Source organism: Myiozetetes cayanensis, unplaced genomic scaffold (genome assembly GCF_022539395.1).
Source record: "Myiozetetes cayanensis isolate MyiCay16 unplaced genomic scaffold, myiCay2020 scf94, whole genome shotgun sequence".
In the NCBI taxonomy this organism is placed as follows: domain Eukaryota; kingdom Metazoa; phylum Chordata; class Aves; order Passeriformes; family Tyrannidae; genus Myiozetetes; species Myiozetetes cayanensis.
The window spans coordinates 2,953-145,809 of NW_026088230.1; the positions used below are offsets into that span (position 1 = coordinate 2,953).

The following is a 142,857-nucleotide window of genomic DNA, read 5'->3' on the forward strand; positions in this document are numbered from 1 at the left end:
GCCAGTTGTTCACTTGTAGGAATGCTGGGCTGAAACTGCCGTCTGATAGCCAAAATTCCATAAGGATGAAGAAAACTCCACACTAGGTAGATGGTGAGTTGGGGTTAGGGTTTGTGTTCGAGGCTATGATTAAAGGTTAGGGTTGGGGTTAGGGTTACGGTTAGGTTTAAAGTTAGGTTTAGGTTAGGGTTAGGGCTTAGGTAACATTTGGATTAGAGAAAGGGATCGGGTTAAGGTTAGGGATTAGGTAATGTTTTGATTATGGTTAGATTTAAGTTTAGGGTTACGGTTAGGGATAGTATTAGATTAGGGTTAGAGGTTAGATAACGTTTGGGTTAGATAGAGTAAGGGATAGCTATTGGTTCAGGTTTAGATTTTTTTTAAGTTTAGGTCTAGGGTTCAGTACGGACGAAGATACCTCCCAGCCCAAGATGCCTGCATACACAGCTCTTGCTCCTCCAGTAGTGCCCAGAGTGGTGCAACAAGTGAACCAGATAGATGGTGAGTCAGGGTTATGATTAGTGTTAAGGGTTATGCTTATGGTTAGGGTTAGAGTTACGGGTAGGGTTAAGATTAGGTTAGGGTTAGGGTTTAGGAAAAGTTTTGGTTAGAGTAAGGGTTAGGGTTAGGGTTAGGGTTAGGGTTTGCTGTTAGTTTCAGATTAAGAGTATTTTCTAAGTTTAAGTCTAGGGTTCAGTACAGACGAAGACACCTCCCAGACAAAGGTGCCCACACACAAAGCTCTTGCTCTTTGTGCAGTGTCGAGAGTGGAGCAGTAACTGCAGAGCTCAGGGCTTTCTCTCCTGAGTGGAGCTGCAGTGCACACCCCCTCACTACAGCCCCAAAAGTGTTCCATGGTTGACTTTGTGATGTCATGGCCTACCCTCTCCATTTCAGAATGATGCCTGAAAACCAAAGCACCAATGCACGACACCCCACATTGCAGCCTTTCCTTTTTGCCATTGACCTAGTTGTGATTTTACAGCCAGTCATCTCTATTCCAGAATGGCCCCTGGACACCAAAGAACTAATGCCTCACACCCCAAGAATGCAGCCCCACATCTCTGCCATGGGACTCTGTGATGTCATGACCTACCCTCTCCCTTCCAAAATGGTCCCTGGAAACCAAAGAACACACCCCCCACAGTGTCCCAGTGCAGCCCCACCCGTGAACCATCGACCCCTTTCAGATATCACGACCTGTTCTCTCCATTCTGCAATGCTCCCTGGCCACCAAAGAACCAATGCCTCACTACCCCAGAATGCCATCCCACCTGTCTTCCACATCCCAAGGGAATGGCAGCCCAGGATTCTGTGGAGACATCTGCTTTGTCCTGTTTGATACATCCTGACTGACTCTTGTGTGGATGGGATGGAACACGTGCCATTGCAAATGTCCTGCTCAGGGATGTTCTTGGTCTCTCTTGGCTTGGCAGGGCAACCCCTCCCCACAAGCTCTGACCATGCCAAGATGTCCACACCCAACCCTTCCACCAGGCTCAGGCCCATCAGAAATGTGTTCTGGATTCCTTGATCCCAAAGCATCTTTGTGACTGGCACATGTATTGACAATGTCTGATGGATAAATCCAGATCAAATCTATTCCCTTGATTGGACATGGGGACGTGAGCCCCTCGAGTGAAGACATCTCCATCCCCTATGTCAAAAGGAAGCTGTGTGTAAATCCCAGTCAAAAGTAATTATTAGCCCAGGCCTGACTGTGAAAGGCCCATGCCATTGGAGCTTTAAAATACCATGTGAGGTCACAGGGTCACATCTGTTCCTGCACCAAAATCATTATCAGCTGGTAGGTAGGGGGTTGCCTTAAAGTTTTAGAAAAGAAGAGGTCTGCATAATTCCCATGTGGGATGGGTTTATGCATGAACCCCATGCAATAGGTTTTGGTTAAAACTCCTGGAGACAGAGAGCTGCTCCAGGGGGACATTTCACCTGACCCTTCTCCTTGGATGAGGCAGAAACATCCCCTTTCTCTTGCCCTTCTCGGTGTGTGGGGCGAAAATCGCCCTTGTCAGGGAGCCCCTGCAGGCTCTGCCCCTCCGGTGATCCAACAGCGGTCCCTGCTGACCGGGATTGGAATTGCAACAAAAAGCGAGGAATACTGGACTGTTTCCTTTTTTTGAGGGGGATTTTTGGTGCTGGATTACTCGATGATCCTTGTGGTCCCTTCCAACTTGGAATATTGGATGTGATTCTGGGAAGATCCACAGGGCAGTGTGTGAGGAGAGAGCAGGGGCTGAGCAAAGCAGAACAGGACAATGGCAGCACAGCCCTTGAGCACTGTGAGGACACAGCACAGGATCCAGATCCAGAGGGGAATGGCTGACCCTGGAAGAAGGGTGGGTCACAATGTGGACAAAATATGTCTAGGAGGGAGGAGCACTGGAGTGCTGCTGAGAGGGGCAGGACAGGGCATGTCCTGGGCACAGGGCAGGACACAGGCTGTGTGGATCAGGCGTGCAGCAGTGATGGGCAGAGCTGCTTTGGGGAAGGCAGGAGGATGATTGCTTCCTTCAGCCCCCAGGGAACTCTGAACAAAAGGGGGTGATTTTCAACACTTCCCACTGGGTTCAGGACAGAGTGTAACACCTGGGAGGTGCTGAAATGCTTTAGGCATCAGAGCCACCCACCTGGAACCACAAACCACACAAAAACTGGGCTTGGGGTGGTGTCAAACAGGGGAAAAAAGAGAAGTGGGTGGGAAAATTCTTACCTAGTAAATCCTCAGTAATGGGAATGTGGAAGGGACACGGGGCTGAGCTCTCTCCAGAGACACAACTGAGCAGGGCATTCATTTCTTGATCCTCACAGTTGACAGATGGTGGATCTGGGATCCCCACAGTGTCTCAGTGTGTGCAGCACCTGGGGGAGCTGCAGGCTCTCAGCCTGTGCCTTTCTCCTCCCATCCACCAATGGTGAAGGATTCCCTCCTCACACACTCAGTGACCCTCAGCATCAGGGCCAAGGCTGCCCAGCTGCCACCACAAGGACATGAGGAGGTTCATCAGCTGGGATCTCACTGGGCTGGAATGGCATATCCTGCTCACTGCTTCCTCTCCCCATCACACCTCTGGTCTCTCCTCTTTTTCTAAGAACCCATGTCAGCCAGGTGGGCAGATTTGCATGAGCTGGCTGGTTCCACATTCATCTAAAGGATCAGGATGGGAGCTGGGGAAGGAGTTCAGTGTCTGGGATGGTCCCTGCATAGGACACCAAGAATCATGAGCTCTACATTTCTCTAACAGACAGCAACTCCTCGACTAAGACAATATTCCTTGTCAGAGGCATGTGATAAACTGTGAACCCTTTCCACTCTTCTTTTCTCCTGGATAAGTTTTGCCCATATTGCGATCCACCCTTCTTCCAGGGTCAGCCATTCCCCTCTGGATCTGAATCCTGTGCTGTGTCCTCACCTTGCTCCTCTTGTCGTCCAAACCCATCAGCACCCTCGTCCTGGAGAGATGGGGCCACTGAGCACTGGGAGAGCCCAGCCTGGAGACATCCCCATGCCCATCAGTTCCCTCTGATGCTCTCCCTGCCCTGCACTCCCTGCTGTCCCCGTGTCTCTGACCCCTAACCTGAGTGGGACCAACCCCACCCCCAGCTCCCCTTTGGGCTCAGCCCACTTGGGGCAGTGCTCAAGGGCTGTCCTGCCATTGCCCTGCTCTGCTTTGCTCAGCTCCTGCTCTCTGCTCATACACAGCCCTGGGGAACTTCAGAATCACACCCAATATTCCAAGTTGGAAGGGACCCACAAGGATCATCGAGTCCAACTCCTGAGCCTTCACTGGACCATCCCCCAGAGTCACACCACGTGCCTGGGAGTATCGTCCAAACGCTTCTTGTACTTGCACCAAGCCAGCGGTGCTGAACCCCCACACAGGCACCTCCTGCTCCCAGACAGCAACATCTCCAGCTCTGGGTAAGGGAGAGGGTATGCAGCAATCTCCTAAGTTATCCCAAAAAGGGCATTAACATCAAACGTTGATGTCTGCCTCACCCCTCAGGGAAGATCTGTGGGCATGTGCTGGGAATCCCTGGAGGTGCTGCCATTCCTGGAGGAGCTGCATTTCTGCTCTTCCTCCCCCTGTCCTGGTTTTAGCTCTCCTGAAGGAAACATTTGCTTGGAGAGGCCTCAGAAAACCCCTCCCAGGTCCTTCTCCATGCAATACCCTTCCTCCCAGTTTTGTGAAATCATCTGGTGCAGGCAGGGAAGGTGTCCACACAAGTTCTGTAAGAGCAGCAGAGGCAAATGGGAAGAGCCTGGAAGATCTCTCTGGGCTGTAAACAAAGCATGACTTTGCACCTCTCTCAGTTTAATGAAACACAAGTGTTTGGCTAAGGAATATGAGTTATGAGGAAGACCAAACTCCTCCATCTAAGCAATTGTAAATCCGAAATTAGGAGGCTCCAAGTACGGGGAGGAAGTATGGAGAAAGCAAAAACAACAGCCCTTTATTAAAGGATATATGTGTGTTGGCAGAACAATGAAAGAGCACAAGACCAACCAAGTAATCCTGCACCAAAAATCCCTCTCAAAAAACAGGAACAGTCCGGTATTCCTCACTGTTTGGCGCAATTCCAATCCCGGTCAGCAGGGGCCGCTGTTGGATCACCGGAGGGGCAGAGCCTGCAGGGGCTCCCTGACAAGGGCGATTTTCGCCCCACACACCGAGAAGGGGAAGAGAAAGGTGGGGTTTGTCTCATTCAACCCTAACTCTAACCCTAACCCTAACCCTAACCCTTACCCTAACCCTAACTCTAACCCTAACCCTAACCCTAATTGTAACCCTATTCTTTACTCTAACCAAAAAGTTACTTAAACCCTAACCCTAAACCCTAATCCTAAACCCTAACCCCAACCCTAACCCTAACCTTTACTCTAACCCAAACGCTACCTAAAACCTAACCCTAACCTAACCCTTACCCCTAATCCTAACCCTAAAACCTAATCCTATGCCTAACCCTATTGAAAGGGACACTGTTGACATCACTGGGGACGAGTGTCATCACTGGGGATTGGTGAAAACAAAGAGACAGCTGTGATGTCACAGGGACATCGGTGACATCACATAAGACATAAGTGACATCACAAGTACATGGTTGACATCAAAGAGACATCAGTGACCTCACTGGGGATATTGGTGACATCCCAGAGACACCAGTGACATCATTGAAGACCAATGACATCACAGATGACTGATGACAATGAAAGCATAGCTGTGATGTCACAGACCTAACAGTGATGTCACAGGGGTCTGGTGACATCAGAGGGACATGGTGACATCATGGGTACAAGGTGCCACTGCTGGGGACAGTGGTGATGCCACAGGGACAGCAGTGACATCACTGGGGACCAGTGACATCACAGGGTGCTGGTGACAATGAAAGGATAGCTGTGATGTCACAGGGAAATCAGTGACATCAAATAGGACATTGGTGACTTCACAAGGGCAGGGGGGAAATTACAGAGACAACAATGACATCATTGAGGATGTTGGTGACATCACAGGGGACAGTGGTGACATCACAGTGACATAGGTGACATCATTGGGGACCAGTGACATCACAGGGGAATGCTGACAACAAAGGGAAAGCAGTGATGTCACATGGGCACAAGTGACATCAAAGGGGACTTCAGTGACTTTACAAGAACAGGGGTGACATCACAATGACACCAGTGACATCATCGGGGTCATTGTTGACATCACAGTGGACAGTGGTGACATCACAGGGACGTGGGTAACATCACAGGGGTCTACTGACAAGAAAGGGACAGCCGTGATGTCACAGGGACATCAGTGACTTCACGAGCACAGGGTTGATATTATAGAGACAAAAGTGACATCATCGGGGACATTGCTGAAGTCACTGGGGACAGCGGTGACATCACAGGGACAGAGGTTAAACCACTGAGGAATAGCGACATCACAGGGGACTGGTGAAAACAAAGGGACAGCAGTGATGTCATAGGGAGTTCGTTGACATCAAACGGGACATTGGTGAGTTCATAAGGACAGGGGTGACATCACAGAGACACCAATTAAATCATTGGGGACATTGGTGACATCACAAGGGACATCGATGACATCACAGAGGACATCAGTCACTGCATAAGGCCAGGTGTAACATCACAGAGACACCAGTGACATTATTGGGGACATGGGTGAGATTACAGGGGACAGTGGTGCCATCACAGATACATCGGTGACATCATTGGGGACCAGTGACATTACATGGGACTGTTGACAACAAAGGGACAACCCTGATGTCACAGGGACATCGGTGTCTCCACAAGGACAGGGTTGACATTATAGAAACACCAATGACATCATCGGGGACATTGCTGATGTCACAGAGGACAGTGGTGACATCACAGGCACAGTGGTGACATCACTGGGCACATCAGTGACATCACTGGGACAGTGGTCCATGACTGCTGCAGCCACTGCTGTCAGACAGCTGGGCCATCCCTTGCTGACTCCATCCCACTGTTTGCAGTCGAGCTCGGCCCTCCTGGATGGCCCTGCTTGGTGGCCCAAGACCCCCAAAGCCATTCCTTGACATTCATGGCACAACAACCAAAGGGGCTTCGTCCCGTCAGGCAAAGCCAACGCCGGAGCCCTCCTGAGCTCCCGCTTCAGGCCTTTGAAGGCCTCGTCTGTCTCAGGGCTCCACAGGATGTTCTTTTGGGTTCTTTTCAGCAGGTCATAGAAAGGCTTTACAAGTACTCCCTACTGATAGAGCCATAAACTACACCAACCTGTCATTCCTAGAAAGGTTTGGAGATGTCTCCCTGTTTCTGGGCTGGGTGTCTGGCAGATGCTTCCTTTCTTGCTGTTCCCAGGGAACATTGCCCACTGGAGACTTCACACCCCAGGTACACCACTTTCTCTTGCACCAGCCGTGCTTTCTTTCAGGAAACGTTGTAACCGTTTAAACCCAAGGAGTTTAAAAGAGAGATTGTCCACTGCACACTCACTTCTTCTGTTCCAGTCGCTATTAACAAGTCATCTCCATATTGTAGCAGAACGCCATCCGCCAGTGGCTGCTGCCATTGTTCCAGCTCTTGGACTGGCTGGTCACTGAACAAAGTGCGACTATTTTTAAATTTCTGTGGGAAGACTGTCCAACTTCATTGCATCTTTCTCCCACTATGCACAGATTCTCACTCCAAAGCAAAAATCTCTTGACTTTCCTGATCTAGGGGTAGACAGAAAAAGGCATCTTTTAAATCTAACACTGTGAATCAAATCAAATTATCTCTCAGATTTGTTAAAAGTTTATAGGGATTTGCTACCACGGGGTATAAGGTTTTAGTTATCTCATTTACTCCCCTTAAATCCTGAACTAGTTTGTAAGTTCCACTTGGTTTCTTAACTGGGAGAATCTGGGGTGTTAAAGTCTGATTCACACTCTATTAGAAGTCCCAACTTCAAAAAGTTTTCACTTCTTGGTTCAATTCCTTTTCTGTCTTCTAACCTCAATGGATATTGTTTCCTGACTGCTGGCTTTGCTCCTGGTAATAATTCCACCTGAAGAGGAGTTGCCTTTTTTGATTTACCGGGTACATCTGTAGCCCATATCAAGGAATAGACTCGATCTAAAATGTGACTGATATTTTGATTGTTTTGCTCTGGCTTTATGCAGCTCAGGACCAAACTCAGGGCTGCTATTAGTTGTTCTTTGTGCACTCCTTGTGCACCCCTTCAGTCATGCGGGAGAACGTGGGGATTCCCCTCGCACTTGCGCTGTTTCACTCAAGGGGTCTCATCTATTTGGGTCTGGGGGCTTTACTTCATCCTCTCCTCTTCAGTTTCTCCTTCAAATGTCCTCTACAGACAACCAGCCAATCACAGAGCACCAATTAAAACAGTTTACACAAGAAACTCTCTCTCCAAAGAAAAAGCTCCCGTTTATCAGTGAACTTGGCAGGCAAAGAACAAAACTTTCGCATGTGGCTGGGCCAAACACAGACCAAAAAATATCAACAATCCCTGATAAACCTGCCCTGATTTCTGTGTTGAAGATGCTTCTTCAGCCCTTCTCTGGAGCTGCAGGGGCAGTGCCTGTGTGCAGAGCTGGAGGGAAGAGACTCCCAGTACAGCAGCACAGCCAGGGAGGAGGGCACTTGTTCTTTCCACATCTCGGTTTTGGGAAAGGATGGGGAAGGTTGGGAAAGGTGTTAACAGGGTGGTTTTGCCTGAGGTGTTAAACCTGGGAGAGGGTCTATCTTCACAATTCCCAAGAGGAGAGATGGCAGAAAGCTGCCCTGCAGGTTGGATTTGAAGGAAGAGGAAAAGAGACCGAGGGGAAGGGGTTTCTGTCCTGCAGGGCAGGGCTGTCGTTCTCTTGCAGGAGCCCCGTGCTGGAATTGTCAGTCCAACTGCCAAATTGGAATCTGGACAAAGATTCGTGCCAGACAAAAGGTGCCAAGACAGAAAGCTCTTGCTGCCCATGGAGTACCAAGGGTGACCCCCCAACTGCACCTGAAACCCAAAGGTTACAGGCTTTCTTTCCTGGGGGAAAGGCCGAGACATCACAAAGGATCCCATGGCAGATGGGTGGGGCTGCACTGTGGGGGTGTGGGGCGTTGGTTCTTTGGTTTCCAGGGGCTATTCCAGAATGGAGAGGATGGGCTGGGACATCATAAAAGGGCACATGGGTGGGGCTGCATTCTGACCTTGTGGGGTGTTGGTTCTTTGGTTGCCAAGGGCTATTCTGGAATGGAGAGGGTAGGCTGTGACATCACAAAAGGGCCTCAAGCACATGGGTTGGTTTAGTGGGTTGACCCTGGCTGGATTTCAAACACCCACTAAAAGCTGCTACCTCCCCCTCCCTCTGCAACTCCACAGAGGAGAGAAAAAAACAGCTGAGAATTCCTGAGCAGAGATAAGGGTGGGGAGAAAGTCACTTACTAATGGGCAAAACAGACTCAAAGTAGGGATAGTACTTAAATTTATTACTGACAGGATAAAAGCCAAAGAGTGAGAAATAAAACAGTCTGAAAAACACCTTCCCCCACCCCTCCTTCTACCTTCTCCCTCCTCCTTCCAGCGGTGCAGGGGGACAGCAATGGGGTTACAGTCAGTTGTTGTTTCTGTCACTGCTCAGGGAGAGGAGTTGGATCCTTCCCTGCTCCCGTGGGGTCCCTCCCACGGGAGACAGTCCTGGATGGACCTCTGCAGTGAGTCCATCCCTCGGGCAGCAGCTCTTCCCACCCTGCTGTCCCGTGGGTCCCTCCTCCATGGGCTCAGTCCTTAAGGGATGAGCTGACCCGGCGTGGGTCCCCACAGGGGCCACGAGTCCTGCCTGGGAAAAACCTGCTCCAGCCTGGGCTTCCCTCTGCACGGGCTGCAGGTCCCTGCCAGGACCTGCTCCATCCTGGGCCTGCCCGGGGTCACAGCCTCCTTCCTGCATCCCCCTGCTCCAGCGTGGGAGCCTCCAGGGGCTGCAGGGGGTCTCTGCACCCGATGCTCCCCAGGGGCTGCAGGGGCCTCAGCTCTGAGTCCTTCCCCTGCTCCTGGGGGGTCCCTCCTGCCCCTCCTTCTGCACTGACCTTGGTGTCTGTGTTGTTATCCCACGTTCTCACTCTGCTCTTCCCAGGATGGAATTTTTTCTGTTCAACTCTCTTCTGAAATGTGTTATCCCAGAAGTGTTACTGTCACTCCTAAGTGGCTCAGCCTTGGCCAGTGGCAGGAACTCCATCCTGGAGCAGCTGGCATTGGCTCCAAGGGGCAGGGGAAGCTTCTGGAAGCTTCCAACAGAAGCCACACCTGGAGACCCCCACTACCAAAACCCAGCCACAGAAACCCCCTGTCTTGTGCAGCTCTTTCTCCAAGCCAAGCAGGTGAGAGTTGGTGCCAAGGAGCTGAAACCTGCAGGTACAACCTTTAGAGGAGGAAGCTCAGATTTGCCCAAGGCTGCTTTGAGTCCCAGGGGTTGGATGAGGCAATGGTGGGGTGGGGATAGGGATAAAGTCTGATGGATTGTCAGATATAAAAGGTCTTGATTTTTGTATCTATTCAGACTGAATTAGGAGGTGCTTGGGATCAATATCGACTGGGGATTGCTGATATCAATGTAAAAATGGTAAAAAGCAAGCAGGTCACAAAAAGACATCTTTATTTGTGGCTTTATTAATACAATATATTCACTTTGAATGCACTTCTGAGATCTGTCTAATTAACCACAAAAGAATTGAAGACTTAGAAGGAAATTATTCCCAGGGGCTTGTCTGGTTAAGATGCTATCACTGAGAAGAGAGTGTGGAGGAATGAGCAGACAAGGACACCATCCCTGGGGCTGAGGAAGCAGGAACTCAGAGTCACTGGTTCCAGGTGGCAAATGGACTGTGGGATGTTTCTGTGAGAGCCCATAATGGGTGTGCTGCTTTCAGGGGGAGTCCAGTTAAATTTCTTCCCCATGGCCAGTGCAGGGCTGTGTTTTGGATTTGTGCTGAACACAGGGTTGATAATCACAGAGTCACAGAATAGGCTAAATTGGAAGGGACTCCCAAGGATCACCCAGTCCAACACTTAGCCCTGCACAGGACCATCCCCAAGGCTCACACCATGAGCCTGAGAGGATCATCCAAACACTTCTTGAGCTCTGTCAGCCTTGGTGCTGTGCCCACTGCCCTGGGGAGCCTGTTCAGTGCCCAACCACCCTCTGGGGAAGAACCTTTTCCAAGATCCAGCCTAACCCTGCCCTGACACAACTCCAGGACATTCCCTCAGTCCTGTCCCTGGTCCCCCCAGAGCAGAGCTCAGGGCCTGCCCCTCCTCTGCCCCTGCCCAGGAAGTTGTGACTGCAGTGAGGTCTCCCCTCAGTCTCCTCTTCTCCAGCTGAACACACCAAGTGCCCTCAGTGTCCTCACACGCCTTCCCCTCCAGGCCCTTCCCCTTCTTCATTGCCCTCCTTTGGACACTCTCCAACGGCTCAATCTCTCCCTTCCATTGTTTCCTCCCCAAACTGCCCCAATCTTGCAGGTGAGGCCGCCCCAGGGCAGAGCAGAGCGGGACAATCCCCTCCCTGATGCCCCCAGCACAGGCTTGGCCCTCCTGGCTGCCAGGGCACTGCTGACTCAGGGACAACTGGCACCCACCAGCACCCCCAGGGCCCTTTCCCAGCACTGCTTCCCAGCCTCTCATCCCCAGTGTGTCCGTCCAGCCGGGGTTGCCCCATCCCAGGGCAGGATCTGGCCCTTCCCTCCTGGTGAACTTCCCATGGTTGGAGATTCCCAGCCCTCTGATCTGTCCAGGTGTCTCTGCAGGGCCTCCCTGCCCTCGGGGGACTCAGCAGCTCCTCCCAGCTTTGTGTCATCTCCAGACTTGCTCAGTGTCCCTTCCAGGGCTGTGTCCAAGTCACTGATGGAGATGTTGCAGAGCACAGGCCTGGGATGCAGCAACTGGGATCATACTGGGAGTGACAGGGATTATAGTGGGACCGACTGGGATCATACTGTATGGGACTGGAAGCATACTGGGGGTGGCTGGGATCATACTGGAGAGACTGGCATTACAGGAGTGTGAGTGGAACCTTACTGGGGGTTACTGGGAGTGCCTGGGCCCACCCTTGGAGCCAACTGGGGGTATATTGGGAGCAACTGGAAGATACTGGAACCATCCTGGAAGGGAATGAGACCACAACTGGGGCAACTGGGATCATATTAGAAGCAACTGGGATCACAGTTTGGACTATTGGGAGCAGCAGAGGGAATCTGGCATCACCTGGAAGCAACTGGGAGTAACTGGGAATGACTGGGTATATGCTGGACGAAACCAGGATATCCTGGGAGTGACTGGGATCATAGAGGGGGTAACTGTAGCAAGGCAAAGGTGAGACCAAGAAAAGGAAGGCCTGGGAAATGTCTGGATGGCCTTGTCTTGTTTCTCTAAAGCCTTGATTTAGGGTGCAGGGACAGAGCTGAGCTCGTGGGGGAGTGTGGGGTAAGTGCAGACTCCCAGGTCTGGGTGTGGGGGGTGTGATGGGCCGGCCTGTGTGTGATTGAGGAGTGACTGCAGCTGCTCTGCCTTGATTGGCTTAACCACTCCCAGTGGGAGGTGATTGGGATAAAACCCTGGACCAGGAGCAGTGAAGTGATTGCTGTCCATCAAGCCAGGAGTCACAGGTAACTGAATTTGGCACTTTCCCAGATTTTCCAGTTTTTCTTTCGTTTTCTCTGTTAGTTGCCTGCAGATGAACACCAACCCTTTGTGCCACTGGGTTCAAATGGGATGGCTTTGGATCGTGCTGTGTTTTGTCATAAGTTGAAGGCTGGACTGCCAGAGGAGGCTCAGGATGAACAGTTGTATGAGAGGTCTTGACTCCTGAAGTTCACATTGCATTTCCCTGACTTGCTCCTTTCTCCAGTGCTGCTTTCCTTGCCTATGGTAATCCTTCAGGAATTCTTGGGATTTTGGAGGGTTGCCTTTGAGCAGGATCATCCTCTGTGTCTCTGCTGCCTCTGTCAAATGTCTCCATGAGGAACCTCACCCGTGACTGGCGAGGCAGAGTGGGGATATTTGTGTCTCCACAGGTCTGCTGAGGAGGATGTCCTGCCCTGCAGTCAAAGATGTTCTTTACCCTTCAATGACAATGTCCCTTTTTGTCCCTGCCCTTCCTGGGGCAACTGGGAGTGACTGGGAATGACTGGGGTGACCAGGCTGTACTGGCACTGTCTGTAACCATAGTGGGGGTGGAGGGGGTTTGACCTCGGCCGGATTTCAAATACCCACCAAGAGCTGCTCCATTCACTCCCCCTCCCCCCTTCTCTGCAGCTCCACAGAGGAGATGAAAAAAAAAAAAAAAACAGTTAAAGAATTTCTGAGTAGAGATAAGAACTGAGAGACTCATTTACTAATGAGCAAACCAGACTCCAAATGGGGATAGAACTTAAATTTGTTGTTAACAGGATAAAAATTTAAAAGTGAGAAATAAACCAGTCCTAAACAAACACCTTCCCCCCTCCTTCCTTGCATGTTCTCCCTCCTCCCCCCAGCAGGGCAGAGGTCGGGGAAGGGCAAAAAGGTCCCAGCCAGATGTGTCTTTTGCCGCTGTTAAAGTGAGTCCATCTCTTGAACCGCAGCTCTTCCCAATCCACTGTCCTGGGGGTCCCTTCTCCATGGGGGTGAAGGGGTCTCTGCACTCCAATGCTCTTCTGTATCTGCAGGGACACAACCTGCATGACCAAAGTCTTCCCCCCGGGCTACAGGGGGGGTGATGGCTCTGAGTCCTTCCCCTGTTTCCATGGGGTCCCATCCCACGGGAGACAGTCCCTGATGGGCTTCTCCAGCGTGAGTCCCTCCCTGGGGCAGCAGTTCTTGCTGCTCTGCTGTCCCTTGGGTCCCTCCTCCATGGGGTGCAGTCCTTCCCAGAGGAGCTGCCCCGCCGTGGGTCCCTTCCCGGGCTCACAAGTCCTACCCGGGACGAGTCGCTGCAGCGCGGGGGTTTCTCTGCAGGGGCCACAGGTCCCCAGCAGGACTCTGCTCCACCCTGGGCCTGCCACGGGGGCACAGCCACAGCCAACACAGGGCAGGAAAAAAGAGAAAAGAATGAAAAAAGAAAAGGGAAAAATTGGAAAAGAAAGAAATAAGGGGAAAAGAGAAAAGAAAAAAAGAAATAAAAAAAGAAAAAAGAAAAGAAAGAAAAAAAACGAAAAAATGGGAAAAAGAGAAATAAATTAAAAAAGGAAAAAAGAAAAAAAAACAACAAAATGGAATAAAGATTAAAAAAAGGAAAAAAGAGAAAAAAGAGAAAAAATAAAAAAATAAAAATGAAAAAATGACAAAAGCGAGAAAAAAAGAAGGAAAAAAGAGAAAGAAAAAGAAAGAAAAAAGGAAAAAAGAGTAAAAAAAATCAAAGAAAAAAGGAAAAAAGAGGAAAATAAAATGAAAAAAAAGAAGGAAAAAAAAGAAAAGGAAAAAAAAGAAAAGAAAAAAGAGAAAAAAGAAAAAAGAGAAAAAAAGAAAAAAGGAAAAAGAGAAAAGAAAGAAAAAAAAGTAAGAAAAAAGAGAAAAAAAGGAAAAAAGAGAAATGAAAGGAAAAAAATAAAGGAAAAAAAGGAAAGAGAAAGAAAAAAAGGAAAAAGAAAGATAAAGAAAAAAAGAAAGGAGAAAGAAAGGAGAAAGAAAGATAAAGGAAAAAAAAAAAAAGAAAGAAAGGAAAAAGAAATATAAAGAAAAAAAAAGAAAGAAAGGAAAAAGAAAGATAAAGGAAACAAAAAAAAAAGAAAGAAAGGAAAAAGAAAGATAAAGGAAACAAAAAAAAAGAAAGAAAGGAAAAAGAAAGATAAAGGAAACAAAAAAAAAGAAAGAAAGGAAAAAGAAAGATAAAGGAAAAAAAGAAAGAAAGGAAAAAGAAAGATAAAGAAAAAAAAAGAAAGAAAGGAAAAAGAAAGATAAAGAAAAAAAAAAGAAAGAAAGGAAAAAGAAAGATAAAGGAAAAAAAAAAAGAAAAAAGGAAAAAGAAAGATAAAGGAAAAAAAAAAAAAAGAAAGAAAGGAAAAAGAAAGATAAAGGAAACAAAAAAAAAGAAAGGAAAAAGAAAGATAAAGGAAACAAAAAAAAAGAAAGAAAGGAAAAAGAAATATAAAGGAAAAAAAAAGAAAGAAAGGAAAAAGAAATATAAAGGAAAAAAAGAAAGAAAGGAAAAAGAAAGATAAAGGAAACAAAAAAAAGGAAAGAAAGGAAAAAGAAATATAAAGGAAAAAAAGAAAGAAAGGAAAAGAAAGATAAAGGAAACAAAAAAAAAAGAAAGAAAGGAAAAGAAAGATAAAGGAAACAAAAAAACAAAAGAAAGAAAGGAAAAAGAAAGATAAAGGAAACAAAAAAAAGGAAAGAAAGTAAAAAGAAATATAAAGGAAAAAAAGGAAAGAAAGGAAAAAGAAAGATAAAGGAAAGAAAGGAAAAAGAAAGATAAAGGAAACAAAAAAAAAGAAAGAAAGGAAAAAGAAATATAAAGAAAAAAAAAGAAAGGAAAAAGAAATATAAAGAAAAAAAAAAGAAAGGAAAAAGAAATATAAAGGAAACAAAAAAAAAAAGAAAGGAAAAAGAAATATAAAGAAAAAAAAAGAAAGGAAAAAGAAAGATAAAGGAAACAAAAAAAAAGAAAGAAAGGAAAAAGAAATATAAAGGAAAAAAGAAAGAAAGGAAAAAGAAATATAAAGGAAACAAAAAAAAAGAAAAAAAAAAGAAAGAAAGGAAAAAGAAAGATAAAGGAAACAAAAAGAAAGAAAGAAAGGAAAAAGAAAGATAAAGGAAACAAAAAAAAAAGAAAGAAAGGAAAAAGAAAGATAAAGGAAACAAAAAAAAAGAAAGAAAGGAAAAAGAAAGATAAAGAAAAAAGAAAGAAAAGAAAGGAAAAAGAAAGATAAAGGAAACAAAAAAAAAAGAAAGAGGGAAAAAGAAAGATAAAGGAAAAAGAAAGATAAAGGGAACAAAAAAAAAAGAAAGAGGGAAAAAGAAAGATAAAGGAAAAAGAAAGATAAAGGAAACGAAAAGAAAGAAAGGAAAAAGAAATATAAAGGAAAATAAAAGAAAGAAAGGAAAAAGAAAGATAAAGGAAACAAAAAGAAAAGAGAAAGGAAAAAGAAAGATAAAGGAAACAAAAAAAAAAGAAAGAAAGGAAAAAGAAAGATAAAGAAAAAAAAGAAAGAAAGGAAAAAGAAAGATAAAGGAAAAAAAAAAAAAAGAAAGAAAGGAAAAAGAAAGATAAAGGAAACAAACAAAAAAGAAAGAAAGGAAAAAGAAAGATAAAGGAAACAAAAGAAAAAAGAAAGAAAGGAAAAAGAAAGATAAAGGAAACAGAAAAAGAGAAAGAAAGGAAAAAGAAAGATAGAGGAAACAAAAAGAAAAGAGAAAGAAAGGAAAAAGAAAGATAAAGGAAACAAAAAGAAAAGAGAAAGAAAGGAAAAAGAAAGATAGAGGAAACAAAAAGAAAAGAGAAAGAAAGGAAAAAGAAAGATAAAGGAAAAAAAAAGAAAGGAGAAAGAAAGGAAAAAGAAAGATAAAGGAAACAAAAAAAGAAAGAAAGGAAAAAGAAAGATAAAGGAAACGAAAAGAGAAAGAAAGGAAAAAGAAAGATAAAGGAAACAAAAAGAAAAGAGAAAGAAAGGAAAAAGAAAGACAAAGGAAAAAAAAGAGAAAGAAAGTAAAAAAAAGAAAAAAAAGAAAAAAAGATGAAGGAAAAAAGAAAGAAAAAAGAAAAAAAAAGGAAAAAAGGAAAAAAAAAGAAGAAAAAAAGAAAGAAAGAAGAAAGATAAAGGAAAAGAAAAGAAAAAGAAAGTAAAAAAAAAGAAAAAAAGATGAAGAAAAAAGAAAGAAAAAAGAAAGATATAGGAAACAAAAAGAAAATAGAAAGAAAAGAAAAAGAAAGATAAAGGAAAAAAGAAAGGAAAAGAAAGGAAAAGAAAGGAAAAGAAAAAAAAAGAAAAGAAAGATGAAGGAAAAAAAGAAAGAAAAAAGACAGATGAAGGAAAAAAAAGAAAAGAAAAAGTAAAAAAAGAAAAAAGAGAAAAGAAAGATGAAGGAAAAAAAGAAAGAAAAAGAAAGATAAATGGAAAAAGAAAAGAAAAAGAAAGTAAAAAAAAAAGAAAAAAAGATGAAGGAAAAAAGAAAAAAGACAGATAATAGAAAAAAAAAGAAAAGAAAAAGAAATTAAAAAAAGAAAAAAGAGAAAAGAAAGATGAAGGAAAAAAGAAAAAGAAAGATAAAGGAAAAAAAGAAAAGACAAAGGAAAAAAAAGAAAAATTGAATAAAACAGGAAAAAAGGAAAGAAAAATTAAAAAAAAAAGAAAGGAAAAAGCCAAAAAGAAAAAATTAAAGGAAAAAGGAAAAAAGGGAAAAAAAAAGGAAAAAAGAGGAAAGAAGAAATAAAAGAAAGAAAAAGGAAGAAAAAAAAAAAGGAGGGGTGGAAACAAAACAGAAAGAAAGCATAAATGTGGTGTTATCACTTGTGCCTATCCCAGGTGTAAGAAATGTGTGCTCTGTATTTAAAACAAATACTTTTAAAACAAAAAGGGGGGAATGTGACACCTCAAGTATACAAAGCTCTGTTTACCCTTCGTTTTTTTGGATTTGAATCAACAAGTATTGAACAAAACCCCCCAGCAGACACCTGATGACAAGGCCCTCTCGAGTGCTCAGCATGGGAAGGGCTCTGCTGGTGTTCTGTCTCCCTCAGGACCCTGCTGGCTTCCAGCCCCTCGGATGGACCCTTGCACAGTTTTTAGGGTGTTCTCTACAATTCTACCTTGAAAATGAGACCAAACAGGCCAATGGAATTTAGGGGGATTGATATGGGAGTTGGGTAACAGGGTTGGCTCTGTGGAACTACTGTGTTCAGGGCAAAGGATGAAATGCAGCTCCGTTAAAAGCTACAATTCCTGTACAACTACTGTTAAAATCTACAAAACCTAAAAAATCAAAACTCCAAGGCAACAGGACTCATAAAGCCCATCCACTTCATAATGGGGCTCTCATCATAAAGGCCATTTCCTCATACACCCCACACGCCTCAGAATGGTGCAGCCTCATCAAAGCACTGGCCTCACAAAGCCAATACCTCTCACCATGGGGCTCTCATCATAAAGCCGATGACCTCAGTAATGCCACAACCTCCTAAAGGCTCCAGCATCATAAAGCTCCTTCACCTCATAGTGGTGCAGGCCCCATAAAGCCCCTGTCCTCATAATGTCCAACAACCTCATAATGGGTCTTTCATCATAAAAGCTCTGTCTGCATAAAGCCCATACATGTCATAATGGTGCTGTCCTCATGAAGCCCATAAACCTCATCAGGGGCTCCCATGATAAAGGCCATGTCCTCATAAACCCCATAAACGTCATAAAAGCTCTGCCCTCATAAACCCCACCCACCTCATAAAAGTGCAGGCCTCATAAAGACACTGCCCTCATAAAGCCCATAAACCTCACAATGGTGCAGGCCTCATAGAGCCCAAACACCTCATAAAAGAGCTCTCATCATGAAAGCTCTGTCTTCACAACACCCTTAGATGTCATAACGGTGCTTTCCTCATAAAGCCCATAAACCTCATAAAGGGGCCATCCTAGAGTGTCTCTCCTCATAAAGTCTCTCTCCTCATAAACCCCATCCACCTCACAATGGGGCAGTCTCAGAAGGTCTCTGTGTTCATAGAACCCATCCACCCCATAATGGGGCAGCCTCATAAAGGCACTGTCCTCATGACCCTCACACACCTCAGAATGGTGCAGGCTTCATAAAGCCCCTGTTGTCATAAGGCCCATAAACCTCCTCATGGGGCTGTAATGAGTAGTAGTGGTTTAATTTACTCATCAAATTAGTAATAGGGGCTTACTCATTAAACTGTAGTGCATGTTATATTCTTATATATATATGTCATTATAATCACTGTTCTGTTACGGGTAAGAAACTGTAAGTTGTAGAATGCTTCATTAATCTATCAGCATTGTAAGCTGAAAAAGCATGAAGTTTGCAGTTCTAAAGCTAGAAAGACAAACCATTGTGCCTTGTTAAGTAAATATTTTTGTATCTTATTTTTCTAAAAAGCTTATTGTCTCACAACACGCATAAAGTAACGAAATAAAGGAGAAGGATTGAAGAGTCAGGAACTGAAACGATAGAGAATATCCAAGATGGACATCTGGAGATGCCTGCACGCTAGGCCTCAAGGTCTAGGGACTGATTGAAACTATGGGAGGAGAAAGCACCTGGCAACCGAAGCGAGAATGCAGAGAAGCCAACCAGAATCAGACCTGCAAAGCTCAGATCCAATAGAAAAACAACAAGTGACAATGGGAGGGAAACCAATAAGGGAATAAAAGTTACTGGTTTTGTTCACTGCGCTTGCGTGCTGTGAGTGGAGCAGGAGACTCCCCGGCTGCCCAACATACTGTTTTGCTTATTTCAATTTTCTACAAATCTTCAATAAATTTTTATTACTATATTTCAACTCAGTTTCATTTTACTTATAACAGGGCTGTCATCATAAAAGGAGATGTTCTCACAAATGCCATAAAACTCATAAAGGCTCTGTCTTCATAAAGCCTTTGCACCTCAGAGGGGCTCACATCATAAAGGTTCTGCCCTCATAAACACCATAAATGTCATAAAAGCACTGTCCTCATACACCTCATGACAGAGCTCTCATCCTAAAAGATCTCTCTGCATAAAGCCCATACCTGTCATAAAGGTGCTGTCCTCAGAAAGCCCATACCCCTCATAAGAGGCTTTCCTCATAAAGGCCATGTCCTCATAAACCCCATAAACGTTGCTGCCTAAAAGGCTGCAGAGGAAAAAGACTCCAGGCCCAACTAGGTAGGAGGTCAGACAAGCAGCAGAGGTTTTCATGAGGCTCCAGGAACATAAACCCACACCCATCCCGTCCAACACAGGGGTTACAGTTTTTATAATGATTTCCACCCAATGCCCGTCCCGTCCCCGCCCCGGTTCTGCCCCGCTCTGCCCCAGGAACGCCCGTGGGGAATTGAGTCTGGGGGAGTTTGGAGCTTTGAGCCGCTGCAACTACAACTCCCGGCGTGCCCCGCGCGGAAAAGGGGGCGGGGCGGGGTCTCTGCCGGCGGTGCGCGCGCACAGCCCCGCGGTGGCTGCCGGGAAAGCGATGGCGGCGGCAGCGGGATCTGCTCCGACTCTGTGAGACCTGGCGGGGGCTGCGGCGGGGCTGGGGATGCGCTCGGGGGCTGCGGGGAGCGCGGCTGTGGGCGGGAAGGCTGGAGGGCTCGGCAGAGTGGAGAGGAGGGGCTCGGGGGTTCCCGAGAAGGGTTTGAGGTCCTTGATGGGCTGTCGGAGGGGATTTGGTGTCCTGAGGACACTCAGAAGGGGGTTGAAGGTGCTTGAAGAAGTTTAGGGGGTCCCTGAAAGGGCTGGGGCCTCGGAACCCCCTGAGGAGAGAGGTTTAAACGCCATGGCTGCACTGCGCAGGCGCCGGCAGAGTCCCCATAAGCAAACTACAACTCCCATTAGGCCAGCGCGGCGCCGCCATTGCCGCTCGTGCCGCAGCGCCCCCTGCCGGCTGGGCGGACCGACATCAGGGAAAGCGGTTACGAATGACCCCCCGAACCCCAGAAACCCCAAACCACAAGAGACTCCACAGGGAGGGGATCCCGGGGGTTCCCTAAAGCCTATCATTGGGGTTCAGGGGGTCCTTCAGCCCTCAGGGGAGGCATCCTGCCGATGCCACCCAAAGTCTTGTAGGGGTGCCCCCCCAGTGCCCCCAGTATAGCCCAGTGACCTCCCAGTGGCTCTCAGTATGGCCCAGTAACCCCCCAGTGACCACCCAGTGTTTCCCAGTGACCTCCCACTGCCCCCCAGTATGGCCCAATGATCCTCCAGTGAGGACCCAGTAACTGCCAATATGGCCCAGTAACCTCTCAGTGTCCTCCCATGTGTCCTGGTAATCCACACAAATCACCCAGTCTCTCCCAGTGCTCTCCCAGCATCCGTCAATAACCCCCCAGTCCCCTCCAGTACCAGGAACCTTCCCTGATTCCCCCCAGTGTGTCCCAGTATGCCCCAGTAATCATCCAGTGCCCCCCAAAGCCTCCCAGCTGTCCCCAGTGTGTTTCCAGATACCCTTGGCTTTTCTGTGATCTTGGGGGGACGGGACTGTTTTGGGGAGAGTCCAGGGGGGCCTTCTGGGGGGAGATGGAGGATTGGGGACATCAGGGATGGGGTTTGGGGACAGTGGAATGGGGGGTGTCAAGGGGGGAACTGGGGCCATGGGGATGTCCTGGGGACACTGGAGGCACCAGGGGGGGCTCAGGGTGCCAAGTAGGAAATTGAGGACAGCAGGAGGGTCTTGGGGACACCAGGGGGGGTCTCAGGACTCACCTGCTTGTGGTGCTGCCCCTCCTGTCCCCACCAGGCCCAAATAATCCCCCCAATGTCCCCTAACCCCCATTTTTCCTTTAATCTCCTCCCCGTCCCAGATCCCTTTTACCCCCCAGTGCCACCAAGACCCCTTTTAACTCCCCCAAATGCACCCAGAGGCCCCCAAAACCCCCCAAATCCCAATCAAACCCCACAAAGAGGGATCACCTGGCACCCTGGGACAGGAACACAGTGGGCTGTACTGGGGGCACTGGGCTGTACTGGGAGAGCCCCAAAGCCCCTCCCCTGGGCATCCGTGCCCCGGTCTGGGAACCACGGCGGGGTTGGATCAAGGGGTGCACTTGATGATCTGGGAGGTCTTTTCCAAGCCGGCTGATTCTGGGATTCTCTGGGTGCCATTGCCAGGGCAGCACATGCTGGAGGCTCTGTCCACAGGGGATAGATGTGTCTGTGCAGACAGGGAGACAAGGTCGGTCTGCAAAGATGTGGGGTTAGAAAAGCAGGAGAAGTTGTGGGGTGGTTGTGGAAGGAGAAAGAAGCCCCCAGGCCAGTGCAAGCAGGCCCCCCTGGGCTTGCACATCATCTGCCCTCCCTGCAGGTTCCTGTCCTGGAGAGCAGGCCCTGAGGTGTCCCTGAGCAATGGCCCGGAGGTGAGCCCAGAGCTGGCCCTGAGGTGGCCCTGAGAAGAAGTGGAAGGCAGAGGTGGTGCTGAGGCAGGAGAGCCCCGTGGTGGGGAAGAGGCTGATCTGGGAGTGCCCAGCAGGGAGAAGGTGCTGTGTCCATGCCCTGTGTGCCAGGTGAGCTGGGGCTTTGCTGCAGAGCTGCGGGCGCTGATTGGAGCGGCTGCAGCTGCTGAGCTGGTGGCCCCCAGGAAAACAAAGTGTGCCCGGCCACGGAGCCTGCAGGGAGGAGCAGGGACAGGGTCAGGGCCACTGTCAGCCCGGGGCTGGCTGGGCAGACACAGCAGTTTTGGGGTCCCCCTGGGAGCTGCCGAGGGTGGAGGGCGGAGCGGGCGATGCCGGAGCTGGGGGACCCCTGGCAGGCTGGAGGGGGGAGCACGGAGAAGGAGGAGCCCCGGGACCCTGGGAGCCTGAAATGGGGGGAGCGGAGAAGGGGAAGCCTGGAGAGTGGGGACCCCTGGGATCCCTGGGACAACAAGGTGGAGAACCTGGAGAGGGGGAATGTCTGGGAAGGTGGCACCCCAAAGGTGAGAGTCAGAGGAGAAGGGACCCTTGGGACCCTCAACACTCCCAGCATCCCTAAGAGGGACCCCAACATCCCAGACAGGAGAGACCCTCTGAACCCCAGAGGGGACACACCAGAGAGGGGGAACTCCTGGCAGAGATTTTTTTTTGGGCTCATCTTCATAATTTATATTTCAACTGAATCTCAGCTCTTTGCAATTATGAGGGCGGGGGTCTTCTTGCTATTTCTGAGGGGTTTTTGCCTAAATCTTGGTGGTTTGTTTTTTTCTGTGCTGAATCTTGCTGGTTTGGAGGTTCCCTAGAACCCTGAAGTTGGGAGATGGGGGAGTCTTGGATTCCTGGGAGCTCCAGCAGCCTGGAGAGGGAGGGCAGGGACCTCGTAGAGGAGAGACCCCAGATACACATGGAACTCCCAGCAGCTCGGACAGGGGGGACCTCCAGAATCCCGAAGTAGAGAGACCAGAGAGGAGGAGCTCCTGGCTGGGGATTTTTGGGCTAAATCTTGGTGTTTTGGAGGTTTTTATGGTCCCAGGATGCCCAGTGAGTTCTAGAGATGGATTGGGCAGGAGGAACCCCCAAGGCAACGCGCTCAGCCCTTGTTTCAACCCCAGCAGGATTTGTCCTTCCCAAAGCTTGGGCGGATGGAGGAGGAGGCTGCGAGGAAGCTGCCGCGAGACCCCCAGGCAGGTGAGGAGGAAGTCAGTGCCCCTTTGGCCCTGTCTTGTGGTGCATCTGTTGAGCAGCCTCCCAGCAGGGAGAAGCCCTTCAGGTGCTTGGAATGTGGGACGAGCTTTAGGCAGAGCACCCACCTACTCAGCCACCAGCACATCCACACTGGGGAACGGCCCTACACATGTGGGGAATGTGGGAAGAGCTTCAGGCAGAGCGCCCACCTCCACAGCCACCAGCGCATCCACACTGGGGAACGACCCTTCAAGTGTGGGGAGTGTGGGAAGAGCTTCAGTGACAGCTCCACCCTCCGCAAGCACCGTCGCATCCACACTGGGGAACGGCCCTACAAGTGCTTGGAATGTGGGAAGAGGTTTCAGACCAGCTCACATCTCCTCATGCATGAGCAGACACACACAGGGGAGAGGCCCTTCCGCTGCACCGACTGCGGGAAGGGCTTCAAAGGAACTCCCACCTGGTTGGCCACCTGCGCATCCACACCAGGGAGAGGCCCTACAAGTGTGGGGAGTGTGGGAAGAGCTTCACCCACAGCTCTGCCTTGACCCTACACCAACGGACCCACCAGTAAGGGCAACCGTACGAGTGCCCCGACTGCGGGGAAAACCTTTGCCACTGCTCCCACCCCGAATGACCCCCTGATGGTGAGGCAACCCCTGGAGTCCAGTGACTGTCAGTCCATCCCTTTCCACCAGAAAGGGCCAGTCCCCTTTGCCAGGGGCAGGTTCTGCCAACAGAACCCTTCTTGGGGGGTTGTGTGGAGATTCCTGCCTTGGCTGGGACCCCCCAAAGTCACTGTTGGAGGTTGAGAGCAGAGATCTCCCCACGAGCGTTGGTCTGGGGGAGTTCCATCCCTCCCTAATTCATAATTCTTGCTTTGGTGCCAACTTGAGTAGAATTGCTTCAAAAATTGCTTTAGTGTAGAGCATTGTCCTATCTTATTCTGTATTAGTGGTAGTTTTAGTGTTTCTTTAGTGTTTCTTTTAATGTTTCTTTAGTGTTGCAGTTTCCATGGAGAAAAGGTGAGGGGCGGTGGGCAGAGATTCTAGGCTACAGTCACCAGTTCTCCCTTTCCTCTCCCTGATTTTCCAGAATTTGCCCTCAACTTTTAGAGTGTTCAGAGGAGGTTGTACGTGGTTTCTTGGCACGTAGTCAGTTGAGATATTGGCAGAGATATGATAATCATAAACAATGGCAGGATGTTTTGGCAGGAAAAGTGCAGTGGGAAGTCCTGGTGAGAACTTCTGGCAGAGAGCTGACAGAGAATGTTTGATAGGAAGGTTTTGACAGGCAGAAACCATTTTTGGAATTTCTATATTATCTGTGTGTTACAGATGGTTGCCATGGTGAACGACGTATCAATAAGAATGCATAATGGTTGCCTTATTAACCAAACCTATCAATCCAAATGCACAATGGTTGCCATGGTAATGCACATATCAATGAGAATGCATTGTGGTTGCAAGGTAAGCGATGTCACAATGAGAATGGACAATGGTTGCAATGGTAACCAACTTCACAATTAGAATGCTTAATGGTTGCCATGGTAATCAGTGTAACAATGAGAATGCACAATGGTTGCCATGGTGTAAGGGGGTACTTTTGATTTAGATGATCCATGGAGCAAAAAGGGGTGAAAAAGTGATTATATTCGCATGTGAACACAGCCGGAGTATTGTACAATGTGACTTTGTTGCACAAGTTCACTGTAGGGCCCACTGTGTCTATAGCAATTTTAATTGCATATCCCCCATTATCAGAGTTGAGTTCCTCCTTGGCTTGGCTCCACTCTGCAAGAGAGATACAAATCCCCTTGGAACACAATGGTACAGGTCGTCCATAGGGCTGAGGAAGGTGATGGAGAGGAAGATGATGTGGGCAGGGGTCGTTGGCCCCTTGCCCTACAGTGGGGCACGCCCAGACTGTTGCCATGAGGTGATGAATGGGCGCTGTTTGGCTGCCACTCAAGCACCACCTTCTGCTGCGTCCTGGCCCTACGTAGTGTAATGTAGAGCTGATGGAATGGGGTGTCAGCACTGCTGGGTGGAGTGATGCTCATCCTGCCATCCACACTGTGCTGCTCCGCGGGGACACCCGCCAAGCACGGGCACCGACCAGCCCTGCAGAGCCTGGTAGGCCTGGCCTGTCTGTGCAGGTTAGCACAGTTTATTGATAGGAAGCAACAGGGAAAGCAAACATTTGATATCCTTTTTTTTTTATACCCCTTTAATTCTCATTTTACTAGCTAATGCTGTAACAGAGGCTGTTCGTAGTATTGTATGCATGCCAACTGGTAGTGTTTTTGTATTCTTTTTCAGTTTTTGATTCTCTTTGCTAGTAGTTTTTTTTTTTTTTTTACTCTCACTGGCAATAAAAGATATTTTGTAGTGTTTGAATGACTGTTATACTTGTCTTTTTTCTGGACATGTATCCTAGCAAACCTGGTACATGGGGTCATACGGGGGGTGACTGGGAGCATTCTGAGGGCAGTTGGGACCATTTTGACCCAACTGGGATATACTGGAGGTGACTGGGGTCATACTGGGAGCGACTAGGACCACACTGGGGGTGACTGGGAGTGGTTGTGAGCAACTGGGATCATGCTGGAAGCTACTGGAAACAACTGGGAGTGAGTGGGACCACACTGGGGGCAACTGGGATATACTGGGAGAGACCAGGAGTGACTGGGATCATACTGGGACTGACTGGGAGCAGGCTGAGGTTGACTGGGAGAGACTGGGAGTGACAGGGATCCTACTGGGAGGGACTGGAACTGTAGTGGGTGAGTGGGAGCAAGTGGGACCCTGCTGGGAGCAAATGGCTTTATACTGGGAGTGACAGGGAATGTCTGGGTTCATCCTGGCTGTGACTGCCACCATAGAGGGTGTCACTGGGATCATACTGGAGTCATACTGGGAGGGACTGGAACTACAGTGGGGTGAGTGGGAGCAACTGGGACCATGCAGGGAGTAAGTTTGATCCTACTAAGAGAAACTGGGATCATACTGGGACTGACAGGGATTATGCTGGAGGCAACTGGGCTATACTGGGAGTGGTTGGGAGTGACTGGGATCATTCTGGGAGTGACTGGAACCATAGTAGGGGTGATGGGGAGCAACTGGAACCATGCTGGGGGACAACTGGGATCATAGTGGGAGCAACTGGGCCCCTACTAGGGTCCTACTTGGGTCTTACTGGGAGTGACTGCAATAATACTGGGAGTGTGTGGGAGGGACTGCAGCCATACTGGGGATGAGTGGGATCAAACTGGATTCGTACTGGAAGTGTTTGGAAGTTCCTGGGATCATACTGGAGGTGACTGGACTCATACCGGGATCATACTGGGAGAAACTGGGACCATGCAGGGGCAAATGGCATGGTCCAGGGAGTGCCTGAAAGTGTCTGGGGCCATCCTGGGCTCAGACTGGGAGTCCCTGAGAGGGAAAGGAACCATCCTGGGGGGGGCTGGGAGCAACTGGGTCCACCTTGGGGGCAACTGGGATCCAGTTGGGAGTGACTGGGAGTGACTGGGATCATAGTGGGAGTGACCAGCACCATACTGGAATCATAGTGGGAGTGACTGTAAGGGACCAGGATCAAACTGGCAGTGACTGGAACTATGCAGGGGGGAAGTGGGAGCCAGTGGGGCCATGCTGGAAGCCAACTGGGAACATACCTGGAGCAACTGGGATCGTGCTGGAAGCAACTGGGAGTAACTGGGAGTGAGAGGGTGCATGCTGGAGGCAACTGGCATCAACTGGGAGTGACTGGGATCACACTGCTGGGAACTGGGACCATCCTGGGGCAAGTGGAAGTCACTGGGTGTCGTGGGTTTTGGTAGCGGGGGGGCTCCAGGGGTGGCTTCTGTTGGAAGCTGCCAGAAGCTTCCCTGCCCCGTGGAGCCAATGCCAGCTGCTCCAGGACGGACTTGCTGCCGCTGGCCAAGGCTGAGCCCATCAGGAGCAACAGGAACAGCTCTGGGATAACAGATTTAGGGAAAGAAGGAATTACAGCCAGGGAAGAGTGGAGTGGGAACGTGGGAACAGCAATGCAGACCCCAAGGGCAGTGCAGAAGGAGGGGCAGGAGGTGCTCCAGGCCACTGAGCAGCCCCTGAGGGAGCATCGGGTGCAGAGACCCCCTGCAGCCCCTGGGGAGCATCGGGTGCAGAGACCCCCTGCAGCCCCTGGAGGCTCCCACGCTGGAGCAGGGGGATGCAGGAAGGAGGCTGTGACCCCGGGCAGGCCCAGGATGGAGCAGGTCCTGGCAGGGACCTGCAGCCCGTGCAGAGGGAAGCCCAGGCTGGAGCAGGTTTTTCCCAGCAGGACTCGTGGCCCCTGTGGGGACCCACGCTGGGTCAGCTCATCCCTGAAGGACTGACCCCATGGAGGAGGGACCCACGGGACAGCAGGGTGGGAAGAGCTGCTGCCCGAGGGATGGACTCACTGGAGAGGTCCATCCAGGACTGTCTCCCGTGGGAGGGACCCCACGGGAGCAGGGAAGGATCCAACTCCTCTCCCTGAGCAGTGACAGAAACAACAACTGACTGTAACCCTCATTCCTGTCCCCCTGCACCGATGGTGGGAGGAGGGAGAGCTGAGAAGGAAGGAGGGTGTGGGGAAGGCGTTTTTCACTGTTTTATTTCTCACTCTTTGGCTTTTATCCTGTCAGTAATAAATTTAAGAACTATCCCTACTTTGAGTCTGTTTTGCCCATTAGTAAGCGACTTTCTCCCCACCCTTATCTCTACTCAGGAATCCTCAGCTGGTTTTTTTTCTCTCCTCTGTGCAGTTGCAGAGGGAGGGGAGGTAGCAGCTTTTAGTGGGTGTTTGAAATCCAGCCAGGGTCAACCCACTAAACCAACCCATGTGCTTGAGGCCCTTTTGTGATGTCACAGCCTACCCTCTCCATTCCGGAATAGCCCTTGGCAACCAAAGAACCAACACCCCACAAGGTCAGAAGGCAGTCCCACCCATGTGCCCCTTTAGGATGTCCTGACCCATCCTCTGCATTCTGGAACAGCCCCTGGAAACCAAAGAACCAACGCCCCACACCCCCACAGTGCAGCCCCACCCATCTTTGGGAAGTCATGGCCTTTCCCCCAGGAAAGAAAGCCTGTAACCTTCAGGTTTCAGGTGCAGTTGGGGGGCCACCCTGGGCACTCCAAGGGCAGCAAGAGCTTTCTGTCCTGCCACCTTTTGTCTGGCAGGAATCTTTGTCCAGATTCAAATTTGGCAGTCGGACTGACAATTCCAGCGCGGGGCTCCTGCAAGCGAACGACAGCCCTGCCCTCCAGGAAAGAAACCCTTACCCTCGGTCTCTTTTCCTCTTCCTTCAAATACAACCTGCAGGGCAGCTTTCTGCCATCTCTTCTCTTGGGAATTGTGAAGATAGACCCGCTCCCATGTTTAACACCTCAGGCAAAACCACCCTGTTAACAGCTTTCCCAACCTTCCCCAGCCTTTCCCAAAGCCGAGATGTGGAAAGAACAAGTGCCCTTGTCCCTGGCTGTGCTGCTGTGCTGGGAGTCTCTTCCCTCCAGCTCTGCACACAGGCACTGCCCCTGCAGCTCCAGAGAAGGGCTGAAGAAGCATCTTCAACACAGAAATCAGGGCAAGTGTATCAGGGATTGTTGGTATTTGTTGGTCTGTGTTTGGATCAGCCACCTGCAAAAGTTTTTGTTCTTTACCTGCCAAGTTCACTGATAAACGGGAGCTTCGTTCTTGGAGAGAGAGTTTCTTGTGTAAACTGTTTTAATTGGTGCACTGTGATCAGCTGGTTGTCTGTAGAGGACTTCTGAAGGAGAAACTGAAGAGGAGAGGATGAAGTAAAGCCCCCAGACCCAAATAGATCAGAGCCCTTGAGTGAAACAGCGCAAGTGCGAGGGGAATCCCCACGTTCTCCCGCATGGCTGAAGGGGGGCACTCACAGAACGGGGCAGGGACCGAGGGCCTCTGGCTGGGCGGTGCTGCCACACCGGCCCAGGGAGACGTCACCGGCTCAGTGGATAAAAATGCAGGTGGCTCGTGCTGGGGGCTCTCAAGCTTCACAGGAAGGACAACGTTGCCTTTTGAGGGGACACCGCTACCTTTGGGAGCCTGCTGACCCTCCGAGGATGCAGCCTCTGCTGGGGGGAATTCTGGTTATCCTGGGGTCAGTAAGATAACCTTGTAAAACACACCTGAGTGAGTGGGGGTTTCACTGAGGGCTCAGTTCTCCCCTCTCTTTTCCTGTCTCTCGGTTTCCCGTTTACTTGGCCACTTTTTGTAATAAATATTGGGTTTACTGTGGAGCTTTCAGCAGCGTCTTGGTTTTTCAATCTCTGTATCCTTTCGAACTCATCCTGTTACACTGTGCTGGCATCTTTTGTCTAGGAGGAATCTTCATTATTATTGCAATTGGGATCTAAGACTGACAATATCAGGGAAAGGGTTCTTACACCAAACGAATGAAATTCCACCCAGGAAAAAAACCCCTTACCCTTCATTTATCCTGTGCAAATGGTGTGCCACTCTTGGCATTCCATGCACACATAGAGCTTCCTGTGCTGGCACCTTTTCTCTGGCAGGAATCTTCATTCTTAGGCCAGTTGTGGACTCAGGCTGAGCATTCAAGCGCTGGGGTTCTGACACCAAACAAATGCATTTCCACCCTGGAAAGAAAGCCTGTAGTGGTTCTGAGTCTAGGCCTTCCTTGGTAACCAGGTAGTAACTAAGGAACCAAGGCCATGTTTCAAGTATTCCATACTATTTTTTCTTTAGCAAAAGTATAAAAAAGAAGGCAGAGGAAGCTCTCGCTCTTTCCTCTGGTGAACTGAAAGTGCAGGTTTTTTGCTCTCATTCTGCCTGAGTGAAGGAGTGAGGCCTCGTGCGCCTGGTTGGCCTTGAGAAGCAGAAAGTGCCAGCAGTTGTTGGTGCAATTGTCTGCTATCTTGAAGAAAATATTTGGGTTAGTGTTAGGGTTTAGGGTTAAGGTTTAGGGTTCATGTTAGGGTTCGGGTTTGGGGTTCTGTTCAGGGTCGGGTTCAATGTTCAAGTTCAGATTTCGGTTGGGGTTGGGGTTCGGGTTATAGGTTTGAGTAAGGATTCTATTTGGGGTTTGTGTTGGGGTTCTGTTTGGGGTTTGGGTTGGGGTTAAGATGGGCATTCGGGTTGGGGTTGGGGTTTGGGTTTGGGTTTGGGTTGGGGTCAGGGTGTGGGTTAGGGTTGAGATTGGGGTTCAGGTTAGGGGTTAGGGTTAGGGTTCAGGTAAGGCTGAGGATTAGGTTTAGGGTTTAGGTAACGTTTGTGTTAGAGTAAGGGATAGGAGTGCAGTTACGGTTTAGGATTAGGTTTAGGTTTAGATCTTTTTTTAAGTTTAGGTCTACGGTTCAGTTCTGATTAAGATACCTCCCAGTCCAAAGGTGCCCACACACAAAGCTCTTGCTTTTTGTGTAGTGCTGACCATGGCACAACAACTGCACTGGAGAGACAGAGGCTCAGGGTTTTCTTTCCCATGCGGAATGCCAGTCGTTCACTTGTAGGAATGCTGGGCTGAAACTGCCGTCTGACAGTCAAAATTCCATAAGGATGAAGAAAACTCCACACTAGGTAGATGGTGAGTTGGGGTTAGGGTTTGTGTTCGAGGTTATGATTAAAGGTTAGGGTTGGGGTTAGGGTTAAAGTTAGGTTTAGGTTAGGGTTAGGGCTTAGGTAACATTTGGATTAGAGAAAGGGATCGGGTTAAGGTTAGGGATTAGGTAATGTTTTGATTATGGTTAGATTTAAGTTTAGGGTTATGGTTAGGGATAGTGTTAGATTAGGGTTAGAGGTTAGATAACGTTTGGGTTAGATAGAGTAAGGGATAGCTATTGGTTCAGGTTTAGATTTTTTTTAAGTTTAGGTCTAGGGTTCAGTACGGACGAAGATACCTCCCAGCCCAAGGTGCCTGCATACAAAGCTCTTGCTCCTCCTGTAGTGCTGAGAGTGGTGCAACAAGTGAACCAGATAGATGGTGAGTCAGGGTTATGATTAGTGTTAGGGGCTATGCTTATGGTTAGGGTTAGAGTTACGAGTAGGGTTAAGATTAGGTTAGGGTTAGGGTTTAGGAAAAGTTTTGGTTAGAGTAAGGGTTAGGGTTAGGGTTAGGGTTAGGGTTTGGCGTTAGTTTCAGATAAGGAGTATTTATTAAGTTTAAGTCTAGGGTTCAGTACAGACTAAGACACCTCTCAGACAAAGGTGCCCACACACAAAACTCTTGCTCTTTGTGCAGTGTCGAGAGTGGAGCAGTACTTGCAGAGTTCAGGGCTTTCTCTCCTGAGTGGAGCTGAAGTGCACACCCCCTCACTACAGCCCCAAAAGTGTTCCATGGTTGCCTTCGTGATGTCATGGCCTACCCTCTCCATTTCAGAATGATGCCTGAAAACCAAAGAACCAATGCACCACACCCCCACATTGCAGCCTTTCCTTTTTGCCATCGACCTAGTTGTGATTTTACGGTCAATCATCTCTATTCCAGAATGGCCCCTGGACACCAAAGAACTAATGCCTCACACCCCAAGAATGCAGCCCAACATGTCTGCCATGGGCCTCTGTGATGTCATGACCTACCCTCTCCCTTCCAGAATGGCCCCTGGAAACCAAAGAACACTCCTCCCACAGTGTCCCAGTGCAGCCCCACCCGTGAGCCATCGACCCCTTTAAGATATCATGACCTGTTCTCTCCATTCTGCAATGCTCCCTGACCACCAAAGAACCAATGCCTCACTACCCCAGAATGCTGTCCCACCTGTCTTCCATATCCCAAGGGAATGGCAGCCCAAGATTCTGTGGAGACATATGCTTTGTCCTGTTTGATACATGCTGACTGACTGTTGTGTGGATGGGATGGAACACGTGCCATGGCAAATGTCATGCTCGGGGATGTTCTTGGTCTCGCTTGGCTTGGCAGGGCAACCCCTCCCCACAAACCCTGGCCATGCCAACATGGCCACACCCAGCCATTCCACCAGGCCCAGGTCCATCACAAATGTGTTCTGGATACCTTGATCCAAAAGCATCTTTGTGACTCGCACATGTAATGACAATGTCTGATGGATAAATCCAGATCAAATCTATTCCCTGGATTGGACATGGGGACGTGAGCCCCTCGAGTGAAGACATCACCATGCCCTGTGTCCAAAGGAAACTGTGTGTAAATCCCAGCCAAAAGTAATTTTTAGCCCTGGCCTGACCGTGAAAGGCCCATGCCATTGGAGCATTAAAATACCACGTGAGGTCACAGCGTCACATCTGTTCCTGCACCAAAATTGTTATCAGTTGGTAGGTAGAGGTTTGCCTTAAAGTTTTAGAAAAGAAGAGGTCTGCATATTCCCATGTGGGCTGGGTTTGATGTCCCCACATGAGCCCCGTGCAGCAGGTTTTTGTTAAAACTCCTGGAGACAGAGAGCTGCTCCAGAGGGACATTTCACCTGACCCTTCTCCTTGGGTGAGGCAGAAACATCCCCTTTCTCTTGCCCTTCTCGGTGTGTGGGGCGAAAACCGCCCTTGTCAGGGAGCCCCTGCAGGCTCTGCCCCTCCGGTGATCCAACAGCGGCCCCTGCTGACCGGGATGGGAATTGCGCCAAAAAGCGAGAAATACCGGACTGTTCCCTTTTTTTTGAGGGGGATTTTTGGTGCAGGATTACTCGATGATCCTTGTGGTCCCTTCCAACTTGGAATATTGGATGTGATTCTGGGAAGTTCCACAGGGCTGTGTGTGAGGAGAGAGCAAGGGCTGAGCAAAGCAGAGCAGGGCAATGACAGCACAGCCCTTGAGCACTGTGAGGACACAGCACAGGATCCAGATCCAGAGGGGAATGGCTGACCCTGGAAGAAGGGTGGGTCACAATGTGGACAAAATCTGTCTAGGAGGGAGGAGCACTGGAGTGCTGCTGAGAGGGGCAGGACAGGGCGTGTCCTGGGCACAGGGCAGGACACAGGCTGTGTGGATCAGGCGTGCAGCAGTGATGGGCAGAGTTGCTTTGGGGAAGGCTGATTGCTTCCTTCAGCCCCCGTAGGACTCTGAACAAAAGGGGGTGATTTTCAACACTTCCCAATGGGTTCAGGGCAGAGTGTAACACCTGGGAGGTGCTGAAATGTTTTAGGCATCAGAGTCATCCACCTGGAATCACAAACCACACAAAACCCGGCTTGGGGTGGTGTCAAACAGGGGAAAAAGGAGATGTGGGATGTAGCCACATGGGTGGGAAAATTCTTGTCTAGTAAATCCTCAGTAATGGGAATGTGGAAGGGACACGGGGCTGAGCTCTCTCCAGAGCCACAGCTGAGCAGGGCATTCATTTCTTGATCCACACAGATGACAGATGGTGGATCTGGAATCTCCACGGTGTTCCAGTCTGTGCAGCACCTGGGGGAGCTGCAGGTTCTCAGCCTGTGCCTTTCTCCTCCCAGGCAGCAGTTCCAGCTCCCAGGCAGGCACAGCCACCAATGGTGAAGGATTCCCTCCTCACACACTCAGTGACCCTCAGCATCAGGATCAAGGCTGCCCAACTGCCACCACGAGGACATGAGGAGGTTCATCAGCTGGGATCTCACTGGACTGGAATGGCATATCCTGCTCACTGCTTCCTATCCCCATCCTGCCTTCTCTGGTCTCTTCTCTTTTCTAAGAGCCAATGTCAGCCAGTTGGGCAGATTTGCATGAGCTGGCTGGTTCCACATTCATCTAAAGGATCAGGATGGGAGCTGAGGGAGGGGTTAAGTGTCTGGGATGGTCCCTGTGTAGGACACCAAGAATCATGAGCTCTACATTTCTCTAACAGACAGCGACTCCTTGACTAAGACAATAATCCCTGTCAGAGGCATGTGATAAACTGTGAACCCTTTCCACTCTTCTTTTCTCCTGGATAAGTTTTGTCCATATTGTGATCCACCCTTCTTCCAGGGTCAGCCATTCCCCTCTGGATCTGAATCCTGTGCTGTGTCCTCACCTTGCTCCTCTTGTCGTCCACCCCCATCAGCACCCTCGTCCTGGAGAGATGGGGCCACTGAGCACTGGGAGAGCCCAGCCTGGAGACATCCCCATGCCCATCAGTTCCCTCTGATGCTCTCCCTGCCCTGCACTCCCTGCTGTCCCCGTGTGTCTACACCCTAACCTGAGTGGGACCAACCCCACCCCCAGCTCCCCTTTGGGCTCAGCCCGCTTGGGGCAGTGCTCAAGGGCTGTGCTGCCACTGCCCTGCTCTGCTTTGCTCAGCCCCTGCTCTCTGCTCACACACAGCCCTGGGGAACTTCACAGAATCACACCCAGTATTCCAAGCTGGGAGGGACCCACAAGGATCATCGAGTCCAACTCCTGAGCCTTCCCTGGACCATCCCCCAGAGTCACACCACATGCCCGGGAGTATCGTCCAAACGCTTCTTGTACTTGCACCAAGCCAGCGGTGCTGAACCCCCACACAGGCACCTCCTGCTCCCAGACAGCAACATCTCTAACTTCTGGGTAAGGGAGAAGGGATGCAGCCATCTCCTAAGTTATCCCAAACAGGGCATTCACGTCAAACCTTCATGTCTGCCTCACCCCTCTGGGAGGATCTGTGGGCATGTGCTGGAAATTCCTGGAGGCGCTGCCATTCCTAGAGGAGGTTCATTTCAGCTGCTCCCCCACTGTCCTGGCTTTAGCTCTCCTGAAGGAAACATTTGCTTGGAGAGGCCTCAAAACACCCTCAGGTCCTTCTCCATGAAATACCCTCCCTTCCAGTTTTGTGAAATCACCTGGTGCAGGCAGGGAAGGTGTCCACACAAGTTCTCTCAGAGGGGCAGAGGCAAATGGGAAGAACCTGGAAGATCTCTGGGCTGGAAACAAGGCATGACTTTGCACCTCTCTCAGTTTAATGAAACACAAGTGTTTGGCTCAGGAGGATGAGTTAGGAGGAAGACCAAACTCCTTCCCCTAAGTAATTGTAAATCCAAAATTAGGAGGCTCCAAGTATCAAGAGGAAGTATGGAGAAAGGAAAAATAACAGCCCTTTATTAAAAGATATTTGTGTGTTGGAAGAACAATGAAAGAACACAAAACCAAGCAAATAATCCTGTACCAAAAATCCCCCTCAAATAAAACAAAATGGTCCGGTATTCCTTGCTTTTTGGTGCAATTCCAATCCCGGTCAGCAGGGGACGGTGTTGGATCACCGGAGGGGCAGAGCCTGCAGGGGCTCCCTGACAAGGGCGATTTTCAACCCACACACTGAGAAGGGGAAGAAAAAGGGGATGTTTCTGCCTCATCCAACCCTAACTCTAACCCTAACCCTAACCCTAACCCTAACCCTAACCCTAACCCTAACCCTAACCCTAACCCTAACCCTAACCCTAACCCTAACCCTAACTCTAACCCTAACCCTAACCCTAATCGTAACCCTTTCCTTAACTCTAACCAAAAAGTTACCTAAACCCTCACCCTAACCCCGACCCTAACCCCGACCCTAACCCTGACCGTATCCCTTACTCTAACCCAAATATTACGTAACCCCTAACCCTAAACCTAACCCTAAAACCTAAGCCTATGCCTAAGCTTAAGCCTAACCCTAAATCCTTACCGCAACCCTAACCTTAATGAAAGGGACATTGGTGACATCACTGAGGACGAGTGTCATCAAAGGGGATTGATGAAAACAAAGAGACAGCTCTGATGTCACAGGGACATCGGTGACATCACATGAGACGACAGTGACATTGCAAGTACATGGCTGACGTCAAAGAGACATCAGTGACCTCACTGGGGATATTGGTGACATCACAGGGGACAGTGGTGACATCACAGGGACATGGGTGACATCATTGGGTACCAGTGACATCACAGGAGACTCTTGAAAACAAAGAGACAGGCGTGGTATCACAAGGAAATCAGTGACATCACAGTGACACCAGTGATATCATCAAGGACAATGGTGACATCACAGGGGACAGAGGTCACATCACAGGGACATGGGTGACATCATTGGGGACCAGTAATATCACAGGGGATGGGTGACAAAAAAGGAAATCCCTGATGTCACAGGGAAATCAGTGACATCATGGAAGCCACAGCTGGGGACAGTGGTGACATCACAGAGACAGCAGTGACATCATTGGAAACCAGTGACGCAACAGGGGACTGGTGACATGAATAGGAAAGCCATGATGCCACAGAGACATCGGTGACATCACAGGGGACATCAGTGACTGCACAAGGCCAGGAGTGGCATCACAGAGACACCAGTGACATCATTGGTGACATCGGTGACAACTGTGATTTAACAGGGACATTGATGACATCACAGGGGTCTGGTGACATCATAAGGATATCTGTGACATCATGGGGATAAGGTGCCACTGCTGGGAACAGAGGTGACACCACAGTGACAGCAGTGACATCATTGAGGACCAGTGACATCACAGGGCACTGGTTAAAACAAGGGGACACCTGTGATGTCACTGGGAAATCGTTAACATCACGGGGACGTGGTGACACCACTGGGGACAGTGGTGACATCACAGGGACAGCAGTGACATCACTGAGGACCAGTGACATCAAGGAGTACCGGTGACAACAAAGGGACAGCCGTGATGTCACAGGAACATCGGTGAAATCATAAGAGACCAGGGTAACATCACAGAGACACCAGTGACATCATCGGGTACAATGGTGACATAACAGAAGACATTGGTGACATCACAGGGAAAGTAGTGATGTCATTGTGGACCAGTGACATCACAGGGGACTGTTGAAAACAAAGGGACAGCCGTGATGTCTCAGGGGATATCACTGACATAACAACAACAGGGGTGACATCACAGAGACAACAGTGACATCATCTAGGACACTGGTGACACCACAGGGGACAGTGGTGCCATCACAGGGATGTCGATGACATCACTGGGGACCAGAGACATCACAGGGAGTGTTGAAAACAAGGGACAACCCTGATGTCACAGGGACATTGGTGACTTTACAGGGACAGGGTTGGCATTACAGAGACACCAGTGACTTGATCGGGGACATTGCTGACATCACAGGGGACAGTGGTGACATCACAGGGAAAGTAGTGACATCATAGAGGATCAGTGACATCACAGGGAACTGTTGACAATAAAGGGAAGGTCGTGATGTCACAGGGACATCAGTGATATCATTAAAGACCAGTGACATCACTGGTGACTGGTGACAATGATAGGATAGTTGTGATGTCACAGATATAACAGTGATGTCACAGGGGGCTGGTGACATCAGAGGGACTTTGGTGACATCAAGAGGAAGAGGTGTCACTGCTGGAGACAGTGGTGACACCACAGGGAAAGTAGTGACATCATTGAGGACCAGTGACATCACAGGGGACTGGTGACAACGAAAGGATGGTTGTGATGTCACAGGGAAATCAGTGACATCAAAAAGGACATTGGTGACTTCACAAGGGCGGGGTGAAATTAGAGATAACAGTGACATCATCGAGGATATTGGTGACATCACAGGGGACAGTGGTGACATCACAGTGACATGGGTGACATCACTGGGGACCAGGGACATCACAGGGGACTGCTGACAACAAATGGAAAGCAGTGATGTCACATGGACATGGGTGACATCAAAGGGGACATCAGTGACTTCACAAGCACAAGGATGACATGACAGAGATACCAGTGACATCATTGGAGACATTGCTGACATCACAGGGGACAGTGGTGACATCAGGGGGACATGAGTGATATCATTGGGGTCAGTGACATCACAGGGAACTGGTCACAAGAAAGGGACAGCTCTAATGTCACAGGGACATTGGTGACATCACAGGGGACTTCAGTGACTTCACAAGGACAAGGGTGAAATCACAGTGACACCAGTGACATCATCGAGGTCATTGTTGAAATCACAGGGGACAATGGTGACATCACTGGGGACCAGTGACATCACAGGGGACTGTTGATAAGAAAGTGACAGCCGTGATGTCACAAGGACATCACTGGCATCAGTGACATGACAGGGAAACGGTGCCATGGCTCAGCACAGAGGGGACATCACAGAGACAGCAGAACATCATTGGGGACATTGTTGACATCACAGGGGACAGTGATGACACCACAGAGACACCATTGACGTTAATGAGGACATCTTTGACATCACAGAGGACATCAATGACTTCACAAGGCCAGCAGTGACATCACAGAGACACCAGTGACATCATCAAGGACATGGGTGACATCACAGGGGACAGTGGTGACATCACAGTGATGTGGGTGACATCACTGGGGACCAGTGACATCGTATGGGACTATTGAAAATAAAGGGACAGCCGTGATGTCACAGGGACATCGGTGACTTCACAAGGACAGGGTTGACATTATAGAGACACCAATGACATCATCGGGGACATCACAGGGCACAGTGGTGACATCACAGAGACAGAGTTAACATCATTGGGCAACAGTGACATCACAGGGGATTAATAACACCAAATAGACAGCAGTGATGGCACAGTGATATAGGTGACATCACTGAGACATGGTGCCACTTCTGTGGACAGTGGTGACATCAGAGAGACAACAATGACATCAGTGAGGACATTGTTAACATCACAGGGGACACTGATGACACAACAGAGACACCAGTGACATCAACGGGGACATCTTTGACATCGGTGACTTCACAAGGCAAGGAGTGACATCACAGAGACACCAGTGACATTATCAGGGACATTGGTGACATCACAGGGGACAGTGGTGACATCAGAGAGACAGCAGGGGCATCACTGGGGACCAGTGACATAAGAGTAAAAGCAGAGGGACATCAGTGATGTCACAGGGACATTGGTGACATCACAGGGATCTCGTGACATCACAGGGACATCGGTCAAGTCACAGGGAAAGGGTGGCACTGTTGGGGACAGTGGTGAAATCACAGAGACAGCAGTGACATTACTGGGGACCAGTGACATCACAGGAGAATGTTGACAACAAAGGGAGAGCTGTGATGTCACTGGGACATCAGTAAATTCACAGGGACAGGGTTGACATCATAGAGACACCAGTGACATCATTGGGGACAGTGGTGACATCAGAGGGACAGAGGAGAAATCTTTGTGGACCAGTGACATCACAGGGGACTGGTGACAAAAACAGAAAGCCCTGATGTCACAGGGAAATCAGTGACATCATGGGGACATGGAGCCACCGCTGGGGACAGGGGTGACATCACTAAGACAGCGGTGACATCACTGGAAACCAGTGAAATAACAGAGGACTGGTGACAACAATGAGAAAGCCGTGATGTCACAGGGACATCAGTACCTTCACAAGGCAAGGGGTGACATCACAGAGACACCAGTGACATCATCAGTGACACCGGTGACATCACAGGGACATCGGTCACAACACTAGGGATATTGGTGACTTCACAAGGACAAGGGTGACATTATAGAGAAAGCAATGACATCACTGGACATTGGTGACACCGCAGGGGACAGTGGTGACATCACATAGACATGGGTGATATCATTGGGGACCAGTGACATCCCAGGGGACTGGTAACAAGAAAGGGACAGCTCTGATGTCACAGGGACATCGCTGACATCACAGAGGACTAGCAACATCACAGAGATATCGGTGACATCACAGGGACAGGGTGCCACCACTGGGGACAGTGGTGACATCACAGACACAAAGGTGACATCACTGGGGGCCAGTGACATCACAGGGGACTGTTGACAACAAAGGGACAACCGTGATGTCACAGGGACATTGGTGACATCACAGCAGACTTCAGGGACTTCACAAGGACAGGGGTGACATCACAGTGACACCAGTGACAATGTCAGGGACATCAGTGACATCAGAAGGGACAGGGTTGACATCACACGAAAGTCAGTGATATCACTGGAGATCAGTGACATCACAGGGGAGTGTTGAGAACAAAGGGACAGTCGTGATGGCACAAAGCCATCTGTGACATCACAGGGAACAGTGGTGACATCACAGGGGTCTGGTAACATCACTGGGGACATCAGTGACACCACAGGGACATGATGGCACTGCTGGGGACGGTGGTGATATCATCGGGACAGCAGTGACATCACTGGAGAACAGTGACGTCACAAGGGACTGCTTACAGCAATGGGAAAGCCGTGATGTCACAGGGACATTGGTGACATCACAGGGGGTGGAGGTGACAACACAGAGACACCAATTATATCATTGGGGACATTAGTGACATCACATGGGACAGTGGTGACATCACAGCAGAATCTGTGAAATCATAAGCTATTGTTGCCAACAAAGGGAAAGCCGTGATGTCAGAGGGACATCAGTGACATCACAGGGACATCGGTGACATCACGAGGACATGGTGCTACCGTTGGGGACAGTTGTGACATCACAGAGACAGCAATGGCGTCACTGGGGACCAGAAATATCACTGGGGACTGGTGACAACAAAGAGAAAGCCGTGATGTCACAGGGACATCGGTGACATCACAGGGGACCTGGATAACAACACAGAGACACCAGTGATATCATGGGGGACATTGGTGACATCACAGGGGAGAGTGGTGACATGACAGGGACAGAACTGACATCCTTGTGAACCAGTGACATCACAGAAGACTTGGTACAACAAAGGGGCAGCCATGATCTCCCAAGGACATCAGTGACATCAGTGGGGACATCAGTGATGTCACAAGGACAGAGGTGACATCACAGAGACACCAGTGACATCTTCGGTGACACTGGTGACATCACAGGGACAGCAGTGACATCATTGGGGACCAGTGACGTCACAGGGGACTGGTGACCACAAAGGGACAGCCGTGATGTCACAGGGCTATCAGTGACATCACAGGGGCAGGGGTTACAACGCAGGGAACAGAGGTGACATCACAGAAACATTGGTGACATCACTGGGGACAAGTGATGTCACAGGAGACTGGTGACAACAGAGGCACAGTTGTGATATAACGTGGATGTTGGTGGAGGAGCTTTCAGAACAAACTGCACACAAATCAGGATGATTTACGCAAATGTTCCACTTTATTTACACAACCCAATCTCATATACTTTCACTACCCCCCGGGGTGTGATCACTTTCAAACTATTGGTTATTTGCTGTAACCCACAAACCGAGTGTGTATTACTGACACACTATTGGGTGCACACAGATGTCCACGCGATATGAAGACATTGTTTTTCTCCTAAAACTCCTCCTTGTTTTTGTCACAGGTTTCTCTTTGTTTACATTCCTGCAGTCTGTTATCACTGCTCCTGTATCTTTCCACTGCTTGCAAAGAGGCTTCTGGCTATGTCAGGGGCAGGCCTAACTGAGGCCAATTCATATGGTTTGTCCATAGTGTGTCTTTTTTCAGCTAAGCACCCCACACATGGACATCAGTGCCATCACTGGGGACATCGGTGACTTCACAAGGACAAGGGTGACATCACAGAGACACCTGTGACATCATCGGTGACACTGGTGACATCACAGGGACAACCATGACATCACTGTCTGTACCAGGTTCACAAGAATACGTCTGGAATAAAGACAAGTACAACAGTCATTCAAACACTACAAAATATCTTTTGTTGCAATGAGAGTAAAAAGAACTATTAGCAAAGAGAATCAAAAGCTTAAAAAGAATACAAAACCACTACTTTATCTATTGGCATTCATACAATGCCACGAACAGCCTCTGTTACAGCATTAGCTAGTAAAAAGGGAATTAAAAAGACACAAGAAAAAGGATATAAAACGTTTGCTTTGCCTCTTGCTTCCTATCAATAAACTGTGCTCACCTGCACAGACAGGCCAGGCCTACCAGGCTCTGCAGGGCTGGTTGGTGCCCGTGCTTGGCGGGTGTCCCCGCAGAGCAGCACAGTGTGGATGGAAGGATGAGCATCGCTCCACCCAGCAGTGCTGACACCCCATTCCATCAGCTCTACATTACACTACGTAGGGCCAGGACGCAGCAGAAGGTGGTGCTTGAGTGGCAGCCAAACAGCGCCCGTTCATCCCCTCATGGCAACAGTCTGGGCGTGCCCCACTGTAGGGCAAGGAACCAACGACCCCTGCCCACATCATCTTCCTCTCCATCACCTTCCTCAGCCCTATGGACGACCTGTACCATTGTGTTTCAAGGGGATTTGTATCTCTCTTGCAGGGTGGAGCCAAGCCAAGGAGGAACTCAGCTCTGATAATGGGGGACGTCCAGTTAACTTTGCTAAAGGCACAATGAACCTTACTGTTGGAGGATGCAGCAAGACCGTGGTGCCTGGCAGTATGGAAAAGAATGTAAATCAGAGGTGAACATCCAATCATATGTGAAGGCTAGTGGTAAATTATAGATAACAGAGCTAAGAATAGGTTTAGTATGTAAGATTCTACAGGAGAGTGTGAGTGCAGGTGTGTGAAGACAAGATGTAATATTCTGGATGAAAGAATAAAAGCTGAATTTAGGCCATCATCATAAGATGCCCAGTTTTATTATTTTGGTCGTCCTCGTATTTAATACACCTTACAGTGAACTTGTGCAATAAAGTTACACTGTACAACATTCTGGCTGGTTTCACATGTGAATATAATCACTTTCTCACCCCTCTGTGCTCCATTGATCATCTAAATCAAAAGTACCCCCCTTACATCATGGTAACCATTATGCATTCTCATTGTTACAAGTGGTTACCATGGCAACCACTATGCATTCAAATTGTTACACCAGTTACCATGGAAACCATTATGCATTCTCATTCTTATGCTGGTTACCCTGGCAACCATTACCCATTCTCATAGTGAAGTCGCTTACCATGGCAACAATTACACATTCTAATTGTTACGTCGGTTACCATGAAAACTATTATGCATTCCCATTGTTACCCTGCTTACCATAGCAACTATTATGCATTCTGGTTCTTACATCGCTTATCATGGCAACTCTTATGTATTCTCATTGTTACGGTCGGTTATCGTGGTAACCATTATGCATTCTCATTAATACTCCAGTTACCATGGCAACCTTTATGCATTCATATTGTCATGTGGGTTACCATGGGAACCATTGTGCATTTACATTGCTAGGCTAGGTTAATACATTTTGCATCGGCAACCATTATGCATTCCTATTGATGCGTAGCTTACCATGGAAACCATCATACTATCCCATTGCTATGGTCAGTTACCATGGCAACCATTATGCATTCCATTTGCTATGGACGGTTACAATGGCAACCATCATACATTCCCATCACTAGGGTCGGTTACCATGGTAACAATGATGCATTCCCTGTTACGGCACTTACCATGGCAACCATCTGCAACACATAGATAATATACGAATGCCAAAAATTGTTTCTGCCTGTCAAAACCTTCCTATCAAACATTCTCTGTCAGCTCTTTGCCAGAAGTTCCCACCAGGACTTCCCACGGCACTTTTCCTGCCAATAGATCCAGTTATTGTTTATGGTTATCATATCTCCAACATCTAAACTGGCTACATGCCAAGAAACCACGTTCAACCTCCTTTGAACACTATAAAAGTTGAGGACAAATTTTTGAAAATCAGGGAGAGGAAAGGGAGAAGAACTGGTGACTGTAGCCGAGAATCTCTGCCCACCTCCCCTCACCTTTTCTCCGCCACCGCGTGCTGCCTGCCTGCCACCGGAGACTGGAACTGTGCCGGCCTGGAGAGAGCTGAGACCACCGTGCCACATGTGGGAGTTCTACCTTGTCCTTCTACCCTGACCATATTTCTGAGGGCCCAAAGCTTCGGCTGAGCTGAGACCCTGCAGGGCCTGGGACAGGGGCGTGAGCGGTGAAACCACACATGGTGCATTGCAGAGAACTAAAGCTGTCAGACCCCTGCAGCTACAGAGATAACATCCAAAAGCTGCAGAGACAGAGAAAAAAAGGCAGAAACTGCTTCTCTTCCCCCATATACAGAACAGCTCAGTGGGAAAAAGAAGTTTTCGGTGATATCTTTTTTCTGCTTCTAGAAATAATCTTAGCAGTTTCCAACCTTTTCTTATTTTTCCTTTTTATTTGCATCTCTTAGCAATTAATAAAAATCAGTTTTTGGTATCAACAGATAAATTGTGTAATTGTGTGAGTTTTAGTTTTGCTTAAGGGAATATTTGAATCTCAAGTTCTTTCTGCAGTATTTAAGCAGATTGTAACAGGAGACCATGGAAAAGTGGGAGGAACAGGGAGAAGAGTAGAAAAAGGGAGGTGGTCTACACAGTCTGACTGTACCATCAGGGTCTTTGGGCTGAGGGGGTGGCTCCCCTGAGCTCCCAACTGACTGCGGGGTGCTGGGGCTGCTGGATCCAATCTCAGCCTTGGGTTATGCCAACACGTTCAGTTTAGAGGAATTACAGAGGTGGGACTGAACCACTTTTGGCCCCCAGGTTTTAAGGATGGCAAATCACATCTATTGATAGAAATGAATTATTTAGGGTTACAAATGATCAGACAAAAGATCTTCATCAGAATTATTTACTGCACAATACAAACACTAAAACTACCAGTAGGACAGCATAAGATAGGACAGTGCTCTACTCTAAAGCAATTGGTGAAGTAATTCTGCTCAAACTGGCACCAAAGCAAGAATTATGAATTAGAGATGGATGGAACTCCCCCAGACCAACGCTCGGGGGGAGATCTCTGCTCTCAACCTCCAGCAGTGACCTTGAGGGGTCCCAGCCAAGGCAGGAATCTTCACACACCCCAAGAAGGGTTCTGCTGGCACAACCTGCCCCTGGGAAAGGGGACTGGCCCTTTCTGGTAGAAAGGGATGGACTGACAGTCACTGGACTCCAGTGACTCACCTGTGGGGTTGCCTCACCATCAGGGGGGTCATTTGGGGTGGGAGCAGCGGCCAAAATTCTTCCCACAGTCGGGGCATTCCTAGGGCTTCACTTACCAGTGTGTTCGTTGGTGGGAGGTCAAGTTACCTCTCTGGTTGAAGCTCTTCCCACACTCCCCACACTTGTAGGGCCTCTCCCCACTGTGGATGTGCCGGTGCCTGACAAGGTTGCTGTTCTGTTTGAAGCCCTTCCCACAGGTAGGTGCAGCAGAAGGGCCTCTCCCCTGTGTGTGTCTGCTCATGCCTGAGAAGATCCCCACTGGTCTGAAACCTCTTCCCACATTGCAAGCACTTGTAGGGCCGTTCCCCAGTGTGGATGAGCTGGTGGTTGTAGAGGTTGGGCCTCTGGCTGAAGCTCTTCCCACACTGCCCACATGTGTAGGGCTGTTCCCCAGTGTGGATGTGCTGGTGTTGGATCAGGTTGGAGCTCTGCCTGAAGCTCTTCCCACATTCCCTACACGTGTAGGGCCGTTCCCCAGTGTGGATGAGCTGGTGGGTGAGGAGGTGGGAGCTCTTGATGAAGCTCTTCCCACACTCCAAGCACTTGATGGGCTTCTCCCTGGTGTGAAGCTGCTCAGGGACCTCCAGGTTGGAGCTCCAGCTCAAGCTCTGGCCACCTTCCCAGCACAGGCTGGGTCTTTCCTCCTCAGAGCTCCCTGGGCTGGCTTTGCAGCCCCTCCTCCGGGGGCATCTCCGGGCCTTTTCCTCCCCGCTGCCTTCCTGCGCCGGGGAGCCCTTCAAAACGGCCTCTCCCACCAGGCTTTGCCGGGGGGATTTGTCCTCCGTGCTCTCCGTCCTCAGCTCGGGGCCTGGGGCAGGAAGGAAGAAGGACAGGCAGGGGATTTGCCTCGAGCCCAGAGGGAAGGCCAAGGACATCCCTTGAAATCCAGCTCTGGCAGGATGGTGGTGCCAGCGGGGTTGTCCTGCAGCCGGGGGTGATGCTTGGCTGGGAGATGCACGACAAGACAGGGCCAAAGGGGCACTGACTTCCTCCTCACCTGCCTGGGGGCCCCGCAGCAACTTCCTCTTCCTCGCAGCCTATTCCTCCTCCATCCAGCCATGGTTTGGGAAGGAGAAATGTCGGTTTGGGGAGAAAAAATCGGGGTTTGAGGGGAGTCCCACCTGTGTCCACAGCCCCCTGTTCTGGTGGTTGAGCAGGAACTCAAGCTCTGGGAGTCCCCAGTGCCCCCTCAGCAAAGTCCCCCTGAGGCTCCTGTGGCACTCCCCCAGCAGCCCCCTCCCCAAAAACCCCCCAGAAGGGCGACCAAGCCCCGCCCCAGCTCCTTCAGAGCCCCCCCTCAATTCAGGGGGTCTCTGGGGGTCTGTTACCCACCCCCCAAAGCCGCTTCATGTCCACCGACTTCATTTCACCTCATGCTTGAAGAGCCCCCATGGCAAGGGCATTTTTTGAGTGATAAACACCCTCTTTGGGGGCCGGGAAGCAACCTGCTATGGGGACCCCACTGGAGCCCCCTGGGACACTCCTGAGAAGGATTAAGGGTGAATTTGGAGCCAAATTTGGCAGCATCGCATTTGGATTTTCTGCGTTTGGGGTGTGGACAGCTGGAGGGGTTGGGTGGCAGGGACCCCCTAGACCCCCCCCTGTACTTAATGGGGTCAGTGATGGTCGATAAAAGGCTGGAAAAAAGGGGGTTTGGGTTAAAAGGGGGGAAAGGGGGGTTTCCCCGACTGAGCCCCCCACAGGACACCCATTGTCCCCTCAGCCCCTGCCCAGATCCCCAATGATCCCCCCAGGACACCCCTCAATTCCCCCCCAAATACCCCCATTTCCCTCCCAATTTCCCTTTCCCTCTCCCACTGCCTGCCCTGCCCCGCCCGCCTCACCCCGCCCCGCCCCGCCCCGCCCCGCCCTGCCCTGCCCTGCCCTGCCCTGCCCCACCCTGCCCTGCCCGCCCCGCCCCGCCCTGCCCTGCCCTGCCCTGCCCTGCCCTGCCCTGCCCTGCCCTGCCCTGCCCTGCCCCTTCACACACCATTGGCTGTTGGGGTTCAAATTTCCCGCACTTGGCGCTGATTGGCTGGGGGGCCCAATGAGACCGGCGCTGATTGGCTGAGAGGAAAAGGCGGGAAAACCAGAGGGCGGGGCAGGAAGGGGGAAGGTCTGAAGAGGTGTGAGGGGAAAAATGGGGAAAAATGGGGGAAAATGGGGTAAAATGTGGGAAAATAGGGAATAATGAGGGGAAATGGGAGGGATATGGAGGGAAAAGGAGGATAACGGGAAGGAAATAGGGGAAAATGGGGTAAAATGGGCATAATGGGGGAGGGAAGGGGGTAAAATGGGAAAGAATGGGAGGGAAATAGGGGAAAAGGGGGGATGATGGGAGGGAAATGGGACAAAATGGGATTGTGAGGGGGAAACAGAGGGATATGGGGGAAATGGGGAAAAATGGAAGGAAAATGAGGGGAAATGGGAAGGAAGTGGGGGGATGTCGGGGGTGGACCAGAAGAGGCCTACAGAGAGTGGAGAAAGATGGAAAAAAGCTGCAAGGAAGGCTCAGAAGAAGAGATCTATTTAGAAGATTTCTAGCAACTGTAGCTGTGCAGAACTGCCTGGGAACCAGCTACAAGGCCGCAGCATTGCAGCCTCAGCAAGATTCCCCTGTCTGTGCACCCAGGACACAAACCCCCATTGTTCCCCTAGCTCTCCCTTCCCCCTGAGTAGCCTCACATATCCTTAGCCTATCCCTCCAAGTTCCCATATCAGTAGCTCTCAGGATTTGATGTTCCTAGCCGGGGTCCTACCTCTATTCCTGAACCTTCTGTATTCCCCTGTATATAAGCTGTCTTCTTGTTTTAATAAAGAGCCATTTTGTGGGTCATCTTCTGCGTGACTCGTCTCCCGTACAAAATGTGCCACTGGGTCTTGTCGCGGGACCCCGAAACCCGCGATAGTGCTGCTTCCTGGCTGGGACAGGCCTTGTGGCCACCTCCAAGCACCAGCTTCTCAGGGATCCCCACAGCTCCAGGCTCTGCCCATCCGCTCTGCTGCAAGCGTTGAGGCTCCAGCAGAACCCCCCAAGGCCAAGGGCCTTTGGGGCACTTTCCCCTCCCCACTGCACACCTGGGCAAGTGTTGCTGAGCCAAGGGCCCTTTGTCCTCTCTTCCCCGATGCCCTGTGGACACTGGGGACCCAAAAAAAGCTCCTGGGCCTCTGTGTATGAAAATATTTATTTACACTGGGGTAATAGGAAGGGTTTGAAGAGAAGAGGTGTCTTCCCCGCAGGCTGAGGTGGCCCCAGCAGACAGAGCTGCCTGGATCAACTCTCCTCCCAGCTACAGCAGCACAGGCGCACACAGCCCCACAGAGAAGGGCGCGTATTCCATGCCCTGCAGAGCTGGTCTTGGAGCTGCTGGAACCTGGGGTAGGGAGCTCTCTGCACAGCTGTAACAAGGCTGATGGTTTCTAGTGCCAGTTTTGAGACAGCAGGGCTCCTGTCAGCTCTCATGGACTTGAAGGGCTGGAACAGAGAGGAACAGAGCCAAGGTCAGAGCCTGGATTGGTGGGGACCTGAGGAGCCCCTCCTGCCAGGGCCATCCCACCCAGCTCTTGCCGTGGCCAGGAGGGAGCAGGGCCAAGTGGGATCAGCCAGAAGGTGCTGCCCACCAACACCCCTGTGCCCCTGAAATCTGTCTCTGCTCTGCCCATGCGGCCCCTCGTCCGTGCAGGGAGCAGAGCCCTCTGCAGCCAGGGCAGGACTGCAGCTCCCTGCTCAGAGTCTGAGCTCCCCTCACCAGCCCCCACTGCCCTCACTCACCGTCAATGATGAGCTGCAGCTCTTGGTACCGTCCCCTCAGGTACTTGGCGGCGATCCCTGGGAACACAGATCCTGTCAGGGCCCCAGGGGTGTCACAGCTCCCCACCAGTGGCACTGCCAACCCAACTGAAATGAGTAGTAGTGGTTTAATTTACTCATCAAATTAGTAATAGGGGCTTACTCATTAAACTGTAGTGCATGTTATATTCTTATATATATATGTCATTATAATCACTGTTCTGTTACGGGTAAGAAACTGTAAGTTGTAGAATGCTTCATTAATCTATCAGCATTGTAAGCTGAAAAAGCATGAAGTTTGCAGTTCTAAAGCTAGAAAGACAAACCATTGTGCCTTGTTAAGTAAATATTTTTGTATCTTATTTTTCTAAAAAGCTTATTGTCTCACAACACGCATAAAGTAACGAAAAAAAGGAGAAGGATTGAAGAGTCAGGAACTGAAACGATAGAGAATATCCAAGATGGACATCTGGAGATGCCTGCACGCTAGGCCTCAAGGTCTAGGGACTGATTGAAACTATGGGAGGAGAAAGCACCTGGTACCTAAAACGGACTTGCAAAGAAACCAACCAAAACCAGACCTGCAAACTCAGATCCAATAGAAGGAGAACAAGTAACTATGGGAGGCGAACTGATAAGGGAATAAAAGTTACTGGTTTTGATCACTGCGCTTGCATGCCATGAGTGGAGCAGGAGACTCCCCGGCCACCCAGCATGCTGTTTTGCTTATTTGCCTTTTCTATAAATCTTCAATAAATTTTTATTACTATATTTCAACTCAGTTTCATTTTACTATATAACACCACCTCGAAACAAAAGAGCAAAAACACGCTCACAGAACGACCACTGACAACAAGGGTCAGAGGTAACCTTGGATTCTGGCTGGCAGGAAAATTCTGACCTTGCTCGTCTGCACTCCGGTGCCGATAGTCCAAAGCAATGCTTGCATCCCACCTCGAAACAAAAGAGCAAAAACACACTCACAGAGTGACCACCGACAAGAAGGGCAGAGATAACCTTGGATCATGGCTGGAAGGAAAACGCTCACCTTGCTCGTCTGCCCTCTGGTGCCGATAGCCTCAAAACCGCCTGCATCCCACCTCGAAAGAAAGAGCAAAACCACGCTCACAAAATGACCACTGAGAAGAAGGGTCAGAGATAACTTTGGATTCTGGCTGACTGGAAAATGCTGACCTTGCTCGTGTGCACTCCGGTGTCAATAGCCCAAACCAATGCTTGCATCCCACCTCGAAAGAAAGAACAAAAAGAGGCTCACACAATGACATCTGACAAAAAGATCCTCTATGATCTGCTGAGCCCTCTCTGGCTGGGTTTGGCCTGTCCTGGAGAGCCTCAGGTCTGGTTGGGCTGCCCCAGGCAGACGCTGGAGGAAGAAGAGCCCAGGCCTCCTGTGTCTGCTGTCCCTGGGGCTCAGCCTGTGCCCCATTCCTGCCCAGGGGTTGAGCCCACCTCTGCCTCGGGGCCTTGGGCAAAGGGCTGGCGAGGGAGAGGCCCAGGAGCCTTGGGGCCTGCCCAGCTTTCCTCCTCCCTGGGGGCTCCCAGTCCTCTCCTGACACCCTGTTGGCCCCAGGACTTGCTGACTTTGGGCTTACGGCCCGCTGGCACCATCCCACCGGCCTGACCCCCCTCCTTGCCCTCTCTAAAGCCGCTCCTGACTTTTATCAAGGCACCATCTAAGGAAAACCCCGGTTATCAGAAATGGCACCTGTGGGACGGCTGCAAGGCTCGAGTCTGCCAGGCAAGAGCAGGAGCACAGAGAGCCTGAGGAACCAGGAGATGTCCTGGCTGGGCATCGTGCTGCTGTGGGAAGAGCTGACCCCTCTGCACAGTCTCTGCCATTCCTGCCAGCCAAGTTCTGCCCGGGCTCTGTGCACGGGGACAGAGCGCTGACAGTTTTCAGCCCCCGCGCTGTTCTACAAAGGCTGTGATGTCACAAGGCCCTTGCCTGGCAGCCAGAAGATGGGCAAGGCAAGGCAAGGACGGAGCCTCTGAGCCACCAGCACTCTGTCCCAAAGGCTGGGATGGCACAGAAGGCCAGAATCCATGAGGTTGGCAGAGACTTCAGAGATCAACAGGCATCCAGTCTACCACTCATCCCCAGGACGTCAAGCAGACCACAGCACTAATGTCCACTCTGTCCCTAAACACCTCCAGGCACGGTGACTGCACCACCTCCCTGGGCAGCCCATTTCAATACCTAATCCCTGTTGCTGTTCAAAAATTCCTGATCTTTTCCCCGACAATCATCCCCTGACAGGCAGGTCCTCACGTCCTCTTGCCCAATCGCCTGTTGCCTCGCAGAAGAGGCTGACCCCACCTGCTTCCACCCTGCTGTCAGGAAGTTTTGGAAAGTGAGAAGGTCAGCCCTGAGCCTCCTCTTCTCCAGTTGCCTCAGCTGCTCATCATAGGATGTGCACTCCAGACCCTTGCCCAACTCCAACAAACTCCAGCCCCTCAATGTTCTTCATGAATTGAGGGGCCCAGAACCAGACACAGCACGCCAGGTGGGGTCTCACCAGTAGCCAGTCCAGCGGAGGAATCACTGCCCTGCTCCTGCTGCCCACACTATTTCGGATACAGGCCCAAAAGGCCATCAGAAGAGCACTTGACCTTGTCGCTTGGCTCCCCGGCCCGTGGCTCTGCTCCTCTCAGAATACGGGTGGCCACTGCAAAGAAATCACAGAGGCAAAGGCACCAGGTGTGGCCTCAGCAGTGCCCAGTCCAGCGGAAGAATCCCTGCCCTGCTCCTGCTGGCCCCACTCTTTCTGATCCAGGCCAGGATGCCCTTGGCCTTCTTGCCCACCTGGGCACCCGCTGGCTCAGGTTCAGCCTCTGTTGACCAGCACCCCCAGGGCCTTTCCCACCCTTTGCAGCTTCTCTGCCCCAGCCTCAAGCTGCAGGGGGTTCTTGTGGCCAGAAGGCACCAAAGGCACTCTTGAACCTCATGCCCATGGTCTCAGCCCAGAGATCCAGCCTGTCCAGGTCCCTCTGCACAGCCTTTCTACCCTCCAGCACATCGACACTAACACCCAACTTGGGGTCATCTGCCAATCTGCTCATGGAAGATTCAATCCCCTCATGAAGGTCTCCATGAAAAATGTGAAACAAGACTGGACTGTTACCCAACAAGTTCTATTTCCTGACAAAGGAGCCCACGCAGCAGTGGGGAGAAAATTGTTGGCAGGAGATTGAATCGGTGAAATAGACAATGGATGATGGACCAGGTCAGGGGGCATCCTTTGTTAGAAAAACAAATGGAAAGTGTAAGGCCTGTCATACTTCAGTGGTCATAGACCAGAGAGAGAAAACAATTTTTGGGACTGGGACACAAAGAATGCAGAATTCCTAAGCCATAAAGACACAGAAACCAGAGATGAAGACAAAACTAACACAGACAATCACTGAGACTCTCCCTAGCCAGGGAAAAATAAGAAAAGGACAAAAATTGTGGACTAAGTATCCTGCAAATAGCCAATAGAAGAGAGAATAAGAATTAATTCAGAGAGTTACAGACCTCATAAGGCAATGGACATTAATTCCTTTGTTTGCTCAAATGTATAAATAGTTCAAAGTTTTGAGAACTGATGTCCACGTGTTAGAGAGCAATCCCCATGTCCCTTCAACTCTTGAACCTAACCAGCTGATCAGAGATTTTCTTCCCTGGCTTTTGCTGACAGTTTCTGGGGACCCAGATGAGACAAAGTAGCCCTGGCACGGCAGACCAGAGGAACTGTTGGCCCTGCAGCAGGTACCAAAGGAGTTTTGGAAAGATCTTCCAATTGCCTGGTCTGGAGAGTTCTCCACGCCTTCTTTTCTGGGAAAAAGAACAGGTCATTAATTTAGGGTGCTTGATTTTGAGGTTTTTTGCCTGTACATAAGGCACACCAACGGGAAGGACGCAGTGTGAGGCTGAGAGGTTTCTGCCATGGTTTGTGGGCTTGGGTAAGATTGGGAGATATTTACAGGACGTCCATAAAATCCTGGCTTTGGGAAAGGTTGGGAAAGGAGTTAAAAGGTGGTTTTGTCTGAGGTGTAACACATAGCAGGGGCGTCTATCTTCACAATTCCCAAGACAAGAGATGGCAGAAAGCTGCCCTGCAGGTTCTACTTTAAGGAACAGAAGAAGAGACCGAGGGTAAGGGGTTTCTCTCCTGGAGGGACGGGCTGTCGTTCACTTGTAGGAGCCCTGCACTGAAATTGCCAGTCCAACTCACAAATTTGACTATGGACAAAGATTCCTGCCAGACAAAAGATGCCAGGACAGAAAGCTCTTGCTGCCCATGGAGTGCCTAGGGTGGCCCACCAACTGCACCTAACACCCAAAGGTTGTGGGCTTCCTTTCCTGGGGGAAAGGGCTGTCGTTCCCTTGTGGAAACCCCACGCTGAAATTGCCAGTCCAACTCCCAAAATTGAAGACAGACCAAGATTCCTCCTGGACAAAAGCTTCCAGGACAGAAGGGTCTTGCTGCCCATGGAGTCCCCAGGGTGGCCCACCAGTTGCACCTGAGAGACTGAGGCTATGGGCTCTCTTTCCTAGGGAAAAGGGCTGTCATTCGCTTTTTGGAGGCCTGCTCTGAAATTGTCAGACCTACTCCAAAATTGAATACCGATGAAGATTCCTCCCAGACAAATAATGCCAGGAAAGAAAGCTCTTGCTGCCGATAGAGTACCACGGTTGTCCCACCACTTGCACCTTAGACCCCGAAAGTAAGGACTTTCTTTTCTAGGGGAAAGTGCTGTCATTTGCTTGCAGGAGCCCTGTACTGAAATTGCCAGTCTGACTTAAAAAATTGAACACGACTGAAGATTCCTCCCAGGTAAAAGGTGGCAGGAAAAGAAAGCTCTTGCTGCCCATGGAGTGCCCAGGGATGTCAACTGCATCTGAAACCCAAAGGTTAAAGGCTTTCTTTCCTGGGGGAAAGGCCGTGACTTCACAGAGTCCCCTGGCAGATGGGTGGGGCTGCACTGTGGGGTTGTGAGGTGTTGGTTCTTTGGTTTCCAGGGGCTATTCCAGAATGCAGAAGATAGGCTGTGACATCACAATGGGCCTCATGGCACACCGGTGGGGCTTCATTCTGACCTATGGGGTGTTGGCTGCTTGGTTTCCAGGAGCCCATTCCAGAAACGAAACTACAGCCCATGACTATGGCGTTTCGGGTCACAGCAAGGGTGTTAAAAAAGCATTCTGGGAGTTGTGGTCAATGTGTACTCCATCACAAAAGAGCAGTGGAGTGTTTGTTTAGGATTGGTGCCCCCAAGTCCTCGTGTCACTGCCTCCAGCAAGAGGTGCAGCTTGCAGCTCCCACTGCATGGCACACCTGCAACAGGGAACAAAAGCTTTCAGTGGCATTTCTGACACTTCCCTGGACCCCTGCTCCTTTTTGATACCTCTCCAACTCATCTGGGATGCTCATTTCTTTCCAAAGAGTGCCGGGCTGGCACCTCAAAAAGGAAGAGGGCAATGATTAAATGCACAGCCCTGAACTACCCTGCCATTGCCCACAAGGCCAGCGCCAAAACACTCCGGTGCCGATAGCCCAAACAAACACTTGCATCCCACCTCGAAAAAAAAGAGTAAAAACACGCTCACAGAATGACCACTGACAAGAGGGGTCGGAGATAACCTTGGACTCAGGCTGGAAGGAAAATACTCACCTTGCTCGTCTGCCCTCCGGTGCCCATAGCCCAAGGAAACGCTTGCATCTGTAATAAGTAGGAGTAGTTTAATTTACTCATCAAATTAGGAATAGTAGTTTACTCATTAAATTGTAGTGCATGTTATATTCTTTTATACATATATATGTTATTATAATCACTGTTCTGTTAAGGTTAGGAGACTGTAAGTTGTAGAACGGTTCATTAATCTATCAGCATTGTAAGCTGATAGGCATGCAGCTTGCTGTTCTTTAGCTAGAAAGACAAATTTTTGTGCCTTGTTGAATAAGTATTTTTGCATCCTTTTTTTCCAAAGAACCTATTGTCTCTGCACACATTAAGTAACGAACGGAAGGGCAAGGATCAAAGGGTCAAGAACTAAAACGATACAAAGAATCAAGATGGACATCTGGAAATACCTAACACACCAGGTTTCAAGGACTAAAGACTAATTAAAACTATGGACAGGAAAGCACCTGGCAACTAAAACGGGCCTTCAGGGAAAGCAACCAGAACCAGACCTGCAAACTCGGATCCAATATAAGGATAACAAGTGACTATGGGAGGGAAACTGATAAGGGAATAAAAGTTACTGCGCTTGCGTGCCGTGAGTGGAGCAGGGGTCTCTCCAACCGCCCAGAATGCTGTTTTGCTTATTTGCATTTTCTATAAATCTTCAATAAATTTTTATTACTATAGTTCAGCTCAGTTTCATTTTACTTATAACATATTCTGGTGTCATGACTCGGACCAGCAAACAGAACAAATTTAAAAAAACACTAAACCACAACCCTGCAAAGCTGGAAAGCAGCACAGGCAGCCCTAAACTGATAGGATGAATCCAAAGTCTTCACTGATTTACACACATGAGGTAATTCTACCTCAAAATGGCTCGGACAAGAAAACACTGGATAACTCCGACTTGAAGATTTGAATCTTACCCAAGAGGCTTCAAGCAACAGAGTGGATTTGCTTATGACAGACAACATGAATGAGCTGCTCCTCCCTTCCAGCACAACCAGCTCCTCCAAGGTCTTACAATGCCCTTGGTAATTTCCCAGCAAACAACCAACTGCCTGGATTAGGCACAGAATGCCAAGCAGGAACTCCAATGCACCTGCCACAGAGACGACTTCTGGGCAGAAAGGACAAATCCAACTCACAACAAATGGATGGCTCTTTGCTTTCCTTCTGACAGCAGCACTTGAAACACTTCCTCAGCACGTAGGCAAAGATGACGAAAGGGAAGGGGATGGTCGGGTGACTGCAGTATTCCTGCACCAGGAAGTAACGCTGGAACTTCCACACCTGGTCGTTGTTCTCTTGCACTGATCCAACCGTGTAACTAATGGGTGAAGAAACAGAAAACACCCCCAGGATTAGATACTCAGAGAGCCCCATCAGAGCCAGGGAATACAGCATTTCTGTGCTGCACCAGGGCATGGTTTCACAGAGCCACAGAGTCACGGACTGGTTTGGGCTGGAAGGAACCTCAATCCCTCCCCAGGACACTGCACCAGCTTCCATCAGACTGCTGTGAGAAATGCAGAGCCCGAGGGCTGGCTTCCTGCTGTTTTCCAGGACTCCATTCCCCCTCCCAGAGATACACTGGTCCAGAGATCCCAAGGAAGTGATGGCTCCTTTCTTACGTACCCAAACATGGCCACGAGCAGGTTCACGAGGAGGATGTTGGTTGAGAGCATGGAAATGCAGACAAGGGGAATGGTGATCCACTCGGGAAAGCGGGGCTGGTTGTTGGCATCCAGCTCCACACACAGGGGCTTGGACTCGTTCCCAGAAAAGGTGCAGCGGTGAAAGTTGTAGGTGGTACCTCAGAGGGGAGAGCAAACTGTGAGTCCTCTCCTCCACTTTCTGCTGGGCTCTGCTCTGACCACAGCTGGTGTGGCCTCCTCCCTCCCTGCCTCCCCATCAGATCTGGAGGCAAAGGGTCAACACACAGGTCAACACAGGCCTGGACAACCTCCAGAAGGACAGAGCCTTCCACCCAGCCACCCAGCAGAGATCCCCCCAGGAGGTAATTACCATCCACATCATCAGGGTACTGGCCAAACATGGCCAGGTAGGGCTCGTAGATGACCGATCGGAAGATCCACTCCCAGCAGTGCTCGTTCTTCCTCAGGATGCCTTGCCTGGCCACTCCAAAGGCCACCATCCACACAGCAAAGAGGAAGGGGAAGAAGAAGATGTCTGTCATCTGAAAAAGAACAAGCATCAGTGCCCCAACCGCACGTCTGCTCCAAGCCACGCGTGCTCCCGATTTCACCAACACACATCCACAAACAACTGACCATTCCCACAGCACAACCTCTGTCCCAGTGGGGCCCTCCCTCAGCCAGCACAGGGAGCTCCAGCACAGCCAGAGCCCAGGGAGAATCGCCCAGCCCGGCCTGTTCTCTCTGACAGAGCTCCTGAGCTGGGAAGATGGGGCTGGGAGTTCCAGGCTGGGCTTGCTTGGGCTTTGCTGGGCTGGCCAAGGGCTGGGAGCTGGGAGCATTGGGGCTGCTCCTCCAGCTCCTGCTCTCACCGTGTTCTCCTCCTTTCCCTTCCCAACCCCACTTGCACCCCCCACGGCACATGGGGTTTTACAGACATCCCTGTAACTCCCAGCGGGTTTGTCCCTGTGTTCAGGAATCTGCCCTGAGCCAACCCCTGGGGTCGTCTGCTGGACCTTCATTTGTTTGGTGTCAGAATCCCCGTGCTGAAATGGTCTGTCTGAGTCCCCAAATGGCATAAGAATGAAGATTCCTCCCAGAGAAAAGGTGAAAGCACAGGAAGCTCCATGTGTGCATGGAGTGCCAAGAGTGGCTCACTGTGATGGTTTTGGTCTAGGCCTTCCTGATGACCAGCTTGCAAACAAGGAAGTGGCCTTGTACCCAGTATTCCATACGATTTTTACGTAAACCAGAGTATGAATAAGTTGTAGATCAGAGACCTCGCTCTCTTCTCTTCCTGCCAGGTTCAGGGCAGAGGGTCCTTGTGTTGGTCTCGCTTATCTGGAGCCTGAGGCCTTCAGTGACCCCTGGCCTACCACGTGGGAGATTGGAGAGTGCTGGCCGTGTCTGCCAATCCTGCTTTTCTAAGGGATGTGGTGAGATTTGTTTTGCTAGTTATTAGGATAGTTCTTGAGTTTGATTGTGTATATCTGTTCGGTGTCCCTTTTTGTCCACTTTTGTCCCTTTTCCCCTTTCCCTTTCCCTTCAGGGGGTGTTTGGATTCCCTATGCTGTGTACATAGCATCTTAACTGTATATAACTGTAACATACGTAAATATATATGTTTTTATGTAATTAGCTTGATTTGGGGTTCTTCAATTTTTTATAGTTTTTTTTCCTTTGCCCTAAGGGAAGAAAGGAGAGGGAAGGGGGTTGCTACTGTGATTTTGGGCATTTGGCAGGGAGCCAGGTCCGAACCATCACACCCATAAACCTCATAATGGTGCAGGCCCCATAAAGCCCCTGTCCTCATAAAGCCCAACAACCTCATAATGGGGCTTTCATCATAAAAGCTCTGTCTTCATAAAGCCCATATGTGTCATAATGGTGCTGTCCTCATAAAGCCCATAAACCTCATCAGGGGCTCCCATGATAAAGGCCATGTCCTCATAAAACCCCATAAACATCATAAAAGCTCTGCCCTCATAAACCCCAACCACCTCATAAAAGTGCAGGCCTCATAAAGACACTGCCCTCATAAAGCCCATAAACCTCACAATGGTGCAGGCCTCAGAGAGCCCAAACACCTCATAAAAGAGCTCTCATCATGAAAGCTCTGTCTTCATAACACCCTTAATGTCATAATGGTGCTCTCCTCATAAAGCCCATAAACCTCATAAAGGGGCCATCCTAAAGTCTCTCTCCTCATAAACCCCATCCACCTCACAATGGGGCAGCCTCAGAAGGTCTCTGTGCTCATAGAACCCATCCACCCCATAATGGGGCAGCCTCAGAAAGGCACTGTCCTCATGACCCTCACACACCTCAGAATGGTGCAGACCTCATAAAGCCCCTGTCGTCATAAGGCCCATAAACCTCCTCATGGGGCTGTCATCATAAAGGAGATGTTCTCATAAATGCCATAAACCTCTTAAAGGCTCTGTCCTCATAAAGCCTGTGAACCTCGGAAGGGGCTCTTCACATTATAAAGGCTCTGCCCTCATAAACACCATAAATGTCATAAAAGCACTGTCCTCATACACCCCACACACCTCATGACAGAGCTCTCATCATAAAAGATCTCTCTGCATAAAGCCCATGCAGGTCATAAAGGTGCTGTCCTCAGAAAGTCCATACCCCTCATAAGAGGCTCTCCTCATAAAGGCCATGTCCTCATAAACCCCATAAACGTTGCTGCCTAAAAGGCTGCAGAGGAAAAAGACTCCAGGCCCAACTAGGTAGGGGTCAGAGAAGCAGCAGAGGTTTCCATGAGGCTCCAGGAATACAAACCCACACCCATCCCTTCCAACGCAGGGGTTACAGTTTTTATAACGATTTCCACCCAATGCCCGTCCCGTCCCCGCCCCGGTTCTGCCCCGCTCTGCCCCAGGAACGCCCGTGGGGAATTGAGTCTGGGGGAGTTTGGAGCTTTGAGCCGCTGCAACTACAACTCCCGGCGTGCCCCGCGCGGAAAAGGGGGCGGGGCGGGGTCTCTGCCGGCGGTGCGCGCGCACAGCCCCGCGGTGGCTGCCGGGAAAGCGATGGCGGCGGCAGCTGGATCTGCTCCGACTTTGTGAGCCCTGGCGGGGGCTGCGGCGGGGCTGGGGATGCGCTCGGGGGCTGCGGGGAGCGCGGCTGTGGGCGGGAAGGCTGGAGGGCTCGGCAGAGTGGAGAGGAGGGCCTCGGGGGTTCCCGAGGAGGTTTCGAGGTCCGTGAGGGGCTCTCGGGGGGTCGCGGAGGAGATTTGGTGTCCTGAGGGCGCTCAGAGGGGAGGGTGAAGGTGCCTGAAGGGGTTTCGGGGGTCCCTGAAAGGGCTGGGGCCATGGAACCCCCTCAGGAGAGAGGTTTAAACGCCATGGCTGCACTGCGCAGGCGCCGGCGGAGTCCCCATAGGCGAACTACAACTCCCATAAAGCTCTCGCGCGGCGCCGCCATTGCCGCTCGTGCCACAGCGCCCCCTGCCGGCTGGGCGGACCGACCGCAGGGAAAGCGGGTCCTGATGCCCCCCCCGAACCCCAGAGACCCCCAAACTCAACACACAGAGACCCCACAGGGAGGGGATCCTAGGGGTCCCCTAAAGCCCAGCAGTGGGGTTTAAGGGGTCTCCCAGTCCTCAGGGGAGGGGTCCTGGCGGTGCCACCCAAAGTCTTGTGAGGCAGATGAACCACATGTGGGTAAGGGGATCCCAGTGCCCCCAGTATAGCCCAGTGACCTCCCAGTGGCTCTCAGTATGGCCCAGTAATCCCCCAGTGACCACCAAGTGTTTCCCAGTGACCTCCCACTGCCCCCCAGTACAGTCCAATGATCCTCCAGTGAGCACCCAGTAACCCCCAGTATGGCCCAGTAACCTCCCACTGTCCCCCCGTGTGTCCTGGTAATCCCCCAGTAATCACCCTGTCCCTCCCAATGCCCCCTGGTTCTCCCCAGGGGTCCCAGTATCCCCCAGTAATCACCCAGTGCTCCCCAAAGCCCCCAAGTTTCCCCCACGTGTCCCCAGATGCCCTTGACCTTTCTGTGAGTATGGGGGGATGGGGCCATTTTGGGGGTCAGAGGGTCCAGGGGGGTCCTTCTGGGGGGAGATGGAGGGTTGGGGACATCAGGGATGGAGTTTGGGGACAGTGGGGAGGGGTTTGGGGACAGTGGAATGGGGGGTTTCAAGGGGGGAATTGGGGCCATGGGGAGGCCCTGGGGACACTGGAGACACCAGGAGTGTCTCAGGGTGCCAAGTGGGAAATTGAGGGCACCAGGAGGGTTATGGGGACCCCAGGGGGGTCTCAGGACTCACCTGCTCATGATGCTGCCCCTCCTGTCCCCACCAGGCCCCAATAGCCCCCCCCAAATGTCCCCTAACCACCATTTTTTCTTTAATTCCCTCTCCCCACAGATCCCTTTTAACCCCGAATGCTTCCAAGACCCCTTTTAACTCGCCCAAAATGCACCCAGAGGTTTCTAAAACGCCCCAAATCCCAATCAAACCCCCAGCAAAGAGGGATCACCCGGCACCCTGGGACAGGAGCACAGTGGGCTGTGCTGGGGGCACTGGGCTGTACTGGGAGGGCACTGAGGGGGCACTGGGCTGTACTGGGAGAGCCCCAATCCCCAAAGCCCCTCCCCTGGGCATCCGTGCCCCGGTCTGGGAACCACAGCGGGGTTGGATCAAGGGGTGCACTTGATGATCTGGGAGGTCTTTTCCAAGCCGGCTGATTCTGGGATTCTCTGGGTGCCATTGCCAGGGCAGCACATGCTGGAGGCTCTGTCCACAGGGGATAGATGTGTCTGTGCAGACACAGAGACAAGGGCAGTCTGCAAAGATGTGGGGTTAGAAAAGCAGGAGAAGTTGTGGGGTGGTTGTGGCAGGAGAAAGAAGCCCCCAGGCCAGTGCAAGCAGGCCCCCCTGGGCTTGCACATCATCTGCCCTCCCTGCAGGTTCCTGTGCTGGAGAGCAGGCCCTGAGGTGTCCCTGAGCAATGGCCCGGAGGTGAGCCCAGAGCTGGCCCTGAGGTGGCCCTGAGAAGAAGCGGAAGGCAGAGGTGGTGCTGAGGCAGGAGAGCCCCGTGCTGGGGAAGAGGCTGAGCTGGGAGTGCCCAGCAGGGAGAAGGTGCTGTGTCCATGCCCTGTGTGCCAGGTGAGCTGGGGCTTTGCTGCAGAGCTGCGGGCGCTGATTGGAGCGGCTGCAGCTGCTGAGCTGGTGGCCCCCAGGAACACAAAGTGTGCCCGGCCACGGAGCCTGCAGGGAGGAGCAGGGACAGGGTCAGGGCCACTGTCAGCCCGGGGCTGGCTGGGGAGACACAGCAGTTTTGGGGTCCCCCTGGGAGCTGCCGAGGGTGGAGCGGGCGATGCCGGAGCTGGGGGACCCCCGGCAGGCTGGAGGGGGAGCACGGAGAGGGAGGAGCCCCGGGACCCCCGGGAGCCTGAAACGGGGGGAGCGGAGGGGAAACCTGGAGAGTGGGGACCCCTGGGACAACAAGGTGGAGAACCTGGAGAGGGGGAATGTGTGGGAAGGCGGCACCCCAAAGGTGAGAGTCAGAGGAGAAGGGACCCTTGGGACCCCCAACACTCCCAGCATCCCTAAGTTGGACCCCCAACCTCCGAGGCAGGGGAGACCCTCTGAACCCTAGACAGGAGAGAGCAGAGAGGGAGAACTCCTGGGAGAGATTTTTCTGGGCTCATTTTCATAATTTGGAGTATATTTCAGCTGAATCTCAACTTTTTGCAATTTTGGGGGCAAGGGTCTTCTTGCTATTTCTGACGGGGTTTTGCTTGAATCTTGGTGGTTTGGGTTTTTCTGGGCTGAATCTTGATGGTTTAGAGGTCCCCCAGAACCCTGAAGTTGGGAGATGGGGGAGTCTTGGATTCCTGGGAGCTCCAGCAGCCTGGAGAGGGAGGGCAGGGACCCCGTAGAGGGGAGACCCCAAATACACACGGGACTCCCAGCAGCCCGGACAGGGGGGACCTCCAGAATCCCAAAGTGGAGAGACCAGAGAGGAGGAGCTCCTGGCTGGGGATTTTTGGGCTAAATCTTGGTGTTTTGGAGGTTTTTATGGTCCCAGGATGCCTGGTGAGTTCTAGAGATGGACTTGGGCAGGAGGAACCCTTAAGGCAACGCGCTCAGCCCTTGTTTCCCCCACAGCAGGATTTGTCCTTCCCAAAGCTTGGGCGGATGGAGGAGAAGGCTGCGAAGAAGATGAAAAAGCCACGGGCCCCTCAGGCAGGTGAGGAGGAAGTCAGTGCCCCTTTGGCCCTGTCTTGTGGTGCCTGTGGGGACCAGATTTGGGGGGGATGTCCTTGGCCTTCCCTCTTGGCCAGAGGCAAATCCCCTGCCTGTCCTTCTTCCTTCCTGCCCCAGGCCCCGAGCTGAGGACGGAGAGCACGGAGGACAAATCCCCCCGGCAGAGCCTGCTGGGAGAGGCCGTTTTGAAGGGCTCCCCGGTGCAGGAAGGCAGCGGGGAGGAAAAGGCCCGGAGATGCCCCCGGAGGAGGGGCTGCAAAGCCAGCCCAGGGAGCTCTGAGGAGGAAAGACCCGTCCTGTGCCGGGAAGGCGACCGGAGCTTGAGCCGGAGCTCCGAGCTGGTGGTCCCTGAGCAGCCTCCCAGCAGGGAGAAGCCCTTCAGGTGCTTGGAATGTGGGAAGAGCTTCAGGAAGAGCTCAGACCTCCTCACCCACCAGCACATCCACACTGGGGAACGGCCCTACACGTGTAGGGAATGTGGGAAGAGCTTCAGGAGACACTCCAACCTGATTCAACACCAGCACATCCACACTGGGGCACGACCCTACACATGTGGGGAGTGTGGGAAGAGCTTCAGGCACAGATCCACCCTGATCCAACACCAGCACATCCACACTGGGGCACGACCCTACACATGTAGGGAATGTGGGAAGAGCTTTAGGGACAGCTCCGATTTGATCCGACACCAGCACATCCACACTGGGGAACGGCCCTACACGTGTGGGAAATGTGGGAAGAGCTTCAGGACCAGCTCCAACCTCCACAGGCACCGACTCATCCACACCGGGGAACAGCCCTACAAGTGCTTTCAATGTGGGAAGAGGTTTCAGACCAGCTCCAATCTCGTCCACCACCAGCGGACACACACAGGGGAGAGGCCCTTCCGCTGCACCGACTGCGGGAAGGGCTTCAAATGCAACTCCCACCTCGTCAGGCACCAGCTCATCCACACTGGGGAACGGCCCTACAAGTGCTTGGAATGTGGGAAGAGGTTTCAGCCAGCTCCAAGCTCCTCAGGCATGAGCGGACACACACAGGGGAGAGACCCTTCCGCTGCACCGACTGTGGGAAGGGCTTCAACCAGAACTCCAACCTCATCAGCCACCGGCGCATCCACACCGGGGAGAGGCCCTACAAGTGTGGGGAGTGTGGGAAGAGCTTCAAACAGAGCTCTGCCTTGACCTCACACCAACGGACCCACCGGTAAGGGAAGCCCTAGGAATGCCCCAACTGCGGGAAGAGCTTCGGCCGCTGCTCCCACCCCGAATGACCCCCTGATTGTGAGGCAACCTCTGGAGTCCAGTGACTGTCAGTCCATCCATTTCTAGCAGAAAGGGCCAGTCCCCTTTGCCAGGGGCAGGTTGTGCCAACAGAGCCCTTCTTGGGGGGTGTGTGGAGATTCCTGCCTTGGCTGGGACCCCCAAGGTCACTGCTGGAGGTTGAGAGCAGAGATCTCCCCACGAGCGTTGGTCTGGGGGAGTTCCATCCCTCTCTAATTCATAATTCTTGCTTTGGTGCCAGCTTGAGTAGAATTGCTTCAACAGTTGCTTTAGTGTAGAGCACTGTCCTATCTTATGCTGTACTACTGGTAGTTTTAGTGTTTCTATTGTGCAGAAAATAATTCTGATGAAGATCTTTTGTCTGATCATTTGTAACCCTAAATAATTCATTTCTATCAATAGATCTGATTTGTCATCATTAAAACCTGGGGACAAAAGTGGTTCAGTCCCACCTCTGTAATTCCTCTAAACTGATCCTGTTGGCATAACCCAAGGCTGAGATTGGATCCAGCAGCCCCAGCACCCCACAGTCAGTTGGGAGCTCAGGGGGCACCCCCCTATTCCCAACCCCACTTTGCCCAAAGACCCCCATGGGACCGTTGGACCTGCCAGACCACCCCCCTTTTCCACCCTTCTCCCTGTTCCTCCCACTTTTCCATGGTTTCCACTATACCCAGCCCTCCCAGGATCACTCTACGGGTCCCAACTCTAATTTTTCAACCGTCTCTCACCTCTTCCAGATAATCCCCCACTTCTAGCCCCCCGTGCTCAGTTTGGGGTCCCACCCTACCCTTTCCTTTCTCTTCTCACCTCTCCCAGCCATTTCACATTACCTCAGTCCCCTCCACTTTTGGGGTCCCACTCCCAAGAGAAAGGGGTTGTCACTGATTTCCCTGTGATACCAGACCTATTCCTTTGTTTTCCAGAGTCCCTTGTGACGTCACGGTTTCCCAAGAATGTCACTGATGTCCCTGTGATGTCACTGGTGTCCCCAGGGGTGTCCCCAGTGTCCCCAATGATGTCACCACTGTCCCTCTGATCTCGCCGACATCCCCAATGATATCACTGCTGTCCCTGTGATGTCATCCCTGTCCCCAGTGACGTCACTGATCTCCAGTGATGTCACTGCTGTCCCATGAGATGTTACCAATGTCACCAATGATGTCACTGCTGTCCCTGTGACCTCATCGCTGTCCCTTTGATGTCACGGCTTTCCCTGTGATGTCACCGCCATCCTCAATGATGTCATTGGTCCTCTGTGATGTCACTGATGTCCCCTGTGGTGTCACCAGACCCCTGTGATGTCACTGGTCTCCTGGGATGTCACCTTTGCCCCCTTCAGCAAAACTGAAGGCAGAGGGCCCAGCTCCCTGCAGTTCTCCTGTATCCCAGGGCCTGAGGCTTGTGCAGAGCTTGCAGCCAGCAGTGGAAATAAAGAGCTTTCCTTTTCCCTCTAAAGCCTCACTTGCAAGAGCTGAACAGCAGCACAACCTCTGTTCCGGTGAGGCCCTCCCTCAGCCAGTCCAGGGAGCTCCAGCACAGCCAGTGCCCAGGGAGAATCGCCCAGCCCGAGGCTGTTCTCTCTGACAGAGCTCCTGAGCTGGGAAGATGGGGCTAGAAGTTCCAGGCTGGGCTTGCTTGGGCTTTGCTGGGCTGGGCAAGGGCTGGGAGCTGGGAGCATTGGGGCTGCTCCTCCAGCTCCTGCTCTCACCGTGTTCTCCTCCTTTCCCTTCCCAACCACACCTGCACCCCCCACGGCACATGGGGTTTACAGACATCCCTGTAACTCCCAGCGGGTTTGTCCCTGTGTTCAGGAATCTGCCCTGAGCCAACCCCTGGGGTCGTCTGCTGGACCTTCATTTGTTTGGTGTCAGAACCCCCACACTGAAATGGTCTGTCTGAGTCCCCAGAAGGAATAAGAATGAAGATTCCTCCCAGACAAAAGGTGCCAGCACAGGAAGCTCCATTTTTGTATGGAGTGCCAAGAGTGGCTCACCAATTTCACAGGAGAGATGGAGGGTAAGGGCTTTTTTTCCTGCCTGGAACTTCATTTGTTTGGTGCCTGAACCCCTGCACTGAAATGGTCAGTGTGACGGAAAAAATAAAAAGAATAAAGATTCTTCCCAGACAAAAGGTGCCAGCACAGCAAGCTCCATGTGTGCATGGAGTGCCAAGAGTGGCTCACCAACTGAACAGGAGAGATGGAGGGTGAGGGCTTTTTTTCCTGGCTGGAACTTCATTTGTTTGGTGCCAGAACCCCCGTGCTGAAATTGTCAGTCTGAGTCCCCAGATGGCATAAGAATGAAGATTCCTCCCAGAGAAAAGGTGAAAGCACAGGAAGCTCCATGTGTGCATGGATTGCCAAGAGTGGCTCACTGTGATGGTTTTGGTCTAGGCCTTCCTGGTGACCAGCTTGCAAACAAGGAAGTGGCCATGTACCCAGTATTCCATACGATTTTTACGTAAACCAGAGTATGAATAAGTTGTAGATCAGAGACCTCGCTCTCTTCTCTTCCTGCCAGGTTCAGGGCAGGGGGTCCTTGTGTTGGTCTCGCTTACCTAAGGCTGAGGCCTTCAGTGACCCCTGGCCTACCACGTGGGAGATTGGAGAGTGCTGGCCGTGTCTGCCAATCCTGCTTTTCTAAGGGACATGGTGAGATCTGTTTTGCTAGTTATTAGGATAGTTCTTGAGTTTGATTGTGTATATCTGTTCGGTGTCCCTTTTTGTCCGCTTTTGTCCCCTTTTGTCCCCTTTTCCCCTTTCCCTTTCCCTTTAGGGGGTGTTTGGATTCCCTGTGCTGTGTACATAGCATCTTAACTGTATATAACTGTAACATATGTAAATATATATGTTTTTATATAATTAGCTTGTTTTCGGGTTCTTCAATGTTTTATAGTTCTTTTCCTTTGTCCTAAGGGAAGAAAGGAGGGGAAGGGGGTTGTTACTCTGATTTTGGGCGTTTGGCAGGGAGCCAGGTCCGAACCATCACACCCATAAACCTCATAATGGTGCAGGCCCCATAAAGGCACTGTCCTCGTAAAGCCAAACAACCTCATAATGGGCCTTTTATCATAAAAGCTCTGTCTTCATGAAGCCCATACATGTCATAATGGTGCTGTCCTCATAAAGCCCATAAACCTCATCAGGGGCTCCCATGAGAAAGGCCATGTCCTCATAAACCCCATAAACGTCATAAAAGCTCTGCCCTCATAAACCCCATCCACCTCATAACAGTGCAGGCCTCATAAAGACACTGCTCTCATAAAGCCCATAAACCTCATAATGGTGCAGGCCTCATAGAGCCCAAACACCTCATAAAAGAGCTCTCATCATAAAAGGTCTGTCTTCATAACACCCTTAGATGTCATAATGGTGCTGTCCTCATAAAGCCCATAAACCTCATAAAGGGGCCATCCTAGAGTGTCTCTCCTCATAAAGTCTCTCTCCTCATAAACCCCATCCACCTCAGAACGGGCAGGCCTCAGGAGGTCTCTGTGCTCATCGAACCCATCCACCCCATAATGGGGCAGCCTCATAAAGGCACTGTCCTCATAACCCTCACACACCTCATAACAGTGCAGATCTCATAAGGCCCCTGTCGTCATAAGGCCCATAAACCTCCTCATGGGGCTGTTGTCATAAAGGAGATGTTCTCATAAATGCCATAAACCTCATAAAGGCTCTGTCCTCATAAAGCCTGTGCACCTCAGAAGGGGCTCTTCACATCATAAAGGCTCTGTCCTCATAAACACCATAAATGTCATAAAAGCACTCTCCTCATACACCCCATGCACCTCATGACAGAGCTCTCATCATAAAAGATCTCTCTGCATAAAGCCCATACACATCATAAAGGTGCTGTCCTCAGAAAGCCCATATACTGCATAAGAGGCTCTCCTCATAAAGGCCATGTCCTCATAAACCCCATAAACATTGCTGCCTAAAAGGCTGCAGAGGGAAAAAGACTGCAGGCCCAACTAGGTAGGAGGTCAGAGAAGCAGCAGAGGTTTCCATGAGCCTCCAGGAATACAAACCCACACCCATCCCTTCCAACGCAGGGGTTACAGTTTTTATAATGATTTCCACCTAATGCCCGTCCCGTCCTCGGCCCGGTTCTGCCCCGCTCTGCCCCAGGAACGCCCGTGGGGAATTGAGTCTGAGGGAGTTTGGAGCTTTGAGCCGCTGCAACTACAACTCCCGGCGTGCCCCGCGCGGAAAAGGGGGCAGGGCGGGGTCTCTGCCGGCGGTGCGCGCACAGCCCCGCGGTGGCTGCCGGGAAAGCGATGGCGGCGACAGCGGGATCTGCTCCGACTTTGTGAGCCCTGGCGGGGGCTGCGGCGGGGCTGGGGATGCGCTCGGGGGCTGCGGGGAGCGCGGCTGTGGGCGGGAAGGCTGGAGGGCTCGGCAGAGTGGAGAGGAGGGGCTCAGGGGTTCCCGAGGAGGTTTTGAGGTCCGTGAGGGGCTCCCGGGGGTCGCGGAGGGGATTTGGTGTCCTGAGGGCGCTCAGAGGGGAGGGTGAAGGTGCCTGAAGGGGTTTAGGGGGTCCCTGAAAGGGCTGGGGCCATGGAACCCCCTCAGGAGAGAGTGTTTAAACGCCATGGCTGCACTGCGCAGGCGCCGGCGGAGTTTCCACGAGGGAACTTCAACTCCCATAAGGCCCTGCGCGGCACCGCCATTGCCGCTCGTGCCACAGCGCCCCCTGCCGGCTGGGCGGACCGACCGCAGGGAAAGCGGGTCCTGATGCCCCCGAACCCCAGAGACCCCCAAAACTCAGCACACAGAGACCCCACAGGGAGGGGATCCTGGGGGTCCCCTAAAGCCCAGCAGTGGGGTTCAGGGGTCTCCCAGCCCTCAGGGAGGGGTCCTGGCAGTGCCACCAAAAGTCTTGGGAGGACATGAACCACATGTGGGTAAAGGGATCCCAGTGCCCCCAGTATAGCCCATTGAACTCCCAGTGGCTCTCAGTATGGCCCAGTAACCCCCTCAGTGACCACCCAGTGTTTCCCAGTGACCTCCCACTGCCCCCACTATGGCCCAATGATCCTCCAGTGAGCACCCAGTAACCCCAGTATGGCCCAGTAACCTCCCAGTGTCCCCCGTGTGTCCTGGTAGTCCCCAGTAATCCCCAGTCCCTCCCAGTGCCCTCCCAGCATCCCTCAATAACCCCCAGTCCCTCCCAGTGCCCCCTGGTTCCCCCAGTGTGTCCCAGTATCCCCAGTAATCACCCAGTGCCCCCAAAGCCCCCAAGTGTCCCCAGTGTGTCTCCACATGTCGTTGAATTTTCTGTGAGTGTGAAGGGGGAATGGGGGTTGGTCTGGGGTCAGAAGGTCCAGAGGGGGCTCCTAGGGGGTGATAAAGGGTTGGAGACATTTGGGATGGGGTTTGGGGACAGTGGAATGGGGGCGTCAAGGGGGAATTGGGGCCATGGGGAGGCCCTGAGGACATTGGGGACACCAGGGGGGTCTCGGGACTCACCTGCTTGTGGTGCTGCCCCTCCTCTCCCACCCAGGTGGCCCTGAGAAATGGCCCGGAGGTGAGCCCAGAGCTGGCCCTGAGGTGGCCCTGAGAAGAAGTGGAAGGCAGAGGTGGTGCTGAGGCAGGAGAGCCCCGTGCTGGGGAAGAGGCTGAGCTGGGAGTGCCCAGCAGCGAGAAGGTGCTGTGTCCATGCCCTGTGTGCCAGGTGAGCTGGGGCTTTGCTGCAGAGCTGGGGGCGCTGATTGGAGCGGCTGCAGCTGCTGAGCTGGTGGCACCAGGAACACAAAGTGTGCCCGGCCACGGAGCCTGCAGGGAGGAGCAGGGACAGGGTCAGGACCACTGTCAGCCCGGAGCTGGCTGGGCAGACACAGCAGTATTGGGGTCCCCCTGGGAGCTGCCGAGGGTGGAGGGCGGAGCGGGCGATGCCGGAGCTGGGGGACCCCCGGCAGGCTGGAGGGGGAGCACGGAGAGGGAGGAGCCCGGGACCCCGGGAGCCTGAAACGGGGGAGCGGAGAAGGGGAAGCCTGGAGAGTGAGGACCCCTGGGATCCCTGGGACACCAAGGTGGAGAACCTGGAGAGGGGGAATGTCTGGGAAGGCGGCACCCCAAAGGTGAGAGTCAGAGGAGAAGGGACCCTTGGGACCCCCAACACTCCCAGCATCCCTAAGTGGGACCCCCAACATTCCAGAGAGAGGAGACCCTCCAAACCCCAGAGGGGAGAGACCAGACAGGGGGAACTCCTGGGAGAGTATTTTTGGGCTGAATCTTCATATTTTGGCTAAACCTTAAATTTTTCCATTGTGATGGAGGGGTGTCAATCTTGCTATTTTTGAGGCAGTTTATTTCCTGAATGTCAGCGGATTGGGTTTTTCTGGGCTGAATCTTGGTGGTTTGGAGGTTTTTATGCTCCCAGGATGCTGGGTGAGTTCCAGAGATGGACTTGGGCAGGAGGAACCCCCAAGGCAACGCGCTCAGGCCTTGTTTCCCCCCAGCAGGATTTGTCCTTCCCAAAGCTTGGGCAGATGGAGGAGAAGGCTGCGAAGAAGACGAAAAAGCCACGGGCCCCTCAGGCAGGTGAGGAGGAAGTCAGTGCCCCTTTGGCCCTGTCTTGTGGTGCCTGTGGGGGCCAGAATTGGGGAGATGTCCTTGGCCTTCCCTCTGGGCCGGAGGCAAATCCCCTGCCTGTCCTTCCTTCCTGCCCCAGGCCCCGAGCTGAGGACGGAGAGCACGGAGGACAAATCCCCCCGGCAGAGCCTGGTGGGAGAGGCCGTTTGAAGGGCTCCCGGCGCAGGAAGGCAGCGGGAGGAAAAGGCCCGGAGATGCCCCCGGAGGAGGGGCTGCAAAGCCAGCCCAGGGAGCTCTGAGGAGGAAAGACCCGTCCTGTGCCGGGAAGGCGGCCGGAGCTTGAGCCGGCGCTCAGAGCTGGTGGTCCCTGAGCAGCCTCCCAGCAGGGAGAAACCCTTCAGGTGCTTGGAATGTGGGAAGAGCTTCGGGAAGAGCTCCGACCTCCTCAGCCACCAGCACATCCACACTGGGGAACGGCCCTACATGTGTAGGGAATGTGGGAAGAGCTTCAGGAGACACTCCAACCTGATTCAACACCAGCACATCCACACTGGGGCACGACCCTACACATGTAGGGAATGTGGGAAGAGCTTTAGGGACAGCTCCGATTTGATCCGACACCAGCACATCCACACTGGGGAACGGCCCTACATGTGTAGGGAATGTGGGAAGAGCTTCAGGACCAGCTCCAACCTCCGCAGGCACCGACTCATCCACACTGGGGAGAGGCCCTACAAGTGTTTGAAATGTGGGAAGAGGTTTCAGACCAGCTCCAATCTCGTCCACCACCAGCGGACACACACAGGGGAGAGGCCCTTCCGCTGCACCGACTGCGGGAAGGGCTTCAAATGCAACTCCCACCTCGTCAGGCACCAGCTCATCCACACTGGGGAACGGCCCTACAAGTGCTTGGAATGTGGGAAGAGGTTTCAGCGCAGCTCAGATCTCCTAAAGCACCAGCGGACACACACAGGGAGAGGCCCTTCCGCTGCACCGACTGCGGGAAGGGCTTCAACCAGAACGGCAACCTCGTCACCCACCGGCGCATCCACACCGGGGAGAGGCCCTACAAGTGTGGGGAGTGTGGGAAGAGCTTCAGCCAGAGAGGTAACTTGACCTCCCACCAACGGACCCACCGCTAAGGGAAGCCCTAGGAATGCCCCAACTGCGGGAAGAGCTTCGGCCGCTGCTCCCACCCCGAATGACCCCCTGATGGTGAGGCAACCCCTGGAGTCCAGGGACTGTCAGTCCATCCCTTTCTACCAGAAAGGGCCAGTCCCCTTTCCCAGGGGCAGGTTGTGCCAACAGAACCCTTCTTGGGGGGTGTGTGGAGATTCCTGCCTTGGCTGGGACCCCCAAGGTCACTGCTGGAGGTTGAGAGCAGAGATCTCCCCCCGAACGTTGTTCTGGGGGAGTTTCATCCCTGTCTAATTCTTAATTCTTTCTTTGGTGCCAACTTGAGTAGAATTGCTTCAACAATTGCTTTAGTGTAGAGCACTGTCCTGTCTTATGCTGTAGTAGTGGTAGTTTTAGTGTTTCTATTGTGCAGTAAATAATTCTGATGAAAATCTTTTTTCTGATCATTTGTAACCCTAAATAATTCATTTCTATCAATAGATCTGATTTGCCATGATTAAAACCTGGTGGACAAAAGTGGTTCAGTCCCACCTCTGTAATTCCCCTAAACTGAAAGTGTTGGCATAACCCAAGGCTGAGATTGGATCCAGCAGCCCCATCATCCCACAGTAGTTTGGGAGCTCAGGGGGCACCCCTCTTTCCCAGCCCCCTGTGCTCAAAGCCCCCCATGAGACCTTTGGACCTGCCAGACCACCCACCTTTTTCACCATTCTCCCTAATCCTCCCACTTTTCCATGGTTTCCACTATACCCAGCCCTCCCAGGATCACTCTACGGGTCCCAACTCTAATTTTTCAACCGTCTCTCACCTCTTCCAGATAATCCCCCCACTTCTAGCCCCCCCGTGCTCAGTTTGGGGGTCCCACCCTACCCTTTCCTTTCTCTTCTCACCTCTCCCAGCCATTTCACATTACCTCAGTCCCCCTCCACTTTTGGGGGGTCCCACTCCCAAGAGAAAAGGGGGTGACACTGGGGTGGGGGTTCCACAAGGTGGCACAGACTCTCTGGGGGGGACACATGACCCCCTGGGACCCCTCTCTCCTTCTGGCGCAGGTGGAAGACGAGCCCCAGTGCAGGGAGATGAAGGCCAAGCCGAAGCCCCCAGGCCCTCCTTGGGAGCCATTTCTCAGGCTGAGGAAGCCCAGCAGGGCTGGGGCTGCCGGCGGTGTCTGATCCCCAGCAGGAAGGGGGGGATTCAAACAAGTCCTTAAACAAGAGGTAAAACAGTTTCATTACAGGGGGCCACACAGGGGGTTTTTCTCCAAGTGTTTGTCCACCAAGTAAAAAAAAAACAACAGATTTTATACATTTGGAAGGAGTAGGTTTCAAAAATTATCTGTCATACACATTCTTTGAGAATTGGTACCAAGTCTGCCTAATTTAAATATACATTTGGTTACCCATCCCCTATTTTTATTACTATAGAGTAGTTACATAAAGCTTTATCATTTCAAGCAACATTATGTTCCCCCACCCGTCTCCTGTCTCCCTCTCAATGTTATTGATTCATTTTGCTACTTGCTAAAAGCAGCTTTTCCTGTCAGTCACTTCTCTTACTATTCAGGCAAGCCATTAATTACCTTTATCTCAACTGCCCACAATTGGGCAGACCCCTACTCGCAGGCAGCTACAATTTGCAAAGTCCCATTTCATGCTGAATTTCAACTAACATGGCTAAACTTTTATTTTATTTTGTTTTGTCTTTTTTTCAATCCCCCATTTTCTTTTACCTGTTGCAAATTCTTTTGCATCCCCCTTTGTACAGTCCAGAGCACACGCCCCTGTTGTGCTATGGTCTTAATCCTCCCCCCCTAACCCAGAGATTGGTGATTGTCAGAAGGAAAGCTGCAGCATCAACACCAGGACAGGGGGGACCAGGAAGGTAAACAGCTGGGCTGCAGCGGGTGATTGGATATTGGTTATTCCCAGAAATGTGCTCCACCAGTGATGTTCTCCAGTCTTTACCCCTTCTGTAAGGATGTTTTTAATCTCTGTGGTGTCGTGTTTCACTTGCCACAGTGTGCGAGGGGAAGCAGCATTTCCCTTTTCCATCATTTGTTCAACATCAGAATAACAGAGCATTTTCTGGAGGATATCAATATCCATGCCTGTTTGTAGTTTAGGCACTTCATGTTATAACACATCTTTATCCGAGATGAATTGTGTGGTGGTCACAGGAGCAGTGTAACTGAAGTCACATCGTGTGTGTTTAGCCAACAAAATCATCAAGTCTGTAGTGAGAGATTGTGTTTCAGCTCTAGTCATTAATGATGATCTTAGTGGTACCTCCAGCTTTCCCAAATCAGAGGTTACAGTGCTGAGGTTATTAATTAATATTTCCTGATCTATTGAATTTAATACACCCAGTCCTGATCCAAACCATCCTGTTAGATCTCTTTGTGTTCTCTCACAGTGGGATCAAATTCTTAACCAAGCACTCCATCCTTTAGGGCTTTGGAGAATGAAGGGCTGACAGTCCCATTTTGCAGAGGATGTGTCTGTTTGGATTTTTACCTGGACCTTTTTTGTGAATGTGTAGGGTCCAGGAGTAACTCCTGCTCGTTAGATTGTCTAATTACATAAGGTCCTACAAGGGACAGATTGGGACTGTTTTCTGTACATTCTGAGGGTGTGTATGAGGAAGGAGTCAGTTTAGCAGGAGTCTGTGCTGTTGGAGTAAATACTTTCATTGTGGTATCTGTGACAAATGTCTTTGGCAGTGCCTTGTCTCCTTCCAAAGTAGCCCAAAGATACACTGTGGAAACTGGTTTGTCCAGCGTAAAGTTGTGCCAGCGCTGATCAGACACACAGACAGAGTGACCAACCAGTTTTCCCCTGTTATATTCTGTGGAGTCTTTTACAGTGATTTGAGTGTGGCAGATGCTGCATTTTCCCAGCCAGGGCTGGGCTCTCTGGTTTGTATTCGCTGGGGATGCAAAGGATGCTCTGCAGGACCAGGCCCGGCCCAGGTCCCAGCTGGGATCCCATGGAACAGGAACCGCTGGGATTTGCCTCTCCTGGGACCAAGAGTGTGCAAAGCAGATGAAAGCAGAGTGTGACCTCTGTCAGTGGGACCCCTCTGTGCACAGGTACCCCCAGCCCTGGGAAGGCCATGCCAGAACCCTCAGACCCCTCCAGCCCTGGGAACCCAGAGCAGGGCCAGGGGTGGTCTCGGAGCACAGCAAAGGGTGGTCAGGGCAGAGGGTGCACTGCGAACTCCAGAAGGGTGCAATGGCAGCAGGGGAATGGCTGCGTTGTGCTCGTCACCGGGCACTGGCAGTTCCACATGGAACACGGGCACAGCTCTGGCAGCTGGGATGTCAAACAAGTTTGTGATGTCGGGATCACTCCACACTGAGGGATGGGGATCATCAAATGATCGAAGCCTTGAATGGTTTGGCTTGGAAGGGATACTAAAGATCATTTCATTCCAACCTGAGCAACTTTCCACTGGCCCTTCAGTGTTCTCAAGAATGGAGCCTCTCAGCCACAACCTGTGACAGTCCCCTCCAGCATCACTGGAAGAAAACATCTCCCTCAGATCGACCCTAAATCACCCTTTTTCAGTTCAAACCATCCCCCCTTGTCCTCTCCCCACAGGCCCTGCTGAACGCTCTGTCCCAGCTTTCCTCTGGGCCCCTTCAGCTCCTGCCCGGCCGCACTGAGGCCTCCCCGGGGCCTTCTCTTCTCCCGCCTCAGCAACCCCAACTCTGGCAGCCCTTCCTCAGGGCACAGGGGCTCCAGGCCCCTCATTGTCTTTGTGCCCTCCTCTGGATCCAGCCAACATGCTCCAAACCCACCTGGAATGCATTTGCATCCCCAGTGGGATCCCAGCTGCACTCACCCGTCCCGGGGTCTCCCTGGTGCATCCATCAGTGCTTCCCAGCCTCTGCCTGCTGGGACACCTGGGGCTCTGCCCCTGCACAGGGCACTGGCCCCTGCAGGGCTGGCAGTGACACCTGGACCCTGCTGTGCACATGGACCCGGCCAAAGGCAGCACCAGCAGGCAGCACAGCTCACTGCCGGCCCCCTCGAGGCTGGGCCTTTCTGGGCCTCCCCACCCCTTGTGGGATGGGCTTTCCCTCCAGCACAGCATCCTCACTGGGAGCAGACTCAACCTGCCTCTCCCCTCTCCCTGCAGTGGCACCGGTGTCCCAGGAAAGCTAGGGGGGAGCCACATGTGGACACCGGGGTGGCCAAACCCCTCCCCAAAAATCTTCACTGGAGCAGGGCTGGGGCACATGGCTGCCTCCTGCTCCCTCCCACAGCTCCCTGGCCACTTAGGTATGAACCAAGGACTTGGCTGGTTGGTGATTCCTTCTTTCATGAGTAAAACCTTCAAATTCAGCTTGAACAGGCTCTTCAGTGTACAGGGAGATCCTGCTGGCTTGGACAACAGCAACGGGATTAATGGATTTTTTCAAAAGCATGTTGAGAGTTGGAGCCTTTTCTTCCCCCCCCGCCCCCCCCACCTTCCTTACAGGTTTCTGTGTTTGGGTAGGGACTCCCCAAACCTCCCTGTTCTGGGTCTTCCCATGTTTGCAGCCCTTTGGCATGGGTGGCTCCATGTCCCCCTTGGTGCTGCCAGGGACAGCCTGTCCCTTGGCAGCCCTACCGAGGGGTGGCTGTGCCACAGCTCTGCCTCAATTCCACCATTCCTGGGAGGAGCCTCTGACAGCTGGAAGGTGTGGAAGCCAGATTTGGTGTGGGAGCTGGGGAGAGAGAAGGCAGGCACACGAGTTCAGGTTTGGCCTTTGGGTGTCTGCGGCACGTGCAGGGTCTGGTGTGGGCACAGGGGTCGGGAATGGGCCTCACCCGGCAGCTCCAGGCTTGGGCTCTTCCTGGAAGCAGCAGGTACAAGGAGCGCCCCGGGCTGGCTTGATTCCCATGGATTTGGGTGAGCTCTACTGGAGGAGACGTGCTGGGGACATTTCAGGGCAGGAGACGGGAAGGCAGTGCCAGAGGAACCCTCCTACACAGGGCTGTGTCCTTGTGTCTGTGTGTCCATCATGGTTCTGTGCAGGGGTTCTGGTGGGACTCAGCATCTCCGGACTCAGCACCACAGCTGGCACGGCCTGGAGGCCCCGTGGATTCAGAGCCTTCCCTCCATGCCCAGTCTTGGCTGCCAGTTTACTTTTGAAGCCAATAAACTCCAGACGGGAGCCCCCACCTAAGGATGCTTTTTGGCTTTCTGGGCCCCATCAAATCCTACAAGTCATTCTCCTCTGCTGCTATAATTTTTTACACAGTCTTTTGTGAGATATCCAATGGACTATGCCGAGAACATGTGGATCTGTGTCTCTCCCCAGCTCCCCTCAGCTGCCTTTTCTGTGTTATAGCTTTTTATCTCGTGTGCTTTTTTTTTTTAAATTAACAATATATCTTTGGGAAAAAACCTTAAAAAGTCCAGATTTGTGGGTGAGAGAAGATAAAAGTTCTTTCAAACTCTAACGTTGATGTAAATACTTTGCAATTTGATGATTAAATGCAAAGAGACCTGACAAAACCAAAGGGTAGCTCATGTGTGAGGGGACTTGTGAGCTCCTCAACATCCCTGTTAGAGGAGCTGCTGGTTCCTGGAGAAAGTGCAGGGCCAATGGGAGAGTCCTGGTGCTTCAGAGTCTTTTTTTGGACAATACTTCTGGGATCTGGTGCCCCTCTGAGTGCTGCTGGAGCCATTCCTGTCTCCCCACACAGGCTCGTGGTCCAGCACAGTGCCAGCACCTGCTCCTTCCTACAAGAGGAGCCTCGTCCCTCATGTCCCCCCTGCTCTGAGGGCCGGTGGCATTGGCCAGCTCCCTGTGCCCAGATGGCTCTGGGGGTGGATAGAGGGCTGGAAACATTTGGGATGGGGTTTGGGAACAGTGGAATTGGGGGTGTCAAGGGGGGAATTGGGACCATGGGGAGGCCCTGAGGACATTGGGGACACCAGGGGGGTCTCGGGACTCACCTACTTGTGGTGCTGCCCCTCCTCTCCCACCCAGGTGACCCTGAGAAATGTCCCGGAGGTGAGCCCAGAGCTGGCCCTGAGGTGCCCCTGAGAAGAAGTGGAAGGCAGAGGTGGTGCTGAGGCAGGAGAGCCCCGTGCTGGGGAAGAGGCTGAGCTGGGAGTGCCCAGCAGCGAGAAGGTGCTGTGTCCATGGCCTGTGTGCCAGGTGAGCTGGGGCTTTGCTGCAGAGCTGCGGGCGCTGATTGGAGCGGCTGCAGCTGCTGAGCTGGTGGCCCCCAGGAACACAAAGTGTGCCCGGCCACGGAGCCTGCAGGGAGGAGCAGGGACAGGGTCAGGGCCACTGTCAGCCCGGGGCTGGCTGGGCAGACACAGCAGGTTTGGGGTCCCCCTGGGAGCTGCCGAGGGTGGAGGGCGGAGCGGGCGATGCCGGAGCTGGGGACCCCGGCAGGCTGGAGGGGGAGCACGGAGAGGGAGGAGCCCTGGGACCCCCGGGAGCCTGAAACGGGGGGAGCGGAGAAGGGGAAGCCTGGAGAGAGGGGACCCCTGGGATCCCTGGGACAACAAGGTGGAGAACCTGGAGAGGGGGAATGTCTGGGAAGGCGGCACCCCAAAGGTGAGAGTCAGAGGAGAAGGGACCCTTGGGACCCCCAACACTCCCAGCATCCCTAAGTGGGACCCCCAACATTCCAGAGAGAGGAGACCCTCCAAACCCCAGAGGGGAGAGACCAGAGAGGGGGAACTCCTGGGAGAGTATTTTTGGCATGAATCTTCATATTTTGGCTGAACCTTAAATTTTTCCATTGTGATGGAGGGGTGTCAATCTCGCTATTTTTGAGGCAGTTTATTTCCTGAATGTCAGCGAATTGGGTTTTTCTGGGCTGAATTTTGGTGTTTTGGAGTTTTTATGCTCCCAGGATGCTGGGTGAGTTCCAGAGATGGACTTGGGCAGGAGGAATCCCCAAGGCAACGCGCTCAGGCCTTGTTTCCCCCAGCAGGATTTGTCCTTCCCAAAGCTTGGGCAGATGGAGGAGAAGGCTGCGAAGAAGACGAAAAAGCCACGGGCCCCCAGGCAGGTGAGGAGGAAGTCAGTGCCCCTTTGGCCCTGTCTTGTGGTGCCTGTGGGGACCAGATCTGGGGGGGATGTCCTTGGCCTTCCCTCTGGGCCCGAGGCAAATCCCCTGCCTGTCCTTCTTCCTTCCTGCCCCAGGCCCTGAGCTGAGGATGGAGAGCACGGAGGACAAATCCCCCCGGCAGAGCCTGGTGGGTGAGGCCGTTTTGAAGGGCTCCCCCGTGCAGGAAGGCAGTGGGGAGGAAAAGGCCCGGAGATGCCCCCGGAGGAGGGGCTGCAAAGCCAGCCCAGGGAGCTGTGAGGAGGAAAGACCCGTCCTGTGCCGGGAAGGCGACCGGAGCTTGAGCCGGAGCTCCGAGCTGGTGGTCCCTGAGCAACCTCCCAGCAGGGAGAAGCCCTTTAGGTGCTTGGAATGTGGGAAGAGCTTCAGGCAGAACTCCGCCCTCCTCAGGCACCAGCACATCCACACTGGGGAACGGCCCTACACATGTAGGGAATGTGGGAAGAGCTTCAGGAGACACTCCAACCTGATTCAACACCAGCACATCCACACTGGGGCACGACCCTACACATGTAGGGAATGTGGGAAGAGCTTTAGGGACAGCTCCGATTTGATCCGACACCAGCGCATCCACACTGGGGAATGGCCCTACATGTGTAGGGAATGTGGGAAGAGCTTCAGGACCAGCTCCAACCTCTGCAGCCACCAGATCAGCCACACTGAGGAACGGCCCTACAAGTGCTTGGAATGTGGGAAGAGGTTTCAGCGCAGCTCAACTCTCCTCGTGCATGAGCAGACACACACAGGGGAGAGGCCCTTCCGCTGCACCGACTGTGGGAAGGGCTTCAACCGGAACTCCACCCTTGTCAAACACCGGCGCATCCACACCGGGGAGAGACCCTACAAGTGTGGGGAGTGTGGGAAGAGCTTCAGCCAGAGCTCCAACTTGACCAGACACCAACGGACCCACCAGTGAGAAAAGCCCTACAAGTGCCCCGACTGCTGGAAGAGCTTTGGCCACTGCTCCCACCCCGAATGAGCCCCCTGATGGTGAGGCAACCCCTGGAGTCCAGGGACTGTCAGTCCATCCCTTTCCACCAGAAAGGACCAGTCCCCTTTGCCAGGGGCAGGTTGTGTCAACAGAACCCTTCTTGGGGGGTGTGTGGAGATTCCTGCCTTGGCTGGGGACCCCCCAAAGTCACTGCTGGAGGTTGAGAGCAGAGATCTCCCCACGAGCGTTGGTCTGGGGGAGTTCCATCCATCTTTAATGAATAATTCTTGCTTTGGTGCCAGCTGGAGTAGAATTGCTTCAACAATTACTTTAGTGTAGAGCACTGTCCTATCTTATGCTGTACTACTGGTAGTTTTAGTGTTTCTATTGTGCAGTAAATAATTCTGATGAAGATCTTTTGTCTGATCATTTGTAACCCTAAAGAATTCATTTCTATCAATAGATGTGATTTGCCATCCTTAAAACCTGGGGGCCAAAAGTGGTTCAGTCCCCCCTCTGTACTTCCTCTAACCTGAAAGTGTTGGCATAACCCAAGGTTGAGATTGGATCCAGCAGCCCCAGCACCCCACAGTCAGTTGGGAGCTCAGGGGGGTCACCCCCCTTTTCCAACGTCCTTGTACCCAAAGACCCCCATTGGACCGCCGGATCCACCAGACCACCCCCCCTTTTCCACCTTTCTCCCTGTTCCTCCCACTTTTCCATGGTCCCTCGTTATAGTCTGCCTTAATATTGCAGATGGAGCTTCAGATTCGAATATTCCCTTGAGCAAAATTAAAACTCACACAAGTTTTCTGTTGATACCAAAACTTGATTTTATTAATTGCTAAGAGGTGCAAAAAGAACGAGGAAAAAATAAGAAAACGTTGGAAAACTCTTACGATTACTTCTGAAAGCAGAGAGAAGATACCACCATGCCACCTTTCCCCTGAGCTGGTCTGTGTGTGTGGGTGAGTAGCAGTTTCTGCCCTTTTTTTCTCTGTCTCTGCAGCTTTTGGATGTTGTCTCTGTAGCTGCAGGGGGTCTGACAGCTTTAGTTCTCTGCAATGCACCATGTGTGGTTTCACCGCTCACGCCCCTGTCCCAGGCCCTGCAGGGTCTCAGCTCAGCCGAGCTTTGGGCCCTCAGAAATATGGTCAGGGTAGAAGGATAAGGTAGAACTCCCACAGGTGGCACGGTGGTCTCAGCTCTCTCCAGGCCGGCACAGTTCCAGTCTCCGGTGGCAGGCAGGCAGCACGCGGTGGTGGAGAAAAGGTGAGGGGAGGTGGGCAGAGATTCTTGGCTACAGTCACCAGTTCTTCTCCCTTTCATCTCCCTGATTTTCAAAAATTTGTCCTCAACTTTTATAGTGTTCAAAGGAGGTTGAATGTGGTTTCTTGTCATGTAGCCAGTTCAGATGTTAAAGGAGATATGATAACCATAAACAATAACAGGATCTATTGGCAGGAAAAGTGCCGTGGGAAGTCCTGGTGGGAACTTCTGGCAGAGAGCTGACAGAGAATGTTTGATAGGAAGGTTTTGACAGGCAGAAACAATTTTTGGCATTTCTGTATTATCTGTGTGTTACAGATGGTTGCCATGGTAAGTGCCGTAACAGGGCATCATTGTTACCATGGTAACCGACCCTAGTGATGGGAATGTATGATGGTTGCCATGGTAACTGTCCATAGCAAATGAAATGCATAATGGTTGCCATGGTAACTGACCATAGCAATGGGATAGTATGATGGTTTCCATGGTAAGCTACGCATCAATAGGAATGCATAATGGTTGCCGATGCAAACTGTATTAACCTAGCCTAGCAATGTAAATGCACAATGGTTCCCATGGTAACCCACATGACAATATGAATGCATAAAGGTTGCCATGGTAACTGGAGTATTAATGAGAATACATACTGGTTACCACGATAACTGACCATAACAATGAGAATACATAAGAGTTGCCATGATAAGCGACGTAACAACCAGAATGCATAATAGTTGCTATGGTAAGCAGGGTAACAATGGGAATGCATAATGGTTTTCATGGTAACCGACGTAACAATTAGAATGTGTAATTGTTGCCATGGTAAGCGACTTCACTATGAGAATGGGTAATGGTTGCCAGGGTAACCAGCATAAGAATGAGAATGCATAATGGTTTCCATGGTAACTGGTGTAACAATTTGAATGCATAATGGTTGCCATGGTAACCACTTGTAACAATGAGAATGCATAATGGTTACCATGATGTAAGGGGGGTACTTTTGATTTAGATGATCAATGGAGCACAGAGGGGTGAGAAAGTGATTATATTCCCATGTGAAACCAGCCAGAATGTTGTACAGTGTACCTTTATTGCACAAGTTCACTGTAAGGCCTATTGTGCCTTTAGCAAAGTTAACTGGATGTCCCCCATTATCAGAGCTGAGTTCCTCCTTGGCTTGGCTCCACTCTGCAAGAGAGATACAAATCCCCTTGAAACACAATGGTACAGGTCGTCCATAGGGCTGAGGAAGGTGATGGAGAGGAAGATGATGTGGGCAGGGGATCGTTGGCCCCTTGCCCTACAGTGGGGCACGCCCAGACAGTTGCCATGAGGTGATGAACGGGCCTGTTTGGCTGCCACTCAAGCACCACCTTCTGCTGCGTCCTGGCCCTACGTAGTGTAATGTAGAGCTGATGGAATGGGGTGTCAGCACTGCTGGGGGGAGCGATGCTCATCCTTCCATCCACACTGTGCTGCTCCGCGGGGACACCCGCCAAGCACGGGCACCGACCAGCCCTGCAGAGCCTGGTAGGCCTGGCCTGTCTGTGCAGGTGAGCACAGTTTATTGATAGGAAGCAACCGGGAAAGGAAACATTTTATATCCTTTTTTTTTGTATTCCTTTAATTTCCTTTTTACGAGCTAATGCTGTAACAAAGGCTGTAGTATTGTATGAATGCCAACTAATAAAGTAGTGATTTTGTCTTCTTTTTCAGCTTTTGATTCTCTTTCCTAGGGCTTTTTTTTACTCTCACTGCAATAAAAGATTTTTTGTAGTATTTGAATGACTGTTGTACCTGTCTTTCTTATGGGCACAAATGGATTCAAATGAACTAATACAGAAGAGACTGGCAGGAGGTTTCAGGAGGTTTTGGATGGTTTGGAAGAGACCAGGATGAGATTTGTGAGGTCCTGGATGGTCTATGGGAGGTTTTGGGGTCCTGAACCCCGGCTCCCCCAGAGATGCCACAGGACACCGTCCGCAGCAGATCTTGATGGGGATCGGGGGCTTCGTGTTGGGTTTCGTCTTCTTGGTGCTGGGGCTCGGCTTCTACCTGCGGGAGAAGGTAAAGGTGGTGTCCCTGGGGGTCGTGTCCCTCCTTCTCCAGAGCGTGTGTGTCCCCCCTGCCCCCACAGCCCACTGTCACCCTCTTTTCTCTCCCCACAGAGCTCCTGAGCTGGCGGTGGCCGCAGCCCCTCCCCGTGGCCTCAGGCCCAGCTGGGACCCCCCAGTCCATCCCTGCCTGGAGTTTGGGGGGGTCGTGTGTCCCCCTGGCCCTGCTTTTGTTCTCACACCAGCCACCTGCTGCTCCCAGTGCTCCGAGTAAAGCTTCCCAGTTCTCTGCAGTCCTGGTGTTGAAGGGCAGGTGCCCTCCCAAAGCCCCCCCAGAATCAGCTTATGCAAACTGTACAATGGTTGGCACCCGTTGTCTTTCTGCTTCCAGGAGTGTGTATTTTTCTGCCATGTCTGGTTCAATGTTTTCACAGCATATTGGCTCAAACTGTATCTGCTTTGTTTAAAGAAAAAGGAGGAAGTGTAGGGATTTTTAGTGCTAATATGGAGGATATGCTGCAGATGTGAGAATACAATCTTATATTGCAATTGTGAAAACATGATCTGTTGTTCTGATGGCCTTCTGATGGTACCAGGATGGGAAAGATCTACCAAGAGAAGCAGTAGCAAAACTAGATATAGAAAACAGGGTCTCAGTACCAGCTATCAGAGTGAGACAGGACATAAAAAATGTTAAAGAAACAAAAGTGATAGAATAGTATTGTTAGAAAACTGGATCAAAGACTGCTGCTTGATTCCAATCAACGGCGCTCTCTGATCATCACATTGCTGTGCTGAGTCGTCCCTGCTTGCATGAAAACCCCCCAGGCAGGTGCCCTCCCAAAGGCCCCCAAACATCCCCAGCATCCCCAGTGATGTCACCACTGTCCCTGGGATGTCACTGGTGTTCCCAGGGGTGTCCCCAGTGTCCCCAATGATATCATCATCGTCCCTCTGATCTCACTGATATTCCCAATGATACCACTGCACTCCCCAGTAATGTCACTGGTCTCCAGTGATGTCACTGCTGTCCCATGAGATGTCACCAATGTCCCCAATGATGTCACTGCTGTCCCTGTGAACTCATCGCTGTCCCTTTGATGTTACTGCTTTTGCTGTGATGTCACCGCCATCCCCAATGATGTCACTGGTCTTCTGTGATGTCACTGTTATCCCTGTGATGTCAGCAGTCTCCAGTGATGTCACTGCTTTCTCCACGGATGTCACTACTGTCCCCAAGGGTGATCCCTGTGTCCCCAAAATGTCACTGCTGTCCCTGTGATGTCACAACTGTCCCAAGTGGTATCACCATGTCCCTGTGATGTCACTGATATCCCTGTGATGTCACCAGACCCCTGTGAGATCACTGCTCTCCCGTGATGTCACTGCTATAACCCCTGATGTCACCAATGTCCACAATGACATCACTGTTGTTCCTATGATGTCATCACTGTCCCTTTGATGTCACCAATATCCTTGTGATGTCACTGGTCTCCAGTGATGTCACTACTGTCCCCACAGGTGTCACCACTGTGCCCTGTGATGTCACTGCTGTCCCCAGGGGTGGTCCCTGTGTCCCCAATGATGTCATCAGTTCCCTGTCATGTCACTGGTCCCCAGTGATGTCACCCATGTCCCTGTGATGTCACCAGTGCCCTGTGATGTCACTAGTGACACTGATAATGTCACTGGTGTCTCTGTGATGTCACCCCTGGCCTTGTGAAATCATTGATGTCCCCTGTGATGTCAAAGATGTCCCCGTTAAAGTCACTGGTGTCTCTGTGGTGTCATCATTGTCCCCTGTGATGTCAACAATGTCCCCAATGATGTCCTGCTCTCTCTGTGATGTCACCACTGTGCCGAGCCATGGCACCATGTCCCCATCATGTCACTGATGTTGGTGAGGTCCCTGTGACATCACGGCTGTCCCTTTGTTGTCAGCAGTCCCCTGTGATGTCACTGGTTCCCAATGCTGTTACTTCCCCAGCAGTGGCACCATGTCCCCATGATGTCAATGATTTCCCTGTGACATCACGACTGTCCTTTTTTGTCACCATCACCTGTGATGTCACTGGTCCTGAATGATGTCACCAATGTCCCTATGATGTCACCAGTGCCCTGTGATGTCACTGGTCCCCAGTGATGTCACTGTTGTCGCCAGGGGTGGCACCATGTCCCTGTGATGCCACTGGTCTCCAGGGATGTCACCACTGTCCCTGTGATGTCACCATTGTCCTCAATTATGTCACTTCTGTCCCTGTGACATCACCACTATCCATTTGATGTCACTGATGTCCCTGTGACATCACCACCATCCCTTGTGATATAACCAATGTCCCCAGTGATGTCACTGATGTCTCTGTGATGTCACCCCTGTCACTGTGAGGTCACCGATGTCCCCTATGATGTCAGTGATCTCCCTATGACATCACGGCTGTCCCTTTGTTTTCAACGGTCCTCTGTGATGTCACTGGTCCTCAATGATGTCACTGCTGTGTCTCTGATTTCATCCTTGTCCCTGTGATGTCACTGATGTCTCTGTTACATTGCTGCTGTCCCTTTGTTTTCACCATTCCCCTGGAATTTCACTGTTCCCCAATGATTTCACCGATGTCCCTGTGATGTCCCCAGTGTCCCCTGTGATGTCAGCAATGTCGCAGATGATGTCATTGGTGTCTCTGTGATGTCACCCCTGTCATTGTGAAGTCACTGATGTCCCCTGTGATGTCCCCGATGTCCCTGTGACAACAGGGCTTAGCCTTTGTTCTCATTAGTCCCCTGTGATGTCACTGGTCCCCAATGATGTAACTGCGGTCCCTCTTATGCCACCACTGACATCAGTGGTGGCACCTTGTCCCTGTGGTTTCTCCAATGTCCCTGTGATGTCACCAGTCCCCTGTGATGTCACTGTTGGTCCTTGTGATGTCAACAATGTCCCTGATGATATAGATGGTGTCTCTGTGATGTCACCTCTGTTCTTGTGAAGTCACCTACGTCTCATGTATTGTCACCAATGTCACTGTGACATCACAACTGTCCCTTTGTTGTCCCCTGTCCCCTGTGACCTCAGTGGACCCCAGTGATGTCACTGCTGTTCCTATTATTCCACCACTGTCCCCACCGGTGGCATCATGTCCCTGTGATGTGACCCATGTCCCTGTGATGTGACCAGATTCCTGTGATTTCACCGATGTCCCTGTGACGTCACTGCTGTCCATTTCTTGTGACCAGTCCTCTGTGATGTCACTGAGCCCAGTGATATCACTCATGTGCCCCTGATGTCACCACTGTCCCCTGTGATGTCAACAATGTCTCCGATGATGTCATTGGTGTCTCTGTCATGTCATCCTTGTGCTTGTGAAGTCACCGATGTCCCCTTTGATGTCACCCATGTCCATCTGACATCACTGCTTTCCCTTTGTTGTCATCAGTCCCCTGTGATGTCACTGGTCCCCAGTGATGTCACCCATGTCACTGTGATGTCACCACTGTCCCCTGTGATGTCACCAAGATCCTCGATGATGTCATTGTTGTCTCTGTAATTTCACCCCTGCCCTTGTGAAGTCACCAATGTCTTATTTGATATCACTGATTTCCCTGTGACATCACAGCTATCCTTTCACTGTCACAAATCTCCTGTAATGTCACTGGTCCCTAGTGATGTCACTGCTGTCCCTCTGTTGTCACCACTGTCCCCAGCAGTGGAACCTTGTCCCCGTGATGTCACTGATGTCTCTGTGATGTCACCAGACCCCTGTGACAAATTGTCTGTTTGAGACCTAACACCTGGAGTTTTGTGCCTTAATCTCGCCCTCGAAACCATCCTCTAGAGAACCCCGTGGCAGCCCCAGACCGGACTGGAACAGCGGGCGCGGCCCGGCCCGACCCCTCCACCCGCGCCAGGAGCGGCGACCCCCGCGGGACCGGCCGGGGCCGAGCGGTGGCAGCCGGAGCAGGGGCAGCGGCTGCAGCGGCGGAGACGAGCGGGGTGTTCCCAACCGGGCCCGCTCCGCCCTCGGGCCCCGGGGGGAGATCGGGGGTTGTTCCCAACCGGGTCCACCCCACGGACCCCCCAGAACCCCCCACCCCCGGGGCTGCAGCGCCCGCAACGACCCTCAGCCAATCAGAAAGCACCTACGCATATCTGGCCAATCAAAGCGCGCCGCTCTGATGACTCATCAGTTGCCGGGAGGACGAGACGAAAAACGGGCCCCCAACTTTGCCCTCAGCCAATCAGAGCGCAGCCAAAACAACCCCAAAACGGCCCCGCCCGGCTGGTTTTGGGGTGTCAGCACCTGCCTGGCGCTGGGGATGGAGCGTGTGCGGGGAGCTGGGGCCGCACTGGTGGTACTGGTGGTGCTGGGAGCCCCCCCAGTTGCGGGCGAGGAGCTCTCGGGTGAGCGGGGGGCGGGAAGGGAAAAGGGGGGAGAAAAGAGGAGATGGAAGCCCCAAAAGTGAGTGTGTGGGGGTTTGGAACCCCCGGAATTAGTGGGAGGGGAGTGGGAGCCCCAAACTGAGCACCAGGGGGTCTGGGGATTGGAGGGACGGTGGGAAAGGGGTGGGAGAGGGGGAAAAGGGAGGTGGAAGAGCAGGAAGAGGGGTGCCATGGGGGTCTCTTGGTGTCCCCCATCACTGGAGCCCTGCAGCGGTTCCCTGGGGCTCTGGAGGGGTCGTATCCGCACTGAGGGAGTCCCCAACCCCCCTGTCCATCCCCGGGGGGCTGATGGGGGGGTTCCCCCCCAGCCAAGAGCCGGTGCTGCGGCGGCCGTGGGGCAGAGGGGGGTGGGAAAGGGGGCTGGGGGATGATGGGGGAGGACAGAGCACCCCCTGACCCGTGTCTTGCACACAAAGGGGTGTTCCAGGAGATGGTAAAGGCCGAGTGTCACTTCATCAACGGCACCGAGCGGGTGAGGTACATGGTGAGGCTCATCTACAACCGGCAGCAGTACACACACTACGACAGCGATGTGGGAGTGTATGTGGGGGACACCCCGTATGGGGAGATAGCGGCCAGGTACAGGAACAGCCGACAGGAATTCATGGAGCACAGACGGGCTCAGGTGGACACGTACTGCCGGCACAACTACCCGATCGTCACCCCGTTCAGCGTGGAGAGGAGAGGTGAGCACGGGGCAGAGCGGGTTCCCTCGGGAATTCCCCTGACCCGGGAACGATCCTGGAGCCCCTCAAACCCTCCCTGGGAATCACCCTAGACCCCTCAGCCCTCCCTGTTCCCATCCGCGTGGCCTTGGGCCCCATCCCAGTGCCCCCCAGTCCATCTCAGTCTCTTCCTATACCCCCCAAGTCCATCCCATCTCTCCCAGTGCCCCTCATTCCATTGTGATCCATCCCAGTCTCTCCCAGTGCCCCCAGTCCATCCCAGTCTCTCCCAGCGCCCCCCCGCGTCTCCGCCCCGCTGGGGCTACCGCTCTCCCTCCCTCAGCCAATCAGAGCGCATCTCTTCGATGACTCATCAGTTGCCGGGCAGATCCGCAGCGCAGAGTTACATCTAAGGATTCAGCCTCCCAGTCCCGCTCGGGCCCTTCCCAGTCCATCCCAGTCCCTCCCAGTCCTTCCCAGTCATTCCCAGTCCCTCCCAGTCCTTCAGAGATCCTCTGATTTCACTCCCAGACCCTCTCAGTCCATTCCCAGTGGTTCTCAGTTCATCCCCACATCTCCCAACTCTCTCCCCAGTGACCCCCTCAGCCCAACCCCTTCTAACCCAGTCCATTCCCCGTCCCCCCCAGGACCATCCCAGTCCCTCCCAGTGCCACCCAAACCCCTACCAATGTCCTACAAGCCCTCTCCCTCTCTTCCAGTGCCCCCCAGCTCATCCCAGTGTCTCCCCCGTCTCTCCCAGTGCCCCCCAGCGTGTCCATCTCGCTGGTATCGTCGAGCTCCCAGCCCAGCCCCGGCCACCTGCTCTGCTCCGTGATGGATTTCTACCCTGCGCCGGTGCAGGTGAGGTGGTTCCAGGATGGGCAGGAGCTGCCGGAGCACGTGGTGGCCACCGACGTGGTCCCCAACGGGGACTGAACCTACCAGGTGCTGGTGATGCTGGAAATCCCCCCCCCACCCCGGCGCGGGGTCACCTACACCTGCCAGGTGGAGCACGTCAGCCTGGAGCACCCCCTCAGCCGGCACTGGGGTACGGCCCGGCCCCCCCAGCATGGGGTGACACTGGCAGGGGGACCAGGGGTCTGGGGGAGCACTGGGGACACTGGCAGGCACTTTGGGGGGCAATGGAGATACTGAGGAGGAGGTTGGAGTGTCCTGGAAGGACTGAGAGGGGCTTTGGGGAGTCATGGGGGCAACTGGAAGGGAGTTTGGGGGAGCATGAGTGGGATGGGAGGGAGGCTGGGTGACTGGGAGGGGGTTGGGGAAGTGCTGGGAGGCTGGGAAGAGACTGGGAGAGGTTTAGGGGGTCCCGGGGGTGATGGGAGGGGGCTTGGAGGGTCCTAAAGGGGTTGGGAGGGGTTTTGTGGGATCCCCGAGGGACCGGGAAGGGACTGGCAAAAGGTTTCAGGGGGCCCTGGGTGGGCAGGGGGAGACCAAGGCAGGCTTTGTGAAGTGCTGGGTGGTCTCTGGAGGTTTTGGGGGTCCTGACCCCCCCCGGCTCCCCCCAGAGATGCCACAGGACACCGTCCGCAGCAAGATCCTGGTGGTGGTCGGGGGCTTCGTGTTGGGTTTTGTCTTCCTGGTGCTGGGCCTCGGCTTCTACCTGTGGGAGAAGGTAAAGGGGGGTCCTCGGGGGTCGTGTCCCCCTTCCCCAGACCGTGTGTTCCCCCCCTGCCCCCCTAGGCCGCTGTCACCCCCTTTTCCCACAGAGCTCCTGAGCCGGCGGTGGCCGCAGCCCCTCCCCGTGGCCTCGGGCCCAGCCAGGACCCCCAGTCCATCCCCACCCAGAGTTTGGGGGGGTGTCCTGTGTCCCCCCGGCCCTGCTTTTGCTCTCACACCAGCTGCCTGCTTCTTCCAGTGCTCCCAGTAAAGCTTCCCAGTTCTCTGCAGTCCTGCTTATAGGGGGATATTGAAGGGGGGGCTCCAAAAATCCTGGGAACGGGAAAGGGGTTTGGGCAACGTCGCCCCCTAAAAATCTTACGTATCCAGGGCACCACAAAGCCAAACTCCAGCAATCCGGGACCCCCCAAAACCCACCTTGGACCCCCCAGGCCGCGGGCAGGGTCAGCCCTCTGCAGCAGCCAATGGGAGCGAGCGCTTCGGATGCGTCAGCAGTTGCCGGGCAGACCCGGCCCAAACTGAGCCCTCACCGAGATCAGCCAATCAGAGAACGCCCTCCACTCGGTTTTGGGGACATGTCGGAGCTCCGGGACAGCCGGATCACCGTTTTTGGGATCGGCAGAGCTGCGGGACCCCTGGACGCTCTTTTGTGGGTTCCCCTGAGCTCCCACCTGCCCCGCAGCCCACGGACGTCCCAGAACCCCTCACCCCCGAGGCTGCAGTGCCCAGAACGGCCCTCAGCCAATCAGAAAGGGCCGACGCGGACTATGCCCAATCAGAGCGCGCACTGCTAATGACTCATCAGTTGCTGGGAAGACGCGACGCTAAACGAGCCCGAACGTTGCGCTTAGACAATCAAAGCGTGTCCAAAACGGCCCAAAAACGGCTCCACTCGGCTGGTTTTGGGGTGTCAGTCCCTGCCCGGCGCTGGTGATGGAGCGTGTGTGGGGAGCTGGGACAGTACTGGTGGTACTGGTGGTGCTGGGAGCCCCTCCGGCTGCGGGCGAGGAGCTCTCGGGTAAGCGAGGGAGGGGGGATGGGAAGGGGGAAAGAGGAGAGAAAAAAGGGGGTGGGAACCCTAAAAGTGAGATCGAGAGGGGGGTTGGAACCCCCGGAATTAGTGGGAGTGAAGTGGGAGCCCCAAACTGAGCCCGGGGGGGGTCTGGGTATTGGGAGGACAGTGGGAAAAGGGTGGGAGAGAGGGAAAAGAGGGGTGGGAGGCTGGGGGATGATGGTGATGTCACTGGTCTCCAGTGATGTCACTGCTGTCCCATGAGATGTCACCAATGTCCCCAATGATGTAACTACTGTTCCTGTGACCTCATCGCTGTCCCTTTGATGTTACTGCTTTCCCTGTGATGTCACCGCTATCCCCAAGGATGTCACCGGTCTTCTGTGATGTTACTGCTATCCCTCTGATGTCAGCAGTCTCCAGTGATGTCACTGCTTTCTCCACGGATGTCACCACTGTCCCCAAGTGGTATCACCATGTCCCTGTGATGTCACTACTGTTCCTGTGATGTCACCAGACCCCTGTGAGGTCACTGGTCTCCTGTGATGTCACTGCTATAACCCCTGATGTCACCAATGTCCACAATGACATCACTACTGTTCCTATGATGTCACCACTGTCCCTTTGATGTCACCAATATCCCTGTGATGTCACTGGTCTCCACTCATGTCACTGCTGTCCCCACAGGTGTCACCACTGTGCCCTGTGATGTCACTGCTGTCCCCAGGGGTGGTCCCTGTGTCCCCAATGATGTCATCAGTTCCCTGTGATGTCACTGGTCCCCAGTGATGTCACCGATGTCCCTGTGATGCCACCAGTGCCCTGTGATGTCACCAGTGACACCAATAATGTCACTGGTGTCTCTGTGATGTCACTCCTGGCCTTGTGAAATCATCGATGTCCCCTGTGATGTCAAAGATGTCCCTGTTATCGTCACTGGTGTCTCTGTGGTGTCATCATTGTCCCCTGTGATGTCAACAACGTCCCCAATTATGTCCTCCTGTCTCTGTGATGTCACCACTGTACCGGGCCGTGGCACCATGTCCCCATCATGTCACTGATGTCGGTGAGGTCCCTGTGACATCACGGCTGTGATATCCCTTTGTTTTCAACAGTCCCCTGTGATGTCACTGATACCTAGTGATGTCACTCATCTCCCTGTGATGTCACCACTGTCCCCTGTGATGTCAACAGTGACCCTGACGATGTCACTGGGGTCACTGGGGTCACTGTGATTTCACCCTTGTCCTTGTGAAGTCACTTAAGTCCCCTGTGATGTCACCAATGTCACCAATGTCCCTGTGACATCACGGCTGTCCCTTTGTTGTCAGCAGTCCCCTGTGACGTCACTGGTTCCCAATGCTGTTACTGTCCCCAACAGTGGCAGCATGTCCCCATGATGTCAATGATTTCCCTGTGACATCACGACTGTCTTTTTTTGTCACCATCACCTGTGATGTCACTGGTCCTGAATGATGTCACCTATGTCCCTTTGTTTTCACCATTCTCCTGTAATTTCATTGTTCACCAATGATTTCACCAATGTCCCTGCGATATCACCAATGTCCTATGTGAGGTCAGCGATGCCCCTGATGATGTCACTGGTGTCTCTGTGATGTCACCCCTGTCCTTGTGAAGTCACTGATGTCCCCTGTGATTTCACCGATGTCCCTGTGACAACAGGGCTTAACCTTTGTTCTCATTAGTCCCCTGTGATGTCACTGGTCCCCAATGATATCACTGCGGTCCCTCTTATGCCACCACTGACATCAGCGTTGGCACCTTGTCCCTGTGATTTCTCCAATGTCCCTGTGGTGTCACCAGTCCTTTGTGATGTCACCAGTCCCCTGTGATGTCACCGTTGACCCTTGCTGTGTCAGCAATGTTCCTGATGATATAGATGGTGTCTCTGTGATGTCACCTCTGTCCTTGTGAAGTCACCTACGTCCCACGTATTGTCACCAATGTCCCTGTGACATCACAGCTGTCCCTTTGTTGTCACCTGTGCCCTGTGACCTCACTTGTCCCCAGTGATGTCACTACTGTTCCTATTATTCCACCACTCTGCCCACTGGTGGCATCATGTCCCTGTGATGTGACCCATGTCCCTGTGATGTCACCAGACCCCTGTGATTTCACCAATGTCCCTGTGACGTCACGACTGTCCCCTTCTTGTGACCAGTCCCCTGGGATGTCACTGAGCCCAATGATATCATTCATGTCCCCCTGATGTCACCACTGTCCCCTGTGATGTCAGCAATGTCTCTGATGATGTCACTGGTGTCTCTGCCTTTGATGTCACCCATGTCCATCTGACATCACTGCTTTCCCTTTGTTGTCAGCAGTCCCCTGTGATGTCACTGGTCCCCAGTGATGTCACCCATGTCACTGTGATGTCACCACTGTCTCCTGTGATGTCACCAATATCCTCGATGATGTCATTGTTGTCTCTGTAATTTCACCCCTGCCCTTGTGAAGTCACCAATGTCTTATTTGATATCACTGATTTCCCTGTTACATCACAGCTATCCTTTCATTGTCACCAGTCCCCTGTGATGTCACTGTTCCCCAGCGATGTCACTTCTGTCCCTGTGTTGTCACCACCGTCCCAAGCAGTGGAACCTTGTCCCCGTGATATCACTGATGTCCCTGTGATGTCACCAGACCCCTGTGACATCACTGTTATGTCTGTGACATCACAGTTATCTTTTCATTTTCACTAGTCACCTGTGATGTCACTAGTCTGTAATGATATCACCAATGTCCCTGTGACATCACGGCCTTTCCTTTATTTTCAACAGTCCCCTGTGATGTCACTGGTCTCCTATGATGTCACCACTGTTCCTATGATGTCACCACTGTCCCCTTTGATGTCAGCAATGTCCCCGATCAAGTCATGGTGTCTCTGTAATGTCAACCCTGTCCCTGTAAAGTCACCGATGTCCCTGTGACATCAGAGTTTTCCCTTTGTTTTCAACACTCCCCTGGGATGTCTCTGGTCCCCAGTGATTCATCAACATCCCTGTGATGACACCACCGTCCCCTGTGACGTCACCAGTGTCTTAGATGATGTCACTGGTGTCTCTGTGATGTCACTCGTGTTGTTGTTATGTCAGCAATGTCCCCTGAGACATCACGGCTGTCCCTCTCTTTTCAATAGTCCCCTGTGATGTCACTGGTCCACAATGACATCACTGCTTTCCCTGTGATGTCACCAGTGTCTTCTGTTATGTCACCATTGAACCTGATGATGTCACTGGTGTCTCTGCAATGTTATCCCGGTGTTCCTGTGACATCATGGCTGTCCCTTTGTTGTCACCAGTACTCTGTGATGTCACTGGTCCCCAGTGATGTCACTGCTGTTCCTGTGATGTCACCTCTGCCTCCAGTGGTGTCACCATGTCCCCATGACGTGAACGATTTCCCAGGGATATCACGGCTGTCCCCTTTTTTTCACCAATCACCTGTGATGTCATTGGTTCTCAGTGATGTCAACCATGTCCCTGTGATGTCACCAGACCCCTTTAATGTGACCGATGTCTCTGTGACATCACAGCTGCCCCCTTGTCTTAACCAGCCCCCTGTGATATCACTGGTCTCCAATGATGTCACTGCTGTCCCTATGGTGTCACCATTGTGCCCAGAGGTGGCACCTTGTTCCCGTGATGTCACTGATATCCTTGTGATGTCACCAGACTCCTGTGATGTCACCAATGTCTCAGTTATATCATGGCTGTCTCTTTCTTGTCACCACTGTCCCCTGTGATGTCAATGGTCCCCAATGGTGTCATCTATGTCCCTGATGATATCACTGGTGTCACTGTGATGTCACTCCTGTCCTTGTGAAATCACTGATGTCCCCTGTGATGTCACTGATTTCCCTGTGATACTATGCCTGTCCCTTTGTTTTCAACAGTTCCCTGTGATGTCACCGGTACCAGGTGATGTCACCCATGCCCCTGGGATGTTACCATTGTCCCCTGTGATGTCCCCAATATCACCAATGATGTCACTGATATGTCTTTTGATGTCAGCCATGTACTTGTGATGTCACTGATGTCCCGTGTGATGTCACTGATGTCCCTGTGACATCACAACTGTCTCTTTGTTTTCACCACTCCCCTGTGATGACACTCGTCCCCATTGATGTCACCAATGTCCCTTTCATTAGGGTTAGGGTTAGGGTTTAGGGTTTGGGTTAGGATAAGGGTTTAGGGTTAGGGTTAGGCTTAGGCATAGGCTTAGTTTTTAGGGTTAGGGTTAGGGGGTTAGAGTTTAGGGTTAGGTTTAAGTTTACATTTTGGTTTAGGTTGTAGGGTTAGGGTTAGGGGTTAGGACTTAGGGGTGAGGGTTAGGTTAGGGTTTAGTTTTAGGTAATGTTTGGGTTAGAATAAAGGATAGGGTTAGGATTAGGGTTTAGGGTTAGGGTTTAGGATTAGGATTTAGGATTACGGTTAGGGTTTAGGTAACTTTATGGTTAGAGTAAGGGATAAGGTTTCAATTAGGGTTAGGGTTAGGGTTAGAGTTAGGGTTAGAATTAGTGTTGGATGAGAAAGAAACATCCCCTTTCTCTTGCCCTTCTCGGTGTGTGGGGCAAAAGTCACCCTTGTCAGGGAGCCCCTGCAGGCTCTGCTCCTCCGGTGATCCAACAGCGGCCCCTGCTGACCTGGATTGGAATTGCGCCAAAAAGTGAGGAATACCGGACTGTTTCCTTTTTTTTTTTTTTTTTTTTTGAGGGGGATTTTTGGTAGAGGATTCTTTGGTTGTTTTTGTGTTCTTTCTTTGTTCTACAAATACACATATATCCTTAAGGAAGGGGTTGTTGTTTTTGCTTTCTCCATATTTCCTCCCCATACTTGGACACTCTTAATTTTGGATTTTCAATTGCTTAGAAGGAAGAGTTTGGTCTTCTTTGTAAGTAACCCTCCTTAACCAAATACTTTTGTATAATTAAACTGAGAAAGGTGCAAAATCATGCTTTGTTTACAGCCCACAGATCTTCTGGGCTCTTCCCATTTGCCTCTGCCCCTCTCAGAGAACTTGTGTGGACACCTTCCCTGCCTGCACCACATGATTTCACAAAACTGGGAGCTGGGGTATTTCATGGAGAAGGACCTGGGGGTGTTTTGAGGCCTCTCCAAGCAAATGTTTCCTTCAGGAGAGCTAAAACCAGGACAGGGGGAGGAAGAGCAGAAATGCAGCTCCTCCAGCAATGGCAGCACCTCCAGGAATTCCCAGCACATGCCCACAGATCCTCCCAGAGGGGTGAGGCAGACATCAAGGTTGGACGGGAATGCCCTGTTTGGGATAACTTAGGAGATGGCTGCATCCCCTCTCCCTTACCCAGAGGCTGGAGATGCTGCTGTCTGGGAGCAGGAGGTGCCTGTGTGGGGGTTCAGCACCGCTGGCTTGGTGCAAGTACAGGGAGCGTTTGGATGATACTCCCGGGTACGTGGTGTGACTCTGGGGGATGGTCCAGAGAAGGCTCAGGAGTTGGACTCGATGATCCTTGTGGGTCCCTTCCAACTTGGAATATTGGGTGTGATTCTGTGAAGTTCCCCAGGGCTGTGTGTGAGCAGAGAGCAGAGGCTGAGCAAAGCAGAACAGGGCAAAGGCAGCACAGCCCTTGAGCACTGCCCCAAGCGGGCTGAGCCCAAAGGGGAACTGGGGGTGGGGTTGGTCCCACTCAGGTTAGGGGGCAGAGACACGGGGACAGCAGGGAATGCAAGGCAGGGAGAACATCAGAGGGCACTGATGGACATGGGGATGTCTCCAGGCTGGGCTCTCCCAGTGCTCAGTGTCCCCATCTCTCCAGGATGAGGGTGCTGATGGGGGTGGATGACAAGAGGAGCAAGGTGAGGACATGGGGTAGGATTCAGATCCAGAGGGGCATGGCTGACCCTGGAAGAAGGGTGGGTCACAATGTGGACAAAACAAATCCAGGAGGAAAGAAGAGTAGAAAGGGCTCACAAGTTTTCACTTGCCTCTGACAGGGAATATTGTCTTAGTCGAGGGGTTGCTGTCTGTTAGAGAAATGTAGAGCTCATGATTCCTGGTGTCCTGTGCAGGGACCATCCCAGACACTGAACTCCTCCCCCAGCTCCCATCTTGATCCTTTAGATGAATGTGGAACCAGCCAGCTCATGCAAATCTGACCAACTGGCTGACATGGGTTCTTAGAAATAAAGAGACCAGAGAAGGTGTGAAGGGGAGAGGAAGCAGTGAGCAGGATATACCATTCCAACCCAGTGCGATCCCAGTTGATGACCCTCCTCATGTCCTGGTGGTGGCAGCTGGGCAGCCTTGACCCTGATGCTGAGGGTCACTGAGTGTGTGAGGAGGGAATCCTTCACCATTGGTGGCTGTGCCTGCCTGGGAGCTGGACCAGCTGCCTGGGAGGAGAAAGGCACAGGTTGAGAGCCTGCAGCTCCCCCAGGTGCTGCACACACTGAGACACCATGGGGATCCCAGATCCACCATCTGTTAACTGTGAGGATCAAGAAATGAATGTCCTGCCCAGTTGTGGCTCTGGAGAGAGCTCAGTCCCGTGTCCCTTCCACATTCCCATTACTGAGGATTTACTAGACAAGAATTTTCCCACCCATGTGGCTCCATCCCCCATCTCCTTTTTCCCCTGTTTGACACCACCCCAAGCCTGGTTTTTGTGTGGTTTGTGGTTCCAGGTGGATGGCTCTGATGCCTAAAGAATTTCAGCCTCTCCCAGGTGTTACACTCCTCCCTGAACCCATTGGGAAGTGTTGAAAATCACCCCCTTTTGTTCAGAGTCCCATGAGGACTGAAGGAAGCAATCATCCTCCTGCCTTCCCCAAAGCAGCTCTGCCCATCACTGCTGCACGCCTGATCCACACAGCCTGTGTCCTGCCCTGTGCCCAGGACACGGCCTGTCCTGCCCCTCTCAGCAGCCCTCCAGTGCTCCTCCCTCCTAGAGATATTTTGTCCACACTGTGACCCACCCTTCTTCCAGAGTCAGCCATTCCCCTCTGGATCTGGATCCTGTGCTGTGTCCTCACAGTGCTCAAGGGCTGTGCTGCCATTACCCTGCTCTGCTTTGCTCAGCCCCTGGTCTCTCCTCACACACAGCACTGTGGAACTTCACAGAATCACCCCCAGTATTCCAAGTTGGAAGGGACCCACAAGGATCATCGAGTAATTCTGTACCAAAAATCCCCCTCAAAAAAAAAGGAAAGAGTCCGGTATTCCTTGCTTTTTGGCGCAATTCCAATCCCGGTCAGCAGGGGCCGCTGTTGGATCACCGGAGGAGCAGAGCCTGCAGCTGCTCCCTGACAAGGGCGATTTTTGGCCCCACAACACCGAGAAGGGCAAGAGAAAGGGGATGTTTCTGCCTCATCCAAGGAGAAGGGTCAGGCGAAATGTCCCCCAAGAACAGCTCTCTGACTCCAGGAGATTTAACAAAAACCTACTGCACGGGGCTCCTGTGGGGACATCAAACCCAGCCCACATGGGAATATGCAGAGCTTTTTTTCTAAAACTTTAACATTATTACAAACCTCTGTCTACCAACTGATGACAATTTTGATGCAGGAACAGATGTGACCCTGTGACCTCACATGGTATTTTAACTCTCCAATGGCATGGGCCTTTCTGGGTCAAACCAGGGCTAAAAATTACTTTTGACTGGGATTTAGGTTAGGAAAGAAAATCCAAGGGAAGAAAGGAGGGGCAGTAGAACAGTATGAATAGGAAGGTTTGAGGTTCTGGTGGATGTCTCAGTGGAGATCAGACTGCAGAAGTCTTCCTCCACCCCCACTCCATGTACCTTCACAGTCTCTTCATGTCTCTCCAACCACTCCTTCTTATCTCTAGTTCTTTGGTGTCCAGGGACCTTTCCAGAATGGAGAGGAGAGGTCGTGATGTAACAAAGGGGACAATGGTACACAGGTGGGCCTGCACTCTGTGGGAGTGGGGCTTGTGTTCTTTGGTTTCCAGGGGCCATTCAGGAATGGAGAAGATAGACCATGGCATCACAAAAAGGCCCAGGGCACAAGGGTGGGGCTCCACTGTGGGGATGTAGGGCACTGGTTCTTTGGTTGCCAACATCCATAGGCGAATGGAGGGGATATGCCCTGACATCACAAATGGGCACATGGTTTGGGCTACACTGTGGCATGGGAGCCGTTGGTTCCTTGGTTTCCAGGAAACATTGTTGAATGGAGAGGATTGGCTGTGAAATCAGAATGGCGCCCATGGCACAGGGGTTGGGCTGTACTCTGGGGTGTGATGTGTTGGTTCTGTGGTTTCCAGGGGCCATTCTGGAATGGAGAGGATAGGCCGTGACATCACAGAGTCCCATGGTAGACATGTTGGGCTGCATTCGTGGGCTGTGAGGCATTAGTTCTTTGGTGTCCAGGGACCATTTTGGAATAGAGATGATTGGCTGTAAAATCACAACTAGGCCAATGGCAAAAAGGAAATCTGCAATGTGTGGGTGTGGTGCATTGGTTCTTTGGTTTTCAGGCATCATTCTGGAATGGAGAGGGTAGGTCATGATATCACAAAGGCAATCATGGAATACTTTTGGGGCTGCAGTGAGTGTATGTGCACTGTTGTTCCACCCAGGAAAGAAAGCCCTGAGCCTCTGTCTCTCAAGTGCAGTTGCTGCGCCAATCTCGGTACTACACAAAGAAAAAGAGTTTTCTGTGCAGGCACCTTTGGTCTGGAAGGTGTCTTCATCTGTACTGAACACCAGATATAAACTAAAAAAAAACCTCTAGACCTAATCCTAACCCTAAATGCATAACCTAACCCTGACTTTTAACCTAACCCTTACACTAACTCTAACACTTACCCTAATCCTAAAGCTAACCCTAACCTTAACTCTAACCCTAAAACTTACCTTATCCCTAACAATTAACCCTAACTAGCCTGAAAGGTATTCCTAACCCTAACCCTAATCCTTACCCTAACCCTAACCCTAACCCAAACCCTAACCCTAACCCTAACCCAAACCCTAACCCTAACCCTAACCCTAACCCTAACCCTAACCCTAACCCTTATCTGTAACCCTAACTATAAGCATAGCCCCTAACACTGATCATAACCCTGACTCACCATCTGTCTTGTTCACTTGTTGCACCACTCTCAGCACTACAGGAGGAGCAAGAGCTGTGTATGCAGGCACCTTGGACTGGGAGACCTACACCCTAAACCTAGACTTAAAAAAAAAAAAAAAATCTAAACCTGAACAGAATGCTAAACCCTAAACCATAACCATAACCAAATCCCTTACTCTAACCAAACCTTTCCTAACCCTAACCTAAACCTAACTTTAAACCTAACCTTAACCCTAACCCTAACCTTTAATCATAGCCCCAAACACTCACCCTAACCCTGACTCACCATCTACCCAGTGCAGTTGAGGAGCCTCTCTCGGCACTGGATAAAGAGGAAGAGTTTTCTGTGCAAGCACCTTTGGTCAGGGAGTTTTCTTCGTCCTTATGGAATTTTGGCTGTCAGACAGCAGTTTCAGCCCAGCGTCCCTACAAGTGAATGACTGGCATTGCACCTTGGAAAGAAAGCCCTGAGCCTCTGTCTCTCCAGTGCAGTTTTTGGATCATGATCAGCACTACAGGAGGAGCAAGAGTTGTGTATGTGGGCACCTTTGTCTGGGAGGTATCTTCATCCATACTGAACCCCAGACCTAAACTTAAAAAAGAATCTAAACCTGAACCTAATGCTAAACCCTAAATCCTAACCGTAACCATTCCCTTACTCTAACCCAAACGTTGCCTGAAACCTAACCCTAAGTTAACTCTTGATCCTAACCATAACCCTAACCCCTAACCCCTAACCCGTAACCCTAAAACCTAAGCTTAAATGTAAGCCTAAACTTAACCCTAAACCCTAATCCCCTAACCCTAACCCTTAACCCTAACCTAAACCCTAAACCATAACCCTAACCTTAAACCCTAACCATAACCATAACCCTAAACCCTAACCCTAATGCTAATCCTAATGAAAGGGACATTGGTGACATCACTGGGGGCGAGTGTCATCACAGGCAATTGGTGAAAACAAAGAGACAACTGTAATGTCACAGGGACATCAGTGACATCACAAGTACATGGCAGACATCAAAGAGACATCAGTGACAGCACTGGGGATATTGGTGACATCACAGCGGACAGTGGTGACATCACAGGGACATGGGTGACATCATTGGGTACCAGTGACATCACAGGGGACATTGGTGATTTCACGAGGATAGGAGTCACATCACAGTGACACCAGTGATACCAGCAAGGACAATGGTGACATCACAGAAGACAGAGGTGACATCACAAGGAGATGGGTGACATCACTGGGGATCAGTGACATCACAGGGGTCTGGTGACATCACAAGGATAACGGTGACATCACGGGGACAAGGTGTAACCACTGGGCACAGTAATGACACCACAGAGACAGCAGTTAAATCATTGGGGACATTGTTGACATCACAGGGGACAGTGGTGACACCACAGAGACACCAGTGACATCAACAGGGACATCTGTGACATCACAGCTGACATCGGTGACTTCACAAGGCAAGGGATGACATCACAGAGACACCAGTGACATTATTGGTGACACTGGTGACATCAGCAGGGGATAGTGGTGACATCACAGCCAACATCGGTGACATCACTGGGGACTAGTGACATCACAAGGGACTGTTGACAAGAAAGGGACACCGGTGATGTCACAGGGACATCACTGCCATCAGTGACATGATGGGGACATGGTGCCACAGCTCGGCACAGTGGTGACATCACAGAGACAGCAGGACATCATTGGGGACAGTGTAGACATCACAGGAGACATCTATGACTTCACAAGGCCAGGGGTGACATCACAGAGACACCAGTGACATTATCAGTGTCACTGGTGACATCACAGGGGAAAGTGGTGACATCACAGGGACATGGGTGACATCACTGGGGTCATCTGTGACTTTACAAAGACAGGAGTAACATCACAGAGAAACCACTGACATCACAGGGGACAGTGGTGACATCACAGATACATCGGTGACATCATTGGGGACCAGTGACCTCACAGGGGACTGGTCACAATGAAGGGACAGCCGTGATGTCTCTGGGCTATTGGTGACATCACAGGGGACCGTGGTGACATCACAGAGATACCAGTGACATCATCGGGGACATTGGTGACATCACAGGTGACAGTGGTGATGTCACAGGGATATCGGTGACTTCACAAGGTCAAGGGTGACATCACAGTGACACCAGTGATATCATCAGGGACATTGGTGCCATCACAGGGGACAGTGGTGACATCACAGAGGTCTGATGACTTCACAGGGACATTGGTGACATCACAGGGACATGGTGTCACTGTTGGGTACAGTGGTGATATCACCAGGACAGCAGTGACATCACTGGAGACCAGTGACATCACAGGGGACTGCTTACAGCAATGGGAATGTTGTGATGTCACAACGACATTGGTGACATCACAGGGGGTGGAGGTGACAACACAGAGACACCAGTGATATCATTGGGGACATTGGTGACATCACAGGGGACAGTGGTGACATCACAGAGGAACCTTTGAAGTCATAGGCGATTACTGTCAACAAATGGAAAGCTGTGATGTCACAGGGACATCAGTGACATCACAGTAACATTAGTGACATCACGGGGACATGGTGCTACTGTTGGGGACAGAGGTGACATCACAGAGACAGCAATGGTGTCATTGGGGACCAGAAATATCACCGGGGACTGGTGACAACAAAGGGAAAGCCGTGATGTCACAGGGACATCAATGACATCACAGGGGACCTGAATAACAACACAAAGACACCAGTGATATCATGGGAGACATTTGTGACATCAAATGGGACAGTGGTGACATCACAGGGACAGCAGTGACATGATTGTAGACCAGTGACATCACAGAAAACTGGTGACAACAAAGGGGTAGCCTTGATCTCCCAAGGGTATCAGTGACATCACAGAGGACATTAGTGACTTCATAAGGACAGGGGTGACATTGCAGAGACACCATGACATCATCACTGACACTGGTGACATCACAGGGACAGCAGTGACATCATTGGGGACCAGTGATGTCACAGGAGATTGGTGACCACAAAGGGACAGCCTTGATGTCACAGGGCTATCGGTGAAATCACAGGGGACAGAGGTGTCATCACAGGGACATTGGTGACATCATTAAGGACAAGTGACGTCACAGGGGACTGGTGACAACAAAGGGACAGCTGTGATATAACGTGGATGTTGGAGGAGCTCCCAGAACAAACTGCACACAAATCAGAATGATTTACGCAAATGTTCTGCTTTATTTACATAACCCAACCTCTTATATACTTTCACTGCCCCCCAGGGCGTGATCACTTTCAAACTATTGGTTATTTGCTGTAGCCCACGAACCGAGTGTGCATTACTGACGCACTTCCTATTGGGTGCACACAGATGTCCATGTGATATGAAGACATTGTTTTTCTCCTAAAACTCCTCCTTATTTTTGCCACAGGTTTCTCTTTGTTTACATTCCTGCAGTCTGTTATCACTGCTCCTGTATCTTTCCAATGCCTGCAAAGAGGCTTCTGGCTATGTCAGGGGCAGGTCTAACTGAGGCCAATTAGTATGGTTTGTCCATAGTGTGTCTTTTTTCAGCTCAGCACTCCACAAGTCTGATCCCCCAAATGGCATAAGAATGAAGATTCCTCCCAGACAAAAGGTGCAGGCATAGGAAGCTCCATTTGTGCATGGAGTGCCAAGAGTGGCTCACCAATTGCACAGGAGAGATGGAGGGAAAAGGCTTTCTTTCCTGGATGGAAATGCATTTGTTTGGTGTCAGAACCCTTCTGCAGGAATTGTCAGAGTCCTTGACCCTTACCCTAAACCTAACCCTTACCCTAACCCCAACACTAATCCTAACCCTAACCCTAACCCTAACCCTAGCCCTTACTCCAACCCTAACCCAAGCCTGAACCCTAAGTCTAACCCTAACCATGACCCTGACCCTAACCCTGATCCTAAACCTGAATCTGAACCCTAAAGCCAAACTGTTACCCTAATACTTTCCTCAAAATAGCAGAGAATCACACCAAAAACTGCCGGCATTTTCTGCTTCTCAAGGCCAACCAGGCACACGAGGCCTCGCTCCTTCACCCAGGAACAATGAGAGTGAAAAACCTGCGCTTTCAGTTGGCCAGAAGAAAGAGAGCGAGAGTTGCTTCCTCTCCCTTCTTATTTATACATTTGCTTATGTACGAATCGTATGGAATACTTGGAACATGGCCTTGGTTCCTTGGTTACAACCTGGTTACCAAGGAAGGCCTAGACTCAAAACCACTACAGGCTTTCTTTCCTGGGTGGAAATGCATTTGTTTGGTGTCAGAACCCCTGAATTGCAACTGTCAGTCGGAATCCCAAATTGGAAGAAGAATGAAGATACATCCCAGACAAAAGGTGCCAGCACAAGAAGGTCTCTTTGTGCCTGGAGTGCCAAGACTGGCTCACCAATTGCACAGGAGAGATGGAGGGTAAGGGCTTCCTTTCCTGGGTGGAATTGCATTTGTTTGGTGTCAGAGCCCCTGCCCTGGAATTGTCAGTCTGTGTCCCAAAATGTAATAAGAATGAAGATTCCTCCCTGTGATGGTTTTGGTCTAGGCCTTCCTGGTAACCAGCTTGTAACCAAGAAGTGGCCATGTACGCACTATTCCATACGAATTTTACATAATCCAGAGTATAAATAAGTTGGAGATCAGAGACCTCGCTCTCTTCCAGAGAGGTTCAAGGCGGGGGGTCCTTGTGTTGGTCTCGCTTACCTAAGGCTGAGGCCTGCACTTACCCTTGGCCTACCATGTGGGAGGTTTGGAGAGTGCTGGCCGTGTCTGCCAATCCTGCTTTTCTAAGGGACGTGGTGAGATTTGTTTTGCTAGTTATTAGGATAGTTCTTGAGTTTGATTGTGTATATCTGTTCGGTGTCCCTTTTGTCCCTTTTTCCCGTTTCCCTTTCCCTTCAGGAAGTGTTTGGATTCGCTGTGTACATAGCATCTTAATTGTATATAATTGTAATATAATTAAATATATATATATTTATATAATTAGCTTGATTTGGGGTTCTTCAATTTTTTGTAGTTTTTTTTTCCTTTGCCCCAAGGGAAGAAAGGAGGGGGAAGAGGGTTGCTACTGTGAGTTCGGGCATTTGGCAGGGAGCCAGGTCTGAACCATCACACCCATAAACCTCATAATGGTGCAGGCCCCATAAAGGCACTGTCCTCATAAAGCCAAACAACCTCATAATTGGGCTTTCATCATAAAAACTCTGTCTTCATGAAGCCCATACATGTCATAATGGTGCTGTCCTAATAAAGCCCATAAACCTCATAAGGGCTCCCATGATAAAGACCATGTCCTCATAAAACCCATAAACATCATAAAAGCTCTGCCATCATAAACCCCATCCACCTCATAACAGTGCAGGCCTCATAAAGACACTGCTCTCATAAAGCAAATAAACCTCACAATGGTGCAGGCCTCATAGAGCCCAAACACCTCATAAAAGAGCTCTCATCATGAAAGCTCTGTCTTTATAACAACCTTACAGGTAATAATGATGTTCTCCTCATAAAGCCCATAAACCTCATAAGAGGCTCCCCTTGTAAAGGCCATGTCCTCATAAACCCCATCCACCTCACAGCGGGGCAGGCCTCAGAAGGTCTCTGTGCTCATAGAACCCATCCACACCATAATGGGGCAGCCCTCATAAAGGCACTGTCCTCATCAGCCTCACACACTTCATGATGCTGCAGGCCTCATAAGGCCCCTGTCCTCATAAGGCCCATAAACCTCCTCATGGGGCTCTCATCATAAAGGAGATGTTCTCATAAATGCCATAAACCTCATAAAGGCTCTGTCCTCATAAAGCCTGTGCACCTCAGAATGGGCTCACATCATAAAGGCTCTGTCTTCACAAACACCATAAATGTCATGAAAGTACTCTCCTCATAAAGCACATACACCTCATGATAGAGCTCTCATCCTGAAAGATCTCTCTGCATAAAGCCCATACATGTCATAAAGGTGCTGTCCTCAGAAAGCCCATAAACCTCATAAGAGGCTCTCCTCATAAAGGTCATGTCCTCATAAACCCCATAAACGTTGTTCCCTAAAAGGCTGCAGAGGAAAAAAACTCCAGGCCAAACTGGGTAGGACGTCACAGAAGCAGAAGAGGTTTTCATGAGGCTCCAGGAATACAAACTCACACCCGTCCCTTCCAAGGCAGGGGTTACAGTTTTTATAATGATTTCCACCCAATGCCCGTCCCGTCCCCGCCCCGGTTCTGCCCCGCTCTGCCCCAGGAACGCCCGTGGAGAATTGAGTCTGGGGGAGTTTGGAGCTTTGAGCCGCTGCAACTACAACTCCCGGCGTGCCCCGCGCGGAAAAGGGGGCGGGGCGGGGTCTCTGCCGGCGGTGCGCGCGCACAGCCCCGCGGTGGCTGCCGGGAAAGCGATGGCGGCGGCGACAGCGGAATCTGCTCAGCACTGTGAGCCCTGGCGGGGGCTGCGGCGGGGCTGGGGATGCGCTCGGGGGCTGCGGGGAGCGCGGCTGTGGGCGGGAAGGCTGGAGGGCTCGGCAGAGTGGAGAGGAGGGGCTCGGGGGTTCCCGAGGAGGTTTTGAGGTCCGTGAGGGTCTGTCGGGGCGTCGCAGAGGGGATTTGGTGTCCTGAGGGCGCTCAGAGGGGAGGGTGAAGGTGCCTGAAGGGGTTTAGGGGGTCCCTGAAAGGGCTGGGGCCATGGAACCCCCTCAGGAGAGAGGTTTAAACGCCATGGCTGCACTGCGCAGGCGCCGGCAGAGTCCCCATAAGCAAACTACAACTCCCATTAGGCCAGCGCGGCGCCGCCATTGCCGCTCGTGCCACAGCGCTCCCTGCCGTCTGGGTGGACCGACCGCAGGGAAAGCGGTTCCTGATGCCCCCCCCGAACCCCAGAGACCCCCAAAACTCAGCACACAGAGACCGCACAGGGAGGGGATCCCGGGGGTCCCCTAAAGCCCAACAGTGGGGTTCGAGGGGTCTCCCAGCCCTCAGGGGAGGGGTCCTGGCGGTGCCACCCAAAGTCTTGTGAGACAGATGAACCACATGTGGGTAAGGGGATCCCAGTGCCCCCAGTATAGCCCACTGAACTCCCAGTGACCCTCAGTATGGCCCAGTAACCCCCCCCCCCAGTGACCACCCAGTGTTTCCCAGTGACCTCCCACTGTCCCTCAGTATGGCCCAATGATCCTCCAGTGAGCACCCAGTAACCCCCAGTATGGCCCAGTAACCTCCCAGTGTCCCCCCGTGTGTCCCGGTAGTCCCTCAGTAATCACCCAGTCCCTCCCAGTACCCTCCCAGCATCCCTCAATAACCCCCCAGTCCCTCCCAGTGCCCCCTGGTTCCCCCCAGTGTGTCCCAGTATCCCCCAGTAATCACCCAGTGCCCCCCAAAGGCCCCCCAAGTATCCCCAGTGTCTCTCTACATGTCGTTGAATTTTCTGTGAGTGTGAAGGGGGAACGGGGGTTGATCTGGGGTCAGAGGGTCCAGAGGGGGCTCCTGGGTGGTGATAGAGGGTTGGAGACATGTAGGGTGGAATTTGGGGACAGTGGAATTGAGGGCGTCAAGGGGGAAACTGGGGCCATGGGGAGGCCCTGAGGACATTGGGGACACCGGGGGGATCTCGGGACTCACCTGCTCGTGGTGCTGCCCCTCCTCTCCCACTCAGGTGCACCTGAGAAATGTCCCAGAGGTGAGCCCGGAGCTGGCCCTGAGGTGGCCCTGAGAAGAAGTGGAAGGCAGAGGTGGTGCTGAGGCAGGAGAGCCCCGTGCTGGGGAAGAGGCTGAGCTGGGAGTGCCCAGCAGCGAGAAGGTGCTGTGTCCATGCCCTGTGTGCCAGGTGAGCTGGGACTTTGCTGCAGAGCTGCGGGCGCTGATTGGAGTGGCTGCAGCTGCTGAGCTGGTGGCACCCAGGAACACAAAGTGTGCCCGGCCACGGAGCCTGCAGGGAGGAGCAGGGAAAGGGTCAGGGGAGCTCTGGGGGGCCGGGAACCTCTTGGCTGGGCAGGAAAGAGCCGCTGGCCACGAGGACGGGGTGTTGGTCCCAGCCATGGATGAGGCCAAGAAGAGCACGGGGCCTCTTGCAGACACCTGAAGCAGCCTCCCACTTGCCAGCCCAGCCCTCGTGGGGTGACACTGTCCCCTCCCTGCAGGACACTCCCCATGAAATCCTTGGGGGGACCTTTTGTGTCTGTTGCTGGTTGCTGCTTCATCCTGGGGACCTGAGGGCCCCTCTGCAATCCCATCCCTGGGGCACAATCTGCTCTCCAGATGAATCTGAGAAATCCAGTAAAGAAAGTGCCCAGAAGCTTTTGGTCTTTTGAGCAGCAAAGGTTTTTATTTGTCAAGGTCGGGAGCAGGCGGGGTTCGCACCACAAAGCTCGAAGGTATTGGTACAAAACAGGGTAATTTATACAGTCTGACTTCTATGATTGCAACATCTTACAAACATATTCATTTGATTGCAACATCTAATCCTTCATGTTGATAATAACTGGAGTACAGGCAGAGCTCAGGCGGAGCTTGGGGTGGAGCTTTTCTTGGCCCTCAGTTCTGGGGGTTCATCCCCCTTTCTTCATCATCGGGGCTGGGGTCTCTGCAGTTTTCCTCAGTTTCACCCCTCTAACTTTCCACTGTCTTTGCCCCAGTCACTGAAGCTTGGAGAGAGCCTTGGTTTTAGGCCTATTTCTCCTATTCAAATGTCTACCTTGGCTGACTTTGCTTTAATTTGTGGTCTACAGACCCACTGTAGAACGTTTCCAGCATTCTTCTTAAGATCAGGTCCAAGGAATGGAAGAGAACAAATTTTTTTTAGCAATTTAGGCAGAGCAGGTATGGGGGGGCTTCTCTCAGCTAAGCAAGATATTTCAGGTAATTCTTCAGGCCTTGCTCTCCTTTCAAGAGGGAATGTCTGGGAAGGCGGCACCCCAAAGGGGAGAGTCAGAGCAGAAGGGACCTTTGGGACCTCCAACACTCCAAACATCCCTAAGTGGGATCCCCAACATCCCAGACAGGGAAGACCCTCTGAACTCCAGAGGGAGGAGACAAGAGAGGGGGAACTCCTGGGAGAGATTTTTTTGGCTCATCTTCATAATTTGGAGTATATTTCAGCTGAATCTCAACTTTTTTGCAATTTTTGGGACGGGGGTCTTCTTGCTATTTCTGAGGGGTTTTTGCCTGAATCTTAGTGGTTTGGGTTTTTCTGGTCTGAATCTTGGTGTTTTGGAGGTCCCCCAGAACCCTGAAGTTGGGAGATGGGGGAGTCTTGGATTCCTGGGACCCCCAGCAGCCTGGAGAGGGCAGGGACCCCATAGAGGGGAGAGCCCAAATACACACGGGACTCCCAGCAGCCTGGACAGCGGGGACCTCCAGAATCCCAAAGTGGAGGGACCAGAGAGGAGGAGCTCCTGGCTGGGGTTTTTTGGGCTGAATCTTGGTGTTTTGGAGGTTTTTGTGGTCCCAGGATGCCTGGTGAGTTTTAGAGATGGACTTGGGCAGGAGGAACCCCCAAGGCAACGCGCTCAACCCTTGTTTTCCCCCCAAGCAGGATTTGTCCTTCTCAAAGCTTGGGTGGATGGAGGAGGAAGCTGCAAGGAAGAGGAAAGGACCAGGGGCCCCCCAGGCAGGTGAGGAGGAAGTCAGTGGCCCTTTGGCCCTGTCTTGTGGTGCATGTGGGGGCCAGATTTGGGGGATGTCCTTGGCCTTCCCTCTGGGCTGGAGGCAAATCCCTGCCTGTCCTTCTTCCTTCCTGCCCCAGGCCCCGAGCTGAGGACGGAGAGCACGGAGGACAAATCCCCCCAGCAGAGCCTGGTGGGAGAGGCCGTTTTGAAGGGCTCCCCGGCGCAGGAAGGCAGCGGGGAGGAAAAGGCCCGGAGATGCCCCCGGAGGAGGGGCTGCAAAGCCAACCCAGGGAGCTCTGAGGAGGAAAGACCCGACCTGTGCCAGGAAGGCGGCCAGAGCTTGAGCCGGAGCTCCGAGCTGGTGGTCCCTGAGCAGCCTCCCATCATGGAGAAGCCCTTCAGGTGCTTGGAATGTGGGAAGAGCTTCAGGAAGAGCTACAACCTCCTAAAACACCAGCACATCCACACTGGGGAACGGCCATACACCTGTAGGGAATGTAGAAAGAGCTTCAGGAGCATCTCCAACCTGATCCAACACAATCTCATCCACACTGGGAAACGGCCCTACACATGTGGGGAGTGTGGGAAGAGCTTCAGGCACAGCTCCACCCTGATCCAACACCAGCACATCCACACGGGGGAACGGCCCTACAAGTGCTTGGAATGTGGGAAGAGCTTTAGGCACAGCTCCACTCTGATCCAACACCAGGTCATCCACACTGGGGAACGGCCCTACACGTGTGGTGAATGTGGGAAGAGCTTCAGGCAATGCTCCCACCTGATCAACCACTGGCGCATCCACACTGGAGAACGGCCCTACAAGTGCTTGCAATGTGGGAAGAGGTTTCAGAGCAGCTCACATCTCCTCCTGCATGAGCAGGCACACACAGGGGAGAGGCCCTTCCGCTGCACCGACTGCGGGAAGGGCTTCAACCGGAACAGCAACCTCGTCAGGCACCGGCGCATCCACACCGGGGAGAGGCCCTACAAGTGTGGGGAGTGTGGGAAGAGCTTCAGCGACAGCTCTGCCTTGACCAAACACCAACGGACCCACTGGTAAGGGAAGCCCTACGAGTGCCCCAAATGTGGGAAGAGCTTCAACCGCTGCTCCCACCCCGAATGACCCCCCTGATGGTGAGGCAACCCCTGGAGTCCAGTGACTGTCAGTCCATCCCTTTCCACCAGAAAGGGCCAGTCCCCTTTCCCAAGGGGCAGGTTGTGCCAACAGAACCCTTCCTGGGGGGTGTGTGGAGATTTCTGCCTTGGCTGGGACCTCCCAAGGTCAGTGCTGGAGGTTGAGAGCAGAGATCTCCCCACGAGCGTTGGTCTGAGGGAGTTTCATCCATCTCTAATGAATAATTCTTGCTTTGGTGCCAGCTTGAGTAGAATTGCTTTAGTGTAGAGCACTGTCCTATCTTACGCTGTACTACTGGTAGTTTTAGTATTTCTATTGTGCAGTAAATAATTCTGATGAAGATCTTTTGTCTGATCATTTGTTACCCTAAATAATTAATTTCTATCAATAGATCTGATTTGCCTTCATTAAAACCTGGGGGACAAAAGTTGTTCAGTCCCACCTCTGTAATTCCTCTAAACTGAACCTGTTGGCATAACCCAAGGTTGAGATTGGATCCAGCAGCCCCAGCACCCCACAGTCAGTTGGGAGCTCAGGGGGGCCACCCCCCTTTTCCAACCTCCTTGTACCCAAAGACCCCCATGGGACCGCCGGATCCAACAGACCACCCCCTTTTCCACCTTTCTCCCTGTTCCTTCCACTTTTCCATGGTCCCTCGTTATAGTCTATCTTAATATTGCAGATGGAGCTTCAGATTCGAATATTCCCTTGAGCAAAATTAAAACTCACACAAGTTTTCTGTTGATACCAAAACTTGATTTTATTAATTGCTAAGAGGTGCAAAAAGAACGAGGAAAAAATAAGAAAATGTTGGAAAACTCTTACGATTACTTCTGAAAGCAGAGAGAAGATACCACCATGCTACCTTTCCCCTGAGCTGGTCTGTGTGTGTGGGTGAGTAGCAGTTTCTACCCCTATTTTTTCTCTGTCTCTGCAGCTTTTGGATGTTGTCTCTGTAGCTGCAGGAGGTCTGACAGCTTTAGTTCTCTGCAATGCACCATGTGTGGTTTCACCGCTCACGCCCCTGTCCCAGGCCGTGCAGGGTCTCAGCTCTTCCAAAGCTTTGGGCCCTCAGAAATATGGTCAGGGTAGAAGGATAAGGTAGAACTCCCACATGTGGCACGGTGGTCTCAGCTCTCTCCAGGCCGGCACAGTTCCAGTCTCCGGTGGCAGGCAGGCAGCACGCGGTGGTGGAGAAAAGGTGAGGGGAGGTGGGCAGAGATTCTCGACTACAGTCACCAGTTCTTCTCCCTTTCCTCTCCCTGATTTTCCAAAATTTGCCCTCAATTTTCATAGTGTTCACAGGAGCTTGAACATGGTTTTTTGGCACGTAGCCAGTTCAGATGTTGGAATAGATATGATAATCATGATTCTATGATGCTAAGACTGTTGCCTTAGAGTTTTTGATTTTTTAAATTTTGTAGATTTTAGAAGTAGTTGTGTAGCAAATGTAGATTTTAACGTAGTTGTAATATATCCCTTACCCTTAACACAGTAGTTACATATAGCTAACCCTGTTGCCCAATTCCCATATCCCCCTAAATTCCATTAGCCTGTTTAGTCTCATTTTCAAGGTAGAATTGTAGAGAACAGCCTAAAATCTACCAAAGAAGATATAGATATAGACACAACAACCTTCAGGCCCAGAGCTTTGGAAAGCCTCCAAGGACTGCGCGTGCTCAGAGGAAGATGAAGATGAGGAAGAGGGGGTCCTAAAACTCCCCCAGACTCAATTCCTGAAAGGTGTGCCTGTGGGCAGAACAGGGCAGAACCAGGGCAGTGGCTGGACAGGGATTGGATGGAAATCATTCTAAAAATTGTAACTCCTGTGTTTAAAGGGGCGTGCATGGGTTTGTGTTCCTGGAGCCTGGAGGTTCATTAAAACCTCTGCTGCTTATCTTACCTCCTACCTAATTTGGCCTGGAGCCTTTTTTTCTCTGCAGCCTTTTAGGCAACAACATGGCCAGGAAAAGGTTGCAAGGAAGAGTGGGAGCCCAGGCATTCCCAGGAGCAGGTGTCCCAGCAGCAACTGAGCTCAAGACTCTGGTGCCAATCCAAGACTTCAAGGAAACTGCGGCAGTTCCGTATGACAACACCATCCACATGTTGCTGGAAGAGATTTTGTGGTGACAAAGTCAGGTGTTCCCATCTCCAGGGTGCTCCCTCCTGCTGACTGTGAAGCAGCAGGATAATGAATATCTCACACCTCCGATACTTCTGGGAAGAGCCTTCATCCTTGCCAGAGCCTCCCTGAGAATTGCCAGAATCCAGGCAGAGAAACCCTGTAAACAGGTCTCGATGCTCCCTCATAGGTGCGAGTATCAGCAGCCCCTGCTAGTACCTGATGATGCAAAAGGACAGGAAAAGCTTGGAAGTAAATGAGGGAGCCTATGCAATTCCAGTGAGATATTCCCCAGAGAAACTGGCACAGCTGAAAGTTTTCTGGAACTGCCAATGCCCAGTCCATTGATCCCAGGAGGCTGAAAGATACAAAGATTCTCAGCGGGTGTCAGGAGACACCAGCTCCCTTGGAGCTCTGGTTATCAGCAGAACCTGCTCCTCATTGAGGATGCACATGGCTGGGAAAAGGCTGCAAGGAAGAGTGGGAGCCCAGGCCACTGCAGTAAGGCATTGCCAGGAGCAGGTGGCCCAGCAGCTCCTGTCCCCGAGACACCGGTGCCCAAGCCATGGCTCCCAGGAAGCTTCAGCGGTCCTGTAGGAGAAGACCCTTTCGTGTGGTACTGGACAAGATCGTCCTGAGATGAAGGTAAGTTCTTCCAACTCCAGGGCTGTCTCTTGAGCCGCCTCTAGAGTAGAATATCATGCATTTATCTCAGCACCAGTGTCACTTCCTGCAATAGCCTCCTTCCTTCCCAGAATCTTTGGGAGTCCTGGTGTACTCCAGACAGATTAGCAACTGCATAACATACAAAATGCAGCATACATAGGAAGGACTTAATGTATTGCAGTTTTGAGTCAGTAGGTCACTGAAGTACTATTGTGTAAACACTAAATAAGAAGAAGGGGAGGAGGAAAAAAGAAACTTTATTTATTTATTTATTTACTTATATATTTTTGGTGAATAGGGTTTTTTCACGTAGGTTTAGGTGAGATGTTTGGGAAAGGTTCTTCCCTCTGAGGGTGGTTGGGCAATGCACCAGGCTCCCCAGGGCAGTGGTCACAGCACCAAGGCTGAGAGAGTTAAGGCACATGGTGTGACTCTTGGTTTTCGTGCTCTGCAGGACAAAGGTTTGGACTCGACGCTCCTTGTGGGTCCATTCCAACTCAGCATATTCTGTGATTCTGCCAGCAGTTCCCTCTCACTCAACACTTTTGTTCTTTTTAGGGATCCTTCCTGCCCGTGGTCTGAACGCGCCTTGTGCGCGCCTGCTTCCCTGCACGTTCTGGCGGGCGCAGCCACGCGCTCGCTGCCCCTTCTCCGCGCGGTCCCGAGCGGTGGCTGCAGGACTGCCGGGGTCCAGCCGATCCCTGCCGGATTCCCGGGATTCCCTTCCCAGGTTCCACCCAACGCTCCCCGCGCGGGGCTCGAGGCGCCGAAGCCTCCCCGCGCGCTCCTCGCGCCACGGCGGAGCAGCCAATGGGAGGACGCGGAGTGGGCGGGGCGAGGCGGGGATTGGGCGGGGCCAAGAGGGGGCTTGGTGGGGGTTGGGTTGGAGCGGGCGGGGCCGGGAGCGCCGCGGAGCTTCCCTTGGCCGGCGGCCCCCGGGCAGTGGTCCCGGTGCGCGGTCCCGGGGCAGGGACCCCCCGTGCGCGGCCCCGGTCAGTGGCCCCCTGCGAGTGGCCGCTGGTGGGTGACTCTCAGTAAGCGACTCGCGGTGATCGACCCCCGGTGAGCGACCGGCGTTCAGGACCCTCGGTGAGTTATCCCCGGTGCGCGGGGCTGGGTGAGGGACCCTCGGTGAGGGACCCTCGGTGAGAGACCCCCGGTGCGCCCCCCGGGTGTCGGGCCGGGGCTGGGCGCGTTCCTCCCCATGCAGAGCCGAGCGGGGCCGTCCGCGGGGGCAGAGGGGAGCCCTGAGCCGCCTTCTCCTGAGGGGGCTGCTGGAAAGGAACCTGCGGTGGGAGGAGCAGGGGAAATGGCCTGAGGCTGAGGCAGAGGAGATTCAGGTCAGCTGCTGGAGAAATGTTTTCCGCTGTGTTTTTGGGTGCTCAGGCACTGGAATAGGTTGCCCAGGTGGAGTCAGCAACCCGGGAGGTGTTTCAGAGGCGCCTGGATCTGGCCATGAGTGCCAGGGTTTAGTGGTTTAGGGGTTCCTGGGGCAGTGCTGGACTCGGACAGCATTCATGGAATTGGACTGGATGGAATCGTGGAATGTGCTGAGGTGGGAGGGTCCCCTCGGGACCGTGGAGTCCAGCTCCTGATTTTCATGCACCAATAAAGGAACTGAATCTGGATCAAATGATTTGGCTCCAAAAAATCTTCTGCCCCTAGTCTACACTGCAAAGTCAAACAAAAAAGATCATGCAAAATACAGGCCTGTGTTCCCCCCAGAGGGAAGGCAGGCAGTTACAAAGACGGGCAATAAATCAAAGCTCAGAGCATATGTTCATGGTCACCACACTTGTATGACACACAAAACCAGTCCTCTGTTCATTCCCCGTGTAGAACTCTCATCGAGAACTCCAAACTTTCCTGTGTGTATTTGTATACGTGTATATATATATATATTTATATATGTATATTTGTGTGTATCTGTCTAAGATTCTGTATCTTTGGATGCAATATTTGCATGCTATTGTTCTGTGGCAACAAGGGGACTTAAAAGATTCCAACACTTGATGAGATCACCTTTCTGCTTATGGGTTATATTTTTTAAAGAAGGCAACAATAAAAGAACTATTTAGCCAAATATTAGTTAAGACACTAATCAGAGCAAACGTACCGATTTTTATTTTCAATTGTACAAGTCGTTCAACTCTTTGCATCCTCAAAAGAGAGGTTTGAAAATTCTCCCTCAGAAATAAGCAAAAATATTTTTGGAGGCTGTTCCTTCCAAGCCTTTCAGAGTTTCCAATAAGTACTCACCATTCTTGAAATGCAAAGCCTGAAAAATGAAATGAGTTAAACTGGAATTCTTGTGGCCAGCACTGATCTGGACAGAAGTTCTTAGTGTAGCAAAGCCAGGAACAGAAATAACCTTTGGCTCTATAGCATCGCTCTACATTCATTGGTCATGGCAACAAAGGTTGGTTTTTAAACCCATCTGCTAAGGAAACCTTTGCAGAAATGTGAGCTTCTAATACTCCTTTTCTTAAGAAGTTAGGAGGCCTTAATACAGTGTACACAGATGAGAGCCTGAAAGAGGAGAGAGCCCAGTTCCTGATGATGGGTGGAGATGAGGAATCAGGTATGCTGAGCAGGCTTCGAGCTTTGTGAATTTTACAAGTCCCTCAGGTTTTCCTATGTGACTATTTCAAATCTGTGGTAGAAGAAACACTCGTTTCTGTTTGATCAGCTTTCCAGTTTCAGAATTCTGCAATGTGTCCCCAAAATTCAACTTGCAGTTTCAAAAGATAAAAATCCTTAGACTAAACCTTTTGGCCTCAGTAGCCAATTGCAACCTGCCCTGGGAAGTTCAGAAACAGCACCATTCATTAAATACACTGTTGTGTCCCAGAGATTCAGCTCCAGTGCTAAACCCCACAGAGTGTCAACTGCCATAATAGCTGCTTTTTGACTTGGACGAGAGTCTCTCTTGTTTTCTTTGGTGTAGGTGGCACATCTGGAGCAAGGGGTCTGGGCCAAAGTACCTCGTTACCAGGGGCCCGTAGAGATAACGTTACAACAGTAGCCATGTCTCTAATTAAGGAAGGCAGTTAGATATAGGAATTGATTGTCAGAGGTTTGTAAGAATGAGGTGAAACCTTTTACTTTCCTTTGGCATCTCACGTAATAATCAAGACTAAGCCATGTATTCTAGATGACGTCTTGAAAGAAATTTCCAGTTAGCAAGAAGTTTAATGGGTTAGTTTGCCATCAGTGTTTGGATTATGTTTTGCTGAATCTAAGTTCCTAAGGAATTGCTAAGGGTTTTTTCCTTCCTTCCCTCCACCCCCAAATTTCATGTGATGAGACAGGCTATAGAAGAGTTTTTAATAACTTTTAGTTATGTTTCTCTTGTGGAGCCATAGGCGTTACTGAGAATGGGCTGGAGTAATGCAATGAATATTTTCCTTCCTAGAAGACATCGTGACAGCCCATCAGGAGAAAAAACTTGTTCAAGAAAGAAAACACAAACCCAGCCAAAATGATACTCAACCATCTCAAGTCCAGTTGGGGAGAACACGGTGAGAGAAGCTGATGACCCTAATGAGTCCTTGTATTTCCAAGTGGTTCATACTTCCTCCTCAAGTTGCTCCATTCCTGTTAAACTTCCCTCTGTTAATAACAAGAGTGTTGTAGTGCCCTGCTCTGGAAAGCTCATGGAGAATCTCCTGTAGCAACAGATGCCAAAGGAGAGTCCTTCAAGATTTTTAAGGCCGAGAGCTTGCCAGGTGGCTTGGGCTAAAACACAGTCCTCCTTCCAAAAAAGGAAAGTGAATCATAAAAACAGGGAAAATTTGTAGTTCCTTCAAGGAACAAAATATCTCCTGAGCTTTGGAAAGCAGGTATGCTGGCACCTGTGTATTTCCAGCTGACAGCTCCTGCTGTAGCAGGATTGATGATTGATGATTGATGATTGATGATGTTCTCCCCGCACTGGGCAGGTGTTGGTGGGGTGTTGTATTGCAGCTGGAAACAGCCACGGCTGTCTGTGGCTTTACAGAGAGCAAAACATTAGACAATAGCACCCCTCCAGAAAGGAGATTATTCTTAGAGACTTCATGGCTTTGATGGCAATCGTGGCTAGAGCTGGTCAAGCGTGTTGTGTGCTAAATGTTTTATGTTTGACCCAAGGAAATGTCTGTGCCCTTGTAAACATTTTCAGTTTTCATCCGGTTAGTCTGGAAGGTCCCCTGAAAAGAATGTCTGATGTAATGAAACCTCTTGTCTATCTGAAAACTGGGGAAAAAACTGCTGTGTTTTTGCTTGCAGGGCGGTGAGCAGTGCCAGTGCTCTCTGACTGATCTCCTCAGGGACTTGCTCCCAGGGAACACACATCTGTCTGACATCTGGAACAAGACTCCTACGCTGACCCACCGGGCTGCTGGCATCTATTGCCTTTGGATGGCTTTCCAGGTACATGATTGAGTTATGAACTGATGAAGGGTCTGGTTTTTCAAACAGCTCTTGGATGAATCCTTTTGCACCAAGGGTAGTGGAATGTAGCCCTGGCCTTTCCTCTTTGGTGTTTCTCACTTTGCATGGCTTTGGAATCCAGGTGAAGCTTATGGACTGGAAAAATAGGTGTGTAGGGAATATACACCAGTATCCCTTGTGTGATGTAATCCTTGATGAAGTTACTCTAGAAAAACAATACTCATTTGTTTTAAATTCATTCCCAAGAAAGCACTGCAGAAGGGCTGATATTTTCTAGAGACAGGCAGCAAAAGAAGGTTGTCAAATGAAATAGGACTTCTATGTGTGAAAAATCTTCAAGCTTACCAAACCACTCCATTTTTTTTTCCAAGTTGGAAAACACTTCTAACAGAGATGAATCTCAAAATAAAAGGATAAGGACCTGAATCTAGTTCCCAATTGTCCTGCCCCCTGAGAAAACTGAGCCTCATAAAGCCTAAGGGTTACAGCAGAGCCTAAGGTAACCTTCAGAAAAGTGAGGTCATTTCAGGAGCACTTGCTTGAGCTTCTGTATATTAATAAAAAGCTGTATGAATGTAGTGTCTCTAAATAGTCCAGTTTTTCTTCTTATTTTAGGTGTAGTGAATAAATATGAACTCAGTGGACTTCAGGGCTGGATCATTACTCACGTGCTTTGGTTTGCAAATGCCTATGACTTCCACTTCTTCTGCCCCACCATCATTTTTGACAACTGGATTCCTCTGCTATGGTGTGCCAATATCCTGCGATCTCCACTTCCCACATTTGCAATGATGAAAGGCTCCTTCTTCCCTACCAATGCCAAAGACTGGTATGTGACTTTGAGTAATGAGAGAATAGTGGTTCTTAAATAGTTAAATGAAGACTTGACCTATAAATTGAATGACTGGCACAAATATATAACTGATTCTTTGACTGTAGTTCTTTGCTTCATTAGCACCATCCTCCGTGTTTCATACATGTGATGGCAGCGGCAGCGTCACAGATACCTCCATCCTATAAACAGAGTTATAGTTAGACTGTTCAAAAGTGTAAACAAAGGGTAAAGTAGGACACTTGTGAACTTCTGAAATTTATCTCTATTAATGTAATGCTAGGGTTGGGTCAGTTTGTGTTGTCTTGCACAAACTTACGTGCGTTTATGATTTTTATTGTCACTACATCAAATTAATCTGAAATGTCTAGTCAGAATAGTACTTGCCTCTACTTGTATGTAACTGTGTACTTTTTTATTTTTTCATGCTTTCCAGCAAATTCACTGGCAACTTCTTTTCTACTACATGCTGGGCATTGACTTTAACCCTGGAATAGGAAGGTGGTTTTGATTTCCAGCTCTCCTTCAATGGGCGCCCTGGGATTGTAGCCTGGACTCTCCTTTCCTCTGCTGCCAAAGTACAGGAGCTGCATGGCCAAGTGACAAACTCCATGATCCTTGTCAATGTCCTTCAGGTAAACGCAGAGGAGGAAATTAAGAATGCAGTTTGGAAATTACCTCCTATGAAAGGAGGCAAAAACCTCCTTCCATGGAAATTAAACTTAGACAGGAAATGAAACTGGCCTGAAGAGGCTCATTCATTGCTGAAGTAGTGGGACTTCTTTGGACACAGTGTCCAGAGCCACTGGAAACACTACTGTTCACTCAGAGTGCCACCAGTGCCTTGGTCATGTCTGCACCAGATTTCAGTGGAAACTTAAGAAATGCTTTTCTGAGCCTCTGTTCTGGACACAGGCACAGCCTGATCTTGAATGCCAATGAAAGAAAAACAAATTCCATGGCTTTAGTTGCAGCAAGATTGGGTGGGTTTTCTCTGAGGGCAGCACTACACCTGACTCCGTGTGTGTATGTGAGACAGGCAGAAGTCCAAATGCTTGCACACCTCAGAACAGTCCATGTGGTGCTGTGCTTTGTACTGAGGAGACCCCAAGGTAATCAATACAGGGAAGAGTTTGGATTTGGCTTTTTCCTTCTCTCCTGCTTTGTTTGCATCCTGGCAACTTCTCTCTTCTTGTTTCACAGAGAAATGCAATTTTGGAGAGAGAAAGAGAGAAGGGAAATGGAAGATGCAGAATTTTTTTATTCAAATTTTCCAGAGTTGTAGCGGTGGAGTGGGTTTTTCCATCCTTTCTTCTCGTCTGTTGTGGGTCACTGTAGTCAAGTAACTGGTCTGGCATGCTGAGCACATCTTGCAAGTCAGTGACTGTTGTTTCTGTGCTCCCCAGGGTTTGTCTTTGGTTTCCCAGCCTGTCCAACTGGGCACAGCCAATGCCGTGGGGGTGTTGATGTTGGGCTGGATTGGCTACCACATCTTCCGAGTGACCAAGCACCAGAGAAGGACCTTTTCCGTCGTACAGATGGGAACTGCAGGATCTGGGGGAAGAAAGCCAAGGACATCGAGTGCTCCTCCATGTGTGTGGATGGCACCAAGTATTCCAGCAAGTTGATGACCTGGGGATTTTGGGGGTGGGCTCGTCCTTGCAACTCTGCAGGAGACCTGCTGGGCTCGCTGGCCTATTGCCTGGCCTGTGGGTTTGCACACATCTTGCCTTACTTCTGCATCGTTTCTGTGACCATTCTGCTCCCCCACTGCTGCATTAGGGACGAGCACCGTTGTTCCAGCAAATATGGGAAGGACTGGAAGCACTACACTACTGCAGTGCCTTACCGGCTCATCCCTGGGGTGTTTTAAGGCTGACACAGAATCCAGGGAAAGGAAAAAAGACACTTTTTGGCTTGGTTTTTTCTTTTGTTTGTTTGTTTTTTTTTTTTTGAGGTGAATAGTTTATTGACACCGGCAAACTAACACCAAGGTTTTGTGAAGGACACACTCTGTAGTGTTCTGAAGGAGAAAAGGTGGCTGGACAATTATCCTTGTTGTAGTGAAGGAACATGCAGGCAATGCTGTGCTTAAAGTAAATGAGTTGAGGCACTGAAATGCCTCGTTTTTTTAGAAAAGTCTTTTACCTGGAATTCCCCCCATACTCCCTCAGCTCCCAAATGCCCTTGGGGTTGACAAGTTGCATGTATCAAGAGTCCTGAAATCCCCCAGAGCTGGGAGGTGGCCTTACCTTTCCGAGTAGCAGAGCTCTGGAAGCAGTTTCCAGAGACTTAGGAGAGGAGGCAAACAGTTCTGTGATGTCTTTATGAAAGAAGTTGTCTGCTGCAGTTGCTTGTGACAGTCAGTAAGAAGCCCAATTAGTCTGACTCCCAGGTGACATTCTCAGCTCCTGAGAATATGGTACGTGACCAACTGAGTATTCTTCTGATGCTGAAACCAAACTTACTTAGTCTGTGTTTTGGTTTTGTTGCAGCACTCCTGGAAAGGATGGTTTAGGCAGGAGAAAAAGGGGCTCTCCCAACCTAGAAAACAAATGTATCTTGTAGCTTGGCTGTGTGTCAGAGCTAGATCTACTCCCATGTATAGAGATGTCTTTAGTGAAAATACAGAGCCCAACACCTTTCCAGCTCTCCCAGGGGCAGTGCTTTCAAGGTGCTTGATTTGAGAGAAGTCAATCCAGAGGAAGGGAAAACTGAGGGGGGGCTTCTAGGGCTGCTGGACCCCCTCAGTCTCTGAAGTGCTTTAGGCTGCCTTTGGCTTTACTGGAATAATTGCATGTTTTATTTTCCCAGCTACCCTTAAGGCCCCATACTTGCATCCTTTTCCTGTGTAGGCCTGGAAATTGCACTGGCAGTTTGTTGTTCGTGCCAGGGTTATTTAAATCTTTGCAAGGTAGCCTGGACTCTACATCATGGGAGCCTTGCACAGCACAGTGTGGTCCCCTCTGTTCCCTGCTCCATCCTGGGTTATTAGTGGAAGAAACTGCCCCTTCAAGACCAGTGAAAAAATCTTCACTTCAAAAAATTGATGTATATTTTTGGAAGTATTTTTGAATGAACGTTTGTCCTGAAATTTCCTAGTTCTTCATCCCATGCTGTCAATATCACTGATCAAGTTTCAAGTTCAGCTCTCAAATCCCTGTGCTATGCTGGGAGTTTCAAATATAGGAGTGCCAGTGTTTTCAAATGGTACTTCTATCAAAGAGATATATGATGGGAAAAGAGAGCAAAAGCGGCTGGCAATTCCTTGGAACAGTGACAAATTAGTTTGGTTGGATTACTGTAGGAAGAAAAGGGACATATGGGAACACTGTTAATACAAATGTCTCTATTGTGAAAAGGGCTTCAAGGCTTTGACTATTGAAATAAAAGAATCGAATAAACTCATTTATTCTTCCATGACTCAATTTAGCTATTTTTCCAGTTAGTAATCTCCCTTGAAATGTGATGTTTTAAGGATTAGAAGTCAAGAATATTTACAGCCCGGTAACATGAATGAACTCAGTAAAAGGAAGTTCCTATACAAGCTAGAGTCTGTCCTTCTTTGACCTGCAGACAAACTTTGTATGCCAGAAAGCAGGACAGAAATAGAAATGACGAGTTTAATAAAACTTACTAGGAACAGAACATGGATATTTTGCAATTCCTGGTAAAAACTCTGACTTCCAAGCTGTATCAAAGGTGTCATGAAAACTGTAGTTGGCTCGATGTTCTATTGTACTGCTTTGACTTCTGTTTTAAGATGAGACCGGTAAATATTTTTCTAGATGTTTGTTTCCCTTTTGCTTCTGTTCAGCAGAGCTCTCTTCTTCCAACGAGCCTACAGGATGTCACTATGGACTGTCCTCCTGGGACGCATCCTGAAATACCTGTATTCCAATGCCCCTGAAATGGGAAACCAACAGGAAGATTTAGACAAAGATGTGCAGAGAGAAGGACAGACTAGCAAGGGAGTGCTGCTGGTGCCCAATCCATGGCTCCAAGGACACCATGGCGGTGCATTATGAGAAGGTGTTGGACAAGATACTCCAGTGGGAAAGGCAGCTGTTCCCATCTCCAGGGTGCTCTCTGGAGCCGACTGTGCAGGAACGAGATGAGGAATATCTCTACACATCCCTTGCTTTGGCAAATAGCCTTCATCATTCCCTGAGCCTCCATGAGACCTGCTGGACTCCACCTGGATAAGCCTCCATGGATAGGAGTCCCTCCTCCCTTGGAGCTGCAGGCATCAGCAGAGCCCACTCGTCCCTGAGGATGCACACGGGCAGGAAAAGGCTGCAAAGGAAAAGGGGGAGCCCAGGCCACTGAAGTGAGGCATTCCCAGGAGCAGGTGTCCCAGCAGCAACTGAGCTCAAGACTCTGGTGCCAATCCAAGACGTCAAGGAAGCTGTGGCAGTTCCGTATGACAACACCACCCATATGTTGCTGGAAGAGATTTTGTGGTGACAAAGTCAGGTGTTCCCATCTCCAGGGTGCTCCCTCCTGCTGACTGTGAAGCAGCAGGATAATGAATATCTCACACCTATGATACTTCTGGGAAGAGCCTTCATCCTTGCCAGAGCCTCCCTGAGAATTGCCAGAATCCAGGCAGAGGAACCCTGTAAACAGGTCTGGATGCTCCCTCATAGGTGCGAGTATCAGCAGCCCCTGCTAGTACCTGATGATGCAAAAGGACAGGAAAAGCTTGGAAGTAAATGTGGGAGCCTATGCAATTCCACTGAAGAATCCCCAAGACCAACTGGCAAGACAAAAGTGTCCAGGAGCTGCCACTGCACAATCCATTGACCCGAGGATGCTGCCAGAAAAAAACATCCTCAGCACGGTTCCAGACAAAGTTCAAAGTTCAAAAGTAAAAGAATGCCGTTCCATCTCAAGACTGCTCTCCTGATCCATCTGTGGAGGACGAGGATAAAGATTACGTATGAACCTCCACAACTTCTAGGCAAGAGCTTGTACTCCTACCAGACCCTGTGGCAGAGATGTTGCATTCCACAGAGAGGACTCCCTGTACACAGGTCTCCCACCAGCAACTTCCAAACCTCAAAGAGTCCTGGCTAGAGCAAAAGAAGGAAGACCTCCACCACATTTACTTTCTGGCAAGGGACTCCATCCCTGGCAGAGGCTCTGGGAGACCTGCTGGAGTCAGACACAGGAGCCCCTCTGGATGGGTGTCCCTGCTGCCTGGGAGGAGCAGGAAACAGCAAAGCCCGCTCCTCCCTGAGGATGCACTTGGCCAGGCAAAGGCTGGAAGTAAGAGCGGGAGCCCAGGCCACTGCAGCAAGGCATTCCCAGGAGCAGCTGGTGGCACAGCAGCAAGTGTCCTGGAGCTGCCACTGCCCAATCCTGGCTTCCCAGGATGCTTCCATTGAAAAAGAAGAGGCTACGGGCAGTACGGGACAAGATCTCCCCGTGGCCAAGGCATAAGTTTCCATCTCCAGGGAGTTCTCTGGAGCCAGTACAGAAGGAGCAGATGGAGGAATATCTGCGCAGCTGGCTTCCTTGTGGAGTGAGACTCCATCCCTCCCAGTGCCTGTGAAAGAGCTGCCGCACTCCTGACAGAGGAATCCCTGTGCACAGGTCTCCCTTATTCCTCTGAGCCACAGGTGTCAGGAGACCCGTCTCATTTCTGAGGCTGGAATTTCCCAAGCCTGGCAAAGGTCCAAGGAAGGCATTGCCCGCAGCAAGTTGCACAGCTGAAATGGTCCCGGAGCCACCAATGTCCAATCCATGGCTCTCTGGACGCTCCATCTGTGCCGTAGGAGATGACTCCCTGCACGTTGCTGCACAAGATCCTGCACTGCAAAGGCAGGTCCCCCAAGTCCAGACCTATGTCCTGAACCAGTACGACAGGAGCAGGAGCAGGAGCAGGAAGATCTCTGCACTGCATTTACTTTCTAGCACAGCACTCTGTCCCTGGAAGAGCCTCTGGCAGACCTGCTAGAGTCCTGTCTACAGGGAGTGCTGTCTCTTGCCTCTTTTGGAGCCACAGCTGGCAGGAGACTTGTGTCGTGCCTGAGGATGCAAGTGGAAAGGAAAAGCCTAGAAGCCGTAAGCGTGCTTCTGCCTTGGAGGAAGGCATTGCCAGCAGCAAGTTGCACAGCTGAAAGAGTCCCAGAGCCACCGGTGCCCAATCCATGGCCCTCGGGATGCTGCCGCAAGGCAAGAGGCTCCACGCACTTCTGGACAAGGTCCTCTAGCGGCAAGACCGGCTGTTCCCATCGCAAGGGTGCTCTATTTATCCATCTGTGGAGGACCAAGAAAGGGAATATGTCCTGCATGCCTTCGTTACTTCTGCCCACAACCTTCATCCTGCCCAGAGCAACGGTGAGACCTGCTGGCCTGCAGATGGAGAAGCCTCTCTGGATAGGAGTCACTATTCTCCTTGCAGCTGCAGCTGTCAGCAGAGCCCGCTCCTGGCTGAACATGCACATGGGCAGGAAAAAACTGCAAGGAAGAGTGGGAGCCCAGGCCATTGCAGTAAGGCATTGCCAGGAGCAGGTGGTCCAGCAGCTCCTGTCCCCGAGACACCGGTGCCCAAGCCATGGCTCCCAGGAAGCTGCGGCAGTGCCACCTCAAGATCCTGTGCAGCAACGTGCGGGGGATTGTGTCCTTCAGCAAAAGCTGGTGTTTGCAACTCTAGGGCTGTCTCGCAATGCAGTACGGCAGGAGCAGGAGAAGGAAGATCTCGGCACCACAGTTCCCTGTGGCAAGAGACTCCATCCCTGGCAGAGGCTCTGGGAGACCTACTGGAGTCAGACACAGGAGCCCCTCTGGACGTGTCTCCCTGCTACTTGGGAGGGGCAGAAAACAGTGAAGCCCGCTCCTCCCTGAGGATTCACTTGGCCAGGCAAAGGCTGGAAGTAAGAGCGGGAGCCCAGGCCACTGCAGCAAGGCATTCCCAGAAGCAGCTGGTGGCACAGCAGCAAGTGTCCTGGATCTGCCACTGCCCAATCCTGGCTTCCCAGGATGCTTCCATAGAAAAAGAGGCTACGGGCAGTGCGGGACAAGATCTCCCCGTGGCCAAGGCAGACGTTTCTGTCTCCAGGGTGTTCTCTGGAGTCAGTAGAGCAGAAGCAGATGGAGGAATATCCGCGCAGCCGGCTTCCTTGTGGAGTGAGACTCCATCCCTCTCAGCACCTGTGAAAGAGCTGCCGCACTCCAGACAGAGGAATCCCTGTGGACAGGTCTCCCTTCTCCCTCTGAGTCACAGGTGTCAGGAGACGCGTCTCATCTCTGAGGATGCACCTGGCAAGGGAAAAGCTGGAATTTCCGGAGCTTGGCAAAGGTCCAAGGAAGGCATTGCCACAGCACGTTGCACAGCTGAAAGTGTCCCGGAGCCACCAATGTCCAATCCATGGCTCTCTGGACGCTCCGATCTGTGCCGTAGGAGATGACTCCCTGCACGTTGCTGCACAAGATCCTGCAGTGCAAAGGCAGGTCTCCCAAGTCCAGGGCTCTCTCCTGAACCAGTACGACAGGAGCAGGAAGATCTCTGCACCCCATTGACTTTCTAGCATGGCACTCTGTCCTTGGAAGAGCCTCTGGCAGACTTGCTGGAGTCCTGTCCACAGGGAGTGCTCTCTCCTGGCTTTCTTGGAGGCACAGCTGGCAGGAGACTTGTGTCGTACCTGAGGATGCAACTGGAATAGAAAAGCCCAGAAATCGTAAGCGTGCTTCAGACTTGAGGGAAGGCATTACCAGCAGCACGTTGCACAGCTGAAAGAGTCCCGGAGCCACCAGTGCCCAATCCATGGCTCTCTGGATGCTCCGACTGTGCCGTAGGAGATGACTCCCTGCACGTTGCTGCACAAGATCCTGCAGTGCAAAGGCAGGTCTCCCAAGTCCAGGGCTCTCTCCTGAACCAGTATGGCAGGAACAGGATAGGAAGATCTCTGCACCGCATTTACTTTCTAGCACAGCACTCTGTCCCTGGAAGAGCCTCTGGCAGACTTGCTGGAGTCCTGTCTACAGGGAGTGCTCTCTCTGGGCTCTCTTGGAGCCACAGCTGGCAGGAGACTTGTGTCATGCCTGAGGATGCAACTGGAAAGGAAAAGCCTAGAAGCCATAAGCGTGCTTCTGGGTTGAGGGAAGGCATTGCCAGCAGCAAGTTTCACAGCTGAAAGAGTCCCAGAGCCACCGGTGCCCAATCCATGGCTCTCGGGATACTGCCACAAGGCAAGAGGCTCCACGCACTTCGGGACAAGGTCCTCCAGCGGCAAGGCTGGCTGTTCCTATCGCCAGGGTGCTCTATTTATCCATCTGTGGAGGACCAAGAAAAGGAATATGTCCTGCACGCCTGCATTACTTCTGCCGACAACCTTCATCCTGCCCAGAGCGTCAGTGAGACCTGCTGGCCTGCAGATGAAGAAACCTCTGTGGATAGGGGTCACTATTCTCTTGCAGCTGCAGCTGTCAGCAGAGCCCGCTTCTTGCTGAACATGCACATGGGCAGGAAAAGGCTGCAAGGAAGAGTGGGAGCCCAGGCCATTGCAGTGAGGCATTGGCAGGAGCAGGTGGTTAAGCAGCTCCTGTCCCTGAGACACCGGTGCGCAAACCATGGCTCCCAGGAAGCTGCGTCAGTGCCACCTCAAGATCCTGTGCAGCAACGTGTGGGGGTTTTGTCCTTCAGCAAAAGCTGGTGTTCTTAAGTGCAGGGTTCTCTCGCAATGCAGTACGACAGGAGCAGGAGAAGGAAGATCTCGGCACCGCAGTTCCGTGTGGCAAGAGACTCCATCCCTGGCAGAGGTTCTGGGAGACCTACTGGAGTCAGACACAGGAGCCCCTCTGGACGGGTCTCCCTGCTGCCTGGGAGGGGCAGGAAACAGTAAAGCCCGCTCCTCCCTGAGGAAGCACTTGGCCAGGCAAAGGCTGGAAGTAAGAGCAGGAGCCCAGGCCACTGCAGCAAGGCATTCCCAGGAGCAGCTGGTGGCACAGCAGCAAGTGTCCTGGAGCTGCCACTGCCCAATCCTGGCTTCCCAGGATGCTACCATAGAAAAAGAGGCTACGGGCAGTGCGGGACAAGATCTCCCCGTGGCCAAGGCAGACGTTTCCGTCTCCAGGGCGTTCTCTGGTGCCAGTAGAGCAGGAGCAGATGGAGGAATATCTGCGCAGCTGACTTCCTTGTGGAGTGAGACTCCATCCCTCCCAGCGCCTGTGAAAGAGCTGCCGCACTCCTGCCACAGGTGTCAGGAGACCCGTCTCATTTCTGAGGCTGGAATTTCCTGAGCCTGGCAAAGGTCCAAGGAAGGCATTGCCCGCAGCAAGTTGCACAGCTGAAAGTGTCTTGGAGCCACCAATGTCCAATCCATGGCTCTCTGGACGCTCCATCTGTGCCGTAGGAGATGACTCCCTGCACGTTGCTGCACAAGATCCTGCAGTGCAAAGGCAGGTCTCCCAAGTCCAGGCCTCTCTCCTGAACCAGTACGGCAGGAGCAGGAAGATCTCTGCACCGCATTTACTTTCTAGCACAGCACTCTGTCCCTGGATGAGCCTCTAGGAGACCTGCTAGAGTCCTGTCGACAGGGAGTGCTCTCTCTTGGCTCGCTTGGAGCCACAGCTGGCAGGAGACTTGTGTCGTGCCTGAGGATTCCCCAGAGCACCTGCAGTACATCGATGACATCATTGTATGGGGGGACACAGCAGAAGAAGTTTTTGAAATAGGCAAAAGATCATCCAGATTCTCCTCGACGCTGGTTTCGCCATCAAGAGAAATAAAGTCAAGGGACCTGCCAGAGAAATATAATTCCTAGGGGTGACATGGCAAGATGGAAGTCGTCAGATTTTAACAGACATCATCAATAAGATCATAGCAATGGCTCCACCAACAAGCAAGAAAGAAACCCAAGCTTTTCTGGGAACCATAGGCTTCTGGAGGATGCACATCCCAGAGTACAGCCAAATTGTAAACCCTCTTTACTTTGTGACCCGTTAAAAGAACAACTTCCAGTGGGGTCCTGAACAACAACAGGCTTTTAGGCAAATCAAGCAAGAGATTGCACATGCCGTGGCTCTTGGCCCAGTCAGGACGGGACCAAATGTAAAGAATGTACTTTACAGCTGGAAATAAAGGTCCCTCCTGGAGCCTCTGGCAAAAAGTGCCTGCCGAGACGCGAGTGCGACCACTTGGTTTCTGGAGCCGAAGCTACAGAGGTTCTGAGGCCAATTACACCCCTATGGAAAAAGAAATCTTAGCGGCATATGAAGGCATATGAGCAGCCTCAGAAGTGATTGGTACCGAAACACAGCTCTTCCTAGCACCCCGATTACCAGTGCTGAGGTAGATGTTCAAGGGTAAGGTGCCCTCTACGCATCATGCCACCGATGCCACATGGAGCAAGTGGATGGGTTTGATTACGCAATGTGTCCGAATGGGAAACTCGAATTGCCCTGGAATTTTGGAAATTATAACCAACTGACCTGAAGGTGGGAACTTCAGTCTGGCGGATGAAGAAGAAGAAGAGCCAGTGAGTCGAACTGAAGAAGCTCCGCCATATAATCAGCTACCAGATGAAGAGACACGCTATGCCCTCTTCACTGACGGTGCTTGCCGCATTATAGGAAGGAACCGGAAGTGGAAAGCAGCTGTGTGGAGTCCCATCCGACAGGTGGCAGAAGCCACTGAAGGTAAAGGCGAATCGAGTCAGTTTGCAGAACTCAAAGCTGTCCAATTGGCCCTAAACATTGGTGTCTCTGTGATGTCCCACCTGGCCTTGTGATGTCACCAATGTCCCCTGTCATTTCAGAGATGTCCCTGTTGATGTCACTGGTGTCTCTGTAGTGTTATCACTGCCCCCTGTGATGTCACCACTGTCCCCTAAGATGTCACCAGTGTCACTGATGATGTCACTGGTGTCTCTGTGATGTCACCCTGGCCTTGTGCAGTCACTGATGTCCCCTGTGATGTCACCGATGTCCCTGCGACATCACAGTTTCCCATTACTGTCACCAGTTCCCTGTGATGTCACTGGTCCCCAATGATTTCACTGCTTTCTCTGTGATGTCACCATCGTCCCCTGTGAGTTCACCAATGTCCCTGATGATGTCACTGGTGTCTCTGTGATGTCACCCCTGCTGTTATGAAGTCACCAATGACCCCAGTGATGTCAGCGATCTCCCTGTGACATCACGGCTGTCCCTTTGTTTTCACCAGTCCCCTGTGATGTCACTGGACCTCAGTGGTATAACCTCTGTCACTGTGATGTCACCACTGTCCCTGGTTATTTCACTGATGTCTCTGTGATGTCACCCCCTCTTTGTGAAGTCACCAATGATCCTAGTGATGCCACCCATGTCCCTGAGATGTCACCACTATCCCCTGTGATGTCACCAGTGACACCAATAATGTCACTGGTGTCTCTGTGATGTCACCCCTGGCCTTGTGAAGTCGCCAATGTACCCTGTGATGTCAAAGATGTCCCCGTTAATGTCACTGGTGTCTTTGTGGTGTTATCACTGCCCCCTGTGATGTCAACAATATCCCCAGTGATGTCCTTCTCTCTCTGTGATGCCACCACTGTGCCGAATTGTGGCACCATGTCCTCATTATGTCACCGATGGCAGTGATGTCCCTGCGACATCACGGCTGTCCCTTTGTTGTCAACAGTTCCCTGTGACATCACTGGTCCCCAATGATGTCACTGCTGTCTCTGTGATGTCACTACCCTCCTCAGCGGTGGCACCATGTCCCTGTGATGTCACCAATGTCCCTGTGATATCACCAGAAACCTTTGACTTCACTGATGTCCCTGTCACATCATGGCTTTCCCTTTGTTTTCACCAGTTGCCCATGATGTCACTGGTCCTCGGTGATTCACTGCTGTCTCTGTGATTTCATCCCTGTCCCTGTGATGTCATTGATGTCCCTGTGACATCACTGCTGTCCCTTTGTTTTCACCATTACCCTGTAATTTCACTCTTCCCCAATGATTTCACCAATGTCACTGTGATGTCACTAGATCCCTGTGATGTCACCACTGTCCCTTTGACAGCACCGCTATCCCCAGCGGTGGAACCCCTGTTCCTGTGATGTCACTGTTGTCCCCAGTGATGTCACCAGACCCGTGTGATGTCACCAATGTCTCCAGTGATGTCATCAAAGTCCCTGTGACATAACTACTGTCCTGTGATGTCACTGGTCTCCACTGATGTCACTGCTGTCCTCACAAGTGTCACCAGTGTCCCCTGTGATGTCACTGATGTCCCAGGAGTGGTCCCTGTGTCCCTAATGATGTCACAACTGTCCCTGTTATGTCACCGCTGTCCACTGTGATGTCAATGATGTCTCTGCTATGTCACCTCTGTCTGTGTGAAGTCACCAATGTCCCCAATTATGTCAGTGATGTCCTTGGGAGATCACTGCTGTCCTTCTGTTTTCACCAATCTTCTGTGATGTCACTGGTCCACAATGATGTCACTACTGTCCCTGTGATGTCACCACTGTCACCTGTGATGTCACCAATGTCCCCCATAATATCACTGGTGTCTCTGTGTTGTTTTCCAGGTCCCCTGTGATGTCACTGATGTCCGTGTGACATCATGGCTTTCCCTTTGTTGTCATCAGTCCCCAGTGATAGTTCTGGTCCCCAATGACACCATTGCTGTCTCTGTGATGTCACCACTGTCCCCAGCGGTAACCCCATGTCCCTGTGATGTCACTGATGTCCCTGTGACATCACGGCTTTCCCTTTGTTGGCAACAATCGCCGATGATTTCACAGGTTCTTCTGTGATGTCACCACTGTCCCCTGTGATCTCATTAATGTCCCCAGTGATATCACTGGTGTCTCTGTGTTCACCTCCACCCCCAGTGATGTCATTGATGTCCCAGTGAAATCACTGTTGTCCCTCTGTTGTCACTCTGATGTCACTGGTCCCCAGTGATGTCCTTGCTGTCTCTGTGATGTCACCACTTCCCCCTGTGATGTCAACAATGTCCCTGATGATGTCACAGGTGTCTCTGTGATGTCACCATGGTCCCCTGTGATGTCACTGATATTCCTGTGGCTGTCCCTTTGTTGTCAGCAGTCCCCTGTGAGGTCACTGGTCCCCAATGATGTCACCGATGTCCCTGTGATGTCACCACTATCCCCTGCGATGTTGTCAGTGTCACTGGTAATGTCACTGGTGTCTCTGTGATGTCACCCCTTGCCTTGTGAAGTCATCGATGTCGGCTGTGATGTCACAGATGTCCCCTTGATGTCACTGGTGACTCTGTGGTGTCATCACTGTCCCCTGTGATGTTAGCAATATCCCCTATTATGTCACTGCTGTTCCTGTGATGTCACCACTGTCCTCAGAAGTGGCACCATGTCCCAGTGATGTCACCAATGTCACTGTGAAATCACTGCTGTTCCTTTGTTGTCAACAGTCCCCTGTTATGTCACTGTTCCCAAGGATGTCACCTCTGTCCCTGTGATGTCACCATTGTCCCCTGTGATGTCAGCAATGTCCCCAATGATGTAATTGGTTTTTCTAAAACGTCAACCCTGTCCTTGGGAACACGCCAATTTCCTTGTGACATCAGGGTTGTCTTTTTGTTGTCACTGGTTCCATGTGATGTCACTGGTCCCTAGTGATGTCACCCATGTCCCTGTGATGTCACCACTGTCCCCTGTGATGTCAACAATGATCCTGATGATGTCACTGACATCACTGTGATGTCACCCCTCTCCTTGTGAAATCACTGAAGACCCCTGTGATGTCACCAATGTCCCTGTGACATCACAGCTGTCCCTATGTTTTCAGCAGTCCCCTGTGAAGTCACTGGTCCCCAGTGATGTCACTACTGTCTCTGTGATGTCACCACTGTCCTCAGTGGTGGTGCCATGTCCCTGTGTTGTCATCGATGTCCCTGTGATGTCACCAGACGCCTTTGATGTCATTGATGTCCCTGTGAAATCACAACTGTCCCTTTCTTGTCACCAGTCCCCTGGGATGTCACTGGTCCCCAACGATATCACCCATGTCTGTGTGATGTCACCACTGTCCCCTGTGGTGTCACCAATGTCCCTGATGATGTCACTGCTGTCTCTGTAATGTCACCTTTGTCCTTGTGAAGTCACCAATGTCCGCATTGATGTCACCAATGTCACTGCGATATCACAACTGTCCCTTTCTTTTCACCAGTCACCTGTGATGTCACTGGTCCTCAATGATGTGACCCATGTCCCTGTGATGTCACGAGACCTCTTTGATGTCATTGATGTACCTGTGACATCATGGCTGTCCCCTTTTTTTAACCAGCCCCCTGTGATGTTACTGGTCCCCAGTGATGTCATTGCTGTCCCTGTGGTGTCACCACTGTGCCCAGCGGTTGTAGCTTGTCTCCATGATGTCACCAACATCCTTGTGATGTCACCAGACTACTGTGATGTCAGTGATGTCCCTGCTATATCACGGCTGTCTTTTTATTTTCACCAGTCCCCTGTGATGTCGCTGGTCCCCAATGGTGTCACTCATGTCCCTTCTCATGTCACTTCTGTCCCCTGTGATATCACCATTGTCCTTGATGATATCACTGGTGTCCCTGTGATGTCACCCCTGTCCTTGTGAAATCACCGATGTCCCCTGTGATGTCACTGATTTCCCTGTGATCCCACGCCTGACCATTTGTTTTCAACAGTCCCCTGTGATGTCACTGGTCCCCAATGATGTCACTGACATCTCTTTGATGTCAGCCATGTGCTTGTGATGTCACTGATGTCCCATGTGATGTCAAGCATGACCCTGTGACATCGGAGCTATCTCTTTGTCTTCATCAATCCCCTGTGATGACACTCATCCCCAGTGATGTCACCAATGTCCCTTTCATTATGGTTAAAGTTAGGGTTAGGGTTTAGGGTTTGGCTAGTGTAAGGGTTTAGGGTTAGGGTTAGGCTTAGTTTTCGACTTAGGTTTTAGGGTTAGATTAGGGGTTAGGGTTAGGGTTTAGAGTTTAGGGTTTGGGTTTGGGTTAGGGTTAGGGGTTAGAATTAGAGGATTAGGGTTCAGGGTTAGGCTTAAGCTTATGTTTAGGCTTAGGTTTTAGGGTTAGGGTAAGGGTTAGGTTAGGGTTAGGGTAAGGGTTAGGTTAAGGTTACGTTTTAGGTAACGTTTGGGTTAGAGTAAGGGATAGGGTCACGGTTTGGGTTTAGGGTTTAGCATTAGGTTCAGGTTTAGACATTTCTTTAAGTATAGATCTAGGGTTCAGTGCTGTCTAAGATATCTCCCAGTCCAAAGATGCACACACAGAAAGCTCTTGCTCTTTTTGTAGTGCCGAGCATGACACAACAACTGCACTTGAGAGACAGAGGCTCAGGGCTTTCTTTCCTGGGTGCAATGCCAGTCATTCTCTTGTAGGGACGCTGGGCTGAAACTGCTGTCTGACAACCAAAATTTCATAAGGATGAAGAAAACTCCCTGACCAAAGGTGCTCGCACAGAAAGCTCTTCCTCTTTATGCAGTGCCGAGAGAGGCACCCCAACTGCACTGGGTAGATGGTGAGTCAGGGTTAGGGTGAGTGTTCGGGGCTATGATTAAAGGTTAGGGTTATTGTTTAGATAACATTTGGATTGGAGTAAGGGCTACGGTTACAGTTATGGTTTAGGGTTCAAATTCTTTTTAATATTAGATCTAGGGTTCAGTACTGTCTAAGACACCTCCCAGTCCAAAGGTGCCTGCACAGAAAACTCTTGTTCTTTGTGTAGTGCCAAGAGTGGTGCACTAACTGCACTAGATAGGTGGTGAGTCAGGGTTAGGGTTAGTGTTAGGGTCAAGGATTTATGGTTAGGGTTAGGGTTAGGGTTAGATTAGGACAGGATTTAGGTAAGGTTTGGGTTAGGGTAAGGGACAGAGTTATGGTTAGGGGTTAAAGTTTAGCGTTAGGTTTGGGTTTAGGGTTTTTTTTAAGTTTAGGTCTGGTGTTCAATACGGATGAAGATACCTGCCAGACCAAAAGTGCATGCACAGAAAACTCTTTTTCTTTGTGTAGTGCCAAGAGCAGAGCAGCAACTGCACTTGAGAGACAGAGGTTCAGGGCTTTCTTTCCTGGGTGGAATTGCAATGCACACCTCCTCACTGCAGCTCCAAAAGGGTTCCATGGTTACCTCTGTGATGTCATGGACTACCCTCTCCATTCCTGAATGACCCCTGGAAACCAAAGAACCAATGCACCACACCCCACACTCCAACCTTTCCTTTTTACCATTGGTCTAGTTGTGATTTTAGGGCCAATCATCTCTATTCCAGAATGGTCCCTGGACACCAAAGAACTAATGCCTCACATCTGAAGAATGCAGCCCAACATGTCTGCCATGGACCTCTGTGATGTCATGACCTATCCTCTCCATTCCAGAATGGCCCCTGGAAACCACAGAACCAACGCATCACACCCTAGAGTACAACCCAACCCATGTGCCATGGGCCCCATTCTGATTTCACGGCCTATCCTCTCCATTCCACAGTGACGCCTGGAAATCAAGGAACCAACGACTCACATGCCACAGTGTAGCCCAAGCCATGTGCCATGTGCCCATTTGTGATGTCAGGGCATATCCCCTCCATTCGCCTATGGATGTTGGCAACCAAAGAACCAGTGCCCTTCATTGCCACAGTGGAGCTCCACCCATGTGCCCTGGGCCTTTTTGTGATGCCATGGTCTATCTTCTCCATTCCAGAATGTCCCCTGGAAACCAAAGAACACGAGCCCCACTCCTCCAGAGTGCAGAGCCACCTGTGTGCCATTGGCCCCTTTGTTACATCACAGCCTCTCCTCTCCATTCCGGAAAGGTCCCTGGTCATCAAGGAACTAATGCCTCACACCCCAAGAATGCAGCCCCACATGTCTGCCATGGGACTCTTTGTGCTTTCATGGTCTACCCTCTCCATTCCAGAATGGCCCCTGCAAACCAAAGAACACACGCCCCACAGTGTCCCAGTGCAGCCCCACCCGTGAGCCATCGGCCCCTTTCAGATATCAGGCCTGTTCTTTCCATTCTGCAATGCTCCCTGGCCACCAAAGAACCAATGCCTCACCATCCCAGAATGCCATCCCACCTGTCTTCCATATCCCAAGGGAATGGCAGCCCAAGATTCTGTGGAGACATCTGCTTTGTCCTGTTTGACTCATCCTGACTGACTCTTGTGTGGATGGGATGGAACACGTGCCATTGCAAATGTCATGCTCGGGGATGTTCTTGGTCTCGCTTGGCTTGGCAGGGCAACACCTCCCCACAAGCCCTGGCCATGCCAACATGGCCACACCCAGCCCTTCCACCAGGCCCAGGCCCATCACAAATGTGTTCTGGATGCCTTGATCCCAAAGCATCTTTGTGACTCGCACATGTATTGACAATGTCTGATGGATAAATCCAGATCAAATCTATTCCCTGGATTGTGTTGATAAAGGGTGATCAAAATATAAAACAATGATACAAGATTGTAGCCTTAGTTGCTTACTAACTAATTTTTAGATAGAATTAGGATAGGACCTTGCTTGCTTATGCTAACTTACAGGCAGGATATAGTTAATTTTACAAGGAAGGCTTTACAGGAACAGAAAACCTTGGAGCTTCAATAAGGGGCTTTGAGGCTCAAGAGAAGGGACCTTGAAGGTTGATAAAGAGAGGCTCCTGGAGATGATACCAGTTTTGAGTTAATTGGATACTGCCAACTCAGCAGTTCTTAGCAGAGGTAAAAAGTTCAAGCTGAGGAAGACTTCTTACTTCATTCAAAAGACCCCCAAAGACACCTGAAAGAAGACCCCAAGGGGCGTTCCAAGGCCGAGTTATAGGAGTGGTGTATGCTAATGATTTCCCTCCCACTTTTCTGGAATTTGCTGACACAGCTAATGCATATGTAACACAACTAACGTGTATCTAATACAACTCATGCACATGTAACATTCGACTGCCAGGCCACCGCACAGGAGCCTTGGGGGATAGGATGGCAGAAGCCCAGTGGCAGCTGAAGCAGAAAGAAGAAAAAGAAAAAAAAGAGAAAAAGTGCCTCCTGGCCACTTCTCCCCCACCTTCCCTGGGCAGCGGGGGAGCCAAAGCAGCAGCAGCAGAGGCAGCAGCGAAAGAAAAAAGAAACAAAAAAATTGCTCCTGGTCGCTTTTTCCCCCTTTCCCGGGCAGTGGAGGAAACTGAAGCAGTGGGATCTGCAGCAACAGGAAGAAAAAGTCTATAACTTTGGTTTCAATAACTTTAAAAAAGGGAAATTATTTATATCGTGTGTTTTGTGCTTTAAACCAACAAAGACCAGGACTTGGGCTTATGTGTGGAACTGGATGCCCTAGCACACATTTATAGTTTAATTTAGAGAAGAAACTTAACAATGGTGTTGAAATTGGTGAGGAGAGAGGGAAGGAGGTTAGAGGTTGGATTGATTGGTTTGTGCCTGTGTCAGAGGTCTGGGTCGTGCTGGAGGCCCTGCTGTGGTGGGTCTGTCAGTTGTGTTTATCAGTGTGGCATGGGAAAGTGTTGTGTGGTTTTGCTGTAGAGAACTTGATTTTTGGAGGGGGTGCAACAGAGCCATTGTTAGTAGGAAGTTGGTATCATCAGCTGTTGTGATTTCGGTTCAGGCGGTGGTCACGTGTGAGCCAGTGACACAACTGGAGGGTGCCACTCGGGTGGGGAGAATGGGATGCACATCACTTTGATCCAGGGGACACTCTGGGGGTACACAGCCTGCCTGTGCCCCCCCTTCCACATTGTACCTTGCTCCATCACCCTTCCCTGCTCAGTGGATTTTCGGGAGCTCAGGAGTTGATAGGTGTGGAATGCTATTGCAAGTAATAGGATAAAGTTGCTTTGCTTACACGTCTCAAGGTTTGTGCTTTTGGGAATCCTTACAAACCTAAAACAATGCCAGATTATTTGTTGTCTTGAGATATGTACATGGAGATAGTTTTGATGTGTGTTTGGGTCTTCCTTGGAAATATAACCAGTAGAAACAATGTAACAAAGAAAAGAGAAGAAAAAGGTAGAAATAGAAAGGGAGAAAAAGTGAGAAAAAGGGAAAAGATGAAAGAGAGAGAGAATAGAACAAAGTAAAACCCTTGACTTAATCCCAAGTGCAGAGGATGTGTGTTCTATATTGAACACCGTGATTTTGGAAAAAAAAGGGGTGAAACCGCCACTGACCCTCAGGGTGGGAAGTCACCGCTTTTGCAGTGAGTGGCAAAACAAGTGCTTCGGTTACCGGGGGCGACTTGATCACCCCCACTCTCCCCCTGACAGGCTGGGTGAGTTTGAAGGATGCTGAGATTGAAAACCAAGACACTGCTGAGAGCTCAACAATAAACCCAATATTTATTACAAGAGTGGCCAAGTAGAAGGGAACCCGAGAGACAGGAAAGGAGAGGAGTGAACTAAGCCCTCAGTGAAACCCCCACTCACACAGGTGTATTTTACAAGGTTGTCTTACCAACCCCAGGATAACCAGAATTCCCCACAGCAGAGGCTGCATTCTGAGAAGATTAGCACAATTGTTCATAGAATGTAAGTAAAGCTGTTTTAAAATATTAGTAAAATGTTCATAGAATATTAGTAGAACATGGGAGCAGGTCTATCTTCACAATTCCTAAGAGAAGAGATGGCAGAAAGCTGCCCTGCAGGTTGTATTTGAAGGAACAGGAAAAGAGACTGAGGGGAAGGGGTTTCTTTCCTGGGGGGCAGGGCTGTCGTTCGCTTGCAGGAGCCCCGCGCTGGACTTGTCAGTCCGACTGCCAAATTGAACTCTGGACAAAGATTCCTGCCAGACAAAAGGTGGCAGGACTGAAAGCTCTTGCTGCCCATGGAGTGCCCAGGGTGTCCCACCAACTGCAACTGAAACCCGAAGGTTACAGGCTTTCTTTCCTGGGGGAAAGGCCGTGACATCACAAAGAGTCCCATGGCAGATGGGTAGGGTTGCACTGTGGGAGTGTGGGGCGTTGGTTCTTTGGTTTCCAGGGGCTATTCCAGCATGGAGAGGATGGGCCAGGACATCATAAAGGGGCACATGGGTGGGGCTGCATTCTGACCTTGTGGGGTGTTGGTTCTTTGGTTGCCAAGGGCTATTCTGGAACGAAGAGGGAAGGCTGTGACATCACTAAAGGACCTCAAGCACATGGGTTGGTTTAGTGGGTTGACCCTGGCTGGATTTCAAACACCCACTAAAAGCTGCTACCTCCCCCTCCCTCTGCAACTCCATAGAGGAGAGAAAAAAAACAGCTGAGGATTCCTGATAGAGATAAGGGTGGGGAGAAAGTCGCTTCCTAATGGGCAAAACAGACTCAAAGTAGGGATAGTACTTAAATTTATTACTGACAGGATAAAAGTCAAGAGTGAGAAATAAACAGTCTGAAAAACACCTTCCCCCCACCCCTCCTTCCTTCTCAGCTCTCCCTCCTCCCCCCAGCGGTGCAGGGGAATGGGACTGGGGGTTACAGTCAGTTGTTGTTTCTGTCACTGCTCAGGGAGAGGAGTTGGATCCTTCCCTGCTCCCGTGGGGTCCCTCCCCGTGGGAGACAGTCCTGGATGGATGTAATAAGTAGTAGTAGTTAAATTTACTCATCAAATTAGTAATAGTAGTTTACTCATTTAATTGTAGTGCATGTTATATTCTTATATATATATTATTATAATCACTGTTTTGTTACAGTTAGGAGAGTCTAAGTTGTAGAATGGTTCATTAATCTATCAGCATTGTAAGCTGATAAGCATGTAGCTTGGAGGTTTTAAGCTAGAAAGACAAACTATTGTGCCTTGTTAAGTAAATATTTTTGTATCTTATTTTTCTAAAAAGCTTATTGTCTCACAACACGCATAAAGTAACGAAAGGAAAGACAAGGATCCAAGGGTCAGAAACTGAAACTATACAGAGTATCCAAAATGGACATCTGGAGATGCCTGCACACTAGGCCTCAAGGTCTAAGGACTGATTGGAACTATGGAGGCGAAAGCACCTGGCAACTGAGGCGAGTCCGCAGAGAAACCAATCAGAACCAGACCTGCAAGCTCGGATCCAATAGGGGGACAACAAGTAACAACGGGAGGGAAACTAATAAGGGAATAAAAATTACTGTTTTTGCTTACTGCGCTTGCGGGCTGTGAGTGGAGCAGGAGACTCCTCGGCCGCCCAGCATGCTGTTTTGCTTATTTGCATTTTATATAAATCTTCAATAAATTTTTATTACTATATTTCAACTAATTTTCATTTTACTTATGACAACGGACCTCTCCAGTGAGTCCATCCCTCGGGCAGTAGCTCTTCCCACCCTGCTGTCCCGTGGGTCCCTCCTCCATGGGGTCAGTCCTTCAGGGATGAGCTGACCTGGCCTGGGTCCCCCACAGGGGCCACAAGTCCTGCCCGGGAAAAACCTGCTCCAGCCTGGGCTTCCCTCTGCACGGGCTGCCCATCCTGGGCCTGCCCTGGGGTCACAGCCTCCTTCCTGCATCCCCCTGCTCCAGTGTGAGAGCCTCCAGGGCTGCAGGGGGGTCTCTGCACCCCAATGCTCCCCCAGGGGCTGCAGGGGCCTCAGCTCTGAGTCCTTCCCCTGCTCCTGGGCGGTCTCTCCTGCCCCTCCTTCTGCTCTGACCTTGGTGTCTGTGTTGTTATCCCATGTTCTCACTCTGCTCTTCCCAGGTTGGAATTTTTAATGTGCAACTCTCCTCTCTTCTGAAATATGTTATCCCACAGGTGTTACTGTCACTCCTAAGTGGCTCAGCCTTGGCCAGTGGCAGGAACTCCATCCTGGAGCAGCTGGCATTGGCTCCACGGCACAGGGGGAGCTTCTGGCAGCTTCTAAAAGAAGTCACCCCTGTAGCCCCCCTTCTACTAAAACCCAGGCACAGAAACCCACTGTCTTGTGCAGCTCTTTCTCCAAGCCAAGCAGGTGGGAGTTGGTGCCAGGGAGCTGAAACCTGCAGGCCCAGCCTTTAGTGGAGGAAGCTCAGATTTGCCCAAATCTGCTTTGAGTCCCAGGGCTTGGATGAGAGAATGGTGGGGTGGGGATAAGGTAAAGTATGATGGATTGTCAGACATAATGGGTCTTAATTTTCGTAGAAATTCAGACTGAATTAGGAGGTGCTTGGGATCAATATTGACTGGGGATTGCTGATACCAATGTAAAAACGGTAAAAAAGTGAACAGGCCACAAAAAAGACTTCTTTATTCATCATTTCTTTAATACAACGTATTCACTTGGATTGCACTTCTGAGATCTGAATAATTAACCACAAAAGAATTAAAGACTTGGAAGGAAATTATTCCCAGGGGCTTGTCTGGTTAAGATGCCATCACTGAGAAGAGAGTGTGGAGGAATGAGCAGACAAGGACACCATCCCTGGGGCTGGGGAAGCAGGAACTCAGAGTCACTGGTTACAGGTGGCAAAAGGACTGTGGAGTGTGGCTGTGAAATCTCTCTAATAAACCACAAAAGAATGGAAGAGTTAAAAGTAAATTATTCCCAGAATTTTGTCTCCTTAAGATGTTTTGAGTGTCAGTGAGCCCTCTACCACTGATGTCCTGAACTGAGGATGTGAAGACTGAGCAAACCTCTAGAGCAGTAAAATTCCCCAGGAAACCTCCAAGTTCCTGAGGATGTCAGCAAGCCCCACTGAGGCCATCACTGAAATGAGACCGTGGAGGGAATGAGCAGACAAGGAGACCATCCCTGGGGCTGGGGAAGCAGGAACTCAGAGTCATTGCTTCCAGGTGGCAAATGGACTGTGGGATGTTTCTGTGAGAGCCCATAAAGGCTGAGACGGTTTCAGGGGGAGTCCAGTTAAATTTCTTCCCCATGGCCAATGCAGGGCTGTGTTTTGGATTTGTGCTGAACACAGGGTTGATAATCACAGTGTCACAGAATATGCTAAATTGGAAGAGACCTACAAGAATAATCCAGTCCAACCCTTAGCCCTGCACAGGACCATCCCCAAGGCTCACACCATGAGCCTGAGAGGATCATCCAAACACTTCTTGAGCTCTGTCAGCCTTGGTGCTGTGCCCACTGCCCTGGGAGCCTGTTCAGTGCCCAACCACCCTCTGGGGGAAGAACATTTTTCTAAAATCCAGCCTAACCCTACTCTGATACAACTTCAGGCCATTCCCTCAGTCCTGTCCCTAGTCCCCCCAGAGCAGAGCTCAGGGCCTGCCCCTCCTCTGCCCCTGCCCAGGAAGCTGTGACTGCTGAGGTCTCCCCTCAGTCTCCTCTTCTCCAGCTGAACACACCAAGTGCCCTCAGTGTCCTCACATGCCTTCCCTTCCAGACCCTTCCCAATCTTTGTTGACCTCCTTTGGACACTCTCCAATGGCTCAATCTCTCTCTTCCATTTTGTCCCCCCAAACTGCCCCAATGAGGGAGACCGCACCAGGGCAGAGCAGAGTGGGACAATCCCCTCCCTGATGCCCCTAGGACAGGGATGTCCCTCCTGGCTGCCAGGGCACTGCTGACTCAGGGACAACTGGCACCCACCAGCACCCCCAGGGCCCTTTCCTGGCACTGCTTCCCAGCCTCTCATTCCCAGGGTGTCCCTCCAACCAGGGTTGCCCCATCCCAGGGCACAATCCTGTGGGGTTTTGGGTTACAGGATGGGTGCTGGGAAGGCAGGCTGGCAGTTGTAGTTGCCGTGCCCAGCTGGGTCAAATCCCGGTGGCCACAACCAGCGCCGAGACCCCTGGGGGGGAGGGGTGACTGCCCCCCCTCCATGGAAACCGTTGGCGCCGGAGCTTTGCTGTACCGGTTGCATCAACAAACAGGTACACCTAGTGGAACAGCATTCCGTTATTCTGTGTTTTACAGACAAGTATTTAGAAATTACTAGAAAAATGTTTATGTAGAATCATTTAGTTAAATGCCTAATTCCAAAATATCTTCTTCAGCAAAGGCAGTTTTTGCCAGGAGAAAAAGTAAGACCCTCTTGGCTCTCAAAACCCCTCATTTAAAGATCAACCGAGAACCTGTGAATACTAAATATCCTTTGATATAAATCCCTCTATTAAGTTTAATTTTTCCAAACTAGGCAAACACATATTCTCTGCAAAGCATTAAACTCATTTAATGAAAATTATAATAAGCAAAACTTCCTTAAATGTTTTTCCCTACAAGAACTGCCTTTAGTTATGTGTTTATACTGATAAGAAAGAAAAATTTCCACAATGCCTTGTTAATACATTTTATAAGTTTCTAACTCCACTGTAGCTTTGTTTAAATTACTAATAGTAAAAAATTGCTAAATGTTGCTTAAAATTGTTGTTCTTAAATGCATCTACATAAATTTAACTGTTGTAACTATCTTAAGTAATGTAATTAGCATCTTTAAGAATTTCTTTTTTTTATTAATAACACACGCAAATGTTGTTATCCCTGACAAGTATATACAACATGAAAAAAAAAAAATCATTAACCTTTCAACTTCAAAAACCCCACAAAAACAGTGAAATTACCTAACTCACATCTGTTTCTGCCACAATAATCACTTAAAACTGACTGAACTATTAATAACAAAAATGCAAGCTTTTTCTTATAGGTAAGAAGCAAATGGAAGAAGCAACTAGACAAAAGCTGAAGAGTACCTACGCCTCAACAACCAGAGATAACTTGAAATGACTGACTTAAACTGACTTCTCAGAGAAGACACTGAATTTCAAGCTGTGTTAACAAATCGTAATAGTAACTTATCTATTCATTTTTCTAAGTACAAACTCAGAAATACGGACATTACTTACCAATATTATACCTCTGAATTCATTAACTTTAAGTGTTCAAAACAAAAAATGGGGGTAAAGAATATGTATGCGCATAAGTAAATGCTGGATCAAAACAAATCAGATTTAAATTTGTTAAGCCTATATATTCTTTATACTAAAAACAAGTACAGTAGTTGAACATGAATACCAGAAATGACAAACTGACAAGCTCATAACCAATTACTACTTAAA

General features: G+C 51.0%; 2 protein-coding genes and 5 pseudogenes across 2 annotated transcripts; 5 read left to right on the plus strand and 2 right to left on the minus strand.

Moving 5' to 3' along the window:
* Nucleotides 1-21,012: 21,012 nt before the first annotated feature.
* On the plus strand, nt 21,013-110,225 carry LOC126653183 (zinc finger protein 239-like; annotated as a pseudogene).
* LOC126653185 (gastrula zinc finger protein XlCGF49.1-like) lies at nt 22,717-63,692 on the plus strand (annotated as a pseudogene).
* On the minus strand, nt 44,667-45,521 carry LOC126653186 (gastrula zinc finger protein XlCGF7.1-like; annotated as a pseudogene).
* On the minus strand, nt 48,067-56,313 carry LOC126653187 (transient receptor potential cation channel subfamily M member 8-like). Its single transcript, XM_050340704.1, has 7 exons — nt 56,124-56,313; nt 55,734-55,911; nt 55,244-55,425; nt 49,453-49,504; nt 49,306-49,358; nt 48,387-48,443; nt 48,067-48,089 (listed from the first exon to the last, which is right to left on the minus strand). Exons 1-7 carry the CDS (start codon nt 56,311-56,313, stop codon nt 48,067-48,069), a joined length of 735 nt encoding a protein of 244 aa, XP_050196661.1.
* LOC126653184 (zinc finger protein 239-like) lies at nt 60,245-110,225 on the plus strand (annotated as a pseudogene).
* On the plus strand, nt 86,582-89,942 carry LOC126653182 (class II histocompatibility antigen, B-L beta chain-like; annotated as a pseudogene).
* Nucleotides 110,226-112,644: 2,419 nt separating the features above from the next.
* Nucleotides 112,645-121,666, plus strand: LOC126653188 (7-dehydrocholesterol reductase-like). Its single transcript, XM_050340705.1, is given in 8 exon segments — nt 112,645-112,650; nt 115,165-115,252; nt 117,721-117,934; nt 118,374-118,396; nt 118,399-118,442; nt 118,444-118,572; nt 119,344-119,451; nt 119,454-121,666. Coding segments are annotated over 8 exon segments (969 nt in total). The 3' UTR covers nt 119,811-121,666.
* The last annotated feature ends 21,191 nt before the right edge of the window (nt 121,667-142,857 follow it).

Excerpts from the sequence above, each read along its gene's own strand:
- LOC126653187 (XM_050340704.1), bottom strand. The coding sequence starts at position 56,313 with ATGCTTGTTCTTTTTCAGATGACAGACATCTTCTTCTTCCCCTTCCTC. Across the intron at positions 55,912-56,123 it reads GTACCCTGATGATGTGGATG|GTACCACCTACAACTTTCAC; the intron begins GTAATTACCTCC and ends CTCCCCTCTGAG. Across the intron at positions 49,505-55,243 it reads CAAAGAGCCATCCATTTGTT|GTGGGATGCAGGCGGTTTTG; the intron begins GTGAGTTGGATT and ends CTTTCTTTCGAG.